General features: G+C 41.8%; 1 long non-coding RNA gene across 3 annotated transcripts; it reads left to right on the top strand.

The window, feature by feature from the left end:
* Positions 1-8,378: 8,378 nt before the first annotated feature.
* Positions 8,379-117,692, top strand: LOC112544556 (uncharacterized). 3 transcript variants are annotated; one of them, XR_003087892.2, is made up of 4 exons: positions 8,379-8,624; positions 17,316-17,409; positions 116,111-116,211; positions 117,621-117,692. It is a non-coding gene; the product is annotated as an uncharacterized LOC112544556 (long non-coding RNA). The 3 variants fall into 3 exon arrangements; XR_012901442.1 differs by lacking the exons at positions 116,111-116,211; positions 117,621-117,692 and adding an exon at positions 25,527-25,672; XR_012901441.1 differs by lacking the exons at positions 116,111-116,211; positions 117,621-117,692 and adding an exon at positions 24,534-24,928.
* The last annotated feature ends 26,487 nt before the right edge of the window (positions 117,693-144,179 follow it).

The raw sequence follows: 144,179 nt of genomic DNA on the forward strand, positions 1-144,179 counted from the left end.
CAAACCACAGGAAGTCAATATTATTTAGCAACATTATCAACCCTGTCACCACTTACTGGGCTCTTAGAAGACAAGGGTAAATTGGAGCTAAATAACAGCACAGAACACTGAGAGCCAAGATTAGTTGCTGTAAACAAATTTTACAGGATTGCAGGAAATTTGGCCACACCCACAATAAGTGGACATCTGGCTAACTAAAAGCATGCCAGACCATGGCTTTTGCCAGATCAGAGAATGACAGACTAGAAAGGCTGTACAGGGTGTCATTGCTAAAGTCAACACCCATTTCTGTTGCAGGGCTTAAAAGAAGTAATGAAGATTGTTAAAAATAAAAATAAATGGATTAACAACATTGAATATTTTATTCATACCTTTTTCTTATATAAATATTGATACATTTTATAACCATTCAAATCACTAATTTAAAAAGTAGTAAAGAAAAAAAAAGACCGGAGGTTCACAATTGAGGAAGTTGCTAAGAGATGAAATCCAAAACTACAGGCCATTCTTCATCTGGAATAGGACATTAAATAGCATGGAAGGTTTGTTATGGACCAGATTCTCAATTAATAACTTTAAGTTTTCCCAGCAGAGAACTTGGCTCATAATGTCAGCAAAACTCTTCGGATCAGGTGTCATGAAATGTATGATTATTTGAACTCTAGTTATTATAAAAATGACAAGTCAAATCCTTCACAATAGGGATATGCAATGCAAACCATGTGTGGGCCTGTGATCCAAAGAACAAGTATGTCTGTTCTTAAGTCTGATATGCATGAAGTATTTCTAAGGCTGTGCAAACTACTTAGTTAGTCAATCCAAAGCTGAAATTCAAGTTTCAAAAATATTGTTAATTCAAAATAATTCAATCCTGAAAAATTGTACAGGATTCCTTTTCTCAATTAAAATAGATTCATTTTTGGTAAAAAAAAGGACCAGTTTCTGAGCTAAAGTGGGGACTTTTGAAAAACAAAAACACCTTTGTGTCAGAACATGAACATTCATATTATTGCAAGTTTTTTACATAATCATCATAACCCTGTCTCACAATTATGAATAAAACAAATTCTAAAGACTAACAATGCAATAGCAAATGGTAAACATTTTTGTATGCCATTAAATGCAAATAAAATCGTGAATTTCATATGGCTCCAGTGGGAATGGTCACAGAAATCTATCTTGGTCATCTTAAATCAAAAGATCTGTGCTTGGACCTCCTCAGGCCATTTATTTATATACTGTCTTGTAATGGGTATTTTCGACCTTTAAGAACAAATGGAAACTGACAGATGGCAGTAGAACTTGTGTGGGCATAAAGGTCTCCAGGTTAGCTAAAGAAGTTATGGAATCGCTATTCTGAGAGGTTTTTAGTCACAAATTAGACAAACACCATCAGGGATAGTCTAGGCACATTTAATTCCGTCTCATCATGAAGAGATGGAAAGGGTGGAGACAGGGGTATAATCTACTACATCAGTGAGTACTGTTGTTATTCAGGTGTTGATCCACGGACAGGCTAATGGTAGTTACTGCTACAAACAACGGTTGGCACATTTTAGTTCAAGTGGGGTAGGTCTGTTTTTTGACTCTGAAAGATGAGAGTTCTAGACTGTATAAATGTATAGATTGTAACATTTTTTTGCTGCATGTGGGGCCTAATACAACCCCCCTTGAAGCCAGTGGAAAAACTCTCAAATACGTATTTGTTTTTGTACCACATCCTAGATTTTTGCCTTACAACTCTTTCAGTAAACCCCCACCTGAAGTAAAAGAACTTTTTGGTTTCACTGATTTTTAGCTGACAAATTACAATAATCGTTGACCTTTCCCCCCAACTCAGACACACTCTTGCTGCTTGAAATGGAAAGGCAGGAGAAATCAAGCTTGTACATTGGACACAAGAATGAGCTATCTATATCATATCTGAATACATTATATACCACAGCTGTATAAACAGAAAATGTAATCAAGATTGGAATTCTATCTATGTGTACATTTAGTCTGCTGCTTATTTATATATCACACAAACTTAGGTTCATAAATCCCATTGATTTTCACTTTCGATGAGAGTTAGGCACCTAAGTATGCACTCTGAAAATCAATCCCACTGTAAATACTCAGGAGTTTCACCTTGCTGAGTCTGTTAATTGCTATGAAATAGTAACAAACATTCAGAAAGATGCCTATCCTTGTTTCTAGGAATGTTCTTCCCTCTCTGCAGCTTCTAGGTGCAGTACTGTTGAATAGACTTGATCCCCTCTGTAGCTTCAAGTACCAGGAGAAGATACAAGAAACGAAATCTTTGATGGTCTGCTCCTTAAGTAGAGGTTGCTCTAGTTCTTACACAGTTGGATGTTTTAAAAGAGAAGTGTCAGAAGTGTTTTATTTAAAGAAAATCAAATAAATTATAGCTGGGAAAATTATACCACTCCTGAACGGGAAAGATAATACTGCTCCTGAAGCTGTGGAAATGCTTTCAGTGTATCAGGAGTGCATAATTCAGGGAGGCAGCTGATACTTAATTCCTTCCTCACTGACTTAAAGGTATCTCTGCTTTTCTAGCTCAAATGTCTAAGTACCCAAATGGACCCTTATAAATAAAAGATGTAAAGACCTGTTTTTTTCCCTTCTTCTTCACAAAACTCTTTTCTAAATGTCTTTATTTGGACAGGCTGCAAACCAAACAAAAATTTTGTGATTCACAAGTATTAAAAGTATCTTTTGTGTTGTCAGACTGATCTACCTATTGGCCGTATTTCTCACTGGGAAAACTGTTTATTATGTGCAACTCTTATGGGTACAGGTTTCTTCAGCAAAATTCCTAGCTGGCGAGAAGTGATTAGCAAGTGGAGCTATAAGTACTCCCAGTACCTACAGTTTTCAGACACACATTTATTTTTTTACCATTGCAACACATTTGTTTAAACAACTTAATTGTAGCCAGACAGGCGATGAAATTTTTGGGTGTAAAAAGTACAAAAATAATAAAGCACTGTAAAACGTAAAACAAAAATTCAGTTTTCTCCAAATTTCAGTTGTGTTGACATACCCCCAAGAGTTCTCTCAAGTTCCCCAAGAGTACTTGAACCACTGGTTGAGAAACACTGGTTTAGACTTCTGTTGTAAATGAAATTAAGTTCTGTAACTTCCCTGTCCATGCCAACTCTGTCCACACATCTATACAGGCAATATTATCACAGGATCTAACCACATAAATCACCACATCAGAGGTTCATATAACTGCACATCCACTAATGCGATCTATGCCATCAAATTCCAGCAATGCCCCTCTGCCATGTATATTGGGCAAACTGTCTCTATGAGAAAGAATTAATGGACACAAATCAGATATCTGAAAAGGTAACACACAGAAACCTGTTGGGGAACATTTTAACTTGCCTGGATACTTATTAATGGATCTCCCCGTATTATTTCAAACCAATTTCAAAAGCCACCTCGACAGGGAAGCTACAGAATTTAATTTCATTTACAAATTTGATACCTACAACAGAAATGGGTTGTGCCCACGAAAACTCAAGATACCATCTACTTTTTTTTTAGTGTCTTAAAGTGCTGCAAGATTATTCATTGTTTTTTAAGTTTTCCTATAGACATTCGCAGGCAGGGACATCCAGCTGAGTTACATGAGCACTTAAGGGATTATAAACGGTAGGCATAATGGATAGAAATGTAAGAAAATAAGCACATAATCTATGTTCTATAAAGGAAACAGAGTTTGAATCAAGCAGTGTCCGAGCCTGAAAAATAGTATAAACAGATCACAGATCTTCCATACTGGACTGCTCATCCAGCCCACCTCTCTCATTCAATATCTTTGTCCTCCAGATGTGTTTCCAGGTGTTCAGTGGTGGGGGGGAATGAGTCCAACGATTATGTTACTTCTCCTCTTTTATAACTTCTTCCAACTTGCTGGAAAAAACCCCCATGTGTTTTGACATGTGCAAAGTGGTCACCATTATCTGTGTGCTATTTGTGAGAAGTCTCCATTGCACACAGTTACTAGGATAGTTATTGTAACCGTAGACTCCCCTTAATAGGTCATCAGTTGCATCTGGGTTCTCCATTGTTGTGCTTGAAAAGCTGGTTTTGGGTATTCCCAATTTCACAACATATTTTAGTAACACACACATAGCAAACTTCATAACTTCCCATACAACGATAGTATGTACAATCCAATAGTATAATAATACTCAGTAAATCAAGATCCTTTATCTTACAGGACATACTTTATACAAAACATAATCATAATTATATGACAGTGGTGAATGTGACACAGTGTGCTACAGAATTATAACTTCAGCTAATGTTTCCATTATTCTGGAACATTCATTTAACAGTCTCAGCTATTCATTTTCAACTTACTCTTTGTTCACCAAAAGATCGCTTTGAATATTGATTATTCACTTACTGTGACAGGGAATCTAAATAAGATGACTTTGATCTCTTCCCTTGGATTGGATAATTGCATGATTAAAAATTGAGAGTATTGGATGCATCATGACATTTTTAAATGCATGTTTGTGCAAATGATTTGTCATGTTGAAATTTATGAGAATTCTGAGTTTCATGAATTTTTTCTTCAGAGTATCTCATTTGTCCAAATACTATTAATGAATAATAAGAGAAAATGAAAAAAAAGGAAGTAAACTTAGAGCTATTTTTTAAAATTATTCAATTGGCTGTGGTCTGATGGCTGAAATACAGTTGGAAGGTTGAATATAACATTTCTTGCAGAAAAGCTCAATTAACATATAAATATTTCCTGTCACGTGACTGGCCCCTACTTACTGTTAAGTGTTCCTGTTCATGGTCCATATATTAATGCTCACATTACAAATATTGTGTACATTCCAATAAATAAACATTGGAAATGGTAGCTGACAGAGGCTGGTGACCAGGATGTAGTGATTTTCTGGACCACACTCCTTTGGCTTGTTTTCTCTCTCTCTTTTAAAATTCTCATCTTCATCATGTTCTTCAAAAATTCATTAACTATACTTCCAACATCTCTACATTGTTTGACATTGCTTTATTATTTAGTAATATTAACACATCCAAAACTGTGATAGATTATTCCAACTACAAAGAAGGAGGTGTGGTTGCTGCTCCAAAGACCTTCTAATCTAATTATAGATGTGATTCAGTGAGTGGAATTAAGAAAAAGTGAGGAGGAAAGAGCATGAAGAAAGACAGGGGTTACAAGACTAAGGTCGTGTATATACTCATTTATGGTATATGCAACTTCTTGATGATTCAATTAATTATTTTTAAAACATATTATAAACTGTTATACATGGCAATTTGCATGGCAATATGGAAGAAATTAGTTATTAGGACATCAGCCCCTTAGCTTACAGTCAAACAAAAATCTCTCTGATAAACACACTGAATTGTGGACTAATCAATCTGCACAGAATTCATTTATTTAGACATCTATCCTGAATGGCTCTATACATTCATATAAGATCCCACACAGAATTCAGTAGAACTTCCTGCAAGTGCACGAGTCACACCAGTGCACCGTTTAGCAGAGCCAGAAGGGGCCACCAAATTATCTAGTCTGACCTCCTGTCTATCACAGGCCAACAGCATTCACACATTAAACCCAAGAATCAAAACAGACCAATGTATTATAACCGACAGGAGACTAGACTATTATATGCCACAGGCAGAGAATAGGAAGGAGTGAGGTATACCAGTGCTTGAGCCCCCCTAAAATGGCAGGAAAATGACTAAGTGCCATATATTCAGATAATCCTAGAAAGTGATCTGTGCACATACTCTTCAGAGAAGAAAAAACAAACAAACCAACTACAGGTCACCTTCAGTCAGACTAGGGGAAAATTCCTTCCCAGTACCATAGATGTTGATCAGTTATATCCTGAGTTACGTGAGCAAGAATGAGCTAGGCAGTCCCCGAGGTTATGTCTACACTATGGAGTTTTGTTGGAGCAGCAACAGGGCACAAATCCTGTCCTTCCTCGAGCAAGGAGGAGATATTGCAGGATCTCTGCTCCAGCCAGCGCAATGCTGATATTTTTGAGCATATGGCAGAGTCCCTGGCAGAGCACAGATGCCCAGCCTGGAGCTTGGAACAGGTCTGAAGTAAGGTTAAGGAGCTCTGCCAGGAATATATCCGGACCAGAGAGCGCAGGACATCTGCCCGGAGGGCTGTTGGTCGCTGCTCACAGAAGAAGGCACGGCCTCAGGGACAGTGTGTGCATGGATGACTGACTGCCTCTCCCTCTTTATGTTCTCCACAGCTGAGCCAGTCAGGACTGAGGAGTGAGCCACATCACCAGAGCCAGCTGCTAGAGCCCGGGGGACCCAGAAGTGTGCTAGGGCCCAGGAAGACCTCATACGCCAGCATGTCAGCGTCCTGCACAACATGCTGCAGACTCTGGTGCAGAAGGTACACGAGGACTCAGAGTGGCAGTACCGCACATGGGACCAGCTCATGTAGCAGTGTGATACCATGTGTGCCATCATCTTGCACATGATGGCACACCCGCCTGCCGTCGCTGCTTCTGGCTCCCATCCTTCTGCCCACCCCCACGCTATGCCCATTACCCCTCCACCTGCCCCCCATGCAATGCCTCTGCTCCCTCCCCAAGTGATGCCCATGCTCTTCCCGTTATCTCCCTGCCATCCCTGAGCTTGCTCCAGCCCCCCATCCTGTCCATGCCCAGGGGCAGCTCTGGCTCCATGGCACAAAGAACAAAGCTGTGGCATCCAAAGAACAGGGCAACCACAGCAGGTACTGTGAGAGCTTTACTGTCCCTCGAACAGATAGGCAAGCAAGCATCAGAAACACAGAAACAGCTGTCCAAGTTGGTTTGGGGACCCCAGGGCTGTGGGTTTCAGCCCTGCCCTACCTGGGAGCATCACCACCAGTTGCCCCTTTAGGAAGGTCAGATAAGGGGTGCTCTGAAGATGGGGTGGATTCTCAAGCAGCCTGGGGTGAGGCCACCCAATGTCCTATCTTCAGCTATGGATAAGGCCCTTAGAAAACAAAAATAATTTCTTGCAGATGGATACCTTACTTTTCTTTGTAAAACTTCAATAATTAAATATTAAAATGTATAACTGAAGACATTCCATTTTAATCCTGTTAAATTTAATCCTGCAATCAGAGGGAAACAAATAAAAAGAAAACTGAAGAATCAGGAAATATTAACATACTGCTAATATCCTACTTTCCATTAGTGAATATTCTAAAAATAACTAAGTTTCATGTCTCAACTTGACATACAGTATATTGTCTTTTACTTAATTAGCAACACTTTCTGTATCCTTTCTTTTCCTGCAGCACAAATTCATTTTTAAATTTTATGAGATGCCAAACTTCCTCAAGTAGTGTGAAAAAACAGCTTGAAGGCGCTGAGTAAAAGGTTTCAGGCCATGATTGACACAGCATGGTAGGACTTGTGCTTCCCTGACAAGCGGTAAATTCTGAATTACATTACAATATACAGGTGTTTCTAAGGAAGATTCTGACTAGATAATTTGTGAATATTAGCCTATATATCAAGTGTGGCTGAATGTAAATGGCTTTGGCACTGGATGCAGGACTATCTTTTCTTGTGAGAAGTGTTTCTTCCTTGTCAGCACAGGAAAGAGAAGTCTGTGTGTCTGTGACAATGAATTATATCTAACCAGCGAAAATGAGGATTACAGATTACATTGATGAAAAGTGCAACCATCACTCAGACAGACTTTGACAGGACTTTCCAATCAAAATTCCACTTTCTGGCCCTGGCAGATTAACTTTCTTGCTCTCTTTCACACACACACACACACACAATTGAAGTTCTGTTCTGTCACATCTTCATAAATAAACCCTACAACAAAACATCTTGAAAATGATTGCTCTGTGAGTTTAACAAATATGTATCATGAAGGATATATGTCTGTGCAGTGCACTTTGCCACACAGTGACAGCATGTTTTCATGGGCAATTAATTAGTTAGGAATAATTTCACTTCATTTTAAAAGAGAAGCTGATTTTGCAAAAATAAAAATGTGGAGAACTATGCTTACTATGCTGTGACTGAAGAGTTTTGCAAACTTCAGATGATGAATCCACCACTGACACTGCATAGAAAACTTTGTCCTTAAGAGAATGCCTGTGAGTCCTGAATTTTCTATTTTATCTTTCTCATTTGTGTTACTAGGGATATTTGCATGAAAAGAGAAGGCTTTCTTTATTTAACAATTCATCTGCTCCTGCTGCTTGCTTCTCAAATAAAGTCATAATCCCCGATGACATCATAAGCATTAGTGCAACAGCTAATTGCAGTGTCACAAAAAGGGAATTATGTTTTAAAGTGTATGAGCACCACATGTTTTCTGTCAAATTCAATAGGACTTGATGGTGTCCAGCATTTTTTCAGGATCAAGCCCTCAGGACTGCTTCTGCCCCCATTGATCTCAACATTAAAATTCCCCTTGACTTCAGCGGGAAGAGGATGATACTACAAATGGGTCAGAGCAGATGAATACCTAAAGAAACAAAGATGCTGTTTTCATGCAAATGTCCCTTGTAATAAATAAGAGAGGGAGGAATTAAAAACAGGAAATAGAGGACATATAGACAAAATTGTGTAAGTGAACACTTTTCAATATTTCTGATGAGGTGTTAGGTAGCCTTTAATAGGGTTGGCCATGATACTTTGATAATTGTTTAAAACTTCCTCCATGAGAATGGATTAAAAGCTTGTAGCAGTAGTACTTAGAGGCTCCTTTGACACCATCATGTTAAAGGCTCTTTATAAAAAGGAATACAGAGGGGATATTTATGGGGGGAGGGAGGGAGGAAGGAGGAGGAGGTGAAGCTTAGGAGGAGAGGAAATCTGAAATAAAGAATATAGTAGCACAGTTAGCTTTTATGCCAATGGGAGTGAAGTCAGAAAAATGAGTAAATGACAATAGCATCACATAAACTAGTCACACAAGGCTCTCTCTTGAAAAATCCATTATAAAAGAAAAGAAAAAAAGAGCACAATAATTTTTATATGTCCTATGGCTGCTGTTAAGAAATCATCATTTGCCAACAGTTAGCACACAGTCAAAATGGAGGTGACCAAAATGGAGGTGGCTAAAAACTTGCCAATTGCTTTAGATAACCAAGGCCCCAATTCTCGAAGTAATGCCATGATGGCAGACCCTAGTGCCCAAAACTTCAATGGTCCTGTGGGGACATACGGGGCTTAGCCTACCACTAAGCATAGTGTTGAACTGGTGCCTAATTTAGGTTTGCATGTAGTTAATATTTATGTTAGCAGCGTTCCAGACACATCCTGTATTAAATGAGGGAATACTGTACATGTTGAGGTTACATATTTATTTGGCTTAGTTAAAACTGTCAGTCGGTGCCAAGCCTGCAGTTGCCCTGGGGGCCAGTGATTCAAAGGAGCCCAGGGCTCCCAGCTGCCACTGCTGCTACTGTGGCAACATCTGTGGCTGGGGCTCTGAGCCCTTTAAATCTCCACCGGCTGCTATGCCTCACACTCGGGGCAGCACTAAGGACTGGGGGTGTGTAAGGCTGGTCAGCACTCTGGGCTGGCTGCCTCAGGTTCCACCCATTCTAACTAAGGCCCTGCCATTCCAAAAGTTTGGCATTTCCCTCCCCACCCCCCCATACCTTGCCCAGGGGCCTGTGGAGGCTGTCAGCATCCCTGGTCAGTGCCAAACCCTGAATTTCCTATTCCAAACATAGAGAAAAATGTAGCATGTCTGTTACCGCTGTATAGTAATTACTGACAAATAATGATTCAGGGTAAGTCCTCACTACGCCATGGTGTTGCAAATGTTCTGTTATAGCACCAGGGTGTTAATACACTTGAAACTCTATTTAATCTGGCAATTTTAGGCAACAGACTGCTGGATTGTGGAATTTTCCAGACCATGAGTGTTCATGCCTATTTTTTGTTTTGAAGGTGAAAATACAAACATTTTGCAAAGTACTGCGATTTTATTTCACATGTAACATAGACAGGAACACATGGGAGGGAAGTGCAGGAGTGTACTGGGGTGAGGGGTGCAGGGCCTGGGAGGGACAGAAGGAAGGTGAAGGGGATGGTGATGGGGTGTTTACTTGCCACCCTGTTCCCAGTGGCATATGTGGCTTTGTTCCTCCGCCCCCCCCCCCCCAGGCACTGCCCCCTACCATTAGAGAGGCAGATGGGGAAAAGCCTCCAGAGAAATGCTCTGCACTGCCGTTCCCCCGGCTGCAGGGAGGGAGAGCAGCAACATACAGAGCCACTTCCTCCTCCCCCTGCCAGGGTTTGAACCACGGGGGTTCCAGGATTAGGGACGCTCATATAACAGGGATACAAGTGCACTTCCTATATCAATAGAAGGGGTTTTTCTGTCAATGTAGGTGGTCCATCTCTCTGATAGGTGGTAGTTAAGTAAATGGAAGGAGTCTTCTGTTGACCTGGCTGCATTTACAGTAGGGATTATAGTGAAGTATGTTGCACTGGACACACTTTTTTTTATAGACCTGAGTGATGTAGCTAGGTCTTAAGTGTAGACTAGGTCAAAGTTCATTCTCTCTCTCCCTCTCTCTCTCTCTCTCTCTCTCTCACACACACACACACACACACGGGCCACTTTAACAGGGTTCAAAAAAAGAGCTAGATAAATTCATGGAGGTTAAGTCCATCAATGGCTATTAGCCAGGATGGGTAGGAATGGTGTCTCTAGCCTCTGTTTGTCAGAGGCTGGAAATGGATTACAGGAGAGGGATCACTTGATGATTATCTGTTCTTTTCACTCCCTCTGGGGCACCTGACATTGGCCTCTGTTGGAAAACAGGATACCAGGCTAGGTGGACCTTTGGTCTGAACCAGTATGGCTGTTCTTATGTTTTCACACAAACACACATCACAAACACACACACACACAATTTATTTTATATTTTAGTAAGTGAGGCTTGGTGTAAAGGAATAAGTTCCAGGAAGAATTATTAGAGTAATATTCTCTTAAAAATCCATAAATATGCAAAGAAATATATTATTCCCATTAGTGTTTTTCTGCCATTAATTTGTTCAGAGCACTTATTAGAGTGTACCTTTTTGTTTCAACTTGACCCAGTCAAAGCAGTTTGAAGACATTTACAATGATGAAGAGGGAGCTTCAATTAACCTTCTTGGCTGTGATATTTGATATGCATGAGTTACTATATAACAGCCTAATTATCTAATACTCTTTGTGAAAAATTTCTAATAAAGAATGGAATTGATTTATATATTATGAGATCATAATCATTTATTTAATTCTCCATCAGATTACTGCAGCTGAAATACATGTAAATTAACTGACAATCCATGAAACCAAAGCCAGGAATTGGACCAGTTTCTAGCTTTATATGGAATTTTGAGAACTTCGTTTAAAAAAAGATGCCTTAGCTTTTGGTAAACTAATTATCAAGTATTAAATAATTGCCCTAGATATTCAAAACCCATACTCATACAAAAGCTAATCTAGTGGCATGATAGAAAGGCAACTGTTTGTACCACAGTAGTTAAAATATCTACTAATTATTTATCACTTTTATTTGTTTCCATTTTGATTATTTGTAATGTAAACTTGGGATCTTGACAATTTATTTAATCTTTCTCCACTTCTAATTTTTATTTCTCTCCTTGCTTCCTTTAGTTTCAGTTGCATTCAAATAATGTATTTATTTTGTTTAATAATAACAGCACATCTTTAATTCTTCTAATTATTTTTTTCTGAAGTATATGCTGCATTCATAAGATGGGGCAAACAGATAGAAAAAGGGCCTCTCTCTATGGGGGGAACAATAGCATGGGTACTGATGGGGAAAGCTTCCATATTACCCTAATGTACCTCCCTGCTGAGTAGTGTGGACCCACAATTTCTTATGACCCATGATAATTTTTATGAATCAGACTGTTGATGTGACAACAACTCCATAGAACCCTTTACAAATATTAACGACACAAACCTTGCAATATTTGAGGCAGGCAATAATAATTGTGCTGAGGGGTATTCATAAGCACCAAAGAGTTAAATGGCTTACTCACTCTTACAAATCAAGTCAGTGGCAGAACCAGGATGACAGCCTGTTTTAATTCCCTAGTTCTAAGCTTTATCTAACTAGATCAATTAGATCAAGCTTCTTTTGTTCAAAGGATGCTGCTATGTGTTTTAGGTGAAGCAGGAATCAGACGCATTCATTGCACAAAAAATTCATGCCTAAGAATTGTTTTCTGAGATGGGATTTGAAAGAAAGCTAGGTATCACCTGAGAGATGAAAAGGGAGGGTGAAGAGAGAGTAGACAGAGGTGAAAGCCTGACCCTGTTGAAATCAATGGGAGTTTGCTGTTGCCTTCACAGGGCCAAGGAATTTCTCTGTAGAATTTAGTGACAAGAGAGAAGAGAGCATACAGATTAGAGTGTAGCGGTTAGGAAGGCAGTTTGTACTAGAGAAGGGAACAAAGAGGAAGTAGAAAATAATGAGATCTGGGATGTAAGGAGTGTACTTGTATAGTAGTAGTGAGGAGAAATGAGACAGAACTACTTTAAGACAAGGTAATTCTCAATATACCTGTGGCTCTCAAAGGCATCCCTATATTTCACAGTGAGCAAGGCAGAAGCAGAAACCCACACTTTTCTAAGATTGGCCACAGGTGAATCCTCTTCTTGCAGAAAATTAGAGTTATTTTCTTTCCATTATTTGGACTGTACCCTTCATTATTGGATAAGAAATCTGATTCACTCTGCCTCAATCCTGTTGTGTGTACACATCCCCATCCAGTTTATGTGCTTTAAGCAAAGGGGTATTTGCCCCCTGCTACTTCTGTTTCTCAATATGTTCACTTGCTCTCTGATAACATACAAATTAGTACTAGGTGGAGTTACTCATTGAACTATTGATAACAGCAAGCTCTTATATAATGATTTCCATCCATAAGACTCAAAGTGCATTACTGAGTCTGTCACTATCATTGTACACGTATTACATATGTCACAGAGAGAGGTGAAGTGACTTATCCAATGAAACTCAGCAGACCTGTGGTTGAACCAGGAATAGACAGATGAGTTCTATTTTGTGCTCCATCCACTGGGTAACACTGCCTCATGAAAGTTAGAGCTTTGTTGTCTGCTCTTGGAATCAGCCAAGGAATAAGCCCAGACAAAGGGTGAACTTGAGTAGCACTCAAGTTTGTTTATTAGTAAAGATTCTTAATAGTATGGCAATATTCACACACATACAGATCACATTCATGCTGACAGTTTGGAGGCAGGCTGCCAGCAGCAAGAGTTAGTTTCGATTTTAGAGGTGGATGAGACTGGCTGGGTCACAGCTTCCCTGGAGATTTGGCAGTGAGGCAGTGAGAGTTCCCTTGGGTCCCTTTGATTCCATAGGAGGGCTCTACTGCTTCCAGTCCAATCCCAAGTTTTGGTGTGCTGTTTCATCTTTCTGAGGGAAGACCCCCTCCCCCCGACTACCGGTCACATCAATTTATGCCCTTTACAGGAGGTCTCCTTAGCCATAAAAGGTAATGCATACTAATCTACTTTATGATTGGCGGTTTCTCACTCATACTTCTTCATGCATACACTGACAGGTTACATATTCATAAGTATGAATACAATTAATCCCATTAAGACAATGTGATTTTAACAAGCATCTAACATTAGTGGGGACTTTCCAACAGGAACTGTCTAGACCACAGCTACTCAACATGATAGCTACAGTTTGAGCAAATTTCCTAAGAGGGAAAATGAGGGAGAGGGAAGTCGTGTTGAGCCAGCTATGTTCCAAGTGGGGGGAAAGGTTGTGACTGGCTGGCTACAAGCTTCATAGCACTGGCAATTGTTTATGAACATCAGGGAAGTAATTTACATGCCAGAAGGAATGTTGGGGCTTGGAATAGAAGTTCCCAGTGCAGCATAGGAATGTTAAGCATGAATTGGGATTTCTATGTTTAAAATGATTCATATTTGTTAATAATTGGAGTTAATATAATTTTCTTCTCTTCTTAGAAGTTGTTTCCTATTAATTGTAGTTACCGACTGCTCCAAAAAGTAGACATAAACTAATAGTGAGTGTAGGGTTACCAAATCTCCTGGATTGTTCTGGAATCTTCAGGAATTAAAGATTATAACGTGATGAAACCTCTGGGAAAGCATCCAACCAAAATTAGCAATGGTAGTGAGTTCCTGAATGGTAGTACTGGGGGTAGGATTGTTTAATTTTTTTGAATTTGTTAATTATTTAGACAGAGTGTTGATAAAAATAGCTAATGGTGTAACTTAGCAAGTGAGAAGAACAGTGTACTTACTGAAATTGGGAATTGAACTGAACAAATTTATTTAAATTGGAGCAAAGTAAAGATATTGGTAAAAAATTTCTAAACGCATATAGTGAGAGATTGGAATGTAAGAGTATGGCGGGGGGGGGGGGGTGGAGAGATGACTTGGGAGTCTTTGTGTATCACTTAGTAAAGATAGCTCTCTTCTATAGCAGCATTTTAAAAAAGTGTTAGAAAGCATTCAATGATAAATATGTCATTGAAGCAAACCTTGAATGTTGTGCCCAATTTTACACATCTCAGATAAGAGAGATATGAATTTAGAAGGTTCAAAGAAGATGGAGGGTTAATGAGTTTAACTAAAAATGTTAAAATGGATTTTCTTCAGTCTTTAAAAAACCATCACTTTTGGTTTTACACCAAATATGCAAAGTTATGATTTGAAGGAGTAAGGAATGAATGAGAGAGAGAGAGAGAGAGAGAGAGAGAGAGAGAGAGAGAGACCTGATCATGATATCCTTAGTCACTACTATAAATTAATCATACTGTAATATTAATTATATGAATTAATGATATAAATGATATAAATTAATGATAACTTTCTAAAATGAAGGGAGGATTTGTTTAATAAAATTAAAAGACAAATTTAAAAAATGTTTAAAGAGGCTATGTCAACTAGGGCTGGTTGGAAATTTTCTGTCTTGACTCAACGGAAAATGGGTTTTACTAATAAATTTATGTATGTATGTATTTATTTATTTTTGCAGAATGTGTTCCTTTTCCTCAAAATTTTTGCACTTTTTGTTGGAAATATTTTGGACTTTCGATTTCTCAGTGGAAAAGTTCAATGAAAACAAGAAAAAACAAGTTTTCTTGGCAAAATTTTCTGCAAGATCACTTCTCTCCCTTGCAAGCTTCGCTGGCAATTAGGATTGAGTTTTACCTTGTCTATTTTAAAATATTTGTCAGTTGAAATAGGATTTCCTTTGGGTTTTAAATATATATTTAACATCATATTGAAAACATCAGATATGTGAATTTTCTAAAAAAAAGTTTGGCATTATTTTTGTAAGACCTTTAAAACAATATTATGTCATGCTCTTATGTACCCTCTGATGGCTCTGCATTCAGGAAGCAACAAACAATTCTTTTAAGGCACCTAGAGAATCAAGCTTAAAAGATCCATTTCAACCATGATTTATTATTATATCTTTGAGAAAGTTTGTGTCTGTCTGTGTCTCCATCCATCTGTGAGTCCATTTGTTCAAGAACTCCCCCTAAGCAGTGAAAACTAGGACCACCAAATTTGGTATGCGGCTTTTTCTTATCATAACTTAAAGCAAGGTCAGGCTTTGGTTGTGCCAGGAAAATACTATGTGCCTGGAATGGGATTGTTTTTCATAACACAGAAAGAGAGGGGGCTGCTAGAAGGGATAGTTATACTGTGTAATGACCATGGAGGGGAGGGGGACAAGGAGGGGAGCAAGGAGCCAGAGATGGGCACTGAGAGAGCTATAACTCCATTGGGCTACCACAGGGAAGGAGTGAAGGTTAAGTGGGGGAGGGATAGCTCAGTGGTTTGAGCATTGGCCTGCTAAACCCAGGGTTCTAAGCTCAATATTTGAGAGGGCCATTTAGGAATCTGGGGCAAAAATCTGTCAGAGATGGTACTTAGTCCTGCTGTGAGGGTAGGGCACTGGACTTGATGACCTCTCAAGATCTCTTCCAGCTCTATAAGATAGGTATATCTCTATATATTATTAAGTTTCCCAACCTGCCCCCCAGCCAGTGTGACTAACACTGTGGCCAGCCCTGGGGAGACACCTCCTGGCCATCACAGCCCTGCCAGTTCCCTGCTCCCTCACATTCCCAGCCCCTGAGCCCCTCCTCACTCTGAACCCTGACTTCAGCAGCCTCCTGTCCTGAGCCTTCTCTTGCTCCCCAACCCTGACTACAACACCCCTCACAGCAACCCCGTGCCCTGAGCACCTCCTCATCCCCCAAACCCTGACAAACCAAGGTAAAGGCTTGGTTGTGCCGGAAAATTGGGGATGCACCTAGAATGGGATTTCTCATAAAACATTCAGAATTGAGATAGAGTCATCAGGCATGTGAAAGATGCACCCTCCTGTCTGAACTACCCCAGCCCTGAGCCTCCCACACCCAGGTGCTCTTCAGAAAGGGCAGTGGGAGGAGGAGCTGATGCTCTCCCCCATCTATGATTCATACAGGGACATTTCTGGAAAATGCAGTTTGCTGCATTCCTCACTCTGGCTGGGGATTCCAGGGGGCAGACAAACCTGGACCTGCCCCTGCCCCAGCGGGGGCATGCACCCCTTCCCTGGCTGTGTGCACTGGAGCTGCAGCAGCGATGGAAAGATGCTTCTCACCTGGCCGCAAGCTCCTGCTGTGGTAAGACAGAGCTGGACAGAGCTGGGGTAGTCCTCTCTCTCTGGGGCAGCCTGCATACTGATCCCCTCATCCTCCAGCCCCACCTCCCAGAGCAATGATATAAAAAAACAAAGTATGTACATTTTAATTTAAATTTATATTCCAAAAAACACAAATCAATTGAATTAAGGACCCGAGCAACGCTGGGTGCATCTTTTAGTAGGTACATATATCTTGAGGGAAAGCACAAAATCGGTAGACCTGAACTAATTTCTAAACTGCTAGGAGGCTTATATGAAAAAAATAAAAGAGTAAAAATTATAATATAAATGGGAGCTGGCAGTATCCTTTTAGCTAAAGGATAAAGATTTGTAGTTAAGGAGATCAGGAACATGATTCAATACCTACATTGTAACAGTCAACATTAAAAAAATGACAGCCAATAGGGAAAAAACCCTCCTCAGTTGTCTTTTTGCTGACAATGGTTTTTTGGTCACCCATCATGACACTTATACAATGGTGATGCAGTTCTTGTAATTTTATTAAATGTTAAATATGCATGGATCACTCAGCAAAAGCTTAGGAAAATATCAAAAAGTCTTTGTTTATTGACAGAGTTAACTTTCTCGTCTGACAACTTCAAGCAACAGGAATGTGCCAATGGAACATTTGCAGTCGAAACATGAAAGGAAAGTTAAGGCATATCCAGGTATGAGCAAGATCTAGACTGCAGTTAGTGAGCTAAATGGTAACATTATAGCAATTACACAAGCAACCTGAGTTAATGACATCTTGGAGGTTAGAAACATTTTGCTGTCAGTACTATAATTCTTTACATTTGTTGTTTATTATTGGGAGCAAAAATTTCAGATTCAGTTCAGGCTTCTGTCCCTCACATAAGCAAGCAGTCCTTGAGGTTAGCAACTGACTTGTCAGGGTGTCTTTAAGAATTTTGTACATGGCTGTAAATCACATTTTCCTGACTAAAATGCTTACATGGTACTAATGTTAAATTGTGAGTGAAAAAGCAAACCACACAGGGAACTTCTTTTTCCAAGAAAATGTCAAAAGATAATTAATTCAATTAAAAGCCTAAATTACAGCAGCCATATTTTTTAAACAGGTGGATAAATTATTAGAAAGGCAAACATTTTAAAGATAAGCAATATCTCTTCAAACAATTTAAAATGAACATGAATAAAAGCACCCATGCAAATGATGTTGGTCTTTAAATTATAGCTTCTCAAAATGTCCCTTTTACATCAATCTGCTACATGCACACACATTTACTATATGTCCTTTGGTGAACTATTAAGGTACAGTTAACCTTTGTAATTCTGCAGTACTTGAGTCCTAAATTTTGCAAAAAGGATAAGAGAATCTGATGACAGCTGTTTGTGTCTGTGTGTTCTTTTGCCTTCCTCATTCTTGTTCACCCTTCATAGTGAAGAGTTACATTTATACCACTGCCTTTGCAACAAAAGGGTGTGGGGTTTTAAACCTTGATGCTGGATTATTATTTCCATCTCTGTTTAGATCATCACATGATGCACTCAGTGATGAGTTAGGCCAATCACACACAGCCACCCTCTTCTCTTTCAGGATAGAGATGTAAAGTGAAGGTTTCAAACCAGGAGTACAAAAAAAGGAGTGGGGATAGTCGTGGTGGGAAAGCTAGTTTTTTCAACCATTATTTTTTTTAGGTAATCATGTTATGAAACATAGTGACATTATTTAAATATCTTTTAAACAACAGTACCTACCACTTAGTAAAACCAAGTCTAGTAATCTTGTTTTTGTTTTATTTTACACTGCTATTCTGAATGAAGATAGTGCTAGCATGCTTCTGCTGCTGCAGCCCTAAAGGTTTTCAGATGCCAATTTAGATGGATGTTGCATAGAAAACCCTGTTGTTAAAATGCCAGCTCTATTTTACAAAGAACTAGCAGATAAGTTTTGTTGTTCTTTCTTTCTTTTCTCATAAATCATGGCATACTCTTCAGTGGCATGACTCTTGCCAGACTCTTAAATTCACAGAAAAAAGCCTGGGGCGCTTATGTAAAAACAAATATTAATATTGGAAAGTAGTAGAAAAATCTTTTATTCTAATTATATGTAGCCTTAGGTGATGTTATCATAGCATGATATCATACTATATCATGATACCACAGCAGCTAGAAGGGCTAAACTGGTTAAGGGCTCCATTTTTTTGTTGTGTTCTATAGACACATAGTAAAATACAGTTGATCCTCTGAAGGACAGATAACCTAAAACAATAAACTAGGCAAGGAATGGGAAAAAGGAAGTAATATTATTCCCATTTATAGATAGGGAACAGAGAAAATTACTTACTGCAGGTATAACATCTGTAGCAGAGCTATGAACATTGTATTATTGCTTCCCAGCCCAGTGATTTAACCATAAAATGAACTTATTTTCTGACTAGTGATATATCTATGAATTATAATGACTGGTGTGATAAGGGATATTCTCAAAGACCTGCTAAATACACTAAACTGTGTTTTCCCTCCAAGTTCTAATTTAGTACCTTGTCTCCATTATGCGTGCAAACACATATATTTGTATGATAATTGAGAATAATCATTTCATTTTAGTTAAGATGGGGGACTTGGAGACAGGGATTTACTAGCTGACATGATTCAGAAAGGTTTTGGCTTATAGTGCCTTCTTTCTTAAGTAGCTAGTTAGCTGAAAAACCTAAAATTTATTCATCATCTCTTCTAAGCAGCCACAAGTCACAAACACTCTGACCATATCAGGCATTTCCATTTTGTTGGAATGCGAAATGTGTGTGTGTGGGGAGGGGGTAATGTGGATTGCAGTCAGTCATGCTAACTTTTCTCCTTTTAAGCTTTTTTAAATTAAATAAATCAAACATTCATAAAATTGTTTCTGGAGGGTTCTGTTTCAGAAAGGTCCATAGAGAATGCCTATAACATGACTGCACTTGGAGTTATTTTCTTGAAGTTTCAGTAAACTAAATTTTTTTGGATGGGAATTAGGTAGCACTTTTTTTTTGAAAATGTTATATATTTATGGAAATATATAGGTCCCCAACTATATTTTTTTGTAATTCAGCATATACTCATAAGTTGTACATTGAGTATATTTTGGAAAACTCTTTAAAATGATTAATAGTCAATAGTAATTTCTCTTAACTATCATGGTCTTCAGGGATTCAAATTATAATCCAACATAAACTAACCTTAGAGGTCATGTATACTGTGGGATTTATGATTGCACATGAAATGGATACTGAACTGATTAAGACTTCATTGTGGCGATAGTCCATTATTAAATAACTGCTCCCCAATGGCAATTTCATATTCCAGTTCCAAACATTTAGGTCATTCTCAGCAGATTTAGAATAAACAGTTTAGAATTGTTCTTTTCTCTATTGTGTGACAGCAGTCAAAGATACAGGGCTTGGCAAATGTAAACTGGTCAACTGAAAATATACATATATTTGTGGCAAGGCCCCTCTTTCCCTGGGCCAGCAACATTTGCAGCTGGTTTTTTGGGGTAGGGAACTCAACCACTCCTCCTGGGAATTCCTCCCCTGCTGTCTCTATATCTATAACTGTTGTTACTTTGTCTCTCACTCTTGTTCTCTGTTCCTCCTCTCCTCTCTCTCTCTCTCTAACTGGGGAGGCTTTTAAAAGACTCCGGCAAGCCTGAAGTGGAGTCAGCTGGCCCAATCCACCTGGGCCAGCTCCCTGCCAGCTGCTCCTAATTGTCCTGTAGCCATCCACCTCTAATTAGCAGGCCTTTTACCCTTTTGGGGCTGTCTTTTCCCCACTCTGCAGCAGCCCTCTGGCCTGACCTTGTCACAATATATATAAATATATATCCTCCACTTGCTTAACTTTACCCACTATAAATTGATTTCAAGTGAAACACGTGTAAGTCTTTGCAGGATCAGGGCCATAGATAAAAAGCACAAATGGTGTCTTTGTTATGTGTGTACAGTGACTGAAATAACTGATATCTCGTCCCTAGCTGGGGGTCTCGAGGTGGCACTGTAATGCAAACAAGTAATTATATTTTATATATTGTAGAATATGTGACCCATCCCCCTCTGAGTACAACATAACTGACTTTCAGAGCCGACAGCAAAAGTCATACCCAAGTTGAAAGGGAAAGGGGCGTTCCACTACTTTGATTTATTGGCTAATAAACTAATTTCCTTTTTGGTGTTATGCTATTCCTATATGGGCTAACAGTTTAATTAGTTGTCAGACTGCCTAGAGCTTGTATATGGGAACCTTTTTGCATATGAAATCTAAATAAACATTACATACAGTACACATTTGCCACCGAGTAATTTGTTTTAAAATTTTTATTTTTCACTCCCATGGAAAAAGAAAGTTTTACCTTTTTGGTATGCTGTTGAATATTTACATCAGTCCATTAATAGACAATTACTTACGCAAAATAGAACTTTATAATGAGAAGTGTTGAGGCTACTCCTCGGGGGCTGGAACAATGTGGATAGTGGGGGTGCTGGGAGTCAATGAAGCAACTGGAAAACGCTCTGTTGGATGGAAACAATTTCTGGTTAGGAATGTTGCCGCATCCACAGCCCCCCCTAGTTTCAGCACCCCAACTTAATCTTAGTAACCTTTTTAGCTCACTGACGCCCTGATTTAATAATCCATCCCTATTCACAAAGCAGTTGAGCACATGATTAATGCTGTGCTGAAATGGGACCGTAATGAATCTCACAGATTCTTTTTTCCAGAAAGTTCTGTGCTTGCTGTGGAGCCATAGTAGTGCTGACTGAAACATCAAATCTTTTTTACTTGCCAATATTTTGATCATGCTGAAGAAAAGAACATGAGATAGCAGATGAATGTAGCAAATGTGGACTGTATTTACTTGTACAATATTAATCTGTTCTTGAAATCATAATGTGTGATTTTCTGAGGAAGTTGTGGGCAAGTGGGTGGGATAATTATATCCACCCTCTTTGCTTTCCACCCTGGCTTAGCTTGCATGTTAGTGAAAGCATGTGTTGCAAACTGGTCTGATTGTGAGCAGTACCAGCTGCTACTGTGGTAAACATTAAAATATAGCAGGCCTGATTCTGATTTCTTTCAGACTGACTTTGAAGTGGCACAAATTCCAGTGGAGTTATTTTGGTGTAAATGAAAGCATAGTCAAAGCCACTATGTCAGTCATGGTTCTGTGCATTTGAAAGACCATGGCAGTTAACAGCAGCTGAAACTTCAGTTTTGTGTACTAAATTTTCATGAAATCAAAAAATGTACTCTAAATAGATTTGGCTATAACATATCAGCTGGGATGCAATCTGGCTATATTTGCTCAAATAATATTCATCAAATAATTTATTTGCCAAATATCACATTTTTTCACATTTTTTGCATTATTTGTTCAATTTATTGATCAGACTGAAAATATATGTACACGTTCAGTCAAATCAATATGATAAATGTCTTGAATTTTTTAAAAATTAAAACCTGCTTTTGGCACGTCTCTAGGTCTCTATAGTGAATAGGGGCAGGATCCGCACTGACCCCAGTGGCAGCTGGGGCTACCATGCTAGGACCATAGGTCAGGACACTGTGGGAAAGGGAGGGTTTCTGTCCCTCCTGTTCCCCCACATACTGGGTGGCAATCTTCCCCTCTACTGCAAGTGATCTTTGTGTGTTTGCCTGCCCCACCCTGCACCAGGGCTTGAGCTCACTTAAACTGTGGAGTGTGGTTTGTTTACCTTCCCTGCTGTGCACCAGGGCCTGGGCTTACTAACTGCTGAACTGTGTTTGCTTGTCTGTCCTGACCTGAACCAGGGCCTGGATTTACTTTAACTGTGAACTGTGTTTATTTGGCTGCCCCACCCTGCCCTAATGTCTGGGATCACCTAAAGATTGGAACTGTGTTTATTTGCTTGCCCAGCCCTGTACTTAGGGCCTGGGCTTAAAGAGGACTGCTGAGTGTTAGATTATGGGCTGAGCACAGAACTGGGCCCAGGACTGAGCCATGTGGCATACAGTCTGGCACATAAGAAGCCAATCTAGTTTTTGTAGCCTAGCTTGATCCTGAGAAACTCAGAATAAATAAATTTTGATTTGTCAGCCTTAATGTCACTATAGAAGGAGATGGAATGTTAAAGTCAACTGATAAAACACCATGCTTCAAAATGTGTTAACTAAAATTTTCAAAAATGGGTGCTTAAAATTAGTCCCCAGAATCCTGGTTAACCTCCCCTTTTCTACATGGAAGTCAATGGGAATACTCACATGTATAATGACAAACACGCAATCGTTGAAAGATTTCTAGCTTAGTGAGGGTTGCTGAATGATCAGCAGTTTTGAAAACCATCTTAGTTATTTTTAATTTTTAATAAGGGCATAGAAACATACCTTTAAGCTCTAATATTTTAAATCTTAGAATTTACCCCTAAAAATCGTTCTGATCATTTTAAATTGAAAAAAAAAAAACCCCAGGAAAGTTTATTATAGGTTCTTTGGCAACATTAAAGTCACAGGTTTAAGTGACCATAGTACAATTTGAAATATATGTGCTACAATTGTTGTTATAAGACTGGGGAAGCGAGACAAAAAAATACAGTAGATTTAATTTAATAACAAAATGTCCTATTACCAGGATTCACAGCAAGGATATTTGACTTACTGCAGACTATATACTACAATATACTCCTAAATATAATAAGATTGACAGGATGCATGCCGAAATGAAACATCGCCTATCTAGAATCCTTTAATGAGGCCTTTAATGTGTCTCTCTAGCATGTTGTTGTTAGTTCTCCTTAATTAACAGTTATTTTAGCTACAGAATACTCATAGAAGACTTGAATGATTAAAAGAAACAACCCCCACATCCACACACATACATCAAATTACATTCTTCTTGAGTAGTGATTTCTAGTCTTCTTAGCCCTTGTGCAGGTTGGATTCATGTAGACTGAGTGGATTCTAATAAATAAGGCAGGCCATACTTCTTGTATAGTAGCTGAGAAAAAAAACACAGGTAAATCTCCATGCACCTTTTCAAAAATGTAATCCATGTTGATAAGCTTTCAAGGTTTGTCTTCCATGGAATGCAATCCTCATTCAGGAACCAAATTTATCAATTTTTCTTACATAGTTAGCTTGAACAGCTCAGGGAAATAAACAGACTTTCATTCCATTGCTTAATGTTGTTTCTTAAAGCATGTCCTCCTATGGATAGTGCCTTGCAACAAAAAATGCACTGCAATGTGGCAATGGCCAATGTAGCCATTATGCTGTCCCTGAAATATTTGGGTATCCCTTTAATGCTCTCTAAACTTGTTGAAATAGGGTTAAACCCTGAAAATTAGGAATCTTTCATCTTTTCTGACTTAACAGCACTAAGGCAGCAAATATGAATGACGTCAGGGACTCTCAGCTGAGCTTCTTAAGATGTCCATGGGAAGACTTGTAGAATGCCTTCAAATGATTGGCTTTTAATGGGAAATACGTAGATTGTTTCAACCTTTTTTCAAAGAATTTTCAGGCTCTGAGCCATGATGGTTACACATTGTTTTTTTACCCATTGCCCAAGTGTGGTTAAAAGCAAAGTGATCTATCTTCTGTACTTAAACACTTCTGTCCCTTAGGTCATGCACAATCATGCAGAATTAATTAGTATAAATTGTCTTCTTGCCCTTTACCATCATCAAGAGGCACTGAACAAGCAGAAGTACCAGCTGGTTTTGTGCACCTTCTTTGTTGGTTTTCCTTTCGTACTCGAGAACATGTATGATTGTTTCTGTCATCTTGATTTCAGAGAGATTTATTTTATCCTCAGGTGTCATTATCTATCAGTATGGGTCCATGTTCTCAGGGGAGCTGACAACCTCTGCAGGATCCTGAGCAAGATGGAGAATGGAAAGCCCTGTGCTCCCAGAAGGGGTGGGGCCTCAGGTGAAAAGGAGGGGCTGAGGGCAGCCCATCCTCCACGTCATCCAGAGCATGGTGACTCCCCCTCCCTCAATGCTCAGAACCACATGGAGTGCACGGCATGGCATTCTAGCAGCAATTTAAAGGGTCCGGGGCTCTGGCCACCTCTGCTGCCATGGTAGCAGTGGTGGTGGCTGGGAATTCCAAGCCCCTTTGAATAGCTGAGCCATAGGGATAGTGATCTCTTTTCCCACCCTGTTGGTGGGCCTGCATATTGTAATATTGTGGCAATGTCAAATAAATTGTGTCATCCTAGATGTTCTTAAATGTTTTTCTTACAAAATTCCTGATGCAAATATTGATTTGAACACTAATACTAATAATGATTCTTTGATCATCATCTTCTTCATTATTTAGAAATTCTAGGAGATACTTTACCCTTTCAATGTTCCATAGAAACACATCCCATAGAAGAAAAGACATAGCTGGATCAGAAAGTGAAATTTTGAGTAAGTTGGAAAAGATGAATGATCCTGCTTCACGGCTTTCTTTTAGGTAAAGGAAAACCTGTGCATAGAGAACATTTGTTGTGATTTAGTGTCACAATTAGTTTGGATAAAATATTTAATCTCACACTCTATGTCTTAATATTTTTTCAGGATTATCCCAATTTTATGAGAGCAGTCATGATCCTACAAATTTAGGCCTATATCTGCAAAGACTTGTATGTAACTGAAGACCTTCACGATGGGAGAGAGATAAAGTAAATAGCTAGAAAAAATGAATAGGGATAGAGACTGATTTACCACTACACTTTTAGAAGTGGGGCATGATTTTAACAACTTTGGCATGGTAATGTGGGGAGTCTGGAAGTGCTTTTTGTGCTCTACTTATTTTACAGATGAACTGATATATTTAGTCTCTCTTCAAGGCTGTCTGTCTGGCACCTCTAACAAGAACTACGCTCCACCTCCCCCAGCACATTCAGGTATATTATATTCTAGGAAAACTGCAAAAATTGCAGATATTCTGTACTTTTTCCTTTCAGTGGCACACTTCCTAAGCATCTCGTTTCTGCTTAAGAAAGTGTGAATGCAAATATCTATTTAGGATCGACTGTGGTTTAATGCTATGTAAAATGCTGTTTAATTTACAGACGCTAATAAAATGCCTAACTGAATACTAAAAAGTTCAGGTTTTCATAATACAATACAGTAAAACTTTTAAATTTATGATTAATTTATAGATGACAAGAGTATTATCCAAGGATTGGGGTATGATTTAATTATTTTATTTATTGCTTTAATATTTTTATTTAGGATTAACAGAGTTTATGATTAAACATTATTGAAAATTCTGCTGTAATGTGTTCATCCTGGCAAATCCATATCAGTGGATGTGCACAAAGAATGAAAAGTAGGTGATATTTGATAAATATAAGAAGGCTTTAGGGCATATTTATGAAGGAATATGTACACTCTTTACTAAAGAAATAATCTATTTAACAGAATACAGTTCACTGATAAAATAACACTGTACTTAATAGACTAAGTACACTGCAGTATAAGAGGGATAGATCCTGCAAAGTGATGAATGTATCCTGTAATGGGCTCAATATTATTAACTCCCATTAAAACTGATAAATGCTTAGCATATCTCAGGAACTGCTTGTTGCTCTGAACACTGCCTCTGTCCCTAAGTGGACATGTGCATCAAATTACTGTATATCTAGTACATTATAGCTCAGAAAGTTTAATAAAAAAATTCCAGCCAAGCTTCATATTTTCTGAATTTTAGATTGAGCTGTTGGTGTAAATCTTACTTTTATTATAATTGTTCTTTACTTCTATTAAAGTATTCGGGAGCCCAGGATGAATGGCTTTTTAAAAAAAGTTGGTTATAAATTGAAATAAAGACATTACATAATGCTTAGTTACAATGAAGTGATGCTATTCTTGACTGAGGAGTCATGCTATTTAGAACTATTACAGTCACTCACATAGGGCACGTCTAGACACAGCAGGGCGTAACTTGAAATAAGCTATACAAATTGAGCTACGTCAATTGTGTAGCTTATTTTGAAATAGCTTATTTTTTAGTTTTGGTGCTGTCTACACAGCGCTTATTTCGAAATAGAGAACTCTTCCTTGAATTCCCTTAGTCCTCATAAAATGAGGGTTACAGGAGTCAGAGTAAGAGGTCCTCCAGCTTAATGGTATTTTGACATTATGTTGAAATAACTGCTGGCTGTGTAGATGTGGACTAAGTTATTTCGGAATAACGCTAGTTATTTTGAAATAATGTTGCTGTCTAGATATAGACATAATGACATGTTACTTGCACAACACTTTACAATCAATGGCCTTGATTCTAGAGTTGGGTGACATTTTCCAAATTCTTACATTGCAACAAAATTTTCCATAGTCATTTTAAATTTCAACCCAGGAAATCAATTCAATTTTCAGCCAGCTCTAGAGCTGGGAGATTTTTTTCAACAGTTAGAGGTTCCTCTCCAAAACAAAACAAACAACCAAAAAAATACCTTGAAAAATATTCCTTGTTTTTGACCAGCTACAATGGATTAATTCTATGTTATAGAAAATTTCTGTACGGCCTCTCCTGGAAAGCCTTGAACAAGCAAATGCTGCTACCAAAATGCAACTGTTGCTCAAATACTGTGGCCAGTTCTAGCTCCCACAATTCAAGGAGTTCAATAAATTGGAGAGGCTTCAGCCCCTTAGAATGATTAAATAATTTGAAACTTACCTTATAACAATAGATTCAAAGAGCTCTATCTATTTAGCTTAACAAAGAGCATGTATACACTACGCGGTAGATCAATGCTACAGTGGTCAATCCACTGGCAGTTGATTTCTCAATCCTCCTCTGACTGCTGTCCCATCGACTCCAGTATACCACCAGAGTTGACGGAAGTGCAGCCCCCACAAACCTTATTGTGTGGAAAATACCACGGAAAGTACCTCAACTTCAGTTGTGCTATTTGCATAGATGAAGTTACATAGGTTAGATCGATGGGGATGTAGTGAGTGTAGTGTAGACTAGGCCATAGAAAAGGTTGAAGGAAATCTGTAAGTAGCTACATGGAGAGCAATTGGACTTTTCAGACTAGCAGTGAAAGATTTAACATGATCCAATGGTAGGAAGTTGAAGCTAGACCTATTTAGAATGGTAATAAAGCATACATTTTTTAACAGTGAGAATCATTAACCATTGGAACAATTTACCAGGAACTCTACTGATGGAGAATCCACCAGTGATTTTTAACTCAAGATTAGATGTTTGTCTAAAAGATATGCCCTAGAGTTTATTTTGGGAAAGTTGTATGGCCTGTGCTATTTAGGAGCTTAGACTCACTATATGGTCACAATGGCCCCTTCCGGCCTGGAAATCTATGGATTTGCAATAGCATACTTGGCAGCAAGAATAACTGGGGAGGGGTGGAGAACTGATTCAGAGTGTTCTCTGGAGTCCTGACTGCAAGTTACAGATGCACACATAGGACTTCCTGAATATTATCTGCTCTTTTTTCACTATTTTTGGGAGCCCAGAGGTGTGCTCAGTAATGTTTACTCACCAAGAACATACCAGCCACGTTGCACATTATCATACAAATGAGAAGCATATGCAGATACGAAAGATGGAGTGGAGAGGAAATATAATGGTGACAATAATAAGATCAGATGATTTTTTCCTTACGTCACCACACATTCCTCTTTCTATTTGTATACCTTTTAATTATTTTGATCCTTCCTCCATCCGTGTGTCTCTTAAGTTTCATGGAAGAAGTGTGTCTCTTAAGTTTCATGGAAGAAGTGAGTCTGGAGATAGATTTAAGTGGAGTGAGAGAGGTGTCTTGATTCAAGGGAAGAGATCGAAGCTTTGCTGAAGGCATGGGAGAAAGCATGGAGTTATTCATGAAGGAAGAAGGTGAACAGGGGGACATGACTAATGGAGTCAGGCAATTGAAATTGAGACCATATCTGAGCATGAATAAATAATGCAAGGCCTGGAAAGAAAGGACAAGAAGTTAAAACACAACATTCAGTCCAAGCCAACAAATATATTTTCACAACTGCAGCAATTGAAATCACTAAAAGTTTGGGTACATCTGAATATGGACTTAAAGATCATTTCTTGTAGATGGTTAGTGTGGTGTTTCATGGTTTAATGACAAAGTATAACAGGAGAGTGTTGCACCATTAAAAGAAGAGAGAAGATATCATAGGCAGATCTGTAGTTCTTTTTGAAGCATGTTATTCTAGTCACTAGTCCCATAATCTCAGTTTATTAGGGGGAAATGGTAAAAGATGTGAAGATGTTACTGGACCCCCATGAGAACAGCATTAAAAAATCCATCATTTGCTAATATTATCTACCACACATATCAGTTTCCTTTGCACGTATTATTTGAAATAATTGTAAAATATGCAGGGCCATGCAACTGATGACTTTTTAATGGCAGCTTCTGCAATGTAAATGGAAGATTTTGGACAGAAAAAAAGGTTTTAATATGTGCACTTCTCATTGACTTTTGTTATTTTCCTGCAGTGGTGACAACACATGCTAACATGGTTGTATGGCATATGAGCAAATGGCTTTCCCAGCCTGCTCCAAAACAGCCCACATTTGTCCATGATCAAGCCTTACTTGCTTCCCGCAACTTGTTTCATTTATAAAGTTTACAATCAACATAATAAATTCCAGGTCAAGTTTTCTCCCTAGGCCTACCTGGGCCTAATGTTCCTCCCTGAAAACTGTTCAGCCCAGACCTTCTCTCCCAAGGAGCTGCTCCCACCTCCCTTATATCCAGGGTAGAAGTAATGAATGCCATCTGCTTCAGTGAGTCATCACTTAGCATCTCCCAGCAGGATCAACACCTGCTAACAGGGTGGGATCACAGGAGAACACTGGCAGCTTGTTACATGCAATAATAACATTGTGCATTGTATGGCTAGGTCATAAAAATAATATTGCAATAAAATGCAATATCTGCATAAATCTGTCAACTCAAGGATACAGCTGGAAATGTCTGTGCCTCACCCCCTCCGTGCAAAATTACTTATTCCATATTATTGGTGGATTTGGAGCCAACACTTACAAAACCAAGTATCCGCAGAGTCAGCAAGTGACATTGAACATGGGTGGGATTTTTTAATGGGATTTCTCTTTAGATATCACACCCTTTTTCCTATCAAATGTTGGCCACTTCTTGCATTTTCTATTAGTCTTTAGGCCACTTGTTTTGTTTGACTTTACTCCTCTTAAGTTTAATGTATTGCAGAGAAGTACAGCACTGAGACTTTAATTAAGCCATAATAAATGAGGTGCAGGGTATTTCCTGAAGACTAAATGATCGGCGGGAAGGAGTAGTTGGTTTTTTGTTGCACTCCAGGTGCTAGGCCCAGGCTGTTTTTAATTCCCAGGAAATGTTGTGTGCTAAAGTTATTACTCTTATACAAAGAATATATAAAAAGCAATGTTAAAGTAGGGTGCTCAATTTCTGAATTTAGAATAAGGTCTTTAGTGGTTTTCTTTTTAATTCTGAAATGCCTCATGATCTGGTATCCATAGGCTCTTTCTTCTTCATCCATGTCCACTTCATGGAATTGGAGTAAGACAGGGTATGTCTACACTACCACCCTAGTTCGAACTAGGGTGGTTAATGTAGTCAATCGAAGTTGCAAATGAAGCCCGGGATTTAAATATCCTAGGCTTCATTTGCATCTTGCCGTGCGCCGCCATTTTTAAATCCCTGGTAGTTCGTACTCCGTGCCCGCGGCTACACGCAGCACGGAGTAGGTAGTTCGAATTAGGCTTTCTAATTCGAACTACCGTTACACCTCATAACGGTGTAACGGTATAACGGTAGTTCGAATTAGAAAGCCTAATTCGAACTACCTACTCCGTGCCTACTCGTAGCCGCGGGCACGGAGTCCGAACTACAGGGATTTAAAAATGGTGGCGCCTGGCAAGATGCAAATGAAGCCCGGGATATTTAAATCCCGGGCTTCATTTGCAACTTCGATTGACTACATTAAACACCCTAGTTCGAACTAGGGTGGTAATGTAGACATTCCCACAGAGATCTGATGGAAAAGGAGAGAAAAGTTAGCAAAAGAACTTCTGGGTTTGTGGACCAACAACAGCCTATTGTGCTGCTGCAAGCTGAATGGTTTTCTGGGAACATAAAAGACTGGAGTGGAATCATGTGACTAAATTTGCTCTTGTGTTTAATGCTGTGGTTTGTTAATGTATACAGAGAATTTTTAGAGAATCCAGGGCCCTATTAAATACCTTAAATAGCTTCAATTTCAAAGAAGTTTGAAACTCAACTTGAAGTTGCACCACTTAGAACAAAGTTGAATTTAGTCCACAACACTCCAGGGACTGGAGACACAAGATGGGTGATGTAACATCTTTTGTTGGACCAACTTCTGTCTATGAGAGAGACAAGCTTTGCAGTCACACAAAGCTCTTTCTGGGGTTTGAGAAAGATACTCAAGGTCACAACTAAATATATGATCCAACAGATAGTTTAGCATAAGTAGATAGCACATTTTCCAAATGACCATTCAAAGTGAAGTGGTTCCTTAACATTATGGCAGTCATAGGATTAAAAGGAAGGTTATTGGGTTACAGATAGCTGTAATAAGCCACAAAACCAGTGTATCCATTCATACCATGATTTTTACTGTTTAGCAAAGTTATGAATTTAAGCTCCCAAGCTCCTATTTTGAAAGTGTACAGATTTTCTTTGAGGATGAGGGCTGATAGCTCAGAGTGATCACATTATGGGTATGTCTACACTACAATGTTAATTCGAACTAACAGCCGTTAGTTCAAATTAACTTTAATAGAAGCTATACAAACAAACTACTAGTTTGAATTTAAATTGAACTAGCGGAGCCCTTAATTCGAACTAGGTAAACCTCATTCTACGAGGAGTAACACCTAGTTCGAATTAAGTAGTTCAAATTAAGGGCTGTGTAGCCACTTAATTCGAACTAGTTAGAGGTTAGCCCTTCCCGGGTTGCCCTGATGGCCACTCTGGGCCAAACCAGGGAAACTCTTCTGCCCCCCTTCCAGTCCCAGAGCCCTTAAAGGGCCACGGTCTGGCTACAGTGCTTGTGCCAGTTGCAAGCCTGCCAGCATGTAGCCAGCAGACCCTGCACCTGGCACAAGATGAACCAGCCACCCACTGCCATCCAGCCCTCCGCCTCTTCCCAGGACCAAGCTGGCGACTCCCAGGAGCCTGCCCGGGGCCACAAGAGGCGGGCACCCACCTGGTCTAGTGCGGAGATCGTGGAACTCATCGAGGTTTGGGAGGAGGCCTCCAACGTCCATGATCTCTGCACTAGGCACAGGAATGCAGCCATCTACAGCTGCATGGCTGACAGCCTGGCCACCAAAGGCCACATGCGGACCCAGGAGCAGGTCCACTGCAAGATCAAGGACCTGCGGCAGGCCTACTCCAGGGCCTCCCAGCCAGGGGCCGACCCGAAGGCATGCCCTCATTACAAGGCCCTGGACTGCATCCTGGGGGCTCAAGCAGTCCATGCCCCCTGGGTGGTGATCGACCCCGGGGCAGAGGGCCCCGTCCCTGACATGGAGGAGGAGGAGGAGGATGCTGAGAGCCAGGAACCTGCAGGGAGCCTGCCCAGGACCTAGGAGCCCCGAGGCATCCCACAGAACACATCGGCTGTGTTGTCCGAGGCCGGGGAGAGTTCCACATGTGCGTGTCATCATGCTCCCCTTATGTATATGGGGGACGTGAGGGGAGAGGGAGCCCAAGGACTGTGCGCCTGGGCCTTGCCCACCATGGAGCAGCAGCTGGGTCCTGGCCCGTTCCTCACATGCCGATCTTGCCTTGCAGAAGGGGGCTGGGTTTCACCCACTGTGTCCCCAAGGAGAACAGACCACTGCTCTTGTTTCACCACAGCCGCAGCACCTGGGATTGCAGGGCAAACCACCCTGACTGCAACAGCCACTCACACTCAGGCCAGCAAGCTCACCTGCAACCTGGAGGACTACCACCAGTGGCATCTGTGGCTACTGGAGCACCAGCTCCGCACTAAGGATCACTGGGTCCGGGAGGACCTGCGGCTGTGGCAGCGGATCTTGGAGGTGCTGGAGGAGCAGAGCTGTGCCCTCAGAGGTCACCTCCAGACCTTGGTGGACAGGTTCCTGCCTCCTCCTGCTCCAGCCCCTGCGGCCACCCCAGCTCTTGTTCCTCCTCCCACCACTGCTCCCCCTCCCGCTTTCTCCGCACCCCCCGTCCCTCCTGCCCCACCCTTCATACCCACTCCCAAACCTGAACTTTCCCTTCCTTTCCTCCCCTTTCTCCCCCTTCCATCTCCCTCCTCCCAGGTTTCCTCCTCCCCTCTCCCACTCTCACTCCTCCCTCCCCCCACCCCGGTTATGTAAAATAAAAAGAGATTTTTGTTGGCAAAACAGGTGTCTTTATTTGACATTAGGAAGGGGGGTTAGGGAGGGGAAAGCGGAAGGAGGGGCGGGTGGAAGAAAGCCCCAGTGGGGCATGCAGGGAAGGTTCAGTCCTCCTCCACATGGAAGTCTCCCGCAGGGCTTCCTGGATCCGGACGGCCTCCCGCACAGTGGTGGTGTGGGGCTGCACGTACTGGCCAGCCATGTGGTCAGCCTCAGCCATCCAGGCTAGCAGGAAAGCCTCCCCCTTCCATTCACATAAATTGTGCAGCACACAACATGCTGCCACCATGGGAGGGGTATCGTGCTCGGCGAGGTCGAGGCGGGTGAGGAGGCACCTAAAGCATACTTTCAGTTGGCCGAATGCTCCTGCTGGGAGGGGTTGACGGCCTGCTGGGAGGGGTTGACGTGCCCTGTGTACAGCTTCAGGACTGTAGGGGGTAGGCCGCATCCCCCACCAGGCAGATGGGCATGTCCATGTCCCCGACCCTGATGTGGCAGTCGGGGAAGAAGGTCCCGGCCTGCAGCCTCTGGCACACGGAGGAGTTCTGGTACACCCTGGTGTCATGTGCCTTGCTGGACCAACCCACATTAATGTCCGTGAACTGGCCCCAGTGGTCAGACACAGCCTGCAGGAGGACGGAGAAGTACCCTTTGCGGTTGATGTACTAGGAGGCCTGGTGTTCCGGGGCACGGATGGGGATGTGTGCCCTGTCGATGGCCCCCCTGCAATTGGGGAAGCTGAGGGCGCCGAACCCCTAGATGACCGCATCCAGGTTGGTGAGGCGGACCACCCTGCAGAACAGTACCCGGTTGATGGTCTTGACCACCTGCAGAGAGACACAGAAAACTGCGAATCACTGGGGCACCCAGGTGGCTGGGAGTGTTCATTCCCTGGCACTGCCCTGAGCTCTACTCCCAGAAGCAACCCCCATGGGGGGCGTGTAGTATGGCCGGGACAGACCAAACCCTCCTGTACGAGGCACTTTCGCCTCCTCCCCCCCTGTTTTCCCTGGGGCGGCCCATCCCCTCCTTGCAGCTCTCCTCCCCCCCCAGACCAGTGGCCAGTGGGTGCCATACCTGCATGAGCACTGCTCTGACAGTGGATTTCCGCACACCGAACTGGTTCCCGACGGATCGGTAGCTGTTAGGCGTGGAGAGCTTCCATAGGGCGATGGCCACATGCTTCTGGAGGGGGATGGCAGGCCTCATGCGAGTGTCCTGTTGCCGCAGAGCAGGAGCGAGCTACTCGCAGAGCTCCAGGAAGGTGTCCTTCTTCATCCTGAAGTTCTGGGTCCACTGTTGGTCTCCCCAGTGCTCCAGGACAATGCGGTCCCACCAGTCTCTGCTGGTGTCCAGACACCAGATGTGGCAGGGCACTCTGGCGTACGGGCACTGCTGCTGCTCCTCCATGACCCCCAGGGAGGCCAGGGGGAGAGGCAGGGGGCTGACGTGCACCAGATGGTGACAGGCAGCCTCCAGCCATTGCTGGTAGGCTTGCAGCAGCAAGTCCAAAAACTGGAGCAGCATGCCCAGGGCGAGCTCTGGCTCCATGGTGCCAACTGCAGTGGCGTCCCCAATGGGAACCACCGACACAGACAGGCGGAGAGGAAAACGCTTTGCTGTCCCTCAGTGAGGTTGGCAAGCAAGCGGAAAAGCTGAGAACCGGCTGTCCAGGGGGAGTCCCTTTAAGTACAAGCCTCAGATAGCCTCAGACAGCAGCCACACAAAGCAACTACTGACCTGATGCCCTGCCGGAACCGGTTTCAGTTGATCTTAAATGTGACTCAGCGTCCAATCGGTGTGAACGCACTATTTTGAATTAGCAAAGTGCTAATTCAAATTAGTTTTTGGGTCTAGATGCACTAATTCGAATTAGCTTATTTCAAATTAACTAATTCCAATTAAGTTAGTTCGAATTAGTGCTATAGTGTAGACATACTCTATGAAACATATTCATTCACAGGTGATAGGATATTTTTGCTTTTTATTGTTTTTCCATATGAGTTCATTTGAGAGCATAGTACTTCTCTGGTTTCACCCACATGCAGTTGTAATTAGGGCACGTTCGCTACAAGCTGTGATAGAATGAGCCCATCATCTGGTCTTCTAACAATCCCTCAACCTCTCAAAACCCTTCAACACCAAAAGCAAGCTCCACCTAGACCAGGACACACCAACCCAAAGCAGCACCAGATCCTGCCAGAACAGTAGATGCCAAACCTCCAGACATTCCACTGTACATGATCAACCCTCCCTCCCCACCCATAACACACCTTTCAAGATTCAGGGGTCCTACCTGGATACCCATACTTATCACAACAAGTGGCATACCTCACCCAATGCTCTAAATGTCCTAGTTACAACTATCTAACCCCTCATTACAGAATTTCACATGAGGCCATGTCTTCTCTCATACATCCATTCTCCAGTGCACCTTTGCACCTTTTTTAAAAAAAATCATGCATTATGGTAAATGAGAAGGAGCACAGTGGGACTGGCGATTTACTGCTCCACATCCTGTGCTTAACTTCACTTGTGCTCGTGTGAATTCCTATTTACACTTGTCTTGGAGTGCAACATACCTGCTTTGCCTGATGTGCAATGCACAGGGACTTGCACTATAGGATCCTTTCTGCAATAGCTTCAACTCTCACTAAAATAATAATTTCAAAGCTTTAGGAAAGCTAAACACAAAAATGGAATGGTGTGAACCCTTGAGGGTTTTTGGGACCACTAGCATATGCTGGAGAAAAGGCCCATGGATGTCTGTCGAGCATGTACTGTTTATCACAAAGATCAACGGTATCAAATGGGAATACTTTTACAAACACCAGCAGCTGTCTAGCAAGAATGGAATGTGATGGTTTAAACTTGCCTGAACAAACTTCAGGGCTGGCTGGAGCCTGAAACACCTATCATGCTATCAATTGGTTTTTTTTTTTTTTTTGTTAACCTCTTTGATGCCACTGGCAGTTTTAAAACATATAGCCTGATTTTATCTCCCTGACAATGACTTGTTTATTTTCAAGCTTCCATAGCTTCAGTCTGACACTTACACAAGCTTTAATACAATTTATCATTGATGGGCCTGCACTCTAAGATTTCTTTTAATGATATAATTCAATTCCAAAAAAGAAAAAAAAATCTGGGTTCACAAGCAGGTGTTATGGAAAGCGAAACCTTTTTAAAGCGAGTTAAAATCTCAGAGTCCCATTCTACCTGCAATGACACACAAAGTCTTGAATTGTATAGGACTGCACACACTGAAGTGATAGCAGAATTTGCTTAAGTTTATACTATGCTTTTTAAATAAATCATTTGAAATGAGTCCTATTTAATGTGAGCATCTACATCTCAGAAATCTTTCTGGGAGTTGCACGATCACTTTGAACAGTGAACACATCCCCCATCAAATTAAAAAATGTTTGGTGGAAAGACTAAGGAGAAGGAAGAAAAGACCACTTTATTTCATAGGCAGCACAATATCAGCAAAACTTTTAAAAGAAACAGTGTGAAAGGGAAAATGTTTTCCAGTGAAGCTCCATTGTCTACAATCGATTCCCGTAAGTTCACAGACTGATTATTAAGGGCATGATCTTCCTGTTTTCTTTTCTGAACACAACCTCTTTTTGCACTTACAATTTTGCAGACACATTTATTTGCTACCAGCATTATAGGTATGTAATTTGCAGAACATGGCGAGATACTTAGACTAGTTTATAACAACCTTTCTTCCATGATTGTCAGTGGGAATAGAATTGGAGACCGCTTCACTGAAAGCCCAGATCTCTGTCACCTTAAAGAAAGAAGTAATTGTCCCATGTACAGTTTACCTTAGACATTTGGAATGAATGTCTCCTGATGCAGTGTCAATGTGTTTAACATGCTGGTGCAGGTGTAAGATCACACCTTCTGATAAAGCGACAAGGAGTCCTGTGGCACCTTATAGATTAACAGATTTATTGGAGCATAAGCTTTCGTGGGCAAAGACCCACTTCGTCAGATGCATGTAGTCGAAATTCCAGAGGCAGGTATAAATATACAGGCAAAAGAAAAGAGTACCAATCAAGAGTAAGGCTAGAGATAATGAGGTCAATTCAGTCAGGGTATGTCTACACTACAAAGTTAGTTCGAACTAACTTTCATAGGCGCTACACTAGCGCTCCGTTAGTTCGAATTTAATTCGAACTAACGGAGCGCTTAGTTCGAACTAGGTAATCCTCATTCCACGAGGATTAAGCCTGGTTCGAACTAGCTAGTTCGAATTAAGGGGTGTGTAGCCCCTTAATTCGAACTAGTGGGAGGCTAGCCCTCCCCAGGTTTCCCTGGTGGCCACTCTGGCCAACACCAGGGAAACTCTACTGCCCCCGTCCCGGCCCCCTTAAAGGGGCACGGGCTGGCTACGGTGCCCATGCCAGGTGCAAGCCTGCCAGCACCCAGCCAGCAAACCCTGCACCTGGCACGGATCGAGCCACCCACCCGATGCCCCCCAGCCCTCCCCCTCTTCCCGGGACCAGGCTGGCGGCTCCCGGGAGCTTGCCCGGGACCGCAAGAGGTGGGCACCCGCCTGGGCTAGTGCGGACATCGTGGACCTCGTCCATGATCTCCACACTAGGCACAGGAAAGTGGCCGGCTTGGGCAGGATAGCTGCCAGCCTGGCCACCCAGGAGCAGGCCACTGAGACCCCCGACCCTGAGCCCTGAGCTTACAATGGCTGTCGTGGGTCAGACCAAAGGTCCATCTAGCCCAATAGCCTGTATGCTGACAGCGGCCAACCCTAGGGACCCTGGAAGGGATGGACCAAAGACAATGACCAAGCAATTTGTCTCGTGCCATCCCTCTCCAGCCTTCCACAAACTTTGGGCAGGGACACCACTCCTACCCCCTGGCTAATTCCACTCCATGGACCCAACCTCCATGACTTGATCTCACTTCCCTTTAAACTCTGTTCCAGTTCTAGCCTTCACAGCCTCCTGCAGCAAGGAGTTCCACAGGTTGACTCTTTGCTTTGTGAAGAAGAACTTTCTGTTACTAGTTTGAAGCCTGCTACCCATTCCTTTCCTTTGGTGTCCTCTAGTCCTTCTTTATGGGGACTAATGAAGAACTTTTCTGTGTGCACCGTCTCCACCCAACTCCTGCTTTTAGAGACCTCTATCCTGTCCCCCCTCCATCTCCTCTTTTCTAAGCTGAAAAGTCCCAGTCTCTTTAGCCTCTCTTCATTTGGGACCTGTTCCCAACCCCTGATCATTTTAGTTGCCCTCCCCTCTCCCAGCCTCTCTCTTTCCCTCTCCCACCTCCTTTTCCCAGTCTCCCCCAGTATTGTTCAATAAAGACAGATTCCATTTTGGAAGACACGTTATCTTTATTTTGTACATCAAGAAGAGGGGCTAGGGAAGGGTAAGTGGAAGGAGGTGAGGAAGGAATGGGGCACGAGCCCCTGATGGGGAGGACTGGGCTAGCTCTGTGGGCTTCTGGGGGTGGAAGCTCTCCTGCAGCCCCCCAATTCCCTCCTCTCCCCAGATGGCAGCCTGCGGCAAGTGCAGCCAGGCTGATGGCCGAGTGCTGTGATGTGCCCAGTGTGGGCACTCAGGGCAATCCAAGCCAGGACTTCTTTTCAAGCGGGGCACCCCTGAGAACTGTCTGTCCGGGGTGGGAGTCGGGACCCTTTAAGCACAGCCCTCGGCTAGCCTGTGACAGCATCTCCACGCTCTAAGTCCTCCTCTGATGCCCTGCCGGCAATGCTTCCGGCCATCCTTAAGCCCTGTTCAGGGTCCACTTAATGTGGACGCGCTAGTTCGAATTAGCAAAACGCTAATTTGAACTAGTTTTTAGTTCTAGACGCATTAGTTCGAATTAGCGCTGTAGTGTAGAAGTGTAGACATACCCTCAGGGAGGATGAGGCCCACTTCTAGCAGCTGATGTGGAGGTGTGAACACCAAGAGAAGAGAAACTGCTTTTGTAATTGGCTAGCCATTCACAGTCTTTGTTTAATCCTAAACTGATGGTGCCAAATCTGCAGATGAACTGTAGCTCAGCAGTTTCTTTTGAAGTCTGTTCTTGATGTCTTTTTGTTGCAGGATGGTTACCTTTACATCTGCTACTGTGTGTCCAGGGAGAATGAAGAGGTCTCCTACAGGTTTCTGTATATTACCATTCCTGATATCTGATTTGCATCCATTTATTGTTTTATGTAGAGACTGTCCAGTTTGGCCGATGTATATAGCAGAGGGGCATTGCTGTCACATGATGGCATATATTACATTGTTAGATGTGCAGGTGAATGAACCGATGATGGTGTGGCTGATCTGATTAGGTCCTGTGATGGTGTCGCTGGTGTAGATATGTCGAAAGAGTTGGCACCAACATTTGTTGCAGGGATTGGTTCCTGAGTTAGAGTTACTGTTGTGTGGTGTATAGTTTCTGGTAAGAATTTGCTTTAGGTTGGTGGGCTGTCTGTGGGCGAGGTCTGGCCTGCCTCCCAAGGCCTGTGAAAGTGAGGGATCATTGTCCAGGATGGGTTATAGGTTACTGATGATGTATTGGAGAGGTTTTAGCTGAGGAGTGTATGTGGTGGCCAGTGGTGTTCTGTTGGTTTCTTTGTTGGGCTTGTCTTGTAGTAGGTGGCTTCTGGGTACACATCTGGCTCTGTTAATCTGTTTCCTCACTTCCTCAGGTGAGTATTGTAGTTTCAAGAATGCTTGGTGAAGATCTTGTCTCTATCTGAGGGGTTGGAGCAGATGCACTTGTATCTTAGTGCTTGGCTGTAGACAATGGATTGTGTGGTGTGTCCAGGATGGAAAGCCCTTTGTCGACCACCCCGGTAAACCTCATCCCACAAGGAATAAGGGGGCAGTCGACAAAGGGCTTTGATTTCAGTTGCGGAGTGTCCAGACTAGCGCGCTGAGCCGACAAACAGCTGATCAGCTGTTTGCCGGCTCAGCGCGGCAGTCATTTAAATTTAAATGAAGCGGCAATTATTTAAATCGCCACTTCATTTCCTTTTGCCTACAACCCTAATCTACATGGCTCCGTTAATTGAGAGATGCAGCCTTTGCCGTCTCTGGTAGCTAGGAGAGGGGGGCAGAGACAGGGCTGGTGTTGCCCTGGAGTGGCGGCCGGGGGGAGGGGAGAGGCCAGGGCTGCCACGCTTCAGTTTGGCCCTCCCTGGTATCCAGAGGGCAGAGCTAGGGCTGCCTACCCCCAGAGAGAGGGAGGTTGGTGAGCATAGCAAACAGGAGGTGCAACTCCTTACTAGTTTTTTTAAAATTATGTTTTCAGCCTTTTAATGAGACAAACACAGGTATGAAATGATACTCTTTAGCTTTCTGTTTTTTATCATCTTTGTATATTAGGCATGTTCTTGTACTTTCCATTCATAATTTACTTCATGACTATTTATATACACTGCTCAGAGCACTCACAGCCTATTCATTCTGTATCACTATTTTTATGCAAACGATTACCAAATAATAACTTTCTTCTTGAGAAATAATTTCCATTGTTGCATGATCTGCCATACGATAATTGACTCTGACTGGAGCTGTGCATCCAGAACAGAGAGCACAGATGTATAAGAGGGATCAAAGTCAATTACTGAGCTGAGGAGCCCACAACAAAAGGAAACTATTGCTATTAGCATATTTTTAAAAAAATGAAGATAATTTAAAATTAAAACAAGAAAAATTCTACTCAGCTTTCATTTTACCCACTGACTTATAATTAGAGCAAAAGTCAACCATGGCTACTATGTTAAATAATCAGCTTGACTCAATTGCAACTTCCCCATATGTCCCTACCTACTTACTACTTTCTGAATGCAGATGGCAACAATGAGATGCAGGGGGAGGAGATGAGATAAAAATGTTTAGTGCTGCAGTAAATGATGTAAAAGCAATTGTGAATTATGAAAACAACTTCTACTGCCTTCTTAGAACACTATTATTCAGAGGGTGAATGGCTCCATATGCTTCATCCATGCTGGTAATTGATTTGTTTGGCTCCATGATTGTTAGATTATTTTATCTCTGTGGCTCTTCTCCTCCAACCACTATGCCCTCATAGAGCAATCAACACCCAGGTTTAATTCATATTAGTCCAACTGATAACTATTTTTATACTGATTTTCAGGTTGGGGGCTGGTATCACTTTCTGATACGAGGCACACACTCAGTCAACTCCTCTGTAATTACACTGCAAATACTATGTAAATACCTAATTATTTTCATGCAGATTACTTAATAGTGACACTTCCAGTTACCAAGTAATTCAAAGAATAATTATCATGTAACTTACACTTTTTAGATATTGGGATAAGGCTTTGTTTTAAAAGATATAGAGAAGCAGATAATTACTTTGGGATTATATAGTACTTACATTGTAAGCTGTCATGTATTTAGAGCATTATTACATGGTTATTTGTGTTTGGTAAAGGACAGTGGTACCATAATTCTCAAAACACTTTGCTCTTTGAAATAGGCATTAAATATTATTGATATAAGGGCATACACACAAACTTTTAAATTTGGGATTCAAGACAATTTATTCCTTTATTAACAAGGATGCCAGGAGCATTTCAGAAGTCAGGGAAACAAATGGTTCCTAGAAAAGTTTTAAAATTTCAGACTGTTTGATGCCAGTTTTGTTAACAATTTGGATTTGGACAAAAGAAGTGGGATGACATTTTCATAAACATTTGGATCCATATCCCCCCCCTTCTAATGGTTCCTGTTGCAAACAGCCTAAAATGCATGATCCTGTTTCTGAAATCAGATAGAATCTCTCAAATGTTGCATCCCCCGAGGAAGTCATTGAGACTACTGGCTGGTGCAGAATACCAAACTAATATTTCTGATGCTGATGTAACACCAACAGGCCGAACCAAATATGGGACCACTGGAGCTTTGTGAATTAATCTCTACCACTTGAATTAAAAGCCAACTGGCTCTGAGCTAAGGCCATAGTTGAGGTTTATAAATGCTTGGTAGAGATCCTGAAGCTTCTGGTCTCTGCCACCGACTCATACAGTTACCTACATGCTTCCAGCTCCCATCCAGAACACACCACACGATCCATCGTCTATAGCCAAGCCCTTCGATACAACCGCATCTGCTCTAATCCCACTGACAGAGACCAGAAGCTTCAGGATCTCTACCAAGCATTTATAAACCTCAACTACCCACCCGGAGAAATAAAAAAGCAAATTGAAAGAGCCAGACGAATACCTAGAAACCATCTACTTCAAGACAGACCCAAGAAAACCAACAATAGAACACCACTTGTCGTCACCTACAACCCCCAACTTAAACCTGTCCAACACATTATCAATAAACTACAGCCTATACTGGAACAGGATACCATACTCCAAGAGGCTCTGGGAGACAGACCCATAGTCTCCTATAGACAACCACCTAATCTCAAGATGATTCTTACCAACAACCACAGGACACACCACACTAATACCAACCCTGGTACATTCCCTTGCAACAAACCCCGTTGCCAGCTTTGTCCACATATTCATTCTGCCGATACCATTATTGGACCTAACCAAGTGAGTTATAAGATCAAGAACACATATTCCTGCGCATCCAGAAATATAATCTATGCTATCATGTGCCGAAAGTGTCCGTCTGCTATGTACATTGGACAAACATCTCAGACACTTCGCCAAAGGATTAATGCCCACAAAACAGATATCAGACAAGATCACAAAGAAAAAACAGTTTCTTGCCATTTTAACCAGAAAGGACACTCTCTCAATGACTTAACCACCTGCATTCTGCTACAAAGACCTTTTACATCTGCACTTGAAAGGGAATCCTCTGAACTGTCATTCATGTTAAAATTCGACACTCTCCAAAAAGGAATGAACAAACACTCAGGCTATCTTACCCATTACCAAGATAGCTTCCCCAATTATCACCTGTAATACCATTAACTCACAAACATCCCACTCTCCCCACCTCTAATATCATCAATTCACAGACACTTACCTTCCTTCCTTCCCCCCACCCCCTGCATCGCCCTCCTGTTCCGAAATGTGATTTGTCCTTTTCATATGTGTTCATTTTTTTAAATTGTATCCTTTGGTATATATGGTTGTGACTATTTTCTTCCACTATTTGATCTGAGGAAGTGGGTCTGGCCCACAAAAGCTCATCATCTAATAAACCATCTTGTTAGTCTTTAAAGTGCTACATAGTCCTGCATTTTATCTCACTCTATGTAATACAGCTGAAGGATTGAAGGAGTTCATGGATTCGACTGAGGATTTCCAAATGATGACATACAAGTAGCTGGGTAGGCAATGAAATTTTTGGATGTAAAAAGTACAAAAATAATAAAGCGCTGTAAAACTTAAAACAAAAATTCAGTTTTCTCCAAATTTCAGTTGTGTTGATGTACCCCTCAGACTTCTCTCGAAGGGTATTCCTATCACTGGTTGAGAAACACTGGGATACAGATGAAGTGCAGGATCTGGGAGGGAGGTGGGGTGCAGAAGGGAGAGAGGTTGCGAGGTCTGGGTGGGAGGTAGGGTGCAGAAGCAGGCTGGGAGTAGGGTGTCTGGCCAGGTGGAGGGAACAGGAACAAGGGAGAGTGCAGTGTGTGGCCAGGAGGGAGGGTGCAGGAGCAACGGTGGATGCAGGATTAGGATGGGGGTAGGTGTCTGGCTGGGGGGAGGGTGCAGTAGCAGGATGGGAGTAGGGTGTCTGTCCAAGAGGGAGAATGTCTGGCTAGGAGGGAGGGTGCAAGATCAAGGGAGGGTGTCAGATCAAGCTGTGGTGAGGGGGTCTTAGAATCATAGAATCATGGTATCATAGGACTGGAAGAGACCTCGAGAGGTCATCGAGTCCAGACCCCCACCCTCAAGGCAGGACCAAGCTCCGTCTACACCATCCTTGACAGATGTCTATCTAACCTGTTCTTAAATATCTCCAGAGAGGGAGATTCCACCACCTCCCTTGGCAATTTATTCCATTATTTGACCACCCTGACAGTTAGGAATTTTTTCCTAATGTCCAATCTAAACCTCCCCTGCTGCACTTTAAGCCTATTACTCCTTGTCCTGTCCTCAGAAACCAAGAGGAACAAATTTTCTCCTTCCTCCTTGTGACACCCTTTAAGATATTTGAAAACCACTATCATGTCCCCCCTTAATCTTCTTTTTCCAAACTAAACAAGCCCAGTTCATGAAGCCTGGCTTCATAGGTCATGTTCTCTAGACCTTTAATCATTCTTGTAGCTCTTCTCTGTACCCTTTCCAATTTCTCCACATCTTTCTTGAAATGTGGCGCCCAGAACTGGACACAGTACTCCAGCTGAGGCCTAACTAGTGCAGAGTAGAGCGGCAGAATGACTTCACGAGTTTTGCTTACAACATACCTGTTGATACAACCTAGAATCATATTTGCTTTTTTTGCAACAGCATCACACTGTTGACTCATATTCAACTTGTGGTCCACTATGACCCCTAGATCCCTTTCCGCCATGCTCCTTCCTAGACAGTCGCTTCCCATCTTGTATGTATGGAACTGATTGTTCCTTCCTAAGTGGAGCACTTTGCATTTCTCTTTATTAAACTTCATCCTGTTTACCTCTGACCATTTCTCTAACTTGCTAAGGTCATTTTGAATTATGTCCCTATCCTCCAAAGAAGTTGCAACCCCACCCAGTTTGGTATCATCTGCAAACTTAATAAGCGTACTCTTTATCCCAATATCTACATCATTGATGAAGATATTGAACAGTACGGGTCCCAAAACAGACCCTTGCGGAACTCCACTTGTTATCCCTTTCCAGCAGGATTTAGAACCGTTAACAACCACTCTCTGACTACGGTTATCCAGCCAATTATGCACCCACCTTATAGTGGCCCTATCTAAGTTATATTTGCCTAGTTTATCAATAAGAATATTATGCGAGACCGTATCAAATGCCTTACTAAAGTCTAGGTATATGACATCCACCGCTTCTCCCTTATCCACAAGGCTCGTTATCCTATCAAAGAAAGCTATCAGATTAGTTTGGCATGACTTGTTCTTCACAAACCCATGCTGGCTATTCCCTATCACTTTATTACCTTCCAAGTGTTTGCATATGATTTCCTTAATTACCTGCTCCATTATCTTCCCTGGGACAGATGTCTTCCCTGGGTCTTGGTGGGGGGATTGGAATAAGTGAGGGAAATTGAAGTGTGGAGGTTTGGGCATGAGGGGGGAAGTTTACCTGGTTTAGTGCCCCCTTGCAGCAGAGAAAGCTGCTAGACAGTGCACGGCCATTCCCCCAGCAGGGTGGGGAGGGGAGGTAACTTAGCCCCTCACCCGCCCACACACAGTGGGGAACCTGCACATCCATGAGGCTGCAGCACCAGCTTTGGCTTCCTGCTCAGAGGGGGGGGGGGAGGGAGGGAGGGTGAAGAAAGCCCTGGCTTTACCCACCAGGTCCAGCTTGTGGCAGAGAGTGGCAAAGCAAGTGGCCCCAGCAAGGAGGAAGTAATGCAGCTGGACAAGGCCCCCATGTGGCAGAGGCAGTCCCACGAGGGGAGGGACAGGGCCCCATGGCCTGTGGTGGTGGAGCAGCCGCAATGGGTGGTGGAAGCTCCCTGTGACTTAAAGAATGCTCCGGACATCACCAGAAGCCTCCTTGGCTGCCTGCCGGCAAAGTTCCTAGGTAGCCGCCTACATTCTCTGTAAGGGGAGGAGGGTTGGGAGGCTGCTGCTGCTGCCCCACGTTAGTGTGAGTGTCCCAGCCGGGGGAAGGAAAATGGCAATGTGCAGAGCCGGGGGGGACTAGAGTTCCCAACACGCTGGATCCAGAAGAAGGCTCGGGGCTTTCTTTCCCTCTGCTTTCATTGCACATGCCACCAAAAATCATCTTGTGTGCCACTTATGGCTTGTACGCCATAGGTTGCCGACCCCTGGTATATATCTTTCATGGCACTCAAATGTCTAACCCACATGGCCTAAGGGCATGTGGGTAAGTTTCACTGATAGTTTACAAATGCATACTGCCTGTTGGCACCCTGGACCTGTAGAGATGCTGTATCAGCTATAACAAGGGCCAAGGCACACTTGGGCTGCCAGCAAGCCTCCTGGCTAGTCTAGGGGAATGGATTGCCAACTGTTTTATTACATCAAACTGGATCCAAGATGAACTTCAGCATGCTGTAGATGCTTTGGATCGGCACCTTCTTGCCATGGAAATTGTCCAATCCTTCCTACCAAGGCTGAATGTACAATATTAGTGTCTGAGACTCGTGGTTATTTGGCAATAAATAAATTTAGCTTTTTACATTGACATTTTTTCAATAAGAAATTAAATCGTCAAAATTTCCCAAAAAACCCTGAAAATGTTCTAGTTTGAGTTCCATTTATCATAAAAAATGGAAACATTTCAAATAAGACAAGTATTTTCTGAGAAGAGAGGAATGATATAATTATTTCAATAAATTTGAAACAAAATTTTGGTTTTTCAACTAAAATACAGATAGGGTACGTCTAGACTACAGGCTTTTTTTGACAGAGGCTTTGTTGACAGATAGTCGACAAAGCCTCTGTCAAAAAAGAGTATCTAGACTGCATTACATGCATCCGACGAAGTGGGTCTTTGATCACTAAAGCTTATGCTCCAACACTTCTGTTAGTCTATAAGGTGCCACAGGACTCCTCACCGCTTTTTTAGACTGCATTATGCGGATCGAAAAATCGATCCGCATTGTCAATAAAGAGCATCCAGACTGCCAGTCTGTCGACAAAATAAGTTATTCAGAAGTGCTTCTGGCAGGTCACAGGGGCAGCCTTAAATTCCAGGCGCTGCTGCATGCTCTTTGCAGAGACGCATACTTAAAAGGATCTTCCTGGACAGCCGTTGCTCTGCTCCTGCTTCTGGCTTGCCTACCTCCAAGAGGGAAAGCAAAGCTGTTGCAGTTCTTGCTTTGGTTGCCCTACTTCCTCGGACACCACAGCAGTTTATTTTCATGTTTGTTTTGTGCTTCACACTGTGTTTTTGGCCATGGAGCCTGAGCTGCCCCTGGGCAGGCGATGGCCCCACACTGTGATGCTGGAAGTTCTGCTGCATCTTCATGAGAGCATCATGACGTTTGTGGCAGAACTGGATTCAGAGCCCAGCCTTGAGCCCCTCACTCAGGCTGCAGCCCTACTACTGCCCTTGCCCCGAACTTATTCCTGGAGAGGCGAGTTTGGAGGCTGGACACCAATTCTGACTGATGGGACCGGCTTGTTATGTAGCAGTAGAACGACGACCAGTGGCTCTGAAACTTCCATATGCAGGAGTCCACCTTCTAGGAGCTCTGTTCCTGGCTTGCCCCTGCCCTGCAACACGAGGACACCCACTTGCGACCTGCCATCCCCCGGAGAAGCGCGTCGCTATTGCTCTGTGGAAGCTGGCCACTCCCAACAGCTACCGCTCTGTGGGACATCAGTTTGGTGTGGGGAGGTCTACTGTCGGGGCCGTCTTAATGGAGGTAAGTCACTCTTGGGGGATAGTCCATGGGGGTGGGGGCGGGCAGATAAGGGTGACGGTCAGGACCAGGCACAGGGAATGGAGGATGGGGTGGGAGTGGTAGAAGCCTGCCTGGCCTAACCCTGTGGTGATGTGGAGGGCACAAGGGCGGTTGTCGGGGGGGGGGGGTCTTGGGGTCTGGGAGAGGAGGGGAGTGGTGGGGGAGCACCTCTCATCAGCTAATGCAACTCCTCTAAAGTCCTGTTATGTGCGTTTGTATTTGTCCCTTTCTGCAGGTGAATCGGGCGCCTGCCCTGCCCTGTGTGTGTTGGACCCTCACAGCACTCACCTGATATTCCCTCCCTGGTGTCTGAAGTTGTCTGGGAGGCCTCCTGAGTCTGGGCGTCTGGCTCCTGGGTCAAGGTCGCTGTGCTCCTGGTGGTGTCTTCCTCCTCCTCCTCCTCTTGAGCTGCTGATCCTCTGCTGGGGTCTCACCCTGGAGTTGCTGCCGCTGCTGCACAGGGGTCTACAACCCAGACTCCACAACCCTCTCAGGAGGTAGGGGTTCCTCTGCCCCCAGGATCCGGTCCAGGTCCTCGTAATAGGCACAATAGTGTGCTGTTTCCCCAGAGCGGGAGCTGCACTCACGGGCCCTAACATACCCCTGCTGCAGCTCCTTGACCTTGGCTCTGACATGGTCTAGTGTGTGGGGGTGGTGGCCTTTCCCTGCCAGGCTATCAGCCATTCTGCCATAAATGTCAGAGTTCCTCCGCCTGGACTGTGGGGCCTGAAGAGCCTCCTCCTTGGACCAGTGCTCCAAGAGGGCTTTGATCTCGGGCCCAGACCAGGAGGGTGCCCGGCGTTTGGTGCTCATGGCTTCCTGTGGGAATGTGTCCCTGGAAGGGCCATGGGGGTTCTTGGGGGGGCTTGTCCCTGGGACATGGCTCCGAGTGGCCCTACCAGGAAGAGCTGCGCAGTCAGGGTCCTGGCTGGATCTGGCTTGCTGCCAGAATGCTACTCCTGGGTGCCTGTGCCCTTTAAAGATGGCTTCAGGCAGGAACAATAAAGTTGAAAGCTCTGGCAGGAGTGTCCACCAGGGCTTCTTCCTGGAGGCCTTTATTTCTGACATAAATTCTTCCCTGCATCCACACTTACCTTTTGTTGACAGAACTTTGTCAACAAAGGCATTATTCCTCGTAAAATGAGGTTTACCTCTGTTGACAAAACTGCCGCATTCTGTCGACTTACTATCAATAGAACACGGTGGTAGTGTAGACATAGGTATAGTTTTGTCGACAAAACCCTGTAGTTTAGACACGTCCATAGTGTGCTTGACCTGTTTGACAACTCAATAACATGTTTATTTAAAATTAGTCTATCAAATGTGGTTTAACACATTCCTTAATAGTCATGGGAAAGTATGTTGCTGAGAAAAATCAGGTTTAAACCACCTTTTCTCTAATACAAATTGAAAATAAATGTAGGGTAGACCGGGTCAGATTTATATAATAGAAAATTTTCAACAATATTACATATAATGGATTTTATCAGTTATATTCAGACCCTTGCATTATTTTAACATAGCAGTGAATTTCTTTGCGTGTGTTCATATATTCTAAAAAGAGAACAGCTTTTATCAGCAATATCACATATTTTAGAAAAGACTAGCTTAATAGGTTTTTCACTTGAATCATTCTGGAATCCTAATCCATTTAGAAAATGCCATCTACAGCTTTGTTGGATGTGTAAAGGAACACAGACTAATTCTAACACTACATGAATTTTCATACAATATGTGAAGGTGCAAGTTAATACAAAAATGTTGTAAATTACTTCAGTGATTCTCACAGGGTAGGTCCTTTGAGGAAATGCTGAGATGAAATAGTTGTTGTAAGAGGGATGGGGAAAATCCAGTAAATATTCTTTATTAAAGCCTTAATGTTCATGTTGATTCAAAATAGCTGTAGTTAGGGATATGTTTCCTAATACCTACCAAAACACACCTGTTACAAAAGAAAAAAGAAAAAAAGGATATATATTTCAAAAGCTTGAATTCACACAATTACTGATGTATTTTCGATTGCAAATAAGAGAAAAACATAAATAGTCTTAAGAAGGTTGCTGGTCATGCAAAAGTAGATGGGGTTTTTGGGTACAGGCACAGATGCTTAGACCATTTATCAGAATTGTTAGCTTAGTCTGTTGCAGACATTTCCCATGAGTCAGAAATATTAGGAAGGGAATAACTTTTCAATTACTTACAAGTGCTGCTGTGGTATCCACTAAGGTACAAAAGAGGTAGAAGATAAATACTCCCCAGATACATAAGTGCTTGTTTATTTACATTACGGGATGGCTCATCAACATGTCAATGGAGTTGCAATTTCTTTAGAAAATACTCCTATGTTGGCCTGTCAGACCAACAGCTGCACCATTCTGGTGTAAGACTGTCAAATAAAACAACAACAACAACAAAAACCCTATTAATTGTTTGCTTCAGCTACCCCAGACTAACACGGCTACATTTCTATCACTATCCTATTAATAGTGTGATTAAAAAATTAATTGTGATGAATTCCATGATTAGTACCACTATTAAACAGTAATAGAATACCATTTATATACATATTTTGAATGTTTTTCACATTTTCATATATATGGATTTCACTTACCACACAGAATACAAAGTTGTATAGTGATCACTTTATGCTTATTTTTATTATAAATAGTTGGACTCTAAAAATAAAAAAATGGTATTTTTTAATTCACCCAATACAAGTATTGTAGTGCAATCTCTATGTCATGAAAGTTAAACATACAAATATTGAATTATATATGAAAATGCTTACTGAAGGAATTGATGCAAGCTGTAAGGCCCAGAAGGTCTCTCCCACACTTACTAGCAGCAGGAAGTGGAGTGACCAAACCCAGGATGCTCTGCTCCCCCATTTCCAACCATGTTGCTCAGGGTAGAGAGTTTTGGAGAAGAAGTAGAACCAGCCCCCACATTCATCAGTGATGGGAAGCAGAGCAACAAGACTGGGGGTGACACCTCCTGCCACCACCAGGTTCCCTGCTAGGGACTTGGAGGTGGAGTGGGGGCAAGGTGTGGACAGATCATAGGCAGGAAGAGGCAGGGAAGAGCAGGGCTTGAAGGAAGGGATGGAGTGGGGGTTCGAAGAGGCAGAGCACTTGTGTCCCTCCCAAGCATTTGCTACTGGATAAAATAATGAGTTGGTGACACTGTGAATGTATAGAACACAGTACAGGAACATCTATGCAAGCTGGGAATTCCAGTCCCCAGCTCAAATATAGACATAATCTTGTGTCATCACACAAAGTAGAATTTTCAGTCATTTTCTAGAGACCTGCTCCTGTTCTCTCTGAAGTTACCAGAAATTTTGCCATTGGCTATATAAGAAGCAGGATTTGGCTTCACAATTTTTCCTATTCAGCTGCCACAATATATTGAGCCAAATTGTGCCAGACACGCAGTTGCCTTATTAGGAAGTAGTGCAGAAGTGAACAGCCCTGGGAGACATCAGCTCTACCCCAAGATTCTATGCGCTCCTTGAGCATGTGCTGTTTCAGGTTCCTCACCCTCTGGTGCATCTGATATACACAGCAGGTCATTTTAGAGGAAATTGGGATTACGTCATTAATCATTCTGGAATCCTAATCCATTTAGAAAATGCCATCTACTTTACTCCAGGAAGCATGTGGAGGGAGTTGAATCCAAACTCAAAGCCAAAGGCTGTGATTGCCCATACAGAGGCTTGGCAGAGAGGTGCCTGGAATTTGCCAAGAGGAGACTCAAGAACAATTCTGTGCACCTGAGTCAAAGCCAGTGACAATGTGACAGTAATCAGTGAAGTTAACCATGTCATTCTAGTGGCTGGTCCATGTACCAACATTCTTTCTGAAATGTTTGCTGAAGTTAAGTGACTGAAAATATATAGACCTAAAATGCCATCACTTTAAAATTCTTATTACCCGCCTCACTGACCTATCTAAAGGAACTAAACAGCATCGCATAGAGTCTAAAAGAGTGTGAAATTTGTCTTGGAAAAATAAAGTCATCTTCATGTCATTTGGGAAATGAAATAATACAAAAGTATAGTGTGTAGTTTTTATAGTGGTAACATAACTTAAAAGCAAAGTTTTTTAGAAGCTTTCTTCTTAAACTGAAACAGTGAATATATAGTTTTGTCCAAGAATGTCTTGTTGTGATAGATTTACCCTCCGACTTCTTCATACCCATGAAAACAGGGATTATGCAGAAAGTTACTACTAGCTAATGCTGTTTTTTGTTCTTAAAAAAATCTGCTGTTTTAAGAACAGATCAAAGGGAGTTTTACAATAATTAATTCTGTAATATACTAATGTTCATGTTATCCTTGGCCCTGCGTGGGTACACTAGAGGTGAAGAGAGGGCAGAGGCCTTTCACTTTTAGTGAAGCCTTGAGGAGGCAGCTATGATTTGGCTGAAGAAGCTGGAGAGAACAAGAGGTGATAGCTAGCACAGAATGCATTAGTTCTGATCTGTGGAGGCAGTAAATTCCTTGCTCTTTGTGTCCCATTATTTATTGAGAAGAGGCTGATACGTGGGCAATGTATCTTAAGAATAAAAATAAAAATGATTTAACACCATCTAATTGCGACAAAAGTAGTCTGCATAACTACATGGATCCTATCACACCTTCATCCTCCTTCCCCCATTCCTTCCCATTGTTTGTTACACCCACCTGTTCCATATTAGACTTCAGTTACTTTATTAACTCTTCAGAGACAGGCTTACTTTGCCTACCACAATGGGAACCCTGATCATGATTACTGTGGTAATGAGATACAAATAAAGGTATCCAAAGCACATCATAGAAGAGAAACACATTAAATGTACCAGAGGCAGTTAATGGCGTTTGTCTTTTACTTTGATTTGCAACCGGTATCTTGCTGCTACTGTAATCTGACATTTCCAGTGCATCACAGTTTCTCTGGAAAATCTTGATATTCAACACTTGTCACTTTGCAGTGGGTCATGTGATTGAGAACCTCATACTACCCTGCCAGATAGATCCTGATGCATTTTACATTATAACAGATAGTCTCCATCAAAAATGATATACAAAGGGCAGCATTTCTCATTCAGGATAAATACATTACCTCTTCAAAATACTGCACTGAAAGTTTGGTTAATATATGTAACATAAACACCTGAGTATAGTATTCTTGAAAACTAATTTCCAAATGCATATCCAAGATAATGGTCAAAAGTGTGACAGGCTGACTTATTTTATAGCCATTCATGTAGGACTATATGAATATAAATCAATATTCAATAAATGCTTCTAAGACAGTTGGATTTCACACTAATTGTTTCAGTTTGCTTACAAGTGGATTGTTGATTGGAAATAATCAGGTCATAAGGTTTGCAAAGAGATGACCTCAACAAAATATTCAGCGGTAAATCAAAGCACAGATTGTATCCAAGATGTGCTAGAATAAGCAGCACTGAAAAAGTTATGGAATTCCTTGTAGCTGGAAAAAAAAAGATTGAATTGTTTATCCTTCCAGGGTCTGATCCAAAAGTATTGAATTCAGTGGGAGGAATCTCATTACCTTCAATGGATTTTGGATCAGGCACTTACTCACCATGGACTGTGTTGTAGGCTACATTAATCTTGTGGAGTTAACCACCTCCTTTCATTGGCAATGGATGCAAAAAAGGGACTTAAAAATAGCATCCTCCAAACCCAGAACACAGGCATTTATCTCCACCCAAAACAAACGGCAAATGACAGGCTGCCCAGAAGTTTGAATGACTTGGGCATTTGCTGTATATGGGCTAACCAGAGTGTGTACACATATAAATATAGCAGAATCAGCAGATGACACAAAAAGAGGACCCAGCCTGGACCAGCACATTATGTGAGCTTGAGAATAGCCCAGAGGAAAGACTTGAGTCTGAAGCTGACTAAAGAAGATTGGGGCTGGGAGCAAAGAAAATACTTGCTTCTGTTTGGTTTCTCCTGTTTTAAAATTAAGTTTATCAATTAAATGTTTTACAGTTGGGTGAAGTTATGAGTTTTAAACATTTTTTATTTGTGTCTACTTAAATTTTCACAGTTATGGGAAATTATCGAGGGGTCAAACAAAAATTATTTAATGACAACAGACCTGAGATTCAAGAAGTTAAAGCTATATAACTATTAACATAAATTGTCAACATCTCATGTCTAATTATGCAAAGCCAATAGCTTTACATCAAATTCTAGTCAGTTTCCAACAAGCATCCTTTACTTTGTCTATCTATGCATTTTGATCATTATCAGCAGAGATATTTTTGCTGGTTTATTCTCACAGTGAAATCCAGTTACTGCCAAAAATCAAATCCTGTCAAGTCTATTTGTGAACCTTCCAGAAATATTTGCTTTTATGGATATTACTGCAGATCTTCCACAGTTCTTGTAGGGGAACTTACTGCTTGGTGGTGCTCCTGTCCATGGCCCCATCTGCTTTTCCCTTATGCTGGTTTTGTTTGAAGGGGAAAGGTAGGTAACCTACTACCAGATTTGCCCATTACTCTGAGGTATGCTCATTTATTCAGGTTATTCTTACAAGAGAGGGGAGGTTATTAATTTTATAAGTGTGATGCTTGTGCTACTTGTGCTCTCATATGGAGCCATGCTTCTCCTTGCTGTCAATTCCCTCTCAATGGAGCTCTTGTACAGGAACTATGTTCATCAGGACTGTGTTCTTCCCACACTAGATTCAGACGAACACACAGACTCTCACGTCCACTAACAGAGCATGTCTAAGAGGACTGGTTAATCAGCACACACGAGGCATACCAGAGCGGTCGACAAAAGCTTCCCTTGTCAACCGTGCCACGTCTAGACTGCCACGCTGTGCCGGATCAGCTGATCGTCGGCACAGAGTGGTGTCCATTTTTATTTGAATGAAGTGAGAATTATTTAGATGGGGGTCGAGAGCATTGGAAACAGGCAGAGCAGAGCCCCCAGCCTCATGAGGAGAAGATGAAGGAACTGATGCAGACTTTAGATCCAGGAATCCGAACACTTTTCTTAAGCAAGGGTAGGTGGTTTTACAGGGATATAACAATAGTTCAAGGGGAACACTGGATAATAGAAGCTGATCATTCCTGGTGGTGTTCATTGAGGACATGTCTACACTAGGGAATTATTTTAAAATAATAACTCCCAAAATAACTGTTTCAAAATAGCATGTTCACACTATGGAGAAGCCTTGAAATTAGTCTGAGGCAGGCTCTCTAAGGGCACATCTACACAACAGGGCTAAAGCTGAAATAAACTATACAACTTGAGCTACGTCAACTGCTTAGCTTAAGTCAAAATATCTTAATTCAGCTTTTGGCTCTGTCTGCAGAGCAGGAAGTCCTAGTTATAGTGCTCTTCCTCAGACTTCCTTTAACACCTTGTTAAATGAGGGTTACAAGAGTCGGCGTAAGAAGTCCTTCATCTTGCCATTATTTTGACATTATGTCAAAATAGCTGCTCATTGTGTAGACACGGATTATGTTATTTCAGAATAACGTCAGTCAGATATAGCCTAGAGGTAGACCTGCTCCATTGACTTAGAGCCCCAGGAAGCACTAGGGAGTAATTTTGAATCACTCACCGGAGCATCTACATTTCTGCTATCCCAAAATAACTATTTCAAAATAAGCATTATTCCTCGTGGAAGGCAGGAGTTATTTCAAAATAACCAGCCCCTTATTTTGAAATAACTGGCTTGGTAGTGTGGATGCACTACTTATTATTTTGAAATAAGGGGAATTATTTTGAAATAACTCCCTAATGCAGACCAGGGCTGAGTAAGCTCATAATGCAATTAGGCAGCTTCGATATTTTGGATATCAGTAGAGGATCTCTTGCTAAAATTGGTCTGATAATTACTGATTTGGGTGTGAGCAGGCATGGGTTCATTAACATCTGGATCAGAGATTTACCACCAGGCAGTGCTTTCAGTATCCCTAGTTTAGTGCGATTCTTGCTTTGGAAGTACTGTTCTCCATTGTGCATTGTAATGTAGACATCTGTCTGTTCTATCTTTGATGCAGATGAGCCTGAGGTAGTTCCTCAATTCTATCACCCTTATCTGGAGGGGTTTTGGTGTTTTTTCCTCTATCTTTTCATTGCTTTGTCTTTGGTTCAAGCAGAGGCCTGGTGTGTGTGTGTGTTTTCTCCATGAGTATCATGCCTTGGTTCCCCAAGAACATGGGGCTGGTAGGCAACAAACCATAGTTAAAATTTCTCTTTTCCATGTTCCACCAAGGCTTTCTCTGTAATTTTGCTCCAACACTGTATCAGAGGATGTGAATTTAGAAAGATGGGGAGAGGAGGCATGCAGAAATTTGAGTAGAGATATACCAAGATGAGTTTATCATGAGCACTTTGTGATACATGATTCAGTAAAACTTTAGATTACAAGTAGAATGGGATTGCTTCTTGCACATGTGTGGTTCCACATACGCTTCCAGTCATGCCATAGACCTAAGCCCAGAGCAGAATGCACTCTGATTGCTTATATATTGAAAGTGATTTTCAAATAGGGTATGTCTACACTACCCCGCTAGTTCGAACTAGCGGGGTAATGTATGCATACCGAAAGTGCAAATGAAGCCTGGGATTTGAATTTCCCGGGCTTTATTTGCATAAGCTGGCCGGCTCCATTTTTAAATGCCGGCTTGTTCGAACCCCGTGCTGCGCGGCTATACGCGGCACGGGCTAGATAGTTCGAACTAGCTAGCCATTCCGAACTATCTGTACGCCTCGTGGAACTAGCGGGGTAGTGTAGACATACCCATACAGGGCAAAATACTTTTGTTAAGTTCTACACAATGAAAATGCATGTGTTTCCACTTATGCAAGTGAAAGCCAGTTTTAACCAACTCCCCCCAAACTTATATAGGTGTCATAAATCTGAGATGGTATTAATTTTTATATCAATCTTCAGATCATTAAGTTTACTATACATTTCTATGGACCTTTCTTATGTATTATGCAGTTACAGTGACCAAGATTCCTAAGAAACCTTTATGCTATTGCATGTGAAAGTCTCACTTTCAAAAAAAGTATAACATCCATCTGAGACTTTTTAAAATCCTTTCTACATTTTCACTCATTCCCAACCCCAGACTTGCCTTCCCTTTGCCTACTGTAATGTCTGAATTAGGTATAGGGGAGGCAGGACTGTTTTTTCTGCTGTCAGTGAGAGGAGAGCAGTAAAATGAAGTTATATTATAATATTTTTCTTTCTTTTTCCTGCTAGTGGATTTAAGGCATTAGCCCCATTTGCCATTTCCCTCCCCTAACATATATTAACACCATTTAGGGCAGGAGTGGGGAACCTATGGCCCAGGGTCTGGCTCCAGCCTCCAGCTTACCTAGATTCATCCCCTCACGTTCTGGATCCAAACCCTAAGCATTGGGAAGTGGCTGCTGGCGGAGGAGCTGTAGGGCTGGATGTGGAGGAGCTGTAGGGCTGGAGTGTCAGCACCAGTTCCCCATTGTAGGGAAAGGGAGCCCCAATTCTTATGGGCTGGAGTAGGAAAGCTGGGGCTGGATCTGACCCATGGGCTCTGCCTGGCAGGGAGTAGGAAATGGCTCTGCACACTGCCACTCCCTCTCATCCCTGCCACTCCCTCTCATCTCATGCTGCCTGGCGGTTTTTCCCCAGCCACTCTGATTAGCTGAAACAAAATACAGGACTGTGTAGCACTTTAAAGACTAACAAGATGGTTTATTAGATGATGAGCTTTCGTGGGCCAGACCCACTTCCTCAGATCAAATAGTGGAAGAAAATAGTCACAACCATATATACCAAAGGATACAATTTAACAAATTTTTGGTATATATGGTTGTGACTATTTTCTTCCACTATTTGATCTGAGGAAGTGGGTCTGGCCCACGAAAGCTCATCATCTTATAAACCATCTTGTTAGTCTTTAAAGTGCTACATAGTCCTGTATTTTGTTTCAGCTACACCAGACTAACACGGCTACATTTCTATCACTCTGATTAGCTGTAATTGTGGCCAATAGGAGCTGCAGTGGGTGGTGCCTGGGAGCAGTGGGGGACATGAAATCATGTCCATCCCCTGGGAGCTGCTCCAGTTAAGTGCTCTCCCTCAACCCAGACCCTACACTCCTTCTCTGCTTCTGTTCCCTCCTATCCAGACCTCTCCCCAGCCCACTTCTGCGCCCTACCATCTGCCCAGATCCTACACCCCAAGCCCACTTCCCAGAAGCTCCCTTTTTCTCACTGAACCCCTCATTTTTGGCCCCCTCATTTTTGGTCCCACCCCAAACTTGGGGGTAGCCCACAAACTCAGGTCCTCCTAGACTCTAGTGTGTGAGAGGAATGTGGGGAATTTATTTCTGATTCTCAGGGGACATGTTGTGACGGCGCGTTGGGGGTCCCCCGTCTCCTGCACCCCGAAATGGCACAAACAGACCGCACCAGCCGGTGGAATAGAGGAAGTTTATTGCCTCTCCAGGATACAGCACAGCACAGATGTAGTCTGGTCACAGAGCTGGGTTAGGATGCCTCAGGCCCCCTTGAGTTGGGGGGAGACTGGGCCCCTAAACTCCAGCTCCTCTCCCTAGGCTGTCTCATCCATCCTCACAGACAGCCAGCAACCAACCCACCAACTTCCAGCCCTGCCCCCCAGCCAGGGCAGCATTCCACCTTCCTTTGTTCCTCTCCATGGGGGGTGTCTGGCCACTGGTTCAACAAGTTTGGCATTACCTCTGCCTAGCGAGGTTTTCCCTGCTGGGTCTTGCTCCAGACAGCAGGGGTCACAACAGCCCAGCAAGTACCCCCACTACGTCACAGTTCTCCCCCCTCCGAGAGCGAACTGAGCAGGGTCACTCCGCTCGTGACCTAGGGAAGTTCGGGTCCTCTGCGTGGGAACCTGCCCTGGGGCCATGGGTGCTCCCCTTGACTCGGGCCGACCGTGGCGAGGCCCCACATGAGCTGGCTTCCCTCTGTCCACTCGCCACCCCGCTCCAGGGCGACTGGCACAGGCCTGTCCTCGGGGGTCACACCCACCCTTCCGCTGGCCTTGATCTCTGGCCAGGGTCTCTCGGGCCGGGGCCATGAGCCCAGTGAGCCTTCTCTGGACAGCCAGGGCGGCTTCCATCCCCGATGCTCCATCCAGGGAGGTCTTCCCCTCCCATAACTCTCTCAGCAAGCCCAGAGGGTCTATCTGGGGTAGAGACCCCCAAGCCGCTTTCCTCCTGTCTTGGGCCTTCCCGCCCCTCTGGCAGGAGTCGCAGGACCGGCAGTACCGCTGCACGGCTGTAAAGATTCCCGGCCAATAGAAGTGCTGGAGCAGCCTCAGCCGGGTGCTCCGGATCCCCTGGTGGCCCCCAACGGGGACGTTGTGGGCCAAATACAGCAGCTTGAGGCGATACTTTCGGGGGACGACCAGCTGCCGCTGGACCCCCCATGCTCTCGCCTTCGTGGGGGGAAGCCATTCATGGAACAGGAGTCCCCGCCCCCGCAGGAATCTCTCCTGGCCACCTCTCCCCCGGGGCCGAGCTGCACGGAGGCCAGCCTGGTCCCTCAGCCTCTGCAAGGAGGGGTCTGCCTGCACCTCAGCCTGGAATTCAGCTGCTGAGGCAGGGATCGGGACCTGTTCCCCACCTTTGCCTAGGTCCGGAGTCCCAGCCTGGCTGGACCCCGTGTCCACTGGGATGGGACCCTGAGGACGCTGCCCGGAGTCCTTCCCTGGACCCAGGTTGTCAGCCCCCCGCTGGCTCTGGCTCCGGGTAGTGACTAGAGCCCGCTGGGATTCATGGGGCCACTCCTCTAGGTCATTCCCCATCAGCACCTCGGTGGGCAAGTGCGGGTGCACCCCCACTTCCTTGAGGCCCTCCTTGGCCCCCCATTTCAGATGCACCCTGGCTACAGGCACCTTAAACGGGGACCCATCTATGCCCTTCAGGGTCAGCTGCGCGTGGGGTAGTACCCGCTCCGGGGCCACTATGTCGGATCGGGCCAGAGTCACCTCCGCCCCCGTGTCCCAGAAGCCCGTCATCTTCCTACCATCCACCTCCAGGGGTATGAGGCACTCGCTCCGCAGGGGCCGTCCTGCCCCCACCCGGTACACGGAGAAATCCGCCTCCTGAGAATCAGATCTCCCAGGGGAGGTGCACTGAGCATCCTTCCCCTCTCTCTGAGCTGAGGTTTGCCTGCCCTTCCTCCCGCCCCAGCCAGTTAACCCTGGAAAGTCCCCGGTCCTGGGACCTGGTGCACTGAGCCCTCTTGTGGCCTTTTTGCCCACAGCGCTGGCAAGTTAGGCTTTGGGCTGTCTCTGTCCAGGCCCTGGCTGGTTCTCTGGGGCGCAGACGACCTGTTCCTTGGTCTCGCTCCGTAGTTGACTCCCTCCGTCGCTCAGCCGAGATCCGGTCTCTGCGCGATTCCCTTTCTCTCCGGGACTCCGGTTCACACCCGGACCGGCTCTCCGTGAACTCATCCGCCAGTCTCCCGGCCTCCTGGGGGTTCTCTGGTCTCCGGTCCTTGAGCCACAGCCTCAGTTTGGGTGGGCACACTTCATAGAACTGCTCCATCATGAACAGCCTGAGCAGCTCCTCTGCGGTCTGGGCTCCGACTCCAGACACCCACTTGCGGCAGTATTGTGCCAGGCGGGAGACCAGATCCACATAGGTCTCCCGTGGCCCTTTCTGTACCCCCCGGAACTTCTTCCTGTACATCTCGGGGGTCAGCCCGAACTTGTGCAGCAGGGCCTCCTTGACTCGGTTGTAATCCCCTGGCTGTAGGTCCTCCAGCTGACTGAGCACTCCGGCCGCCTCCTGGCTCAGTGCGGGGACGAGCTCCTGCAGCCAGTCAGCTGGGGGAACCCGTTGCAGTCCACAGGCCCTCTCAAAGGAGCTGAGGAACCCGTCTATGTCACCCATGTCCTTCAATTGGGCCACCATGAGCCTCTCCAAGCGTCTGGCAGTCCTGGGACCTTGGGGCTCATCTGCACTTGGCGCAGCCGGTGCCCCGCCGGTTCTCCGCTCTGCCATGGCCAGCTCATGCTATCGCTGCCTCTCTCGATCTTGGCGCTCCTTCTCTCGGTCTTGGCGCTCCCTCTCTCGGTCCTGGCGGTCCTTCTCTCGGTCCTCTACTTCCAATTCCCTGATCCGCAGCTGGATCTCCAGCCGCCGCAGCTCCGCTGGGCTGGCCCCTGCCCTAGATGGGCTACGGCTTACAGGCCTCCCGGGAGACGCTGTCTCATCTCTCCGTTGGGTTCCAGCGCTCCTCCCCCTCTCTGAGCCTGACACACTCTCAGGGGGGGTCTGGCTGCTTCCCCTGGGGACAAGATCCTGGCCCCGTGGCTGGTCATTCTCTTCCAGCTGGGTAATCAGCTGGGCCTTGGTTGCTTTCCGCACAGGCAAGCCCCTCTCTCTGCACAGCCCCACCAGCTCTGCCTTCAAGAGTCGGGCATAGGCCATCTGCCCGCTGGTCCCCTCGGTGCAGACTCACCAGTCTAGTGCTGCAGCGCCCCACGATTCCCAGGAATCGCTTCGCTCTGTCTCCAGCACGCCTGGCTCCAGGGCTCTTGCTTCTACTGCGCCTTGTCGCTTGCCGCTGGGAGCTTCATCCACGGGGTGCAGTGCATCCCACTTCTGACACCAGTGTGACGGCGCGTTGGGGGTCCCCCGTCTCCTGCACCCCGAAATGGCACAAACAGACCGCACCAGCCGGTGGAATAGAGGAAGCTTATTGCCTCTCCAGGATACAGCACAGCACAGATGTAGTCTGGTCACAGAGCTGGGTTAGGATGCCTCAGGCCCCCTTGAGTTGGGGGGAGACTGGGCCCCTAAACTCCAGCTCCTCTCCCTAGGCTGTCTCATCCATCCTCACAGACAGCCAGCAACCAACCCACCAACTTCCAGCCCTGCCCCCCAGCCAGGGCAGCATTCCACCTTCCTTTGTTCCTCTCCATGGGGGGTGTCTGGCCACTGGTTCAACAAGTTTGGCATTACCTCTGCCTAGCGAGGTTTTCCCTGCTGGGTCTTGCTCCAGACAGCAGGGGTCACAACAGCCCAGCAAGTACCCCCACTACGTCACACATGTCTGTGAGGTGGGTTTTTTTTTTTTATTCTCATTTTTGTGTGGCCTCCAACTGATTTTTCTGTGGGTCAATGGCCTCCAACCCAAAATAAGTCCCCACCCCTGAAATGAGTGAAAAAGCTTCAAAGTGGCCTTGGATCTGATCTGAGGTGTGCTTTCTTATTTAAGAGCTGAAAACTCTGCTACCTACCATCCTGCTTTACTGGGGAGTGGTACAACCAAACATACTTTCCACGGTGTTTCACTCAGTGTGTGCATTTGTGCGTGTGTGCATGTGTGTGTATGTGTGTGGGTCAGTTGGAATAGCTATATTTGATTTGTGGGTGGATTGGTTTTGAATTGTGTGTCTTATTTGTAATAATATAAAATGCTCCAAATTTAGCTCTTTTTGGAGAATATTTGTCTCTAAAATCTTGCTAGCTGGTGGAGATGGAACATTCTAGGCTTGCTGACAAAGCAAAGGAGAGACAGTATGAACTGGACCTTTCACAGCTGAGGAGCAGGAGATCCCATGATCCAGTAAAAGGGGAGAGATATGGAATACCAATTTTGCAGGATCCTAGATGCTAAATGATTGCCCCAGTTTAAGGGGGAAGAAAGATTCGGATAGATATCTAATTGCCTTTGAGAATGCTTGCCATTTGAACCAAGTACCCTCTCCAAAATGGGTCTAGGATCTGACCAACTTGTTAGGGCTATAGAAGCCTATAGCCAATGGATGGGGCTGACTGTAGGGATTCTGAACAGTTTAAAAAATTCTTGCTCCCTACACTTGAACCAGCACAAAAAGATATGTTGGGGAGTGAGAAAGTATAAGGGGTTGACACAAAGGAGAAAAAAAAAACAAAACAACTTCACTATATTATAATGTTAAATAATTAAACAAAGTACTATTCCCAAAATATTGGAAAGGCTAGTCATTTGAATCAAAAGTCAAAAACTGGCAACTAATCTTTGTCTAAGTTTTCAAATACAATAGACTATACATTACAGTACAAAGAATAATCCAATTTAAACTTCACTAACAATTTTATTGAACACTGCAGCATAGTGTTTGCTATATCACTTATGCAAAGACATCCTACTGCAGTACACACATTTGTGCCTTAGACAGCATAATGGCTATATACATTAGACAGTGTTTTGCTCTTACATTGCCCCACAAATAAGCCACAGAAAGATGTTTTATCTCCCTTCCTCTGAAGATTTTTTGTGCTGTCTATATTAATTGACTGTTCAGATCTCTCACTGTCAATGTTTTTATTTTGCTTAAGAAAAAGAAAGGAAAAAGATGTATTACCACTATTGTTATTATTAATATGAAGTATAAATTTGCTTACGGAGATTAATTTGAAATGACACTGTGGAGCTTGACAGTTCTTGCTGGTTATTTTCATTTACTTGACAATTTTGCATGCTATTTGCATGAAGAGATAGTCTTAGGCAATAGCTTTATTCTATTGATTGTTATTCCAAATGCAATAAATATTGAAGTAAATGGACAGTGGACCCTAACTAAACAGTAAATTACTATGCTAGATAAATCTCAGTAAACAATTACTGAAGTGGAATCAAGCATGCATGAAAATAAACGATGCAATATTCAACTGATAAACACTTTTCCTTGCCTGCTAACTGAAGGCCTGAAGTTTACACAAACCACACATTTGACTTGGAAGTTTGAGGTATTCAAAGAATTCAAGGACCAAGCTTTAATGGTTTCTTGTCAATTAAATATTCCTCAGATATGTCAGGGAGCATGGCCAGGAATGGAGGCTGTCTGAAGATGGTTTTTCTACCTCTGAAGGAATTGGTATTAAAAGCTTTAATATGGGGTATTAAATCTCGTATGTGTTTCCCGAGTCTTATGGAACAGGGAATTTATAAAATCAGTAACAAACATTCACTATTTTATTTGACTTATATTCTAAACCAAGTAGGACTTAGAGCATTACTAAAAAGCTGTCAACCCAGCCATATTTAGCAGGCTACAGTTGGTTGAAACAAACCTGAATGCTCAGTTTACTATCCAAGTTCAGACACTCAGAAGCTGGTGCAATGCAGTAGCAGCTGCTATGCATTGCTACTAGTTGCTAAATGTTTAGGCTGTGATGTGGTATTCAAAATGACTGCTCTTTCCTCACAATAGAAGTTAAAATTAAAATATAACTGTCTAACGATTCTCTGCAAACAGCTATGTGATGATTGTGTGTCTGGTGTTTGTGACAGGGCTACATGTTCATACTGGGAAACCTCTATCAACAAACAAAATGGCATCTATGTAAACTTTCCCGCACTGCCTGACTTGTGTCCCTTTTAAGTCTATGGTAAAATGATCATTATGACACGTTTTATTGGCTGGCAGGTAGTGAAAGCTATTCTTTCCTCCTATTCAGATCCCAAATCTTTATTCCAGGAAGTGGTCTCTTGAAGGCACATGGAAAGGAGGAACCTCAGTACACGATGTGTCCTTGGCTGTTAAAATGTATTCGGTTTCATGCTTTAATAAATTGATATCCAGGTTTTCTTTTAAAATAATATGAAATCAGCTCCTCCTAAGAATGCATCACTTAGGTGCAAAAGTGCTCTCTTGTGCATACAGTCACTCAGTTCCTGTCACTTATAATTGAACCTCATGTAATCCAAGCCCATGAAATTGCATATCTTTCACATTTACAATTTGAGTAAGCCCGGACTTAATAGTGGCCCACGGTAAACGTACACACAAGTCGGAGAATGTGAGTGGAATGTTGAGTGGCGTGGCCATAATAAAAAGTATCAGATATGAACTGAAAAACAGTTTAGTGGGGAGAACTGAAGTGTTAAAGAAAACTCATAACAATGAAACTCAACTGGGAATTTTCTGGGGTTATAGGCATAAGCAAAGTTTTATTTTTATTAGCATAACTCCTCTTAAGAGTACACTGCCAGGAAGGTGTAAGGCTTTGGGGATAAGCAGAGTGAACTGTGACAAAATTTCATTCTGATTTCAAGCTATAGAGGTATACATTCAATCCCTGTGTAGCACTCTGACATGCAGCATAAGTAAGACTTCACTAGTGCACAGGCATCGTGTTGGCCCTTCACACAGAGATGAATATCCCCTTGTAATTTGAAACCATTTAATGTAATAATCTTGAATTAAGCATTTCTCCCTTATTCTATCCCTTTCATTCAGATCCCTTTCACAAACCTCTTTGCATTTGTAGTTGTTCAGTACCAGAAGCATATTCATTTCTTAAAGAGGGGATTTCTTTCTGTATTAAATGAAAGGAAAACAAACTTTCTAACAACAAATCCATCACAGTGTGATGGCAGTAAGTAAACATGTTGCCCACAAGTAAATTTTATTTCATTCCATAAAGTGATAGTCCCAAGGGTCATAAATATTTTATTGCAGTACAACGAAATGCCATTTTCCTCTTTTTTATTTGCTTTTCTATAAATTCTTAATTGCTCTACTAACAAACATTGTTGTGAGTATTATATGAAGCCTCTTTCTTGAGGCTCATTAGAACAATTCATTGAATATTAATGATATTAGATAGTTCAGTGGATTGGCATTTATTTTATTTTACAATTGGCTGAGACCCAAACAACACAGAGACCTACCATTGCAGGTCTCAGTTTATAACTAATTGTTCTTAATGAAAGCTCACAAGCACCTGGTTTGTACTTCATATGAAATGACTTTTCTCTGGGGTACAATTACAACAAGCCTCTTTTTCAACCAGTAAGAAGAAAGGACATAGGCAAAACTCAAGTTACACCAAATATTTGGACTAGAGTTTGCTTTTGCGATCTACTGGATAGTAGGCATAAGAATTTGAAATCCCTTGAGAACAATAGGTTACTATTAAATTTTGTGGCTACTTTAAAAGGATTTAATTCAGACTAAACTTCCCTTCATTTTTCAGTTCCTATTAGCGTCTTAATCAAGGAAAGTTAACTCCGTTCTGAGAATTTTGTTACTCAATCAAACAAAAAAAGTATTTTCTTTTGAAAAGTTTAATAATCCTAATGGTTCCTATTCTATAGGAGGGATTTAAAATGGTAATGTGGGTTTATTGGAGAGTACTATTATTCTTTCATTTTGATTAAAAACTGCTCCTGTTCACAACCTATACAGTGGCTCCAATTGATGAAATAGAAAAGTGAAGGTACAGTTCAGCACAAAATGTTGTTGCAGAAATACAATAAGATACAATAAGTTAATTGCCAGTTATCTTATACCATTTTAACGTATTAAAATTAACATATTTGTATATGTCTGTCCCTAGTGAAAAAACAAAACACTTTCACCACCACAACATAATTTAGTAAACCTGATATTAGGAATAAAGGAGTTTCTTATGACAGTAAATAGGTTTTGAGAACTTTTTCCAAAAACTCAAGCATATGTCTGGGATGTGCAGGAAATGATACTTGGTCTTGTAAGCCTCATTCAGAGGTGCATTGAGGTTTGTCTCTACAAAAGACTTCCTCAACGTTCAGGATTTCGAATACATAGTAAAAGTCTCTGAAATGATCTTGACTCAGCCCTCATAGATACAAAACAGCTTGAAACTCTGACATAACTTTCTAGACTTTAGAATATTTCCATGTTTTTATTTTCATGAAAACAGCAACGAGTAGCCTCATAATTTCTAATTGTTAAAATTGTTTTAGATGGTCAAACATTGTATGTAGTTGTGATTTTTAATGCTTTAATAATATTTGACTTACTGTTGTTTGTATTTGGATACTGGGAACAAACTGAAAAACTTGATTGCAGGGTTCATTGGAGAATCAGAGTAATGTGAGATATTCTTGTCAGAGATTTGCCTCTAAAGGTCAGAATTCAGTTTTATAAATTAATCTTTTAAGAAAGAAAGTCTAATTCTCCCACACCTTCTCCAAACATATGAAATACATTGCTGCACATTAGAGGCTTTTGGAGAAGGGAAGCTTGATGTTTTCACTTATATCTATTCTAGCGATACGAAAAACGTGGGTGAAGCAAGATAATTTTTTAAATGTGAATGACAGGACATTTAAAAAAACCTACATTCTTTTGTAATTTTCCGTAAGCTGTGTACAAAATGCTTTGCACAGTTCCTAACAATACTGCCCTGTGATGAGATGTGGTATGAGAGATTTTCTATAGAGTGGTTATGTTGAAGTTTGGGAAACTGGAAGAGTTTTAAACTAGGTTTCCGATGGTAAAATAGCTTAATTTTAAACTACCCATTGTTATTCAAGTACAGGTTGAATCTCTCTAGTTCGGCACCTTCAGGACCTGACTGGTGCCAAACCAGAGAATTTGCTGACCCACAGGAGATCAATATTGTCTAGCAGCATTACCAGCACTTCCACTGCTTATTGGGCTCTTAGAAGACAGTTAGAGCTAAATTAGAGCTAAATATCAGCACAGAACACTGAGAGCCAGAATTGGTCTCTGTAAATACATTTTATGGAACCATGGGAAACTCGACCACACTAATGCTAAGTGAACATCAGGTTAATTAAAATCATGCTGAACCACACATGTTGCAAGACCAGAGAGTGCTACATGATAGAGGTTCAACCTGTAACATCAAATACCAGAGATGGCTGATTCTTGGATTTTTTCAAACAGGAAATTCAACCACAAAAACCTCCTGCTTACATAATGTTTGTGTTGTAAATCCATAAAACATCAATAACGAGGGGCCAAATCTTGAAGTCTTTACTCAGATTTTACTCAGTTTTATTCAACCTTTGCTGAGGCAAACAACCACTAGCTTCACATCTGATTCAATATGTTCATTTCTCTTTGCTAGGATACCCACAGAGGGAAGGAAATGCCACACAGGGAATACTATCCTATGTCCATCATGAAATGGGGCTAGGCTATGCCTCTCCCCATTCTATTGAAAAAAGCAAAGATCTGTTTACAAACCCTGCTGCTCCTCATGATCCATGATGTTTGTCCATCGTGTTCGAAGAGGACCTTGACATCTAATGAGTCGTGGGCTGTCCACGGTGTGTCCGCAGATGGCTGATAAGGCCAAAGCGGGCACGAAATGTTCTGCCACATGTCGGGCAGACATGTGTAGGCACCACTGTTGCAGCGTTTGCAACTCTGGCTTTACGGAGTGCTCGCTTCTCTTGTGCTATGGTTGTCCTTCTGGCTTCAGATGTTTGACAGCCTTGGTGGATCAGCATGCGCCAGCCATGTCAATCGATCTTGTGCCAGGGTCTCCCAGGAGGTGGTGTCGATATCCAGGGACTTGAGAGAGGCTTTAAGCGTGTCTTTGTATTGCTTCTTTTGTCCCCCGGGCGATCGCTTTCCTTGAGACAGCTCACCATAGAAGAGCTGTTTAGGGATGCGCTGGTCTGGCATCCTTGCAACATGGCCAGCCTAGCATGTCTGGGATTTCATCAGCAGGGTGTGAACTGACAGCAGTCCTGCTCTAAAAAGGACTTCTGTGTCTGGCACCTTGACCTGCCACCGGATACTCAGAAGTCTGCAGAGGCAAATTGTGTGGAAGTGGTTCAGTTGCCTAGCGTGCTTCCTGTATCCAGTCCAAGTCTCACTGGCATACATCAGGGTAGTTAACACTACTGCTCGATAGACTTTAAGCTTTGTAGCAAGGCTTATTCCACGGCGGTCCCACACTTTGGTCAGCAGTCTGCCGAATGTAGAGCTTGCCTTGGCGATTCTGCAGTTGACCTCGATGTCAATTGTCACAGCGCGGGAGAGGGTGCTGCCAAGGTATGTAAATTGGTCCACTGCTTGCAGCTTTTGTCCCTTCACTGTGATGGTGGGCTCTTGATGTTGGGCTTTCGGAGCTGGCTGGTGCATCACTTCGGTTTTCTTTGTGTTGATGAGAAGGCCGAAGTTGTCGCATGCTGCTGCGAATTTGTCCATGCTGGCTTGCATTTTCTGCTCTGATCCAGCATTCAGGGCGCAGTCGTCAGCAAAAAGGAGGTCTCGTAGCACAGTCTCCTTTATCTTGGTGACAGCCTGGAGTCTTCGCAGATTGAACAGTTTCCCATTGGTCCTGTATCTCAGGCTGACTCCCAAGGAACTGTTCTGAAAGGCGTCTGACAGCATGGCTGAAAACATTATGCTGAACAGGGTCAGTGCCAGCACGCACCCTTGCTTGACGCCGTTTGTGACGGGAAAGGCCTCTGAAGCTTCTCCGTCATCCAGAACACGAGCCGTCATGCTGTCGTGGAACTGACGTACCATCAGGATGAATCTGTCAGGGCACCCAAACTTTGACATGATATGCCACAGACCTTCACGACTGACAGTATCATGATCCATAGGGAACAAACCATCTGCATACCTGCTCCTTGGTACATCCCTGCCAGTAGCTGCCCCAAAACACTCCTAAGGGGAGTTCCCTGCTGTGGAGGTGGGCTCATTGGCCAATTTAATACAGCCCCACACTATATTCACTTTCTTTTAGCTCTTCTGCGGGACACTGGGAAAGGCAAAGCATATTTCTTCCTTCGCCTCATCATCTAGGACACTACTTCTCAACCTCTTGCCCTTTCCTCAGCCTACTGATGTCCCATCCCTTCTTTGTGTGTCACACTTCAATCACAGAGCAGCTGGGGTGCTGCTGGGTTGGTGCGGTAGCGCCGACCCTTGGCGTGGCAAGACTAACCTGGCAGCACCCCAACTGCTCTTGGGGATGCCTGGGGCAGAGCAGCTGGGGTGCTGCCGGGTTGGTAAGGCCTCTGCAGATGCCTGGAGAAGGGCATGGGAGACATTGTCTTAAAGAAGTATTGCAGTCTGCATGGATGGTGGTCTGACCCAGGCAATCACCTCAGAATGCTGGTAAGAGAATGGGGAATATAACCCAGGTGTGCTGTTTCCTACCCCTGTACTTTAACCACAGGAACCTATGAGGTGACTAGAAATTGTGTTTGCAGATCAAGTGCACAATATGTCTCATAAGATATATAATTTCACATACTGATCTCATTTTCTGGCAACAGCTGTGTGCAACAAACTGAATTATGAGTTGAATGTTTAAATCTGTTTTATTTATTGATTTTATCTTCATAGAACATAAACATTGGAAAGTGCAAACAAGTGTTTTTTTAACTCTGGATTTCCTTATTCTTGTATGTTTAAAGTAGATCATTGACAGTACCAAACTATATCTTTGTTTTTGGTGATTGAAATCCTTAAAAACTAGGAATCTGATTTTAGTTTGATACATCACTAAAGCATGGCCTTTTAAAAACATAGTTCCCCATAGATGAGTAGTATTCTAACTCCCATTCAGCAACAGTACCTGGACTATATAAAATATAGTGAGGTTGAAAAGTGAGGTTATAATGCTATATTTGAGAATTTGTCAAATGTAAAGCCATAAGGGATTTTTAGAAGATGAAAAGACTAGACTGTGATGTGACCTGATGCAGCTGAGTAACTCCCAAAGTCACAAGTCAGTTTCTGACTATAAAAGAGACATCTGATCAGATTGTCATGCTTTATGTTTAATGGAGTGTTACAAGGACTTTGACACAAACCATTACCCACTATTTACTTATTCAAGGCAGAAACCTACTGGAAAATTGAGTGAAATTATCCATACTTTAACAGCTTTGAACAGATTGCAGGATGATCAAAATTTCTAAAACATGCCCTTTTGAGCACACTAGTATTAAATGCTGCTGTGTTCTGGTATTGTACTTTAATCATTATGTTTTACTAGATCATTTTTAACTTCAGGATGCTAAATGGAAATTTTGCCAATACTGCATTTTACAGTTATTGTTATATGAACACGGAAAAAAAAGAACGATTCCTACTGAAAGGATTCAGGGGATAATCAGTGGAGACTCCAAAATGAAGCAGGTTAGCTTTCAAGCACTATTCTTTGCAGAAAACCAGATTGTCCCAATTCTCAGTATTTATGGTTAATATTGGAATTAAAGTCATAGTCAGTATCACTAACAATATGGCTCTCTTGATGCTTTCTAGGAATTGCTAATTTTGTGGGGAAGGAAAAACACTTGGGGGGAGTCTTGATCTTATAAAACTATTCAGGCTATCAGATCTTAGCTGAGAATATGTTCTAGCTTGGCTGCTGATTGATAATAGATGCTGGCAGCCACAGAGCTATGTTAGTACCAGATGTGGTTACTGGGGTGACCCATATAGATCAGTTAATCGAGAAAGTTGATTAGGATAAACAGTATCAGGAGGATAAATTAATGAAATACTTTTCTGATGGGAGCTTCCATTCCAAGGGGTTCTGAGTGAGATTTTAGAAACAAAGTACTTTCCAAAGCCCTGACTTTGTAATTCTTTAGGGCTTATAAATAATGTAGTGGCCCTGGATCCTCCTCTAACTCACACCTGTTACCCAGTGCTAAAACTCCATCGACTGTCACCAAGTTACTCATTTATACCAGTGTAAGAGGAAAAGGAATTGGGACTTATAAACTGCAGAACACAGATCTGACTAAGTGCCTCATAACGTTCTTCAAAGGCAATTACAGTAAAGTTTTAAGTATTGTCTATCTTAGGAATAAAGGTTTTTTGAACAAAGAGGTTTGCAAATGACTAATGTAGTGCTGCAGAAAGTATAAAATTAAATTCTCATTCCCGAAAAATTGTCTGAACTTTATTCATGACTAGGCCTGTAATTGTAGAATTCCTTATCAGATTAAACTTCAGCACAAAGTCAAAGATCAAACTTATTTTTCATTGTACAATCTAGTTGCATCAAGACAAGACCTTCGGGTTAATCATATCAGCAAAATATCCTATCAGAGAGGGAAAAAAAGTCAACTGAAAAGCTCTTCAAACATCCACAGTGACATTTGAAGTAATTGTCAAGCTCAAATACCATTTTAAGTGGAAACATGCACTTATCTCTCTCTATATTGAAATACTTATGTGGTCCTCATTGCTCTAATATCCAAGTGACTTGCAAAGCATTAATAAGTTTATCCCAGTGACATCTTTTGAAGTAGGGCAACATAATTATTGTTATCCCCATTTTACAGTTGAGGAACTGAGTTGCTAAGAGACAGAAGGCCATATTTTCAAGATAGCTCAGCCCTGAAAACTGGGGGCACATTTTAAAAAAGAACTCAGCTCCCACTCAGGGAAATTTCTTGCTGTAGGCTTCTGAAAAATCAGCCACTTATTCAGGGACACAGGAGAAGAAGAGAACATTGACTCAACAATGCAGGAAATCTGTGGCAGAGCTGGGCACAGGTCTCTTGTCTCCTAAACCAATGTCTTATCTATCCAGTGTCATCCATTCTCCCCATCAGTATCATCAAACAAACAAACAAACAAACAAACAAACAAACAAACAAACAATGAAACCATTAGGTGTTTTCAAAGCATCACTGTAATGTTCAGATTGGTTTACAATGTGCTGTTATAATGTTTGACAAGTAGTTTGCAGAGAACCATTCCATTTTACCACCCACATAAGATTATAAATGCCATTTTAAAACAACATCTTAGACAGCAATAAGTCCTGCAGATCCATTAGCACAGGCTACAGCAGTATATCTTAGTTTGAAAATTATACACATAACACAGTCCTTTGTAAGAACTCCCCCTAATGAATCTTTTAACAATCATTATACCTGTCCTCTAATCCAGGGCACTACATTCAATTTATAAATTCAGTATTTTTTTTAAAAAAAATATTTTACTTTTTTTTTGTATAGTCCTTTCAGAATGATCTTGAAATAATAAAGATAAGCAGGAACCAAATGTACTGTGAGCTAGGACAGCAATATGACTAGATGACTCTGACCAGTTATGTCGCTATAAGGTACTTGGAGTTAGGCAGATTTAGGTTCAATTTACGGGAAAACATTTTTTTTTCAATATAAAGTGAACTGGCTTATGAAGCAATAAAGGGCACGGAATTACTATCCTTATGCAGCTGGAGAGTTTGTACAGTTAGGTGTTTAATAAAAAAAACATGATGCATGCTCACAGGAAATTTCCTTACTGTTTCTGCATCAAGTTTTAAATTATTTTCTCAAGATGTCTTGCTAACAATAGCAAGAAATCATTTCCTAATAAGACTGAAACATATGAGTAACTCTAGATTTGATAAGAATAAACAGATATAAAAATAGCATAAAATGGGAATAGTGCTAATATGAGTGCATAGTTTATGGTTTCAGAAAATGGTATAGCAGGTTATAGCACACCAATGTTTGTTAAATGTATAAAATTAATAGAGTCCAAGATCAGAAAGGACTGTTGTGATCATCTTATCTGGCCTCCTGTATAGTATAGGCCATAAAACACCCTGAATATAGTTCCTAGAGTAGATCTTTTAGAAAAGAAAAAAACCTCCAATTCTGATTTAAAAGCTGTCAGGGATGGGAAATCTATTCTGATCCTGGATAAATTGTTCCTTTGGTTAAATATTCTCCTTGTTAAACATTTATGCAGATTTCCCATCTGAATTTGCCTTGCTTCAACGTCCAGCCATTGGAACATATTACACCTTTCTATGCTAGATTGAAGAGCCCATTAGAAAGTATTTGTTCCCTATATAGGCACTTTTAGACTGCAATCAAGTCACTCCTTAATCTTCTTTGTATTAAGCTAAATAGACTGAGCTCATTAAGGCACTTTTTCTAATTCGTTAATTGTTCTTGTGGCTTCTCTCTGAACCTTCTCCAATTTATCAACATCCTTCTTGAATTGTGGGCCACAGACCTGGTCACAGTATTCCAGCACCAGTCACACCAAATCTTGAGGAAAAAATTACTTCTCTACTGCTTGAGTTTCTTCTCTTTATGCATCCTAGGGTCACATTAACTTTTACTGTGGCCGCAGTTGTACTGGAAGCTCATGTTCTGCTGTTTATCAACCTTCATTCCAAATCTTTTTGAGAGTCACTGCTTCTCAGAATAGAACCTCCCAGCTCACCAAGCAATCCATATAATTCTGGGTCATCTTTCCCATCTCCCTATTTTTGTGGCAGCTGAAAATTATTTAATGATGATTTCGTATTTTCTTCCAGGTCAGTAATAAAAATGTTAAATAGCACAGTGACAAGAGCAAGGTCCTGTCTGACCCTACTAGAAACAGACCAATAGTGATTCCCTATTAACAGTTACATTTTGAGATGTATCAACCATCTTTTAATCCACTTAATGTGTGCCATGCTAATTTTACATCTTTCTAGCTTTTTAATCAAAGAATTCTTACTAACCAGAAATAAAATTCATAAACCAGAAAGTTGAAAGCATAGACAAGAACTGGCTGCATTGCTCTCAGCAAATGGCTTGAAACGTGTTGAGTAAACGTAAAGCTGTCACCAGGAATATATCTTGGATTCCTATCATAACCTAAGGCACGGAAAACTCCCTCTCAAATTAAGTCTTATTGGCATACCCCATCCTTTTCAGTGCTTAACTCTGAAATTACTGTCCTAAGAGAAAGCACTGAAAAGATAATTGTTCACTAAGCCAGTCAACTTGTAATATGTGAGGAATGTACTTTTAAAATTAATTTTTCCTTTTCTTATTAAGTAGTCATCCTTTTATGACAAAGCTCTTTGAGTCTCACTTGATTTACTCCTCACTTATGTGATAAAAATAGGAGAACATCGGAATTGGTAAATCTATTGAAGGGACAACTTCCAGAAAATTGATTTTGTAACTGTAGTTACAATAAACTTGCTAGAAAAATAGAGTGATACACCATGTGCCAGCATTCTTCATACACAATCTTCAGGGCAAAGTTGCTCCAAAAAATGGGAATTTCTAGGAACTCCATACATAGCACTGGCAAGACTGATAATAGAATACTGCATCTAGTTCTGATGTCCATATATTTAAAGAGATGAGCCACTAAAATGATTTGAGGGCTGGGAAAAGTGCCTCACAGAAGGAGCTCAATCTATTTAGTTTATTAAAAAGATGATCAAGATATGACTTGATTATAGTATATAAATACCTTCACAGAGAGAAAATACCGGCTACTAGGGGCTCTTCAATGCAGCAGAGAAAGAAAGAACAGGAACCAAAGCCTGAATGTTGAAGCCAAATAAACAAATTAGAAATTAAAGCTTTTATAAACAATGAAGGCAATTAGCTATCGGAAGAAAGGGATTCCCCATTTTTTAAATTTTACATTAATGTAGGTTGGACCTCGCTGGTCTGGCAACCTTCTGCTCCTGAACGAGGGGATTTACTGGACCAGGGAAGGTCCCTCTCCTCATGGTCATGCTGCCATTGGGCTAGAGCCATAGCCTGCCCCCATTGCTGCCTCAGCTTCCCGGTGCTCTCCCCAGCCCTGCTACTGCTGGGGCTGGAGTTCCACAGCCAGAGCTGTGCAGACATCTGGGCAGAGCTCTGCAGCCACCTGGCTGTGTGGCTGCGGCCGGAGCTCTGCGACCATGGTGGAGGGATGGGGCCAGAGCTCTGTGGCCTGGGCCAGAGTTTCCTGGCTGCCACTGTGGCTTGGACTAGACCTCCCCAACTAGTGGAGCCAGACCATGGCCAGAGCTCCCTGGCAGGGCTGGAGGTCCATGGCCGTGGCCAGATTAGAGCTCCCCAGATGCTGGGGCCAGGGAGCTCTGCTGGGACCAGAACTCCCTGCCTTGCCATCTGTCCTCCCCCCCCCCCCCAACACACACACAGACACATACTCACACACACTCTGGCCTCCTGGCTGAGGTGCTGGTGCCCTTTACCGTGTTTCTGTCCCATCACCAGACCTCCCTCTTCCTGGGCTCTGTGGTCCAGGAACATCTGTAGTTAATTTAAAAGATAGTGGATTCTGGAAGGCATAGTGTAGTTAAATACAAGTTACTGGGGTCAATACATGAGTAAATTGGTGAAATTTAAGGACCTGTGACTAAACTGAAGTTCAGACTAGATAATACCATAAGACAAAAGTGAGCTGTGGATATCAATTTTCAAAATACTTCGGGGAAAATTTGCACAAAAATCCTCTATTTATTAACCATCAATTAATTTATTACAGGCAGTCCCCGAGTTACGTGGATCCGACTTATGTCGGATCCGCAGTTACGAACGGGGCCCTCCCTCTCCCTGGTCTCCAGCAGACCAGGGAGAGGAAGCAAAGCGGCGGAACACGCAGGCAGCGGACAGCCCAGACGCGTCTGGGCTGTCCGCTGCCCGCGTGTTCCGCCGCTTTTCTCCCCGTCCCCCTGGTCTGGAGACCAGGGGGACGGGGAGCAAAGCAGAGCAAAGCCACGGAGCACGCGGGCAGCTGACAGCCCAGACAGGGGGACGGGGAGCAAAGCAGAGCAAAGCCGCGGAGCCTGGGGTTCTTAAGTTGAATCTGTATGTAAGTCAGAACTGGCGTCCAGATTCAGCCGCTGTTGAAACTGATCAGTTTCAGCAGCGGCTGAATCTGGACGCCAGTTCCGACTTACATACAGATTCAACTTAAGAACAAACCTACAGTCCCTATCTTGTACGTAACCTGGGGACTGCCTGTAATCAAAATAGATAAGTATGGGATAAAAAGGGATGATAGTGTGACATGGATTAAAAACTGGTTAAGATTCACAGTCAACAGCTACTCCATAGCTAAAGTCACTGGACTGGATTCTTTGTGAACTTGAATTTGCTTTTTTGCTACTTTGGGAATATGTAGCCACTAAACCAGAATAACTGGCCAGTGCAGGATTTCCTCTAGCAACTCACTTTTTCCCAATGCCACTTTTTTCCAATATCCACCTGTGACAGACCGGGCCGTGTCTGGGCACAGCTGAGGGCATCCGCTCAGGGCGAATTGCTCAAATCCGGGGCTCCTTACAGCCCCCAGACTGGTGACCTCTCCAAACAGGCCACAAACCAGTTCCACAGAGCGCTTCAGCTGCCTGCCTGAAGCCTCACAAGCAAAACCCCTCCGACATCCCAGCAATATCAGTGCCCCAGATGGCCCTGGGCCTCATACACAGGTGGGGGGTCCTAGCACCCAATCCCACCTACCCCGAACAAGTTCTGTCTGGTTTCAAGAAACCAGCCACAGATCTCTGGCCAATTTATCCTCTGGATCTTACCCGCAAATCACGCTGGGCCAATCCTTTAGAATCTAAAACTAAAGGTTTATTATCACAAGAAAGAAAAACATGAGAGTCAGGTTGTTAAAGAATAGTACATTACATGCACCGAATCTCCCAGTCTTCGATGCAGGCTCTAGCAGAGATGTTGCAGCTGCTGGTTTAAAAGTTCTTATTGCGCATCTTAAGATCAGGATGGGTCCACAGGTCTTTCAGGCCCTTCAATTCCTGCAATGCTGCCTCTGGGATGAAGTGCTGAGCTGAAGACAAAACGGCATCCACCGCATGGCCTCTTTATACCTCCTTCCTGGCCTCTTCTAGTATGTAGCAGGTCACCTGGACAGAGGCCAATCTCTGTGTTTCCTGCTGGCTGCTCTCAGGTGACAGCCCCCATTCTTTAGGTGTGTCCATAGCCCATTGAGAGCCATTGTTTCACAGGGCCTCGGTAATTAGCATGTCCACAGGCTCGGCCCTGCCCAATGCTTAACCACATGCAGGGAAATCTTCAGTGTCCATACAAGTACATGCTAATAATTGCACACACAGACATTATACAAACACAAGAACAGCATACATAGGATTATCAGATAATAAGCTTCTATTCAATACATCACATGGCCCTCTCCTATACCATTTTTGGGGCCAACACCCCCACCTATGGGTGCATCAGTGATCTGGCTGCTCCCCTCAAGATCCAGCAACGTGACACCACCATAGGTGACATGTCAGGAGAAAAGAGGTTTTTGGGGGAAATCTCCATTTTCCAAACATTTTTGATGGTCAGAATAGCATCTTTATACCATAAGCAGCAGGGCATATAAAATAAACCAACTCCCAATGCTGCTTTACGTTAGTCTGAGGATTAGCCTAGTGACTAGATGGCCTTTGGACAAGGAGGAAAAAAAGTCTGTTCAAAATCACTTTTCAACAGGTAACACCCTCTAGTCCTGCATTCATCACAGTTTAGGCAGACCAAAGAATCTGGCCTAAAATCTTCAATGCTTGCTGAATGGTGAGCCAGACAGAAGAATGCTACACCACTCCCACTAGTATTCTGGGTTTGGCCTGGAATGCTTTCAGATAGGTGCTGCCTAATTCTGAGCCTGTTTGGCATGTGTGATCTAAACAGATCAGAGCCTGAGGTGATATGACTAAATGTAGGGAACAGTAGAAAGGTATCTTCTTAGAGCAAGAGTCTTCCTGGTATAGAAGAAAGCTTTTTGGCAAACATACCTGACACATAGTTTGTATCTGAAATTGCAGCACCTTTTCTGATGAAAAGAGAAGGCAGAAAAACACAAGGGACCTCTCCCCGCCTCCCACCCCAAAGCCCAATCTCCTAAAATTCTCAGATTTTCTAGTAAAGCAGAAAACCTGCTAAATGGGAACATAATTTCATTACCACATAATACAATGCAGTGATAATCAGAAATAAACCAGTATATGACTTTTCCACCATACAGTATGTAATGTGAAACCTCGTGTAGGAACAGCTGGTTACAGAATAAGCCTATTACAAGAAAAAATTACTACACTGCCAGGTGATAAAGTAATTGGTCACCCACTGAATTTAATTACCTTTATTAATTAACTCTTTTGTTTGTGCATGGAAATATATAGAATGGTGAAACCCATGAAAATTATTGCCACTTTGAAAGCTACTCTTAGAAATAAACTATTTGCTAAAGACACACTCTTCTGATGCAGTATTAAGTCAAAACTCAAAACTCTTTAATGAACAAAAGTGATAAACTATCCTCTAGAGCTGGTGGGAAATTTTCTGACAGAACCTTTTTTGTTGAAAAAGGCTGACTCATTGAAATCTAGTTGTAACATTGCACTCCCTATCCTTTATGAAAATATGCTTATGATAGGGTTATGACATAACTGAGATAGACTTTATGCAAAATGCCTCATATAAGATATCACTGGAAAGATTATGATTTACTGAATGTGATTATCCAATTTGTACACCCGCATCATTTTTGTATCTGAAGTTAGAAATATTGACTGTCTGGTTTTTCGAATGTGCTGCTTTGAGTGTCACCTACAACTAGCACTTCAGGTACAACAATGAAAAGGCCAAATGGGACTGATGATCCATTAGTCCAGTCAATGGTCTGTGAAAGAGCCTCGTCTTCCTGTGGATGCTCCAGTGCAGCTGCCGTTCAAGACTTTCTGTAATCCACCTGTAATAATATCTAGGGTGAGGAATTACTGCTTATAACCTATTTCTTTAGTGGAACAAGTTTAGGTTTGTGTACTTTCTTTTATTTGCTTAGTAATTTGCTGTTTTTCAGTTTGCTACCTTTTTAATCACTTAAAACCCACCTTATTAATACACTTAGGGTATGTCTACACTACCCCCCTAGTTCGAACTAGGGGGGGTAATGTAGTCATACAGAGTTGCAAATGAAGCCCGGGATTTGAATTTCCTGGGCTTCATTTGCATAAAGCCGGCTGGCGCCATTTTTAAATGCACCTCGTTCCATGAGGCGTACAGCTAGTTCGGATTAGGAAACCTAATCCGAACTAGCAGTCCATGCTGCGTGTAGCTGCGCGGCACGGGGTCCGAACTAGCCGGCATTTAAAAATGGCTCCGGCCGGCTTTATGCAAATGAAGCCCGGAAAATTCAAATCCTGGGCTTCATTTTCAACTCCGTATGACTACATTAGTTCGAACTAGGGGAGTAGTGTAGACATACCCTTATTTCTTGTTTATAATATAAGCCTGTTTGTACAATTCACAATGGGAAAGGGATGGAGAGTAAAAGGCTCTTCATACCTTGAGGGAGGAGGTGAATTTTGTATACTTTGGGTCTACACTCTAAGGCTGTCTCTAGACTATCAAGTTTTTCCGCAAAAGCAGCTGCAAAGCTTTTGCACAAAAGGGCCAGTGTAGACAGCTCAGATTTGTTTTACACAAAAAAGCCCCGATTGCAAAAATGGCGATCAGGGCTTTTTTGCGCAAAAGCGCATCTAGATTGGCACGGACGCTTTTCCGCAAAAAGTGCTTTTGCGGAAAAGCGTCCGTGCCAATCTAGATGCTCTTTTCCGTTAAAAGCATTTGCAGAAAATCATGCCAGTCTAGACATAGCCCACGGAAGGTAGGCACCTGAGTGCTGAGACAAGTCCCTTAAACTGAGCCTTCTCAGAGCTGATCTCAGCGTTTGTATTGTTCTGCAGTTGGATGTGGCACCACTTGTGTGTGCTGGTGGAGGCTTAAGAACCTGGCTCAGCAAAACAAGGTTAAAGAGTGCCCAGCATAGAAGAACAGGTGGGCTTAGTGGTATCTCAGCACATCAGATAGCGTTCCAAGGGGGGCAGCTTGTAACACTAGTCATGCTATGGGAATGTGTCATATTTAATAAAATGGTAGATGAGACCAGGCTAATTCCCATAAAAAACCTGCCTAATTTTCTGCCAGCTTGCCCACCTACTTTCCTTACGGTATCATTAGCAGGCCTTCTGGCAAGCTATGAGGGACCCATTGTCACTGGACAGGATGTGGGCATCAATGCCCAGCTTTGGACCGGGAGTCAGTATCCAGGACTCAGAGCCAAGGATCAGAGCCAGTGTTAGAAGCCAGGTAACAGATCTGAGCAAAGTCAAAAGTCAGGAATATGAGCCAAGGGTCAGGAATGGGTTACCTCGATTGAGACAATGTAGGAGTAGGAGCTATCATTGGTGTGTATGAATTCATTGAGCAACTACAGAACTGCTGCTGCTATCACTTTAATTTATTCAATGGCATTATAATATTCTCTGTATTGTTATTCTTCATCATATTCCTTATGTACCCTATCATCATCTTTGCTTTTTTGATTACAACTACACATGGAGCAGAGGGCTATCTTGAGCTGTCCACAGGGATATCCAGCTTCTTTCCTGGGTTGATCCAGTTAATAGTATCCAGCCTTATTAGATTTATGAGCAATTCAGATTTTTCCTCCAGTGGTCATTACTTTGCATTACTGTAACTAATATTGGTTTTCATCTGCCATTGTGTCGCTCATTCACCTCGCTTGGTTAAGTCCTTCGGAAGTCCCTCTGTTTTCTCTGGGTTTGACTATCCTTAAATGACTTTGTATCATCTGCAAATTTTGCTACATCACTGCTCCTTATCCTCCTTCTAGCTCATTAACAAATATATTATATGACAACAGAACCTTCAGGCACCTTTCTGTTAACCTTTTGCTCTTGTGAAAGTTGGTTGTTTAAGCTCTTTTGTTATTTCTATTTTTTAGCCAGTTTTATCCGTGACAACATTTTGACTTTCACCTCATGACTACTTAGTTTCCTTAGTAGTTTCTTATGACAGACCCTCTCAATGAGCTTTTGAAAATGTAAATAACGTCAGGTCTGAGAAATGAAGAAGAGCTCTGTTTACACTTAAAATCTTGTCTTTCTCACAAGCAGAAGTTGCTCCAATAAAAATATTACCTCACCCAATTTGTCTTTCTAATAGCTCATGCCCAGCACAGCTACACCAACACTGCGTACATAAGTAAATTATATCAGCCAGTTATACCTGCTAATATGTGTTATGATAGTTTGCCTTGTCTGCCCTTGAAGTTTTAAATGCTGTTAGTTAAAACATTTTAGCTAACACATTTTTTTAAATATATCTTTTAATTTACTTAAAACAAGCCTACTGGGTCTTGGATACAAGTTCAAGGATTCAAAGCTGGTGGACTGCAGTGAAAAATTAAGTAGTGCAGGATTAGCCATAGGGAAGATTTAAACTCGTGTAGATCTTTCAAAAATGATGGCAAAGAATGTGGATAGGAACTGTGTGCTAGAATGCCTTTTCCTGGTGTCATGTATTTTTTCCATTTTATATAATATCATAACATTTCTGCATGGCAAGCATTTATTTCAGAAGCAGATATTTTTCATGCAAACATACAAAGAACCTACCAGAACCAAAAAGCGTCTGAGCATGTTAACTAAGAAAGATTAATTTGAACTTGTTTATAATAAAAATAGATATAGCTCTCCTATCACACTGCAAATACTGACTGTGCAATGATTGGAAACAAGTGCAGCTAGTAATGAAATTAAATTGGGAAACCCAACGAACTACTTACGTCTACCAAGCCTCTGCTATCCAGACTATTTGCTAGATGTCTTTTTTCCCTAAATATTTCTGCTGTGAAACACAAGTAGTCACAAGTACAACATGTGATATGTCACACTGAATAGGAACTGAATTGGCACTCTTGAGCTCCCAGTACAGCTCCAAACAAGAAGTTGTGGATTTAAGCCACACAAGCATATATGGACTTGTGGCCCTTCCTGACACCATCATACAGCACAAGATAACAGATTTACAACCATTTCCCTGACGTATTAAACTGAGATGCTTTTAGGTTGCTCAAGAGAAATTAATAATTCTAGGACTCTTAGGACTGATCTATACTAGATCAAGAAGGTTGGCTTAAGGTACACAACTCCAGCTACAAAATGCATACTTGGAGTCAACTTACCTTAAGCTGAGACTTGACAGCATTTGCACAGCAGAAGAGTGATGGGAACAAATGCTTGCATCAGATTCTCTTGCTCCCCACAAAAGGAGGAGTATCAAATGTTGTCAGGGGCTGCCCTCGGTGTTTGATTTACAGGTCTATACTAGACCTGCTAAATAGAATGACAGAAAAGTGACCTCCAGAGCATTGATTCATGGGTAAGTATAGATGTGCCTTTAGGGATACATTTTCAAGCACTCAGCACTCAGGAAGTCCCATTCTGTACTTCTATGGCTAGATTTTCAGAAAAGTGCATCATCCAGTTTGCTGAAAATCTGATCTTTTATGAATAGGATAGAGTATAACTCTTATAACCTAGACTACTGGCAACCAGTCTCTCTCTCTCTCTCTAAATAGATTCTGGACGGATATATAGATATACTGTTTTTTAAAATATGTAACAGAATGCCAGCCTGAAGGAGTCTGGTGAAAGTTTGCGGTAAAATTTTCAAAAGCACTCAAGTTGATTTAGGAACCTTAATGTCATTGAAAACCCCATTAAAAAGCCAAGGAAATTTACGCTCATGAAGATGCTTTTGAAATATTACTCTTCATGCAGAAGGTCCACATAGAAGCAGATAGACACACAATAGCTTTGTGAATAATATTCCTCCCTTAGGCTGGTGAAATTGTTTGTGCAGTGCTTAAAGAAATTATAGAATTGTAGAACTGGAAGGGACTTTGAGAGTCCTGAAATCAAGTCAGGACTAAGTATTATCTACACTTTATAAGTTACCTCCTACTATACACCTTTACCATTGCCACATGGGCTATATCTAGACTGCAGGCTTCTTTTGGAAGAAGCTTTTCTGGAAGAGATCTTATAAAAAAACTTCTTCTGAAAGAGAGCGCCCACACTGCCAAAGCCCATCGAAAAAGCGATCTGCTTTTCCGAAAGATAGCATCCACACTGAATGGACACTATCTCATATTAAAACTGTGATTACTATGGATGGAGTGACCACCAGGGCACCTGTGCTTTTTCCACTTTCCTCTTTTTTCAAAATAATTCCCTCTTCCCTATTTACACACACCTTTTTCCAAAAGAGCTCTTTTGGGAAAAGGTTTCTTCCTCATAGAAAGAGGTTTACCAATGTTAAAAAACCCCCTCTGTTCTTTCAATTTTTTTTGAAAGAACACAATTGTAGTGTGAACATAAGTGAAGGTGGTTTTTTTTTTTGGAAAAAAGGACCTTTTTCTGAAAAAAAAAAAAACCCCTCTGTAGTGTAGACATAGCCATGGTTGTTCACAGCTTTGAGATAGCAATGAATTTCACAGCATATTTGCTTACTGACCAGAATTTAGTTCATGGTCCTAGTGAACATGCTTTGCTATTCTTTGAGCATGAAAAACATTGTAAATTGGATTGTACTCTGTGCTCTTCTCTGTAGACTGCACATTGCTAATCCAGAGTGTACAGAAGAAAACATCAGCAAGACTTGTCTAATTTAATTTTAACTTTGATATTTTATCATGAACATCAACCAAGTTGTAGATGTTGCAGTACCCAGTGGAAGAACTGAGTGACTGACCATCACCAGGAACTCTGTCTCCTCCAAGATTTTCCTTGGGTAATAGGTGATTTCTCAAGTGAAAATTTAGCTTACAGAATTTATGATTTAAAATTGTACTCACAAAAGCAGTTCTTCATAGTTGTTTGTATAGCATCTCATTATTTCACACAAATTAGAACACAGGAGCACATTTATTAACAGCTTTTTAAAAACAGTAGTTTCTCCCTGAAATGTCATTCAATCAAAAAATCTCAATTCTGGAATGCTCTCTTGTCCTGACACATTCTGGTGTTTTTCCACAGCTGAAAGGAAGGTAAATCTTGTAGCAAATTCATAATATTCAGTCATCTCATTATCCATTGCTAACATTCAAGATGTTGCGTAGAAGTGAACTGTAGTTTGTATCCAAGAATTGTATAATCTTTTATGCTAGCAACTGACTTGCTGAATTTCCAAAACCTGTCTGACTCACAGATGTCTAGTTTCTATATCTCCTTTTCGTTTGCTTAGTTTTCAGTTTAAAAAAAACGCACCTTAGGTAATTCCATGTAAGGAGTTATTTGTAAATCATGCTTCCCTTCCTTCTTTCACTATGCAATAAAACATTTTACTATGAGAAATACCTATCCTGAAGAAATCAAGCATGAGATGGTGAGAGTTACTATCTACTTTTACTGCTCGATATATCAATGTAACAGGCGACTAGACAAACAGTAACAGAAAATGAAAGAATTAGGACGTGTCTAAGTGTATGATTTGTCAGGAAAGCTATTAAAATTCTCTGGAAAACACCTAGGTTTCATGTCTTTTGGTTGAGCAATGGAATTGTTTCCTTAGTCAGAATAGCTAATGATAAAACCCTCCAACTTTAAGATTTGTTCAGGAAAGAATTATGCACCAATTAGTAATCTATTACATAGATGTTTGTACAGAGATTTAATGAAAAGTTTTTGTAGCCATATCATCTCCTGATCATAAAGGTAGGATTGGGCTTGTTCAGGGTTTATATGAGAGCTATTAGAGGAAGACAGGTGCTGTAGAAACTTGAGTTGGAGATTTAGCAGAAGTCATCCTTTCAGTATTAAGCCAATACCTCCGTTTCATATTAGGAGATGGGATTAAAACTTATATATTCATAGGTTCCTAGCTCCATGTCCTATTCCTGTAATTTATGTTTCCTATAAACATAAAAAGGTGTCATTTTTTTCGAAGCCATATATAAAATAGTCATGTTTGGCTGGCAATTTGACTAGTAACTGTGAGGACACTATCAAGTCCAATTTGCCATCTCTTAGCATTTAAAATTCCTAACAAATTGGTCCTTATTATGTCTTGGCTTTGAAGCATTGCTGTGTTTCTTGATTAGTAACAGGACAGCTAGTTCAAGAAAAATAAGAACTAGTGGTGTATGGAAATGAATGCATGGAGCAATGAAATTGCCAGTAATATATTCATTCTCAAATTCTAGGCTAATTTACTGCTTAGAAATTTTGTTTATTACTAAAATTTCTGCAAAATGCATAGTTTACATCAAATCATGGGGACTCCATGGTACAAAAATGGATCTTTAAATGAAATTTTGAAATTAGGTTTTATTAAAAAAGATCAAGTTTTCACTCAAAAATAGGTTCAATTCTTAAGCAATGATCTCACAATTTTGGGTCCCACCCACCCATAAATGATGTCATTTATGCATTCCGACAAAAGGCATGCTTCTCTAATAATGTCCTCTGGGAAGGAATGAACAAACACTCAAACTATCTTACCCATTACCAGGATAGCTTTCCCAATTATCACCTCTAATACCATTAGCTCACAGACATCCCACTCTCCCCACCTCTAATATCATCAATTCACAGACAGTTACCTTCCTTCCTCCCCCCCCCCCCCCGCATCCCCCTCCTGTTCTGAAATGTGATTTGTCCTTTTCATATGTGTTCATTTTTTTAAATTGTATCCTTTGGTATATATGGTTGTGACTATTTTCTTCCACTATTTGATCTGAGGAAGTGGGTCTGGCCCACCAAAGCTCATCATCTAATAAACCATCTTGTTAATCTTTAAAGTGCTACATTGTTCTGCATTTTGCTTCAGCTACCCCAGACTAACACGGCTACATTTCTATCACTTCTCTTTTACACCACTCAAGTAGCACAACAGTCTGGATTCTGGCTATAAATGACTAGTGGAGGATTCTCCCTGAACTGAGAACTCTCTGCTGGTGTAAACCCAGATCAGGTCTGCTATACCAATCCTTTACTGGAGTAAATAAAGCAGCACTTAGGCTGATCTAGTTGACATCAGAATCACATTGCCTTGGGGAGCTATAAATGATGCTCCTCAAGTCTCCATGCTACAGAGGTTGGATGCAGGGGAGAAATGAGTCTGAAATATGAAAACCTCTTTAAAAATTACACAAATATCACACATTCCTAATAAGAACCCGCCCAAACTTCAGCCCAATTCTAGAACTAAATTTTTATAAAGATCTTTATTTTTTAGATAAATCTGTCTACATTTCGTCACTGACTGTTGGTTAAGTTGCATATCCCAGAAGTTGTGACAAATTTTCTGCTGAGCGTCACAATCTATGTATGTTGTATGCTCTGCCCATGGGTATTTAGTAGTAATGTACTATTTCCCAGACTACTGACTGAGTTGTAAATCTAGGATGTCTCAAGATTAAGTTTTTTTTTTAAATTTCCTCTACTACAGAATTGGTCTAAATAAGGATAAACTCTGACATCTAGGCTGTGTCTAGACTGGCAAGTTTTTCTGGAAAATCAGCTGCTTTTCCAGAAAAACTTGCCAGCTGTCTACACTGTCCGCTTGAATTTCTGGAAAAGCACTGACGATCTCATGTAAGATTGTCAGTGCTTTTCCGGAAATACTATGCTGCTCCCGTTCGGGCAAAAGTATTTTTCCGAAAGACTTTTGCGCAAAAGGGCCAGTGTAGACAGCAGAGATTTGTTTTCCACAAAAAAGCCCCGATCGCGAAAATGGCGACCGGGGCTTTTTTGCGGAAAAGCATGTCTAGATTGGCCACAGACGCTTTTCCGCAAAAAGTGCGTTTGCGGAAATGCGTCCTCCCAATCTAGACATGCTTTTTCGAAAATGCTTTTAACGGAAAAGTTTTCCGTTAAAAGCATTTTCGGAAAATCATGCCAGTCTAGACATAGCTCTGGAGAGTTGAAGGAGGATCTGGGGTAATACTGTAAATTTGTAGATATGGCCAGTGTTCCAAAGGAACAATATCTCTTTTAAACAATGACATTTAGGTTTTGTTCTGTGTCTCAGGCTCAGACACCTGGGCAGACAGAGGGAGATTGAAACCCACCACCACCTTTAATTTTCATTGAGACTGAAGATTCTCAATCCATTTCTGAGAGAGGGGCCTCTGACTTAAATATGCAAGCCTTCTGTATGTGTGCTCAATTCAGTGCTACTGAAGTCAATCAAGAGACTCATATTCAAGCTCTAAAACCAAATAAACCCACCAACAAACCAAGCCAATACATTTTTCACCGATCTGTATGTTCACATCTTTGCTGTTTTAATGTTAAAAGGACTCCTCTGAAACAATACATATTAGTTCAGAATACTGTGTACTGTTTTAATGTCACAGAATGGATGTACAAAATATGATGTATTATTTTCCTTCCAAAACTATCCTTGGTCTTTACCAATTACTGTTTTCTAGGTTAAGCTGATATTCAGGAAAGGGGGAAGGTCTCAAAGTATAACAATAAGGATCTCTTTCCATTGAGGCCAATGGGAATTTTGACAGGCCAAATATCTAAAAGCATCTAAAAGCAATGCAAATGCAAATCAGTAATAATGCAGAAACATAATTATCACGATAAGGCATGCACAAGGAGTTAAACACAAAGCTTTTCTTTCTTTTTTTAAGGAAAACAACTAGTGTTTTCCATCTGTTGATAACAAGACTTGGAAGGCCTTAGACTGCTGACAGAGAAGTTAATGGCTAGTCATTTGATTATTATTTCAGGTCCTTTATCTTTTCCTCTTCTGTAGGACGACATCATACAAAAGTCTCCTATTTTTTAAAAAAATGCTATTGCTGCCATTAGGATAACCTTTTGTTATCCCAAATTTCTGGTTGCTGACATCAGTGAATAGTTTATTTTAATGGAAATAAGCCCTCACCCTAAAATACAAAAACAAGAAGACAGCATGGGGTGGGGTACAAGAATTAGGTTAGATAATGTGCCAACAGAATCAAATGCTAAGAAATTTATTGGCAAGAGTACTTCAACTACCTGTGATTTGTAAAATATTGGTTTCAAATAATTTGATTAAACCAAATAGTAACATAATACTTCACTACTTTGCTATATAAAGATAATGAAGCTATTATTATTATTTTGTTTCTAGGTATATTGTGGTATATGCAAAATGCACTAGGTATTTTCCAAATATTTAGACAGATGCCTTCTCTGTCTAGACGAGCTTACATCTGAATAGTAGACATGACACAAGTGAAAATCACAATAATTGGTAGAAGAAGTTGGGAAGACCATGAGTACATACGTAATGTCATATGGCTCTTTAGTTCTTACACACGTATCTTATTACAAAGCATGTTCTTCAATATGTACAAAGTTGCCATCCAACCTAGCCTTAGAGCTGACTAGGAATTTGACGATGAAACATTTTTAATTGGAAGATACTGATTAGCCTGAACTGACATTTTTCACGGAAGTGCATTTGATGTAATTGCCACTGAGACGATTTCTTAGGTCCAGGATAGACTTCTAGAAAAGTAGAGCACACGGGAGATCCCAGAACAGCTTGGTGGTCAGGGCTATAAAGTGAGGTGTGGGAGCAGTAGATTGAAATCAGACACAGTAGCAACCTGAATGTGAGTTTCCCAAATCTTAGCTGAGTGTCCTCACCGCTGGGTATTGTAATCCCCTTTTCCTGGTTTTTCTCCATAACCTTTGATTCCCTTCCTCTCCAGATATAAATTAATCGTCTCTTAGCTTTATGTATCCTTTTTGCTTCAGTTGCCATGACCAATAGCTTATTCCATATACTTCTTGTCTTTAGTATGAAATAGTTCTTAATGAGGTTCCTCTTTATTTGTAAAAGATTATCCCCCTGGTTTTGGAGCTGCCTTACAATTGTAAGAAAGCACTACTACTGAGTACCAACACCAATCATGATAGAAATGTAGCCGTGTTAGTCTGGTGTAGCTGAAACAAAAAACAGGACTATGTAGCACTTAAAGACTAACAAGATGGTTTAATAGGTGATGACCCACTTCCTCAGATCAAGTAGTGGAAGAAAATTGTCACAACCATATATACCAAAGGATACAATTAAAAAAATGAACACATATGAAAAGGACAAATTAAATTTCAGAACAGAAGGTGGAAGTCACCAATCATGACTTTCAGAAACACCTACTTATCTTATTACCTCAGTTGCTTCTTTATTCCCTTTATTCCTTCTTCCTAATTTATATTCTTCAGTCCTTATTTTTTGCTAGACCGGGTTGAGTAGCCTTCAAGGCTTTCTGTAGTACACCCTGGAATTTAAAAAAAATTGCTTCCAACTCATGAACTCAAAACAGGCACATTTTGATAAATTGTATGTTTTGATAACAAATATTTCATCCAACTCCAATAATATTTAACACTTACATAGCACGTAATGTCTCCATATCACTTTGCAAACCCTAATTAGTACTTGCCATATCTATGTGATATGGTGTGATTTCCTTCTACCATGGGAAACCTGAAGTAGAAGTTCACTTACTTTCTTAAGTGACACAGAATGTCAGTGGCAGAATCAGGCATCGAGCTCAGGAGTTTCTTGCTTCTAATTCTCAAATAAAACAAATTGTAACTGTCTGGAGGGTTTACAACTATGAGTGCCCATCTCAGGGCAGACTATCAAGAAGCAGAGCAGAGGCCCCCAGAGGCATAGCGAGGGGGGGCAGGGAGGGGCAGTTGCCCTCAGGTGCCATGTTAGGGGGGCACCAGGCCAGGTTGGGAGTGGAGTGCACACTGCTCAGGCCCACCTGACACTTAGATCAGTGAGCCGGCAGCTGGGCCATATACTGCTGCCCGGAATACACTGCGAGCAGAGCAGAGGCAGCAGACAGGAGCAGCCTCTTTTAAAAGTAAGATGAACTTACCCAACCGGTTCCTCTAGTCCCTGGCTCTGCTGGAGGGAGATTTGGTTGGGGGAAGGAGGGGGGGAGGAGGAAACCTGCTGGCTGGGGTTGCGTGCCTGGCTCTGGCATCAGTGGTAGATAACCTGCCAGTCTCCAGTGGCAGCCCCTTGTTGGGCAAGCCAGGGCCAGGGGGCAGGAGCGGGGGAGGGAGGGTCAGAAGTGTGTAAGGGCAAGCAATGGCAAGGGGAGAGTGCAAGTGGGGGATGGGTCTTGGGAGGAAGGGGAAGCTCAGGAGCATTTTGAGGGGGAGGGACAGTGTGTGGATGGAGGCTTTGGGGCAAGAAGAGCAGGGTGGGATATCACAGGTCTGGGTGCTTGTATCCCCCAACCCCACTTTTTGGGCACTTCTGTGATTCTGGGCTAGGAAAGCCAGGCCCACTCTGGAGCAGTGCCCAGCCAAGGCAAGGGACAGCATATGTTGAGGATCCACAGTAAAGTGATGGCTTGGCTGGCGGGGAAGTGAGAAGAGCTTTGTAATTTGTGAACTCTGCCCACAAGTCCTAGGAGCTGAGGCGTGGGGAGCCCCCTTCCTTGTATGCTGAATTTACCAGTGACCTGCCATCTGGCACCAGGTTCCCTGCCCAATGACTTTCAGCCACTCACCCGCCTGTCACTGGACCACCTCACTTGATTTCATATGGACACAAAGCGCTGTTAAGCAACTGACGGTGCCATCCACCCGCTGGAATGGTACCAAGACCACATGATGAAGGCAAGGCTAATCCTCGCCAGCACTCGCTCCCCTCATTGGTAGCACTCAGAGGACTTTCCCAAGGAGGCCAGCATTGTTCCCATTTTACAGTTGGAGAAACTGAGGCACAGTGGGGGCTGTGACATGCCTGAGGTCACCCACCAGGCTGAACTAGAAGCTCAGTTTCCAGTGCTTCAGGGACTGTCTACATGGGTAGTGAAGACGTGACCGCAGCACAGGTCGGCATAACGCAGCTCGCTGTAAACTGGCTAACATGAGTAACAACCGTGGGGTGGGAGGGCTTCAGCAATCATGCCCTGGCTAGCTCTTGCTGTGATCAAGCTGCCCCTGCTCAAAGGAGACATTCCTGGGAGCAGCCCGCCAGCTCACTGTACAGCCCAACTAGTGGCAGCGAGGGGCAGAGACTGATACCTGGCAGCCACCCTCTGCCCCCACTTCTCCCATCCGCTCAGCCCTGCCCCCAGGCTTGCAGAGCCCTGTGGGGGGAACGCTTCAGACCTAGGCAATTCATTCCCCTTGCGCTGCGACACCTGTGTAGAGGCACCATAGGGACCAGCCCCTGGAATGCCATAGTGTGGGAGAGAACAGGGCTTGACGACCTCCAGTTCAAGGGATCTACTTGAGGGAGGGGCCTGGCACCAAAATCTCACTGGTGCTCAGGAGACTACAAGATTCTTCTATGGGGTGCTGTCTCCAGCTCAGTCCGAGAGCAGGGGGCACAGGCTGCCTCACAGAGGTATGGATGGGCTCTGTGGACCCGTCCCTTCTAGGGGGCACCAGCCCCTATCTAACCCCATGCAGGCAGTATCGAATCACAGAACACTAGAGCTGGAAGGGGCCTTAAGAGGTTATAGAGTCCAGTCCCCTGCCCTCACAGCAGGACCAAGCACCCAGGGCTACTCAACACATGGCCCGTTGGCCGCATGCTGCTGGTTTGTTTGTAGCCCACAGTGCAGTTTGGGTTTATGTGGGGATCAACACGTGGCTGGCAGGTGGGAGCCAAACGAAAAAAAGTAGTCAATGTAATGGTCTTCTATTGAGATGCGCAGACCTTGGACTGTCATTGCTCATGAAAAGTTCTGGCATATGGGTGGAATGTTGCATTTTATTAATATCAGCAGAACTGACTTAAATGGGGCCTGTGTATTGTGTAGGCTTGCCTTAATCTTTGTATTCATGCCTGTCAGTGTGAAATAAGGTATTTGCATATATTTGCACATATATTTGCGTGTATATGTAACCACCCTTAAGTTGAGGCCCTCAGCATGTTCTGAGAGTATCAGTGAGGCCCCAGGGCTTGCAAAGTTGTAGTGCCCTAGCTCAGTGGTCACCAACCAGTAGATCTGGATCTACTGGTAGATCTTAAAGCCTCTGACAGGTGATCCTGACTGGTTTGGCCAAGATGCTATCAAGTGCCAGCACTTCAGCTGCTGCTCCCCACATTGCTGCACAGCTCCTGACCTTTGCCTTAGAGCTGTCCCCTCAGGAGCTCTCCGCTTGCTGGGTAGGGGAGGAAGAGGAGGGTAACAATGTCAGGGTGCCCCCCTCTTCCCCACTCTTCATACCATCTCCACAGAGCAGAGAGGGGACACAACAGGACATGGGATGGAGTTTGCGGGCTGCTTTTGGGAGTGATGCAGGGCCAGAGCCGGGGTGAGCCTGCCTTAGCCCCACTGCACCACCACCCAGGAGCCACCGAGTGATACAGGGCCCAGTCGGAGCCCGCATCCTGAAACCCTATCCCAGGCATGAACCCCCTCCTGACCCAGCCCCGAGCACCCCTGCATCCAAACACCCTCCCAGAGCCTTCTCCTAGAACCCCCTCCAACATCCCAACTGCCTGTCCCAAGCTCAGCTCAGAGCCTCTCTCATACTCCAGATCTCTTAATCCAAGACCAGAGTCTGCACCCCAACCCTCAGCCCTAGCCTGGTGAAAGTGAGGGAGGATGGGGGAGACCTCAGAGAAGGGGAACAAATAGGGCAGGGCAAGGATATTTGGGTGTGAGATAGATCTTCAATTGCACTTAAATTCAAAAAGTTATCTTGTACTTAAAAAGGTTGGAGATCATTGCCCTAGCTCATTCCTGATAGGTGTCTGTCTAACCTTCTCTTAAATATATCCAGTGACGGAGATTCCGCAACCTCCCTAGGCAATTTATTCCAGTGTTTAACCTCCCTCACAGGTAGGAAGTTTTTCCTAATATCCAACCTAAACCTCCCTTGCTTCTCGTCCTAGCCTCAGAGGCCAAGGAGAACAATTTAAGCCCATTTATTCTCGTCCTATCCTCAGAGGCCAAGGAGAACAATTTTTCTTCCTCCTCCTTATGACACTCTTTTAGATACTTGAAAGCTACTCTCATGTCCCTTTTCAGTCTTCTCTTTTCCAAGCTAAACAAAGCCAGTTCCTTCAGCCTTCACTCATAGCTTATGTTCGCTAGATCTTTCATCATTTGTGTTGTTCTTCTAAGGACTTGCTCCAGTTTCTTCACATCTTTCCTGAAATGTGGTGCCTAGAAATGGACACGATACTCCATTTGGGGCCTAATGTGGATGGCTCATTCCCTATCTAATTTCCAACTATCACAGTTACACCGCAGGGTCCCAGACAGTCCCCTTCACTATTTCAGTCTATCTTGCTGCTCAACGAAATGTGATTTAGTGATAGTGGGTTATATACATAAAAAAATCACAAAATGTTCAGGTTGCTTTCAATCCCCACTCACTTGCCACAAGTCATCTTGTACCTTAGATCTCTCACCAAAGAAAATGCTTAAGCTAATCTTGTAATACAGTAATTAAAAATGTATTAATTAGGAAACAGAAGTGAGAGAATTACAAGGTTAAAGCAGGCAAACATATATATGGAAATGAGTTGAAGTTAATGTTTTTAAAAGGTGACAGAGTTGTGGTAATCTGTTAGCTCTGGATGTCTTTTAGAGCTAACCCAGGTTGACCCTGGAAATCTCTGCTTCTTTTTCATAGTGCTGGCTCTGTGACAGTCCAAACAGCAAAACAGATGAACATTTTCTCGTCAGTTCTTTTTATTTCTTTCTGCCAGAGTTTAAGCTGATGGGATGAGCCTTTTTGCATGTAACTTCTTCACAGTGTGAGGGGAAAATTAACAAAGACTTTCTGTTGTGATGCTTCATGGTAGTCCATTTACTTTTGATAGTCCTTCTTGATGAGTAGGAGGCTATCCCTCCTGACTGGGTTCACAGTTTCAGAGCAAATATTTTTCTAAGTGAGCTTAATGCATGCAGCAACTTGCAAGCATATTATAAAGTCTAAACACTGTAGTGTGGACACACTATTTCAAAATAGTTATTTCAGGAGTTATTGTTTTGAAATAAATTATTTTGAAATAATGTCCTACTATAGACATGCCAATTGAGATTAATGACTGGTTTGTAGTGCTGTGGCTAGTCATTATTTTTCACCAGTTTTTGGCACTCCATAAAAGCTCTAGAATTTTTTTTATCTTGAAATTTTAGATTTAACAAAACGTTTTTCCAAGCTTACCAGAAAAATATGTTCTCTTAATTGAAATATCCCCCTTTCTTTCAATGAAATATTTTAATTAAATGTATGAGCAAATGAAAGTCTGTGGCGTTAAAAAAAAATAAATCCTTATAGTTTGATAGGAATTCTTTAACTGATTTTAAGAAAGCTGAACAAAGTCCCATATTCCTGTTTTGCCAAAAAGAAATTCAACTATCAGCTCAAAGGTTTTGAATTAGGTTGTAAATCTGGAATCCATGATTTTCTTAAAGGAATTTTGTATTTGTAAAAAGGAGTTCCCCCATCCCTCGCACTTTGTCCAAGTTTCAAAACAATGGTAGAGCCATCTGAGGATCTTAAAAATCTTATCTGAAAGCATAGCACCCAGTTGCAGTATCAGCAACATGCTTTGTATCATCAATTGCTTATAAGGTATCCTTTCTTGTTGGCATTGAAATGATGTAGAATATAGGAATTACACCTTTTCTGATTATTATCTATACCCCTTCACCAGAGGATAAGTGTTTTTCAGAACTGTCAATATGATAGTATACTGCTGCAAAATCCATTTATTATATTATTATATAATATATATGCACACTATATTATTCTGATTATAGTCTATAAATGTTGTGCAAATTCTGTTTCAATCAAAAGTTTATATTAAAAAAACCCTTTCCAGATACCTTGTATTTGTATATTATGCAAGATGACTTTAAAGGATTTTTATTGCATGGAAACTTTGCATTTCAAAGTGCAAAAGGCTTACAAACAGGATGTGTACTTTACATTTTTGTGTTGGGTCAAAATCGCTAATGTAACAGCCAGTTTCACTGGTAAAATATTTTCTATTATGTATATGCCAAGCTACAGAAATACAAAGGCAAAGCCTGTATACATTTCTTAAACACATTTTCAATACTGACTACAAATCATGGCATTCTTTTATGTGGGCTTATTCTTAATTTTTAGTAAAAATAACACGTTTTATGTGTCTATTTTTTTTAAGTGGATATATTCTGAAATACATCATTTTAAACTGAGGCTCACAATTTTTAAGGAAAACTCTCCTGCAATGTTGGCAGAACTTCCAAATAAATATAAAGAATTATTAGAGTTTACAATGGGAAATTCAGTAGTAAAGGTAAAGCAGACTACTCCAGGTACATGATTTTGAGACACTGCTGTGCCACTTTTCCTAAGATTGTTTAAATGATATTAAGCCTGATTGGCTTTCCTCTGAGAGAACCTGAAGGAGTTGGCTAAAGAAGAGAAAGCAGACACAAATTTGCTTCCCCATGCAGAGTTTTCTTCAAAATTTGGATCATCTACAGAGAAGCCCTGTGTCTCCACACCTGCTCCAAGTCTCTCTAGCACCCCATCCCCTCTCATTAACACCTCATGCTACCTGGCACTATGACAATCCTGAGAACCTTCCTTAAAATTGGCCTCTAGCTAGCTATATTACATATCCAAGGGAATCTATTTGGAAATGATTTAAATGTTGGAGTTGGGGGAGGGTATGGATGATGTTCATCATCTCCAATTCTTCTGTAACCTATCCATTCTTCTTCTGCCTTCCCAGTGACTGTTCTTTTCCCTGGCCTCATGGGGAACCTTCTGTGGGAAGGACAGGAAAGAGGAACAATGTTGGGTGATAGATGTTCTTTCCCACCTCTTTCCATAAAGGAGCAGGAGATCTGCATGAGTTAGACACTCTGATCAGGTCCATTGTTAGTTAAATAGAATTTAAATTGCATTCTTGTAACCATCAAGAGAGTTCATTGCATCAAGTTATTATTTTAATCAGACTGCTAGTTCCTGTAGTTTCTTGGCAACAGCACAAAAATAGCTTTCCCTTGTGAATAAAGACCAATCGGCACTAACAAATTAGAAATATGCTAAAGACAAAATAATCAGATTTGGGGGTGAGAGGGAAGGCAGAACTTCAGCCTTTCTATTTTGGCATAGGCAGCTGTTTTATCAGCCTGAGCAGCTGGTGAAGGATTCTAAGAGTATTGGGGGAAATCAGAAGAGAAAGAGTTGTCAAGGCATAGTCTACCCTAACTTTCCCATCAGCCCCACATCCCCTCAGTACTGGTGGTATGTCTGAGGGAAAGAGGATGTATCAAGAATGCTTCTGTGCTGCGGTGATATGCCCAAATGGTCAAGTAAGGCTGAAGGCATCAAACTGTGAGAACACCTCTGAGGCATAGCCATGCCCCAGACACACACACATGCATAGAGGAAATATGAAGGCTCCACTGTCCATTAGAATGTTGCTGTTTGCTCCCCCAACATAACTACAGTAGTGTACTCCATGGGCTAATGTAGAGGGCTTGAGAGGGTTATGGTTCAGCATACTCTGTGTATATCATTACTAGGAAAAAAGATATGCTCTTACATCAGGTTAGCTAACATGGGGTAAATAACATGAGGTAAAAACCTAGTGAAGAAATGGTAGTTTGTAGCTTTGCCATGTGGTAGCAGGTCAAAACAAAGACCCAGGTGGATTTTAGGGTTTATCTTGACCTGTTAATTCATGTTAAAGCTACAATTACATTGATTTTATTAGGCTATTATTTCATGTAACTTACTCTATATTAGCCAACATAAGGTAAAGATATAGACCAGTGGTTCCCAACCTTTTTGAGCATATGGACCTATTTCAATCTACTAAAATTTCACTGACCTCTCAAATGATCCATTTTTACTAGCCTAACTAAACCCTTCTCACCATTCTAATAGCTTTTGAATGGTTAGAGCAGGGTGACATATTCAAAAAAAGGGAACAAAGTGATCAAAAGTGACTGACGCATTTATGACTCCAGAGTAGTCATAGCTTGTCAGCTTCAGCATGGGCTGAGGGACATGCAGACCGTAGGGAACGTACCTTCTTAGGTCCTATTAGCTGCTGTTCACCCACACTGATCCCTCAGTTCTTGTCTCCTCCATCCCCTGCCCATCCACAGAGCGACGGGGCTCTCGTGGCCAAAGGGAACTCTGGAACTGCCAGCTTCTCAAGGTTGGAATTTTGCAAGGGTAGGGGGTCGGCGGTTATGCACTCCAGGTTGTGGCTTCCTTTTGATCCCATTTTGTGCATGCCTCTCACACACCAGCCACGTGCGAGAGGCATGCGCAGCATGCACACGCTTTCCCCACGCTCCTTTAGCTTCCAGAGAATGGGATCAAAAGCAAGCCTCATCCTGGCATGCACAGCTGCTGACCCCCCCATCCCTTCCCGCACTCCAGGAAATGGGGGGGGGGGGGAAAGGGGGGAAAAGAAAAAGGAAAGAAAAGTAAGGATCGGGCCTACCATGGTGGGCCCGATCCTTACTTTTAAAAACTTTCAGTGGACCTCCTACAGTGCCCGCACAGACCCCCAGGGGTTCATGGACCACATGTTGGGAACCACTGATATAACCTATGTTGTCCAGTGTGTAGGAGGTGGTCCATAACCCTATCATCTTTCATCATCATTTGGGATAAGATTTAGTCCCCACTATGAACACTTTTAAGAATTCTTGTTTTCAAGGAAAAATACTCCTTACTGAACCACCATTGCTTCAGGTGACTGAAGGAATTGTGGCATTTATGAAAAATCAGTGACAGGCATTCAACCATAGTGATTGGTTTTCCTTGGCTATATTTTCAAGGCTACTTTGACAGTGATAAGGGCCTTAGTGTTACCTCTTAAAAATAAAGTTGATATTCTACTTAAATGTTGCATAAGCCCTAGTAGAGCCTGCAGAATTAGATGGCAGACAAAGAGCATAAATACATTTTATTTGGTTTATTCACTTTTTGGTTCTAATTTTAACTCTGCTTTCTAAAGAATTTGCATGTCTGAGACTGGCAATCACATCATTTTGAGTATGGAAAAGTCTTTCTTGAGAGGTTAGAGAAGCTCCACAAACTTGAGTCATTAAAAGTCAGCATGGATATACTGTAGAGAACTATCCTGCATTTGGGATGTACAAAAATTATCCAACAGATCTGTTCCATTTCCAATTTCCATAATTCCATGATTTCCCTTTCTCATTTTCCCGAGAGCTGTGTCTACACTGGCCCTTTTGCGCAAAAGTTTTGCACAAAAGGACTTTTGCCTGAACGGGAGCAGCATAATATTTCCGCAAGAACACTGACAATCTTACATGAGATCGTCAGTGCTTTTGCGGAAATTCAAGTAGCCAGTGTAGACAGCTGGCAAGTTTTTCCAGAAAAGCGGCTGATTTTCCAGAAAAACTGGCCGGTCTAGACACAGCCAAGTTGTAGACTAACCACAAAGACTTCTCTTAATTCGAACTAGGTAAACCTCATTCTACGAGGTTCAGATATCCCAGGAACTTTAGCAATGGGAACCAATATATAAGAACGTGGATAGACAACATGAACAAATAAATATAAAATATAAAATAGTTTAACATGCATATTTTTTTGTTTATTTGTTTGTTTATGAGGAAATCTGGTTGAGGTAATTAATGAAATGAAGGTGCTCACTTATGACAAATTTCATTATATATGTATTTAAAAGTACTTTTCTTGATTGTCTAAATGTAATTCCATAACCTGCTGACTTTACTTTTTTCTCTCTGTTTGAAACTCAGAGACTTAAATATCATATTGCTCATAAGTATCATTATCATACAATTTCTTTTTATCTTCATTCTCTCTTTTTTTCTATTGAAAATACTGCTAAGGGGATCTGTGTCCTAAAATGGGTGTAAAAACATTTGTTTCTTAACTGAAATTGTTCATGAATAATTTATATACATTAAATCATTCTCCAGGAAAAAAATGTTTCTATATGGTTTTTGAGAGTTTTAGGCTTTTCTTTCATATAAATGACCATTCTGAAAGCAAACACCACCAACATTTCACATACACTGTTACTCCTTGCAGGAAACATGCAGCTCACAATTGAGTGACATCTAAAAAGTGGTCAAGTTGTAATTTATGTGCATTCCTGTATAAACTGTCATAAAATTCCCTAAGCTTATCAGTTCTGACTTCAGTTTTAAAAAATTAAGAAAAAGGCATCAATGAGCTTTGAGAGAAATCATGACCATGGGTCCATTCCTACACCTATTGAAGTCAACAGTAAAATTCCCAATTACTCCAGTGGGATAGGATTGGGCCTGTTGTCTCCAAAAAAGTTACCACACCACATTTTAATATGCTATTACTCTAGTACATACACATATGCATTTTTCTTTCTCTTCCTTTTTTCCTAGTTCTAGTGTTTGATAATGCAACCAGAAGTTAATGATTCCCCACATACAGTGTAATGGATCATTATTTAACATTTTGATAGCATGTGTTATAACTGGGCACAACATGGCATGCTAAACTAGGAGTCACAACATTTGTTTCAATCCTGAGATGATTTATCCAAGTGCTTACATTTATGGACAAGTCTCATTGATGTCACAGCGTGTTCAGTTAAGCACTGATATGTCTTTGCAGGATTTTGGCTTAAGCTGTAAGTTTTCTTGCTTCTGGAGGCTTAAATAGACTCAGTGATAAATGCAGTGTACAAGGATTTGGTCAAACATCACTTAGCTTTAATATTAATCATAGGGCTATATATATATATTTATGGCTAGGGATTATTCTGGGGAAGTTCTATGACCTATATTATATAGGAAGTCAGATCAGATTACCAAAATGGCCCTTCTGGCCTTGGAATCTATGAATCCTTGTGTATTACCCAGAATATGCAACTCCCTGTTATTTGAACAATATTTGATGATTAAAGAGCTCTCTGGGGTACACATATCTTTTATATCTTTCAGTATTTTAAAAACACGTCATCCTGTGGCACCTTATGTCTACACTACAGAGTTTTGTTGGAAAAACAGACGTTTTTCCGACTAAACTTGAGGAATGTCCACATTGCAAAAAAATTGAAAGAACAGAGCGATTTTTCCAGCTTTGGCAATCCTCATTCTGTAAGGAAGAAGCCTTTTTGTGAAAGAGCTCTTTCACAAAAAGGCATGTGTGGATGGAGAAGAGAGAGTTTTTTTGGAAGAAGAGGAAAGAGGAAAAAGCACAGATGCCCTGGTGGCCATTCCGTCCATAGCAATCACAGCTTACATGCGAGAGAGAGTCTATTCAGTCTGGATGCTCTCTTGTGAAAAAGCAAATTGGTTTTTTTGATGCACTTTTGCAGTGTGGACGCTCTCTTTCGGAAGACGTTTTTTCAGAAGATCTCTTCCAAAAAAAGTTTCTTCCAAAAGAAGCCTGTAGATGTAAGTTGGGCTGTGTCTACACTACAATTCTCTGTCGTCAGAGAGATGTAGATTAGGCACGTCGAAATTGCTAATGAAGCAGGGATTTAAATATCCTGTGCTTCATTAGCATAAACATGGCCACTGCTTTTTTTCGAAACTGAGCTTTTTCAACCCCCGCCCTGCCCTGGCAGTCCAGACATGGATCTGTCAAAAATAAACCCTTTTTCGACCAATCCTGTATTCCTCAAAAACTGAGGTTTACAGGATCTGTCGAAAAAGGGTTTATTTTCGACAGATCCGCATCTAGACTGCTGGGTTTTTTTCCGAAAAAGCTCTGTTTTGGAAAAAAGCGGTGACCATATTTATGCTAATGAAGCACAGGACATTTAAATCCCTGCTTCATTAGCAATTTCGATGTGCCTAATCTACATCTCTCTGTTGACAGAGAGGTGTAGTCTAGACACAGCCTTAGAGACTAACAAAAATGGAACCAGGGGATTTTGTGGGTAAAACACACTGCATCCGTTTTACCTGTGATTATATATATTTTTATTAGTCTCTAAGGTGCCCCAGAACCACTCATTATCTTTAAAGTTACAGACTAAGACGGCTACCCCTCTGAGTTTTTTGAAATATTTTTTATTGTTTTCTCTATTTCATTCCTCAATTTATTCCAGGGCTCATCTTAGGTCATATTAGGTCATCCCAAATATGAATATTACAAAGAGCATACAAGCTCTGCTTCTATTAATGATCCCTGAGAACTGGGACCACTGTGATAACAAGTCTCAGAGGGGTAGCTGTGTTAGTCCGTTACTGAAAAAAACTTAAAAACAACAAATAGTTCTGCAGCAGTTTTTTATTAGAGACTAATAAAAAATGTAGATGGTATCATGAACATTAGTGGGCACAACCCACTTCTTCAGGAGAGGTGGGTTGTGCCCACAAAAGCTTGTGATAATAAGGGTTGTGTACCTTCAGGGTAGCATTCTCCCATTATGAAAATGTAATGGGAGGGTATGTCTACACTACAGAGTTAGTTCGAACTAACGGACGTTAGTTGGAACTAACTTTCATAGGCGCTACACTAGCGCTCCGCTAGTTCGAACTTAATTCGAACTAGCGGAGCGCTTAGTTCGAACTAGGTAATCCTCATTCTATGAGGACTAAGCCTAGTTTGAACTAGCTAGTTCGAATTAAGGGGTGTGTAGCCCCTTAATTCGAACTAGTGGGAGGCTAGCCCTCCCCGGGTTTCCCTGGTGGCCACTCTGGACAACACCAGGGAAACTCTATTGCTCCCCTCACAGCCCCGGACCCCTTAAAGGGGCACGGGCTGGCTACGGTGCCCGTGCCAGGTGCAATCCTGCCAGCACCCAGCCAGCAGACCCTGCACCTGGCACGGCTCGAGCCAGCCACCCGATGCCCCCCAGCCCTCCCCCTCTTCCCAGGACCAGGCTGGCGGCTCCTGGGAGCTTGCCCGGGACCGCAAGAGGAGGGCACCCACCTGGGCTAGTGCAGACATCGTGGACCTTGTCCACGATCTCCGCACTAGGCACAGGAAAGTGGCCGGCTAGGGCAGGAGAGCTGCCAGCCTAGCCACCCAGGAGCAGGTGTGCAAGAGAATCAAGGGGGTCCACTGAGACCCCCGACCCTGAGCCCTGAGATTACAATGGCCGTCCTGGGTCAGACCAAAGGTCCATCTAGCCCAGTAGCCTGTCTGCCGACAGCGGCCAACCCTAGAGACCCTGGAGGGGATGGACTGAAGACAATGACCAAGCCATTTGTCTCGTGCCATACCTCTCCAGCCTTCCACAAACCTTGGGCAGGGACACCACTCCTACCCCCTGGCTAATACCACTCCATGGACCCAACCGCCATGACTTGATCTCACTTCCCTTTAAACTCTGTTCCAGTTTTAGCCTTCACAGCCTCCTGCAGCAAGGAGTTCCACAGGTTGACTCTTTGCTTTGTGAAGAACAACTTTCTGTTACTAGTTTGAAGCCTGCTACCCATTCCTTTCCTTTGGTGTCCTCTAGTCCTTCTTTATGGGAGCTAATGAAGAACTTTTCTGTATGAACCCTCTCTACCCCACTCTATCCTGTCCCCCCTCCGTCTCCTCTTTTCTAAGCTGAAAAGTCCCAGTCTCTTTAGCCTCTCTTCATATGGGACCTGTTCCCAACCCCTGATCATTGTAGTTGCCCTCCCCTCTCCCAGACTCTCTCTTCCCCTCTCCCACCTCTTTTTCCCAGTCTCCCCCAGTTTTGTTCAATAAAGACAGATTCCATTTTTGAATACAATTGTCCTTTATTTTGTACATCAAGAAAAGGCTAGGGAAGGGTAAGTGGAAGGAGGTGAGGGAGGAATGGGGTACGAGCCCCCGATGGGGAGGACTGGGCTGGCTTTGTGGGCTTCTGGGGGTGGAAGCTCTCCTGCAGCCCCCCAATTGCCCCGTCTCCCCAGATGGCAGCCTGCGGCAAGTGTAGCCGGTCTGATGGCCGAGTGCTGTGCTGTGCCCAGTGTGGGTACTCCAGTCACTCCAAGCCAGGACTGGTTTGCAAGCGGGGCACCCCTGAGAACTGTCTGTCTGGGGTGGGGGTCGGGTCCCTTTAAGCACAGCCCTCAGCTAGCCTGACACAGCATCTCCACGCTCTAAGTCCTCCTCTGATGCCCTGCCGGCACTGCTTCCGGCCATCCTTAAGCCCGGTTCAGGGTCTACTTAATGTGGACTTGCAAAATGCTAATTCGAACTAGTTTTTAGTTCTAGACGCATTAGTTCGAATTAGCTTAGTTCGAATTAACTAATTCGAACTAAGTTAGTTCGAATTAGCGCTGTAGTGTAGACATACCCATATATACCTATGTGCGCACACAGATAGTGAGGCTTATTTTCTTACACATTTAATTTGCAAAAATACCTTGTCTAAAGCATGGGCTGAGTGACTGGTGGCTTAAGGAAATGACATCCTTAAATTTAAACCACTCTTTCATCGGGAACAGGTAACGTATCCTTACAGTTATTCAGAGGTAGAGTTGTTCAGAATATTTTTGTCAAAATAGTTTCCTGTTAGAATTCACAGATTCATCAAAATGCAAACATTCAGTGAAGATGGTTTGATTTCAACAGAATTCTTTCAGAACCAGGCAGGTTTCCAACATAAGTTGTGTGGTCATTTTTGTTATCAGAAGGGGTCACCTTGCAAATAAGCTGATCTAAGTTATCAAATCTGGCAGGCTGCCATGTTCCTGATAGAGAGCAGAGATCTAGTGCCTCAGGGGCTCCATACAGGGAACAGGGAGCAACAGCAGCAGTCCAAGTCAGGAGCCTGAGTGGCAGCCCAGCTTGGAGTGGAGAATGCACATCTGGGGAGGCGGGAGACAGCTTTCTTGTGAATTTTATTACTCCAGCAAGTGTGAAATTGACAGAATTATTGCCAACAGCCTATGTAAAGAATGCAGTGGCTATCTAAACCCTGTATCACCCTAACTCTACATTAATATAAGCCCTAAGTCTTTTGTGGAGGTGAAGTTATGATGAAGTTGTACTAGGATACTTACATTGTTGGAAGCAAGGCTGCAGTGTAGAAGCTGACATAGTTAGGTCAACCTAAACTGTCTTATATTGACCTAACTCTGGGTGTGTCTAGACTACAAGGTTTTTTCGAAAAAAACCTCATCTGCGTCTAGACTGTTGCCACATTCTTTCAAAATAAAATTAACAGAATGTGGCAGTTTTGTTGACCTCAGAAAACCTCATTTTACGAGGAATAACGCCTTTTTTTGAAAGTGCTCTTTTGAAAAAAGGTGTTCTTGAATGCAAACAATGCTTTTTTTTTTAAAGGGAGCATCCTGACTGCCTGGGTGCTCTCTTTTGAAAAAGCGGCTCTTTTTTTGAAAATATTGGTTGCTATCTAGACAATCTCTTTTGAAAGAAGCTTTTTCTAAAGATTCTTTCAAAAAAGCCTCTTTCGAAAGAGGCTTGTAGCATAGATGTAGCCTGAGACATAGAAACATGCCTTAGTGAAAGGGATAGTGTTTCTTAGACAGGCGCAGGCAGTGACTTATGGAAGTATCCTGATCTTTGAGTCTATAAGATGTGCAAGAGTGGGAAGGTGGCATGTACTCACCTGTGCTGTAGTTACATGAGCTCTTGGTCAAAGGTTTAGGCATTGATCTTCAAGTGTTTATTCATCTTCAGGTTTTCACAGAGCTGGACGTTTAATCTGAATGTATAAGTAAAATTTGTTGCTATTTCTGCTATGGTTTTTCTTGTGTAAATACTTTTGCTCAGACTTTCCCTCCTGCTTTCTTGTTTATGAAATATTCTTTTGTTGACCCAGAGTAAAATAAACAGCTCCTTTTCCTCACCCCATTTTAGACATATATTAGTACATGCTTAAACTCAAAGAAATAATGGATTTATAAATTTGTGTTCTAATGGTGCTCTAAAACCATTATTTGTCCCTTGTATATCTTGCATATTAACACTCATAGTGCTATTCAGCTATGTAAGTAACATACCAGAGCAAAGTTTGAGATTTGAGGCCTGTTCTCAGGCTCTATCAGAGAGGAGCCACAAGGGCCATTTGGCCCAGGCTTCAGGAGACCAAGGAGGCCTCACATTTTGATGTTTTTCTAAGTTATTTCCATTTATTATACACCTTGCTGTTAGAGACAACAAAAGAAGCTATATATTGCAAAAATTGATTTGAATCATTGTGGTAGCTCGGGCTTTTGCCAATTTTTCAGTCACATCCGAGTTCTCATCTGCATGACTGGAGACTGGAGTAGCTTCTGTGATTAGTGATTCTATGTTATCAAATGCTGTTGATGGTCTTTGCATTGTTTAGAGGTTTTGAAAGTCATAATTAATTCTGTTACTGTAAAGTGATTTGCTTCGCCTGAGGGTGAGTTTAACCTTTACATTAGATTTCATATTCTTGGGTTTTTTTTGTGTGTCTTCATATACAATAACCATATCAGGCTCAGCTGTAAGCTACCTCTTCATCTTTTAAAAACCTTTAAAGGCTTTTATCTGATAATAAACGTTTAATTCTAGTTATCTAATAAACTTTATATCTAAACTGGCAATTGCCCCGTCTTCATATTCATAATAATGCACCAGTTATTAGAGGAATTTAGTAACTGGAACATGTTAGCAGATGAAATGTAAAGACTTTGAAATAAGGCAAATAAGGGCCACAGTAAATAACACACCCAAACCATTATTATGTAATTTATTGTGTGTTACAGTGTTTTAAAAGAATGCATTTATAAAAATGAAGCAATGATTTAAAAGTGGTGCAAATAAAAGAATGCAAAAGCAACAGAGTGAAGCAGCAGTTAAGTATTTAAAGCCAATAACATCATTTCTCATGGAAAAGACTCCTCAGCCATTAGATTGTGACCATACTGACAGCGAAACTTCAGGTTCTGATAATGAAAACTTTGTCCCCACAAATGACATGTCAGTGTCACTGCCTCAAAATGAGGAGGTCATTAATCAAGACATGGAAATTACAACAGTAGAGATAGATGCAGGATCTACATTCAAATTAGAGACAGTGCAGGCAGAAAATGAGGACCTTGGAGATGTTGCACAGAAAGACCAAGAACTTACGACTAGCACAGGACACAGTGTAATAACAGTGGCATCAGAACCTGATATTGGACTTCTTGATAAGAACAATTTTGCTTAAATGCAGTCATTTCTCAAAGTCAGTTGTTTTCATATTCCAAGTAATATACCGAAAGATGCTGAAAATCATGCTTTTCCCACTCGTCTGCTGACAAAAACTCTTCCAAATGGAAAGCTCTGTACAAGAGACTGGCTCTGCTGGAGCATGGAAAAACAGGCTTTGTACTGTGTACCCTGTTTCATTTTTAATAATAAATGAATAATAATAATAATACTTCAAATGCATCAGTACTGTCTGATCCATTTGGTTGGAGCATCAGTAAAGACTGGAGGAAAGACTGAATACCTGCACATGAAAATTCAGTGTGGCATAAAGATAACTATGTTACATGGAAATCAGCTAGTAGAGCAGCACTAGCTGAGAGTTCAACTGAAAATTTACTCCTGAGTGAAAGAAACACAGAAATTAATAACTGGAAAAAATTCCTTTAGCATATATTGAATGCTATTCTTTTTATTTCTGAATGGGAATTGGCTTTGATAGTTTCAGTCAACATATTGGTAACCCTACATAAGAAAACTTTCCTAGTATACTTGATCTTCTTAGCAAGTATGAGCCACTTTTATCAAGCCATGTTAAGCATGTTTGTGAATCACAAGAGTCTACCAGAATACAAAACGAGTTTATTGAGCTTCGTGGGACATTTGTGCAAATAACAATTCTTATAAAGATATGACACGTAAAGTACTTTTCAAATATTATTAATGCAACTCCAGTCTGTTCTCATAAAGAACAGACAACATGGTTATTCAATATGTTAAAATTGCAGGAAGTTCAAAGGTTTCAATTGAAGAACGATGAATTTTGTTCGATAATTTCATGAAAAAAATGGAAAAGAAATCACTGCTCATGTATTAGAATTTCCAGAAGGCTTAAAATTAAATGTTCAAGTCTGCATTGGACAAACCTATAAGTATGTATCCAATGTGGCTGGGAAGTATAACAGAGTACAAGCAGTTCTTCTTTAGCAAATGCAAACTGCATTTTCTCTAGTTACGGCAACCACGCACTAAATCTTGTCAGCGTTGATTGCGGTGAATCATGCAAGGAAGCAATCACACACTTTGGAACAATCCAGCAATTGTATAACCTCTTCAGCAGCAGTCCTCCAAAGTGGGAAATTCTGAAGAAGCATCTGCCTGTTTTTCTTCCCAGCATGTCAACAGTGAGATGGTAAGCAGAAATTGATGGTGTTAAACCAATTGCACAGCATTTGGACTCTGTGAGAAAGGCATTAAGTGAGCTTGAATCTCTTACATCCAAATTTGAATGCATACATCCAAATTTGAATGCATTTTAATGTCATCCATGTGGATGAAGCTGCTAAAAATGATCCACAAAACTAATCTTGTAATTGAAGCACGCAATGCTTCCTTAGATGTTAAGAGGGATAACATTGGCTGACTTCTTAAAGATATTCAAAAGATTTGCAATCAATCAGAAAGGGATACAATCCTTTTTAAGTTCAAATCAGTAGCACAGGTTATTGACATGTCATCTGAGTTTTCCACTAATCACAGTCAAACATCTCTATCAGATGCAGAAAGGCACTATCGAGTCAATTTTTTTTGTTATTCCATCAAATCTGGTCTTACATGTTGATTTGAGTCACGGTGACAAATTTGTACCCTTTTTGGATTCCTTGGGAGTTCAGATAACTAAGGGTATGTCTACACTACAAAGTTAATTTGAACTAACAGATGTTAGTTCGAATTAAATTTGATAGGCGCTACACATGCAAACCGCTAGTTCAAACTTAATTCGAACTAGCGGAGCTCTTAGTTCGAACTAGGTAAACCTCATTCTACAAGGACTAAGCCTAGTTCGAACTTACTAGTTCGAATTAAGGGGTGTGTAGCCCCTTAATTCGAACTAGTGGGAGGCTAGCCCTCCCCAGCTTTCCCTGGTGGCCACTCTGGCCAACACCAGGGAAACTCTATTGCCCCCCTCCCGGCCCTGGCCCCTTTAAAGGGGCACGGGCTGGCTACGATGCCCGTGCCAGGTGAAAGCCTGCCAGAACCCAGCTAGCAGACCCTGCACCTGGCACGGCTCGAACCAGCCACCCGATGCCCCCCAGCCCTCCCCCTCTTCCCAGGACCAGGCTGGCGGCTCCCGGGAGCTTGCCCGAGACCACAAGAGGTGGGCACCCACCTGGTCTAGTGCGGACATCGTGGACCTCGTCCCCGACCTCCGCACTAGGCACAGGAAAGTGGCCGTCTAGGCAGGAGAGCTGCCAGCCTGGCCACCCAGGAGCAGGTGTGCATGAAAATCAAGGGGGTCCACTGAGACCCCCGACCCTGAGCCCTGAGCTTACAATGGCCGTACTGGGTCAGACCAAAGGTCCATCTAGCCCAGTAGCCGGTCTGCCGACAGTGGCCAACCCTAGGGACCCTGGAGGGGATGGACCGAAGACAGTGACCAAGCCATTTGTCTCGTGCCATCCCTCTCCAGGCTTCCACAAACTTTGGGCAGGGACACCACTCCTACCCCCTGGCTAATAGCACTCTATGGACCCAACCTCCATGACTTGATCTCACTTCTCTTTAAACTCTGTTCTAGTTCTAGCCTTCACAGCCTCCTGCAGCAAGAAGTTCCACAGGTTGACTCTTTGCTTTGTGAGGAACAACTTTATGTTACTAGTTTGAAGCCTGCTACCCATTCCTTTCCTTTGGTGTCCTCTAGTCTTTCTATTATGGGAACTAATGAAGAACTTTTCTTGATGCACCCTCTCCACCCCACTTATGCTTTTATAGACCTCTATCATATCCCCCCTCAGTGTCCTCTTTTCTAAACTGAAAAGTCCCAGTCTCTTTAGCCTTTCTTCATATTGGACCTCTTCCAAACCTCTGATCATTTTAGTTGCCCTCCCCTCTCCCACCCTCTCTCTTCCACTCTCCCACCTCCTTTTTCCAGTCTCCCCGAGTTTTGTTCAATAAAGAGAGATTCTGTTTTTGAACACGTGTCCTTTATTTTGTACATCAGGAAGGGGGGCTAGGGAGGAGTAAGTGGAAGGAGGTGAGGGAGGAATGGGGTACGAGCCCCCGATGGGGAGGACTGGGCTGGCTCTGTGGGCTTCTGGGGGTGGAATCTCTTCTGCAGCCTCCCAATTGCCCCCTCTCCCCAGATGGCAGCCTGCGGCAAGTGCAGCCGGTCTGATGGCCGAGTGGTGTGATGTGCCCAGTGTGGGCACTCAGGGCACTCCAAGACAGGACTGCTTTGCAAGTGGAGCACCCCTGAGAACTGTCTGTCCGGGGTGGGGGTCGGGTTCCTTTAAGCACAGCTCTCGGCTAGCCTGAGGCAGCAGCTCCACGCTCATCCTCATCTGATGCCCTGCCGGCACTGCTTCCGGCCATGCTTAACCCCGGTTCAGGGTCCACTGAATGTGGACATGCTAGTTCGAATTAGCAAAATGCTAATTCAAACTAGTTTTTTAGTCTGGATGCGTTAGTTCAAATTAGCTTCGTTCGAATTAACTAATTCGAACTAAGTTAGTTCGAATTAGCGCTGTAGTGTAGACATACCCTAAGTGATGAAGACCTATATTCAGTGGCTGAACAGTTTCAACAAAGACAACTAAATTTCAAGAGATCTCTGAGTCAAGATCGTCTTCCTGAAAAGTATACATTCCACCAACTTTAAATTGGACTGCTAGCGAAAAGAACTGCTTCAAGAAATATTCTATCTTGGTTTGTTGATTGTATCTACTAATATCACAATTGCATTACATATTTTTGTCAGTCTCCCTGTGTCAGTGGCTTTAGGTGAATGCACATTCAACATGTTAAAACAAGCAGAGAAATATCGTTCTACAACGGGACAAGAGCATTTGTATGGGCTCGCAATGCTTAACACTAACAGAGATGTTGCACATAAATTAGATTTTTCTTCAATTATAAACATGTTTGCACATAACAAAGCCAGAAAAGCATTCCTAATATGAAGAGTTTTGCTTGCAGTAATAACTCACAATTAAAGTTATGTTTTTAATATATATGCTATTGGTATAATGACTTATTTGTTAATAAATAAATGTCACAAGTGTTGATTTTCATATATTCTTTTGGTTTTAGCATGTCCCTGTGGTTGAGAAGTAGGATACGTTGGGGGCCTGGAGCCAGGGCTGGGCTGGGGCCTCTAAACTCAAAGAGTGTGTCTGCGTCTGTCAGAATAAGCTATGCAATTTATGCTAAGCAAATTATTCCCACTCTAGGTCAAAAGAGCTTATTTTGAAATTTGGAACTGTGTATACAAATTTCAAAATAAGGCACTATTCCAACAAATCCCTTAACCTTTGTGGAGCAACGTTTACAGGGATTCTGGAATAGTGCTCCTGCTATTTCGGGAAATAGCGGGAACATTTAAAGACGTGGCATTGCTATTTCAGGATATTTCCTGTATCCCAAAATAGCGCCACAGTCTAGATCTACCCAAAGTGGCCTGGGACTTTGTCATTCTCTGAGAAGGCCTGACTATTCCAGCTGGTGGTACATACCAGCAAACCCACAGCCAGCAATGTGATCAAAAGCAGAAGTTGGCCACAGATGCTGTCTCTTTTGAAATGTCATAGAAATACCATTTCATGGGCTTTTCGTGACAGGAATTACAAAGGAGTGGCACAGAGTATGGTCTAGGAGCCAGAACACATGATCTGTATGACCATGTATGCATGTCCCCAGATCTGTCCATACTCTCTACACTCTGCCCCCTATACATATTATTTCTACTTTTAACTAAGTATATTTTTTTAAATAGAATAATTATATCCTTATAAGACAAGGCTCAGAATATAGGTGTGTTAACTCTGCTTTTGTAATGGATTCTGGCCACCTATCACCAGCAGAGAATTCTCTAGCATAGATGAACTCCCTGATGTTTCATCTGAGCTGGATCCATGCCTTATACCTCTGCCTTCTTAGGGTATTACAAAGCAATCTGCCACTGGGACAGGTTTGCTGAGGTAAAGATTAAAGGATCCTATCATAGTGATGGATTTAAGAACTGCTCTGAAGTAATTATGAACATCATTGGAACCTGAATATCCCTCTTCTCTCCTGTGCCAAGTGGATCTTTGTGCTGTTCTGATGCTGACCTCATCACTGTGGTCTGGAAAAGAAGAGCACCTGCTGGTATGTGTGCCTTGTTGCGGGGTACTGAAAAATCTGCGAGAGATCATTATGATTTGATACATCTTTTGTATCAGGGGAATATAAATAATGTACACAGATTTAACTACTGTACTTTTTGAAAAGAAAAGAAAAGAAAAGAAAAGAAAAGAAAAGAAAAGAAAAGACCCCAATGAAAAAACAGACATAAAATAACAGGCAGTGCATTTTTTTCTGACAATTTTATAAATTAGAATTTGTTCTATGTATAGTGTGCAGCCTAATTACTTAATTGCCCAAGAGATGTTCTAGCCTCTTGGGTAAATTATGTAGGTTTTTTTCTCCTATTATTATTTACCAGAGAGACCATAGAGGCTCTGAACCTTGCAGTCTCTTAGGTAATTTTTTACATAATTATGTACTTAGTCATGAAGCCAGGCTATTACATAAATAGTACTGTTCTTATAGTCTTCCTGTAATAATATATTTACCTAAGAGATCAGAAGCACTCCAAAAGCATGCGAGGAAAGGAACTCTTCTGATCTCTGTATGCGCAAGTGTTTTTATCTCTATATATTTATATAATTTAGGGCCCAATCTTGCAAATCTATTTTTTTAAATCATGAGAACTGTCAGATAAAGGTATATCGTTATGTGCCTCAGATATGATCATTATAACACTGTATCTGTAAGCCATGTTGTAGGTTCCCCTCTATACTCATATATAGTATTACTTGGTAAATTAAAATAAGCTTTCTACTTGCTTATGAAAGAGTAGGTGGTAATTCTCTGGAGGAGTGAGGAGGAAGAACACCCCTATGGTATATCAGGACAGATAAACAATGGTTGGGTAATGGCAGAGATAATCCATACAAGCCAATAGTGATGCAAGGGATCAGAGTTAGTGTGTGCCTGGAATGTCCTGCTTTGATGCTGTGCATGTAGTTTATCCAATTTTCAAACACACTTATTTTTGCAAATGAAATCCTTTTAAAAATGTCAATTATCTGTTCTGATCCTGTATGCCCCTTTTTATGTATGTTTCTTTATGGGGCTTATCAAGTCAACATTTTTTCACATGAGTAAACCCAGCAGAATCAGATTCTAAGTACAGAACAAGTTTGATATTTTTAAGTTAAACTCTTCAGATGGAGTTTTCTTAATTTTTTTGAAAGAGTCATCTCGGGGCTGAGAAATTTCAGACCAAATCCTATTTTTCCACCTAAAAAACTGCATAAATTAGAAGTTTATGTGGAACGAATTAGTCTCCTCAATCTTAATTATCGTGCCAATAGATCAATGTCGTAACAGCGAGTTATAAGATAACTGACTCCCAGAGAAGGACAGTAAAGTAACCTTCTAGGGATAGAGCTGCATTATGAAAAGAGGATATTAAATGTCCAAACAAACAAAACAGATTGTTGAGTATCCTAACATGACAGAAACTAATAATAAGGAAAATCACAGTTCAGACTGTCCTCTAACACAGACACAATAGGGCACAATGAGGAAATGATTAAGGAAACACCCTGTTGTGTCCAGATATTGGAAGTCTTCCTAACTAAAAATTTCTTTGTTTTTACTAGCTTAGGTTACAATTGGAACATTCTTTGAATCCCGCTTTTTGGCTAGTGGATTTCTCTTGTTTTGTTACACATTTCCAAACAAGCTAAAAAGAAAGGAAAGGCAAGGAGATTATATAAGCAGTACAATGGTCTAACACTATATAAGCAATATAAATTCTATGTTTATTTTATATCTATAGTAACTGGAATAAAAGCATAAGTATATTTAACAAGAATTATAATAACTTACAATGACATAGCACTTTCCATCCTAGAGTCACTTCAGATGTCCATTAATTTATTTAGTTTCACAACCTCCTTGGGAGGTAGACAAATATTGCTAGTCTCATTTTAGAGCTGGGAGGGATTAGGGCATAGATAGGTTAATTAGCATCCCTAAAGCTATTCAGGAAGTTTGTGGCAAAGTAAGGAATACAATATGGATTTTTAGTTTCCTGTCATTAATCTCAAAAACATTCTTCCCTATTATGGAAAGGAAAACTGATCTGGAGAAAAAAAGTTATTAAAATTTTTGTCCTAAATTGCAGCATTCCTACCATTAAAATCTTGAGGTATTAAAAAGTTAAATTAGCTTGATCAAAGTTCTGCAGATTTCTAATATCCTTTGTGTTGTATAACACGAGAAACAAAAAGAGCAATGTGTAAAGCTAGTGACACTGCATTTGCATCTTGGACAAAACAAGATTGTTAGAGTTGTGTCTAAACTGTAAAATTCAAACTATGGATCCTATTCCAAATTTCAGGGGTTTAATTCTTGTATTTAGGCCTCTATTTAGTGTAAATATTGGAAATCATGCAACTTTCACTCAATTTCTGTATTATTTCCAAAGGAAGAGGTTTGTATATGTTCAGATAAACAAGAAGGCATTTAGAATCATAAAGGAATACAACTGACAAACATTTGTATCTATATACATTTCTAATTATGTTTTGGGAATTGGGATGATATTCCATCTGGTGGAGAGAGATTAAAGGGTGGGGAAGGGCTAAAGGCTGGGGAGAAAAAAGGGGCTAGTGGGAGGCATGGGGCACAGGAATTCCCAAATGTAATTAAATCTTGGAAATATAGATGCTGCAAAGGGAGACTCCACATCCCACCTCTCCCCTCTCCCCTACCGATCAGGGTGGAACTTAACTCAGTGCCACCATTTCCTTGTGATTGTGAAGAGAAAGTAATTGCACTGGCAATCATGAGTTTTAATTTGCAGTTATCTAAGGCCTTCACTGGTCCCTTGGGGTGCGTTATTTCAAAATAACAATGCGAGCGTTTACACAGCCATTCCGTTATTTTGAAATAATGGACGACTTATTCTGAAATCTGTAAACCTCATTCTATGAGGAATAATGCCTATTCTGAAATAGCTATTTCAAAATAAAGCCTGTATAGGTGCTCCACTGCTGCTATTTCGAAATAGCCCCTCACCAGGACCATTCTAAGTTATTCCTCTCCAGTGCCTACTAGGGCTCTAAATCAAGATACCATGTCTACATTAGGAAAGCCTGCCTCAGACTCATTTTGAGGCTTTCCTGCAGTGCAGATATGCTATTTAGAAATAAGCTATTTCAGAGTAACTATTTTGGACTAGCTTATTTCGAAATAAGCATGCAGTGTAAACGTATCCTAAAAGTTTTCACTTTGGGAAGTTTGCCCTTTATATTTGGGAGATGAAGGCAGATGCACGTGATCATTTTGTATCTGACTACTTCAATCTATATCATTCTCCTTTCCAGCTAATAAGTATTTTTAATTTCTGTGATATTCTTATAATCTTGTTTTCTGATTCCTAGAGGGGTAGCACAAGAATGCAACTTGTAATATGTCATTGGAATTCCCAAGGTTTCCACCTGCTAGTAGACAATGCAGAAGATATAAATTGAATCAACACATCCCCCAACAGCTTTTGCTAGCCAGCACTACCTAGTCTGTAGTCAGTCCTAACCCAGAATAGTTGTCCCCAGTACAGCCCATATCTGATATTAGAGTCTTCAAATTTAAATTATTTATTTCTTGTGATGAGGTGGCAAGATGCACATTATTGCTTAACCTGTGCTTATACTATTTTTTAGAATGCACTGTATATGTATAGTTGTAGAAAAAGTTGGTGCCTTGCTTTAGCCTAGTTCTGGGAAAGTAACATTCTTCTGCTGCTAAACAACAAAGGGGAGAAAATGTGTTCATTTACTGTAAGACATAAGTGCTGTTATTCACTAGAAAGACTGCAGTAAGACTTAACAAAACAGCAATTCAGCAAAGGATATAGAGACTTATTAGAAGATACAGTGAGAGCAGACAGCCACTCTTACTGCATTTACTAAAGTGCTTGCATTTCCTATTTTGAGGCTGGTGAAATAACAATAAATATCATGAAAAGAAAATGGCTATCCACAGCTATTTCATAAAGTATTTATTTTAAATCAGTGAGGATATTGCTGAGAACATAAAAAGCATACTCATTTTCTTTTAAGACTGCAGTTATCTATTCGTGTCCTTTTAAAGTGATTAGTTAAAAGTTAGAACTAAGTCATGGGCTTAGTTCATGTAACTTAAAAGGTTTTGTTTTTATTTGTCTTATAAGTTATCAGATGCAAGAAAACAAAAGTAGATTGTCATTATATTTTTAGAAGTTATTACCACTGAGGGTATGTCTAGACTTCAGGAAACTCATCCGCTTTTTTGGAACAGTTTCCAAAAAAGTGGGGGCATTCTTTTGGAAGCCGTCTATTCCTCATTTTATGAGGAATAAAGACTCTTTCGAAAGAGAAGGCTTTTCCTACATATGTCTACACTGCGATCTTTTTCCAGAAAAGATATGCAAATCAAGTGAATCGTAATTTGCATACCTTTTTCCAGGTTTTTTTTCGGAAGACACTTTTTCGACATTTGTCCAGTCTACACTGTATTCCGGAAAAACTCTGCAGTCTAGACATACCGTGAGATAGATTTCATCACAATGTTTTGATTAGCCAATAAATCAGACTAAGACGCATAAAAGAACTGCACTTAGTAACAAAGGCAAGGGAGTAAATTACAATAAATAGACATCACTTTTAATTTTTAATTTAATTTTGAGCTTTGCTTGAAACAGTAGATAAAGGCTCTGATGAAGCAAACAGCTTTACACATATTTAATTTTACACACATGACTAGTTCCACTGAAGTCAGGTTTATAAAGTTAATCATAGTCATAACTATTTGCAGGGTTGGACCGTGGTAAGCAAATGTATGTTACACAGAGAAATTCTTTGGATCATTTTTATAGTCTTTAACTCTGGCAGAATTCTAGCCGATATAAATGGGATTCCTGCCTATGTAAGAACAATGTAATATGGTGTTTACTTTCTTGGTAGGTCTCTCCAAGAAAAGAAACCAACTACAGCCTTTGGTCATTTATCAGTCTCTTAATGGTTGGTTGGAGGTTTGGATAAACAGAAAAGGGCTGTAAAAGTAGGTAAGTTGCAATTATAATGTTTGTTACAGAGCAGAATGCAATTATAATTATAAATGTAGCTTAATAGAATAGGAACATTTGGAAGGTTCACTGCAAATATTCTGTATCTTTGAAATTTATTGCCCTTTTACTGAAATTGTGGCTGTTGAACAATTATTTTGGGGCTTTAAATTGATATTATGACTTTTCTGCCTTGCAATTTACTTGATGATGAAAGGGAAAAGAAATCAGTTTGATTATTCCTGACACATGAAAATGTATTTCAGCTGTCTCTAGCACTTCTACAGTCCTACAGTACTCTAATTTGTTAAAAAAAATTAGCTGTATGTTTATAAATTGAATTTTTGCTGGCTACTTAGTAAATTGGGCTATGGTCATGATACATTTTTTAAAAAGAAAAATCAGTCATCACTTGAAAATCATCTGCTGATAAGATTTGTTTTATAAGAGCTGAATGTGTGTACAAATGTCAACAAGAACTCTGCAGCTAGACTGATAAAATGGAGCCATTAGAAACCATTGTGGTAAAGATCCATTTTAATACCACAAATCTTTTGACACAGCTCCATTTTAAAACTAAGGTGACATTTACCACTTTAATGTCTGCATGACATCTGCATCTGGCTTGACATTACTCATGCCATCGGAAAATTCACTTTTCAGTGTAAGATTTTTTCATCAAAATCTATTAACTCATTTTTAAAGTATTACCAATGGGGAATTATCCTTACCAGTGGCAAAGGTCACGCAATGCAGCTGGTCCTCACTGAGATGGACACAGCTTGGAGGAACATGAGTGCAGCTTGTTCCACATATTTGGGTGACACTGAGATATGTACTGAGAACCCTGCAGGTGGCATGAGATGTTAAAATGCTTTGCTTTAAAGCAGAAGATGAATTAGAAGCAGCTCAGAGAGTAACTTCCTACATTGGAAAACTGGACATTTTTAATCCCATATGTTTTATTATGGAAACAAATTCAGAAAGGAAACTTCAAGCCTATGAATCTATAACTAAAATGGAGAGAAAAACTATGCTCAAAGACAGATATTAGGCACTGAATAAGAGATAATGGGTTTGACTTGGGCCTTCTTTGAATGTTCACTTGGAAAAGTGTGCCAGTGTAACTCATGTTTTCACACATATTTGAATTAAAATGTGTCTTTTTATGGCTCTTTCAATCAGTTGACCTGAAGTAAGCATTTCTCTCCTAACATATGGGGTGTTTCTCTAGACCTGATCAGGTGTGCATACACACCAAAAGCAGGTGAGAGTGCAACAAAACAATGTATTATCCGGGAATCCTATAGCAACCATGGTTAGTGTTATTTAGGTGCTGACAGCACGCTGTAGTTAAGACTGAAATGAGATATGGACAAATAATCTACTACAAACATTATATTCAACAGCTATCACCATTGTTTCTCTTCGTGAATTATTGAGGAAATGGCTGAAAAATTGGAGAACCTGCAAACACATGTGAGTAATTTTACTGTTCTAAGTAACCCCACTGAAGTAAGTAGCAGCACGGCTTGCCAATGTAGTATGAGTTGCAAATTTTGCAATTAACTACACAGTTTGAAATTAATGTCCAAAATATAAAGTCTCCCTAAGCTTCTCAAACAAGGACTCTGCTATTATCTAATTCAATATTAATCCCATTTCCAAGAAAAACAGCCTAAGAGCATGTCTATAAGAGCGTTATTTCGAAATAACTCACGTTATTTCAAAATAACAACGTGAGTGTCTACACAGCAAGCCCATTATTCTGAAATAATTTCAAAATAACAGGCTTCTTATTCCAGAATAATAAACCCTCATTTGACAAGGAATAATGCCTGTTTCAAAATAGTTATTTTGAAATAGGGTATGTGTATATGTGGTTATTTCAAAATATTTTGAAATAGTGTGGAGTACGCAGACGCCGCCACTACTTGAGGGACGTTCCATTCGCTGAGGTCCAGGTGTGTAAGGAGGGAGCGGAACCTCCCTTTGAGATGCCCGAAGGCACTCTCCACCACAATGCGGGCCCTACTGAGCATGGCATTAAATTGTTCCTTGGTGGGGTCCAGGTGTCCAGTGTAGGGCTTCATAAGCCAGGGGAGCAGAGGGTGGCAAAGCCAGTGAAGATGGGGTCCATGTCGCCTAGGAGGATGAGCCTATGCAGCAGGATGGCGTTGATGGTCCTCCTCATCTGTAGAAGAAGACAGAGAATCACAGGGTTGCCAGGAGATGTGTGAATCCAGCCCTCCGTCCCCCACACACCAGACCCAACCCCTGGGAATCCAGGACTGGAAAACCTCCCAAGGAGGAAGATTCTACTGCCACCACTCCCGTCCCTAGGAAACCCCATTCCAGCAGTTTACCACCCTCTCAATAACATAGTAAGGGTATGTCTACACTACAAAGTTAATTTGAACTAATGGACGTTAGTTCGAATTAACTTTGATAGGCACTACACTAGCGCTCCGCTAGTTCGAACTTAATTCGAACTAGCGGAACGCTTACTTCGAACTAGGTAAACCTCATTCTACGAGGACTAAGCCTAGTTCAAACTTACTAGTTCGAATTAAGGGGTGTGTAGCCCCTTAATTCGAACTAGTGGGAGGCTAGCCCTCCCCAGCTTTCCCTGGTGGCCACTCTGGCAAACACCAGGGAAACTCTATTGCCCCCCTCCCGGCCCCGGACCCTTAAAGGGGCACGGGCTGGCTACGATGCCCGTGCCAGGTGCAAGCCTGCAGCACCCAGCTAGCAGACCCTGCACCTGGCACGGCTCGAGCCAGCCACCCGATGCCCCCCAGCCCTCCCCCTCTTCCCAGGACCAGGCTGGCGGCTCCCGGGAGCTTGCCCGGGACCGCAAGAGGCGGGCACCCGCCAGGTCTAGTGCGGACATCGTGGACCTCGTCCCCGACCTCTGCACTAGGCACAGGAAAGTGGCCGTCTAGGGCAGGAGAGCTGCCAGCTTGGCCACCCAGAAGCAGGTGTGCATGAAAATCAAGGTGGTCCACTGAGACCCCCGACCCTGAGCCCTGAGCTTACAATGGTCGTACTGAGTCAGTCCATCTAGCCCAGTAGCCTGTCTGCCGACAGTGGCCAACCCTAGGGACCCTGAAGGGGATGGACTGAAGACAGTGACCAAGCCATTTGTCTCATGCCATCCCTCTCCAGCCTTCCACAAACTTTGGGCAGGGACACCACTCCTACTCCCTGGCTAATAGCACTCCATGGACCCAACCTCCATGACTTGATCTCACTTCTCTTTAAACTCTGTTCTAGTTCTAGCCTTCACAGCCTCCTGCAGCAAGGAGTTCCACAGGTTGACTCTTTGCTTTGGGAAGAACAACTTTCTGTTACTAGTTTGAAGCCTGCTACCCATTCCTTTCCTTTGGTGTCCTCTAGTCCTTCTATTATGGGAACTAATGAAGAACTTTTCTTGATGCACCCTCTCCACCTCACTCATGCTTTTATAGACCTCTATCATATCCCCGCTCAGTCTCCTCTTTTCTAAACTGAAAAGTCCCAGTCTCTTTAGCCTCTCTTCATATGGGACCTGTTCCAAACCTCTGATCATTTTAGTTGCCCTCCTCTCTCCCACCCTCTCTCTTCCCCTCTCCCACCTCCTTTTCCCAGTCTCCCCGAGTTTTGTTCAATAAAGAAAGATTCTATTTTAGAGCACACGTTTTCTTTATTTTGTACATCAGGAAGGGGGCTAGGGAATGGTAAGTGGAAGGAGGTGAGGGAGGAATGGGGTACGAGCCCCGGATGGGGAGGACTGGGCTGGCTCTGTGGGCTTCTGGGGGTGGAAGCTCTCCTGCAGCCCCCCAATTGGCTCCTCTCCCCAGATGGCAGCCTGCGGCAAGTGCAGCCGGTCTGATGGCCAAGTGCTGTGATGTGCCCAGTGTGGGCACTCAGGACACTCCAAGCCAGGACTGCTTTGAAAGCGGGGCACCCCTGAGAACTATCTGTCCGGGGTGGGGGTCGGGTCTCTTTAAGCACAGCCCTTGGCTAGCCTGAGGCAGCAGCTCCACGCTCTAAGTCCTCATCTGATGCCCTGCCGGCACTGATTCTGGCCATCCTTAACCCCAGTTCAGGGTCCACTTAACGTGGACATGCTAGTTCGAATTAGCAAAGCGCTAATTTGGACTAGTGTTTTAGTCTGGATCCATTAGTTCGAATTAGCTTTGTTCGATTTAACTAATTAGAACTAAGTTAGTTCGAATTAGCGGTGTAGTATAGACATACCCTAAGAGAGTCATACCTGCAGGACCACAGCCCCGATGGACAATCTCCCCACGCAGAACTGGTTCCCCAAGGAGCAGAAGCCGTCCAACGGGGCGAATTTCCAAATAGAGATGGTGACCTGCTTCTGGAGGGGGATGGAGGGTCACATGTGGGTGTCCCGTTGCCTGCGGATAGGGGCAAACCACTCACAGAGCTCCAGGAACTCAAAATAAGCTACAGAAATTGAGCTATGTCATTTCAACAAAGCACTTTGTTCAGTGTCTCTCTGGGTACGTCTAGACTGCATTGGTCTTTCGGGATACTGGAAGTATCCCAAAATAGAATCATAGAATGATAGAATCATAGGACTGGAAGGGACCTCGAGAGGTCATCGAGTCCAGACCCCCACCCTCAAGGCAGGACCAAGCTCCGTCTATACCATCCCTGACAGATGTCTATCTAACCTGTTCTTAAATATCTCCAGAGAGGGAGATTCCACCACCTCCCTTGGCAATTTATTCCAATATTTGACCACCCTGACAGTTAGGAATTTTTTCCTAATGTCCAATCTAAACCTCCCCTGCTGCACTTTAAGCCCATTACTCCTTGTCCTGTCCTCAGAAACCAAGAAGAACAAATTTTCTCCTTCCTCCTTGTGACACCCTTTTAGATATTTGAAAACCACTATCATGTCCCCCCTTAATCTTCTTTTTTCCAAACTAAACAAGCCCAGTTCATGAAGCCTGGCTTCATAGGTCATGTTCTCTAAACCTTTAATCATTCTTGTTGCTCTTCTCTGTACCCTTTCCAATTTCTCCACATCTTTCTTGAAATGTGGCGCCCAGAACTGGACACAGTACTCCAGCTGAGGCCTAACTAGTGCAGAGTAGAGCGGCAGAATGACTTCACGAGTTTTGCTTACAACACACCTGTTGATACAACCTAGAATCATATTTGCTTTTTTTGCAACAGCATCACACTGTTGACTCATATTCAACTTGTGGTCCACTATGACCCCTAGATCCCTTTCCGCCATGCTCCTTCCTAGACAGTCGCTTCCCATCTTGTATGTATGGAACTGATTGTTCCTTCCTAAGTGGAGCACTTTGCATTTCTCTTTATTAAACCTCATCCTGTTTACCTCTGACCATTTCTCTAACTTGCTAAGGTCATTTTGTTTGGCATGACTTGTTCTTCACAAACCCATGCTGGCTATTCCCTATCACTTTATTACCTTCCAAGTGTTTGCATATGATTTCCTTAATTACCTGCTCCATTATCTTCCCTGGGACAGACGTTAAACTGACCGGTCTGTAGTTTCCTGGGTTGTTCTTATTCCCCTTTTTATAGATGGGCACCATATTTGACCTTTTCCATTCTTCTGGAATCTTCCCTGTCTGCCATGATTTTTCAAAGATCATAGCTAAAGGGTCAGATACCTCCTCTATCAGCTCCTTGAGTATCCTGGGATGCATTTCATCAGGACCTGGTGACTTGCTGACATCTAACTTTCCTAAGTGATTTTTAACTTGTTCTTTGTGTATCCTATCTTCTAAACTTACCCTCTCTCTGCTTGTATTCACTACGTTAGGCATACCTCCAGACTTCTCGGTGAAGACCGAAACAAAGAAGTCATTGAGCATCTCCGCCATTTCCAAGTTCCCTGTTACTGCTTCTCCTTCCTCACTAAGCAGTGGGCCTACCCTGTCCTTGGTCTTCCTCTTGCTTTTAATGTATTTATAAAAGGTCTTCTTGTTTCCCTTTATGCCTGTAGCTAGTTTGATCTCATTTTGTGCCTTTGCCTTTCTAATCTTGCCCCTGCATTCCCGTGTTGCTTGCCTATATTCATCCTTTGTTAGTTGTCCTAGTTTCCATTTTTTATATGACTCCTTTTTTATTTTGAGATCGTGCAAGATCTCCTTGTTAAGCCAAGCTGGTCTTTTGCCATATTTTCTATCTTTCCTACACAGCGGAATTGTTTGCTTTTGGGCCCTTAACAACGTCCCTTTGAAATACTTCCAACTCTCCTCAGTTGTTTTTCCCTTCAGTCTTGCTTCCCATGGGACCTTACCTACAAGTTCTCTGAGCTTATCAAAATCTGTCTTCCTGAAATCCATTACCTCAATTGTGCTGGTCTCCCTTCTACCTTTCCTTAAGATCATGAACTCTATTATTTCGTGATCACTGTCCCGTATACGGTCTTCCACTTTCAAGTTCTCAACTAGTTCCTCCCTATTTGTTAAAACCAAATCCAGAACAGCTTCTCCTCTGGCAGCTTTTTCAACCTTCTGAAACAGAAAGTTGTCTCCAGTGCAGTCCAGAAACTTATTGGATAGCCTGTGCCTCGCTGTGTTAGTTTCCCAACATATGTCTGGATAGTTGAAGTCCCCCATCACCACCAAATCTTGGGCTTTGGATAGTTTTGTTAATTGTTTAAAAAAGGCCTCATCCACCTCTTCCACCTGACTAGTTGGCCTGTAGTAGACTCCTAGCATGATATCACCCTCATTTTTTACCCCTTTTAGCTTAACCCAGAGACTCTCTACACAGCTATCTCCTACGTTCATCTCCACTTCAGTCCAAGTGTGTACATTTTTAATATACAAGGCAACCCCTCCTCCCTTTTTTCCCTGTCTGTCCTTCCTGAGCAAGCCGTACCCTTCCATACCAATATTCCAATCATGCGTCCCATCCCACCAGGTTTCTGTAATACCAATGATATCATAGTTGTATTTATTGGTTAGCAATTCCAGTTCTTCCTGCTTATTACCCATACTTCTTGCATTTGTATATAGGCATCTAAGATACTGATTTGATCTTGCCTCCCTGTTGTGCCCTGACCCTCCTTTCTCCTTGCCATTATAGGCCGTAGTCCCCCCCATTTCCAACCCATCTCCCAGTCCTGCACATTCAGCACTTACCTGTGGGCTTTGCTTACCTGCCCCCGTCGAACCTAGTTTAAAGCCCTCCTCACAAGGTTAGCCTCACAAAATAGCAACACCACGTCTTTAAACACGCCTGCTATGTCCTGAAATAGACTGGGAATAAGCTATGCAAATTAGATGTACCCTCTCTCTCTATAAAAAAATGTTTCCCGTGGGGGATAGAGTGACATCATCACATCACTTTGTGTCCCATAGTCCCTCCCTCAGCCCTCAGCTGCCCTACCTCCTCTTGCCTTCCACCAGCACTCAGGTGGGCTGGAGCTATGCAGACTCTCCTCTCCCCTATCCCAGGAGACTGGGAGCCATGCACCCTGTCAGAGGGCAGAGCCACAAGGCCTCCCCCTCGTGGGGGGGCTGGGAGCCACATGTTCTTCCCTCTCACAGCCCAAGGGAAAGAGCCGGGTCTGTTATGGCCTCAGCCTGACCCAATTCCCCAGCAGATGGAAGGAGAGAGCCAGGCCAGCAGCAGCCTTGGCCCGGCCCAACCCCCGCAGCGGCCGGGGTGGGTGAGAGCTGGCCTTGGAGAAGAGAGCCAGGGCAGGAAAAGTTTTCCATTAAAAGCATTTGCGGAAAAAAGCGTCTAGATTGGCACAGACACTTTTCCGCAAAAGCACTTTTTGTGTAAAAGCGTCCATACCAATCTGGATGCTCTTTTTTGCACAAAAAAGCCCCAATCGTCATTTTCGCGATCGGGGCTTTTTTGCGCAAAACAAATCTGAGCTGTCTACACTGGCCCTTTTGCACAAAAGCTTTTGCGCAAAAGGACTTTTGCCCGAACGGGAGCAGCATAGTATTTCCACAAGAAGCACTGATTTCTTACATGAGATCGTCAGTGTTCTTGTGGAAATTCAAGTGGCCAGTGTAGACAGCTGGCAAGTTTTTCCACAAAAGCAGCTGCTTTTGCGGAAAAACTTGCCAGTCTAGACACAGCCATAGTGTCTATGCTGAAGTGCTACAGAAGCATAGCTTTGCCACGATAACCTTTTTAGTGTAGACTAGCCCTTAAAGTTAATTTAAATAACATTAAACTTCCAATTCAGTTAGAATTCTGGTTTGATAAGAGGAAAATGATATGTTGGTACCATCAGGCAACTGTCTGCTTGTTATTTTAATCATTATAAACTAGCATGAGTGGAGATTATATTTCCAAAGAGGAAAGAGTGAATCTTGTTATATGTTTTATTTTCTTGTTAGGAGCGTGTTAGCTTGTTTTCTGACAATAAATGATATATTGTACTCAAAGTTGAAAAAATGGAATGCCTATTCAATGGTTGTCTTGGGAAGCAATTCTACTTTCCTAAGTGAAATTGAGAAGTGTGGGGATAGAGTTTACTGATTTTTCCTAATTACAAAACCTTGCTTTTCCATTATCACTACGGTCATAAGTATTTCATTTATGTGTATTATTCCTGGTTTATATCTTAGTAATAAAAATGTAGTGCAAGCTTAAATGAACATTTTTTTGGTTTTACAGTTGAAAACTAAATGGTCTGGCCAATGTACAGGTTGAACTATACAGGCCAAATATGAACATTAACATATGTTTAGTTTGCACACAGCAATAAATAGACTAAATCCTCCTCCCATTATACCAGTTTTTAATGAGGCAATTTATATACCTTCATTTTTTACATGTGAAATATATGTAGTTGTTCAACATGTGTAAATGAACATTTTTCTAAAGCAATTCACAGACATACTCAAAAAGCAATGCACTTGAACCAACAGAAGTAGGGACATAAGGATGATTATGTATCTTGTACAAACCTTTAACTCTTCCTTATTCCACCTGCTCCTGATTGTAGAGGTGCTAACTGGCCACTTCACCTTGAAGCATCTCTTAGGACATGTGTTAACTACTTATCTGTTCCATCTGATATTTAGCTGTGACATACTAGGTAGCTTTTCCAGACCTGAAGAGGAGCTCTGTGTAAGCTTGAAAGCTTGTCTCAGCAGAAGTTGGTCCAATACATTGAACTGTTTCTATTACCTTTTTCTTCATTACATGTCACAACTAGGGCTGTGTCCAGACTCCATGCCTCCGTCGACGGAGGCATGTAGATTAGCCAGATCGGAAGAGGGAAATGAAGCCGCGATTAAAATAATCGCGGCTTCATTTAAATTTAAATGGCTGCCCCGATCTGCCGATCAGCTGTTTGTCGGCAGATCGGGAGAGTCTGGACGCGATGCCCCGACAAAGAAGCCTTTCTTCATCGACACAGGTAAGCCTCGTGAAACCAGGCTTACCTGTGTCGATGAAGAAAGGCTTCTTTGTCGGGGCATCGCGTCCAGACTCTCCCGATCTGCCGACAAACAGCTGATCGGCAGATCGGGGCAGCCATTTAAATTTAAATGAAGCCGCGATTATTTTAATCGCGGCTTCATTTCCCTCTTCCGATCTGGCTAATCTACATGCCTCCGTCGACGGAGGCATGGAGTCTGGACACAGCCTAAGGGACCAAATGATAGCTTTAATTAGAAGCTTAGGCTTTATCTAGACCTCAGGCTTCTTTCGGAAGAAGCTTTTCTGGAAGAGATCTTACGAAAAAACTTCTTCTGAAATAGAGCGTTTACACAGCAAAAGTGTATCAAAAAAGCGATCTGCTTTTTTGAAAGACAGTGTCCACACTGAATGGACTCTATCTCGCATTTAAGCTGTGATTACTATAGACAGAGTGGCCACCATGGCACTTGCGCTTTTTCTTCTTTCCTTTTCTTTCGAAAGAACTCCCTCTTCCCCATCCACACATACCTTTTTCTGAAAGACCTCTTTTGGAAAAAGGCTTCTTCCTCGTGTGAGAGGCTTACCAATGTCAGAAAACACCTTTGTTCTTTCGATTCCCCCCCCCCCCCCAAAAGAATGCAATTGAAGTGTGGATGTAATTGAAGTTGTTTCAGAAGAATGGCCATTTTTCAAAACAAAACAAAACAAAACAAAAAAAACTCTGCAGTGTAGACATACCCTGACTGTATATAAGTTCAATATAATGTTTTCTTTCCAATATGGATAGTTGCTTCACTACAGTTTTGTTTACAATTTACAGAAAAACAAAAGTAAAAAAGAAAAATTAGCTATTCTATGTTACAGCAGGGAATTAAAGGGAAACATTCATTACATTTAATTAAACTTTAAAGAAAATCTGAACACACACCCAATTTCAGATTTTTGAGAGTTATGTAGAAAAGGATTTTTTTTAAATGAAGGTTAGCAACAGGTCAGGTCAGTAATTTGAGCTCTTTAGTCACCAGCTAGTTTGACCTGACTGGCTAGAATTTTCTTTTACTGTGGGAAAGCTTAATCAGAAATCCAGATGTATCCAAATGGTGTGAATGAAAACCACTTGCACTGTAATGGAAAGCAGGCAATTCACTCTTTCTGACTTGAGCTCAGGATCAGGTGAGACAATTGAGGCTGTTTGCCAGTGCTGGTGTGGAAAAGGGGGTCAGAGTCCTCCCAGATCCTGGGGGATAAATTCTCCATCTTTCTAGGAACAAGGGTGAAATAAATTGTCACTGCTTGATGAACTTGTAAATAGTTGTAGTGCCTTGGAAATTAGGAAAGGAGCTGTTCAACTCTGCCAATGCGACCCAAGGTAGATAGTGAAAGAAAACTCATTGCCATCATCTATTTAGCAGCCCATATGCAATGCAGTCTGTAAATGGGAGTGCCAATTTAGTTCTTAAGTGAGAAGTATTAACATCTAAAGAAAATTACCTCTGTAATTGACAACCTTGAATAATTCCAACAGGACCATGGAGAATTCAATGGGCATCAGGAGATGAATTGTGCTGTCGCTTCTAGAAGTGCCTCCTCTTTGGGATGAAGTTTTCTGGCAAGCACAATGGTGAAACGAGCCTTGTAGTTTCCAATACTCTATCAGTTAGATGCTTACTGTAGGCACATGCCTGGTCAGAGAACTTCAGGAGGCACTGAACCTCAGAGACCTGTCTCCAAATCATTACCTCTGCCCTTCTTGTATCTGACTCCCTGCAGATAGTAATGAATTGATGAACTAGCTCTAGACCAAAAAGCCCTGGTGTAGTTACACTGGCCAGTAGAGCAAGAGAGTAAGTGGGAGCATAGTTCTAGTTACCGTTACTCCTATATGCCTGGACCCAAGCTCCAAGTAGCTCATGCAGAGATTAAAGGTGTGTGTGGGGGGGGGGGGGGGGGGGGAGAAAGGGGAAAGGGGGAAGCAGTACTCAATTCCTCTAACACTCCTGTGCAGGCACACAACCAGAACCTGCACTCCTGTGCAGGCACACAACTCTATTTCATAGAGGGATAAGGGATCTTTCGGAAAAGGCTTTATTTTCCGCAAGATCAGCGTCTAGACTGGCGCTTTTTTCCAGCAAAGCTCCGTGGCAGCCATTTTTATGCTAATGAAGTGGGGGAGATTTAAATCCCCGCTTCATTAGCAATTGCGATACATCTAATTTACATCCCTTTTACGAAAAAGGAATGTAGTCTAGGCGTAGCCTTATTGCTTTTATCTCTATCAGCAGAAAAACAATTAAAACTTTATGTCTGTGTCTAGACTGGCTAGTTTTTCCGCAAAATCATCTGCTTTTGTGGAAAAACTTGCCAGCTGTCTACACTGGCCACTTGAAATTCTGGAAAAGCACTGACGATCTCATGTAAGATCGTCAGTGCTTTTCCGGAAAATACTATGCTGCTCCCATTCGGGCAAAAATCTTTTTCCAAAAAACTTTTGCAGAAAAGGGCCAGTGTAGACAGCACAGTAGTGTTTTGAGCAAAAAAGCCCCGATCACGAAAATGGCGATCGGGCCTTTTTTGCGGAAAACCGCGTCTAGATTGGCCACGGACGCTTTTACCCAAAAAGTGTTTTTGCGGAAAAGCATCCTGCCAATCTAGACATGCTTTTCCGAAAATGCTTTTAACTGAAAAGTTTTCCGTTAAAAGCATTTTCGGAAAATCATGCCAGTGTAGACGTAGCCTACATATATGGCATCTTTACCACAAATGATTATGTATTAAATGTGCACACTCTTCCCTTCCCTTAGCTAACTAAGCTAGTTCTTTCAGAAATGATATCTAGAAATTCTTTCTACATATCTACAGACTTGTTTATCTTGAAGACCGAACACAAGCTTCTCATGTGTGTCAGGCCCGGTCAGTGCAATAATTCATTCTTCAGCTCGAGACAGTGATTTGAAGGATAATGTTTCTGCTATCATTAATCCTATTTTAATTAGAATTGTGTCTAAAGACCAGCCCCCCTTATCTGAATTACCCTGTCTGTCTCTGTGTGTGGGTGCACGTGAGTAGAGGGTGTTAGATCCAAATCCAAAGTTTAGCTTGGGCTCATTTCTAATTTTTTTCATATGAATATGTTATCTGCTAATGCCTTACAATGCTTACCACCTAAGATGCTTAACTCTCCAGTGGGGATCTGATGGTATATCTTCACTGCACAGTTGGACACCTGCGGGTGAACAGAGCTCTTTGCAGAATTGGGACCTATGTGTAAAGAGATGTTTCTTTCTTTTTTTGGTTCAGACTTTGCTTTAAAATTTAAACTTTTTTTCCAGACTTGTGGTCTTCAATGAAAACTAAGATGTGGAACAGAGAATGATGTCCAGGGATAATAAACCTTCAAGAACTCATCAAATAGGAGAATATGATTTTAAAATAGGAGAATATGATACTAAATTTCAGATAACTAATGAAAGCTCAGTATTTTAGCAGAATTACTATATTCAACTTGAACATACAGAATCTTTAATCGCCTTTTCTTTCAAATTTGTTAAAACCTTGAATGCGCAAAGATAGGGTATAAGGCATTTTAAGCAATAGAACTTGGGGTAAATTGTGGCTCCAGTGAAGTCATTATCAAAATGCCTACTGATTTTATAGGGACAATATTTCACAGTATTTTGTTGGTATTTTAGCATGAGAAGGCTGTATTTCTATTTGATGTCTGTGTATTCCATATACTTGATTTCCATTTGGCACAAGCTTATTTATTTTAATCTGAGCAATTCTTTATCCCTCTGATTCAAATGCCAGTTTGAATAGATAATATCTGTGGAAAAATTATTTAAATGGCATCTTGAGAGAAGATGGAATATTGGCGTAATTATTTGTCCTGATAAGGGTTTGACATATCCTTGATTGTCATTCAGACATCACATTCTTTCAAGAAACGCACATGATAGTTACCATCAGACAACATCTTGAAATATTTTTGAACTAAGACTAGTATTACTTCACACTGAAAGACATATATATATATTTATTTTTATTTACCCTAATCAAAACAATCTTTATTTCCAAAGCTCTGCTTTTAAGGCTTCTTTGTGTCCAACTCAACTTTCTCGACATCCCACCGGACTTGGGCAGTTTTCTTTTAAAAATATACCTGGATTGTGTGCCCTAACCTGCTTATAAATGAAATGCAGAAACAGCAGAATCCCTCTGCAGAAAGAATTCATGTACAACATCCACAACTTATTTCTACTGTTTAACCTCACACACATTGTTCTTATTTCCACTCTTCACAAGACATTTGCTCTTTTCACTGTTCCATACTTTAAGTAGATGAGGTTCATCTGTTTTGTTGATATTTTAAAATGTGGAATTCTCATATTAATGGTTATAAGATCATATGGGAATACTTTACACCATGTCTTTGTCACGATGCAGTATTACCTGGTATCATACAGAATGAGTTAACATGATATTAAATTACTCCTTTTTATGTCATTCATGTTTTAACTCTCTATAGGCTTTTGGTATTATACTATATTTATGAAGTGTGTAAATGTGTTACTGAAAAAGGCCTCTTAATGCAGTTTTGACCATTACGTAACAATATTTAAATCAACATATTTACTCTGAGGCACTTTAATTGAATCACACGAATATCTGAATCAGTAATTCAATTCACATTTTTAGAACACAGTTTGAAATAAAGAAAAAATTGGAAATTTAAGCAAGGGTCAACTGTTTTTTCTGTCTCTTTAAGGTAGACATCGGTAGGTTTGGAAATCCAGTTTGATCTATATCTGGAGCCATATCAGAGAGGTCTTGGAAGCCTAATTAAATGTAGAAAAGAAAACTGGTTGCTACCCGAGCGGTGTTAAAAAAATACCAGACTAAGCAGGAATCAGGAAGTTGGATGGAAGGCAGGTGGCTTGTGCCAGGAAGTAACTTCTGTAGAAGCGGGTGAAGGGCTGTTTTGTACAGAGTGCTTAGAAAGGAAGCTACTTGCAACTATCACTGCGCCAGACTTGGCAAAAATTCAGTTTAAACAACATATTTTTCCGGAGCCTAACAGAGTTTACAACACCTGGCTAACTCTTCTCTGACTTATTGTAGTCTCTTTTCTTCCATTTTCAAAAGGGCAAAGTAGCAGTGTGTGTCTGTATGCTAGCATGGCTCTTGATGTAGAGACACTGGAACATAAAAGACACAGCAAGAGAAAAGAGATTGAGCATAGGCAGGCCTAAATTGGCATATAGTTTATTTCATTCCTCACCGTTGTGTATCTGCAGGTGCCAGTATCATTAGTAATGAGCCATTCATTCTGGGTTGACTGGCCACAGTCACCATTCAAAAAGATCACCATTGGTGTTACCACAGCTCCGTCCGCTAAGGTCACTTTCACCTGCCAGCAGCACTAATGCTTCATCTGCCAAGACTGCAGCTACCAGCAGCACTGCCATTGTCATTAATACCACTGTTGATGGTACTCATGATCCTTCTCATATCTGCTGGGTAATTAAGTGGCTTAACATCTACCCAGAGCTCAACCTGGGTGACTGTTGACAGTTCTCTGATCCTGAAAAATACACCAGCAGCTCTTAGTGATAGTGGGCTTGTGCACCGGTGGCACATTTGACCTCAACAGTGTGGCCCTATCAAAGACATGAAGTACTTGTGTAATAGTACAATACAACCATGACTTTTTGTGTATATTACACATCTGGCAGAGCAGATCCTAGCATGCTTGACTATTGGCAGATGTGCGTAACTGTAGTCAGTTGGATTTATTTGTATTTTGTCATTGGAGAATAGAGGTCCGGGTTTTCATTCTTTTTTCTACCACTGACTTGGTAGGTGACATTTGTCTGGTCACTTAGCCAGTCTGTGCCAGAGTTTCTTCATTCAGGGTGTTCAGAAGGTTAATTAAGCATTTCAAAATTCATTGAGATCCTCACATGGAAGTCACTTGGTAAGTCACAGCACTAATTGCTGAATAATGGAAAGATTTATGCATGGATAATTTGATGAACAAAATCCACAACAAATTATTTAATCATCTATAGCTCATTTTTGTTAGTTGTACAGGACCCTAATTACCTTAGTAGTGGCTACTTTGTCTATAAAAGTATTGGGCCCATACTAAGGTCTTTAAACACAGCCAGCTGTCTACACTGGCTGCTTGAATTTCCGCAAGAACACTGACGATCTCATGTGAGAAATCAGTGCTTCTTGAGGAAATACTGTGTTGCTCCCATTCGGGCAAAAGTCCTTTTGTGCAAAAGGGCCAGTGTTGACAGCTCAGATTTGTTTTGCCCAAAAAAGCCCCGATTGCGAAAATGACGATTGGGGCTTTTTTGTGCAAAAGCACGTCTAGATTGGCATGGATGCTTTTCCGCAAAAAGTGCTTTTGCGGAAAAGCGTCCATGCCAATCTAGATGCTCTTTTCCAAATGCTTTTAACGAAAAACTTTTCCGTTAAAAGCATTTGCGGAAAATCATGCCAGTCTAGACATAGCCATTGTGCTTAAAGTTAAGCTGCAGGTGAGAGGTTTGCATGTGGTCAGTGCTGTCAGTGTCCACTTAATCATGAAATGCTTTTGTGTTTTTTATTGTTGAGTATTTCAGGAAAAGCAGTGGAAGCTCCAAGTTCCATTACAAGTGTACGAGCAGAAGATACAGCTTTCTCAAATTCATCTTCTCGATAATTTGATAAGAAGGCTTTCAAGTTGTCAATCAGCAGAACAGCAGTGTCTACCATGATGTCCTCTGACTGCACTGCAATGCTAATTCATTCCAGATCAACAGAGAAGTTAAAAAAAATCCATATGCTGTATTTTGTTTGATGGTGCATTAGCCTCAGAACAAATTTTGCTATCTTTTTTGGTGTGCTCTAACTTTTCCAAAGCCTTAACAATGTCACCAAGCTGATATTGCAGCGTTCTAATGGAATCTAATTTAGCTTCCTACCTTGTCTCACTCAACGGCTTTAACATGATGTTAACAAATTCTTTTAAAATCTTCCAATGTTTGACCAAGGAAGAAAAGATTGTAAACAGCCTTGTACTGTACCAAAGAAATCAATGCACACTCTGTTTGAGGAAGCAGGATCACATAGCAGCAAGTTCAAACTATGGCTGCCACATGGTAAAAATAAGGTTCCGGGATTTTTATTAAGCATTACTGCCTGGATGCCATGATGAACTCCTTTCATGTTTGAGCCATTGTTATAACTTTGACCGCAACAATTTGTCAAATCAATCCCCAGCCCATCTAGAGCTTATTTTATTAGCATTACTGCTATCCTGTTCCACGCTGTATCACTGACATTTGTGAATCCAAGAAATGATTCCTCAATGTTTGTCTCTTTGTTGTCATCAATATTTATGTAACATATTATTACTGATGCTTGCTTCTGCTTTGAAATGTCAGGAGTGTAGTGTAGTTTCACCGCATAGTGTTTAGGTGCTTTGATCTGTTCACAAATGTTGTGAATAACATAATCTGTGATGGACTTCAGAAATTTATTTTGTGTGATTTTTTGAAGATGTTCAACCATCACATTATGGTATCTACTTAAGAGTTCTAATAGCCCTGTAGAATTTCAATTCCTTGAATTCCCCAATTGTGCATTTTTACCTCTTATTGCTGAATTCCTCTCTGCCAGGAACAACATGCAATACAAGAGTCCCGTCAGTACTTCTCTTCACCTCTCCCTCTCTACTTCAATAGCATTTTGCAGTAGACCATTACATACTTTTCCAGTTGTAGATGTGTGTCAGTTTCTTTCCAGGCAATATAGGGCAGTATGTGTTTTGTGTCATTGAATTACAGTTGAAAGAAATTGCCAGTTATTATATCCCTTAACTAAATGGCTTCATGTACATTTGCCACCCCTATACAGCATACGAAAAGCAGAATAGTTTTTTCATTTTTGGCGAATACATGAGCCAGTCACGTTCAACTTGTTTCCATTTCGCTAGCTGTCTAAAACAGTACACTTTGGGAAAATGTCTGTTATCCTTTTCTGTCTTAGGCAATGGGCTATTGGGACATTTTATACCCTCCCACCCCCCCATCAAGATGTGAAAAGTATCACTAATACTACTTGGGAAGGGCCATTCTGACAGATCTGTAACTCATTTTTTAACACTACTCACACTGAGGATATCAGACTCATTACTTAGTGCTCCTCACTTTTCTCACCCCTGCTGCTGATGTTAGCATCCTCGGCTTCGCTCACTTCACTGTCCGCGGTTGAATCCACAACAACTGGGATTCGCTCTCCCTGGGCCTCGATCTCCTCACACGCTGACTCCACCATACCACAAACTAAGATGCTATCTACCTGGGCCTCTCTGAAAACGACTGCAGTGCTACAGGTACTGCCACCACAAGTGATATTTTGGTTTTTAGAGAATGTGTTAACCAATCAGTCATTTTCATTTTCATTTTTCTCCCACCCTCCCTTTTACTTTTGTTAAGTATGCATTTTTGGGCTCCAGGCAAGTTTTTCCTCAGCACATTCATGGTTGAGAGTGCACTAGCAGCGAGCACAAAATCCACTAGGAGACTATGTTCTGATAATGTCCCTGCTCTGCAGTGACATACAGCAAAACAACTGTGATGTGATATGAAAAAAAATGGATCTTGGTAGGTGCAGTGCTACAATACCATCAGGTGTTAAGCCAAAGAAAGCACTGTTTCACATTTCGTACTTTCAAAAACATGATATTTTTCCTTAAATAAATTTCTTTTTATGTTGGGCATGGCTATTTTTAACTACCAGAATAATTTTCACTGAGGGTTTCACTTGTGAATCTGTTGATTTGGGCCTCCCTGTGGCAGTGGGCCAGCATGCATGGCATGTCCTTCTAGTACCCTAGTTGTGCTTTGCCCTCTGCCCACCTCCACAGCTGAGATTCAGTTATATGTTACCAATTAGACTTACTAGCAAGCTGCTCCTTATAGAACCCCTGCAGTTTAATTAGGGTTATTGCTGGACTGCAAGTTCCCTGTCTGTAGCTGTTTCCTTCCACCCCTACAGCTCTGACAGATGCTGCAGGATCATCAGCTGATACAGAGCAATATTTTAACATGCAAAGATTTATATAAGATTCATTCACAATGCCCTGTGCAGCACAATCTGCTACCTGCCCTGCAGGACCAATGAAGGGACACGCCGCTCTTCCCATGGCAGTGGTGCTCTTCCATGTGTACCAAGGCCCGTGCAGGTGGGGTGTGTGAGTTTCCTTTCTTCACCTCCCCACCTGCTGGCTGGAGCTACAAATGCAGCCTCATGGCTGCGCGCCAACCGTGATGCTGCAGTGGCAGCATGGGCTCCCCACTGAGTGGGGGGTGCGGGGTGGGAGGGTGAGCTCCCGCCACAGACCACCTGGGAGTCAGCTGCAGACCACTAGTGGTCCAGGGACCGCACGTTGAGAACCACTTCAATAAAGCAATAGGGGGTGGGGAAGGAGAATATGTCCAGTGTCCCAGAGCAGGTCTGATCACGTTGTGTAGGCATTTCTTCTGGTTCTGACTGAGGTGTATTAATAAGATATGCAGGGAACCTGATCTTCTGCTCTTTCACTTTGACTGTAGCACAAGCTTCTGCCTCTGTGGCAAACACATTCCAAAGGTCTGGTGCTTATAAATATCTGCCTTTACTAACTCTTTCTGGCTCCTGCTGCTCCCAATTTGGAGAGAAGTGGCAGAGAGACCAAGGTACTGGACTGGTCTCTCTGGGTCCAATGTATGGGGGAGGACAAAATGGATCCTTATCCCTACTCTTAGAAGTGGGATTTTCCAAAATTCAGTGCCTCTCAAATAGAATCATAGAATACTAGGACTGGAAGGGACCTCGAGAGGTCATTGAGTCCAGTCCCCTGCCCCCATGGCAGGACCAAATACTGTCTAGAGCATCCCTGATAGACATTTATCTAACCTACTCTTAAATATCTCCAGAGATGGGGATTTCACAACCTCCCTGGGCAATTTATTCCAGTGTTTGACTACCCTGACAGTTAGGAACTTTTTCCTAATGTCCAACCTAAACCTCCCTTGCTGCAGTTTAAGCCCATTGCTTCTTGTTCTATCCTCAGAGGCCAAAATGAACAAGTTTTCTCCCTTCTCCTTATGACACCCTTTTAGATACCTGAAAATGGCTATCATGTCCCGTTCCCCCCCAGTCTTCTCTTTTCTAAACTAAATAAACCCAATTCTTTCAGCCTTCTTTCATAGGTCATGTTCTCTAGACCTTTAATCATTCTTGTTGCTCTTCTCTGAACCTTCTCCAATTTCTCTACATCTTTCTTGAAATGCAGTGCCCAGAACTGTACACAATACTCATATATGGTATGTTCACTGTACCAATTCCCATCCCCCCATATTCTCCCTATATTTGTTTGTCATCCCATGTAGTCTCATCCGTTTCTTTCCATCCTATTTTTCCACTGGATTTCCCCCCTTTCTGTTCCTTTCCCTCTTCCAACAATCTAAAAGAGGAATGCAATCCCAAAAGCATGAAGTTTGAGTCCAGTTATCAAGTTCTTATTGTTTTGGTGGGTTTTGAATCAGGTAGAATGAGTTTGTTCATCCCTAATTTTATATTAGATTTATTTTTATAGAGAGAAGGAATGCTGACCAACATGATGCCATACAATTCTTAATTTCCATTCATACGGTTGCCAGTTACTGAATGTAAGGACCGTAGTTTAAGATCTCATTTGAAGATGTCTGTTTTGCAAGTGGATATTTCCATTTCATTTTTGCACTTTAGTGGAGCAACTAGTATGAACTCAACTCCTTTGCAGTACCAAGGCAGTACATATAAGAATACAATCATAGTTCTCCAGAAAGTAAATTTAGTACCTAAAATTAAAACATCTGGTGAATAATTTATGATTGTGTATATTGAAAGTTTCTAAATGTTGAAGTAATAATCATGTAACTGGATATAGATTGGGCGTTCCCATTAATTACATCTGTTTAAAGTCAAATATTACTTGTACATTTCAAGATTTTTCTTTTAATGAGGCAATAACATTTTAGGCAGAATGGGTCATGAAATTTTAGTAGTGAACTGCCCAGCAGCATCAATGGAAAATTGAAATCACAGTCTGTAATATAGATGAAGCATCACTTGACTTGCTCCACTAGAAAAAATGATTATGATTATTCAGTAATTTGTTAACATTACAGGATGAAGGTGGCATCACAGTCTGTCTGGGGCTCAATTAGATTTTCACTTCTATGGACTCTCAAGGCCTGAAAAAAGCCTGCTAATTTTTAAAGGCGAGTTAATTTTGTACATAAACCCTTTGAAAACTAACTAATTCTCTTCTGATTGACACCTCTGGACTTACCAACATTCAGGATTTGCTGGTGGCTCATTTGGCTATTGGGCTCCAGATGGGAGTTTGGGCTCCAGGTTACTGGAAAGCAGAACAGACTGGGACTCTTGGGACAAGTGAGTCTATGCCTTCTGCATTTTTTCCCAGGCTGACTGCTCAATATGATCATGCTTCTGCGGATTCCTCACCCCTTCCATAAGCTACATCCTGCATTTGCAAAACAAGGGTGGGACATGGGGAAAAACAGTGTAGCTCTTACACTGGGGTGATGATCAGAAGTATAGAACCTGTGCTGTCAGCTAAGAGAAGATAGTAGTTTTTTGCCCCATGGGTATAACCATTGCATAAGTGAGTTGAGGAGTATTTGTTCTCATTTAAACTTTTGTTTTGGCTGTACATGTACCCATGAACTTTGGTGATATGAGAGAGAGGGGGAAAATGAAAGACTCCTTTCCTTTACATGTTGAAGCCTCTGTCAGATACTTTTTTGTCCCACCAGTACCATATATAATACATTTAGTCAGGTCCTCTCAAGCATTGTTGCCTGCAAAGCATCCCATGGGGTGAAGTACCAGCTGCTGTAGTCGCCACTCCTCTCCTGAAGAAGTTGTTAAAGGAAATCTAAGAGATGCCATCTCTTTCCCATCTCTTCCTTTCCTGGACAATGGAGCAAACCCTAGAAGCAGTAGGAAAAGACTCAGAAAGCAGTAACCTGGAGGGAAAAATGGAGATTAGTGTGAGATTGGTGGAATTACCAGGAGAAATAATGGTGAATGAAGAAGTCTGAAATTTGAATGAGTGACAAAATTGAGGGGGAGGGAGGGCTAGATCAGGAGTTTTTTGGGTATGTGACCAAGAATTTGAGGGAACATATATAAGTGTGAGTATGTCTATTTTGAAGGACATCAGAAAGGACATGGAATGGGAAAAAATTAAAAAGGAGAAAGGATGAAGGAATTAACTGTGGAGAAGACAAAGGAAAGAGAGATTTAAAAAATGAATGGAAGGAAATCTTAAAAGGTGACATTGTGAAGACTAGAATGGCTAGCAAAAATAAAAGAGGAATAGTTCTACCATCTGGAAAACATGCTGAAGAGAATTCTATTGGTTGTGAAGGTCAGTCCTATTGTGTAGTATAAAATAAAAGCCTGTATATTGTCAAGTTGATCTTCTTTGTATAACTTCCACCAAACAGCACAACAGTGCTATCAATATCTATATTAAAAACATAAGTTTACCTTAACAGAGAACCCAATTAATGACTACCTGGTTTTAGAAATAACAGCAGAATATCCTTTATTTTGTTTGCACAGATGGAAGACTCATTAGTGCTGAAAATCAAGGGTCCCTTCCTAGTACCAGGAAGACTTAAAGGTGCATGTATATGAGCAGTCAATTACAATGTAGTCAAAGGATACCCTTCTGGAATGTAGAACTGTCTGTAGAAACAGTTTCCAAATCCCTACTGTTTAATAGTTTGGTCACTGTTGAATCAGTGCTAATGATTCTGGTTCAAGGTGCCTCATTTCTGTTGCCATATGGAGAACAGATTCCTTAGAAATACTCTATTCTGAATGTACTTAATAAGTTAACCTAATTGAGAACAGATTAATCACAAGTATTTGTATGCTAATGTTGGGGAACTGGACTCATTTGGGTTAAACCAAGAGACTGTTCCACCAAAGCTTATATCAGACATGGATTTCCAAAATGGATGCTTCATAAAAAAGGCCACAGGTCATGTAACTCTTTTGTTTTTTTCCATCAAACATTCACCAGCTGAGTTCCAGAAGAAGGCTGTTGGGGTCTTAATATTTTGTGACACATGTCATAGAAATGAAAGGCATATTATGCATGAGCTTTCTTCCATTTACTAATACTGAGAGATGCATTTCTTGGTACATTTGTGCTCATGGAAAAATTCTGGATTGACAGCTATAGTGAGAGAAGGCCTATACCTACAGACAAATTCACATGAACAACAGGGAGTCAGCTGTCCCTACCTGGAAGGATTAAATTATTCACCAAATAAGGATAATTGTGCCTTCAAAATAATTGAAGGCCTTTAATAGTATCTTAATGTAAGGATTCAGATACACCGTATATCTCCCAGATTAATAAACAAAGTTCCAACAAAAGATGCATGAGGTTGATTTGAGTTTTTCTATATACTTTAATTAGATGAGGGTTTGTCCCAGGTTATTGTAGCAGTCCTGAGTATGATGATTTCAATGAAGGGGAAATGCATAAAAGCAATGTTTAAACTCATACTTTTCTTTTGACTTCAACCAGTATGCTAACTCCCCCTGCCTCCTCACTTGCTTTTGTTATCTACCAGGAAAATAGTCATCTACTCTGCTTGGATTCCTGCTATTTGCAGAGCAGTAAAGTCTCAGCTTTCAGTGTTGAGTCTTTAGCTGATTGTTGTCCAGAAAGTAGACCTTACATGGCAGCACACACAAATATCTTATGCATATTTTTAGAGAAGATCTGTAGTAATGTAGTGGTAGGTGCTTCTGCTTCCTGTCTCTGTCTTTTTTTCAGAAGCCATTCAGAGAATGAAGAGCTGATGCGCATTAGAGTTTCACTACTTACCACTTGAGTTAGTTAGCAGAATATCTGAGCTGTTATTTTCAACAGAAATGTTCTTCATCTTACCTTTATTTGTCTGTATATCACATTAGCACGTTCCCAAAAGTAAATATATTCTTGCATGATTTTGCAATAATTCACAATCTTAGTCAAAAGTGGTAGTGCTAATTAGAACTTAGTGAAAATGTTGAGCACTTTATGTACGTACAAATAAAATAATGTATACATTATTATTTTAGTACTGAACATAAGTAATGCCCAAGGATTTTCGATCAGTTCCCCTATGAAGAGAGATTAGAAAGATTTGTCAGTTTAGAAAAGAAGAGACTTAGGGGAGATATAACAGAGTTCCATAAAATCATGACTGGTGTGGAAAAAATGAATAAGGAAAAGTTACTTACTTATTCCCACAATATAAGAACTAGGGGTCACCAAATGAAATTAATAGACAGCAGGTTTAAAACAAACAAAAGGAGGTTTTTCTTCACTAAGTGTACAGTCAACCTGTGGAACTCCTTGCCAGAGGATGTGGTGAAGACTAGGACTTTAACAGGTTCAAAAAAGAGCTAGATAGATTCATGCAGGTTAGCTCCATTAATGGCTATTAGCCAGGATGGGAAGGAATGGTGTCCCAGGCCTCTGTCTGAAAATGGTCACAGGAGAGGGATCATATGAGGATTACCTGGAGTCCCTCCCTTTGGGGCATCTGGTATTGGCCACTGTCCGCAGACAGGATACTGGGCTAGATGTACCTTTTGTCTGTCCCAGTGTGGCAGTTCTTATGTTCTTATCCCGTATTCATATTTCGGTACCTTGGAAGCATTGAGTTAGAGGGAGATGCAGGTGCTCAACAACTTGAAATGTCAATCCATATTTACTTTGGTGCCTAAATATGGATTTTGAACCTTTTTTTGCAAATTTTGTGGATGAAATGTCTCATGCTCACTTTTATCCCTGTTCTTCCAAATTCTTGGTCACATACCCTAAAATCTCCTGATCCATCCTCCCACCCCACTTTCTCACTCATTCAAACTTCAGACTTCTTCCCATCACTACTTCTCTTGGTAATTCCACCAGAGTAATCTCCTTTTCATCCCTCCAGAGTACTGCTTTCTGATTCTTCTTCTGATGCTTCCAGTGTTGCTCCATTGCTCAGGAAGGAAAGAGATGGGAAAGAAGAGGCATCACTCAGATTGCCCCCAACAACTCTTTCAGGAGAGTAGTGGAGGCTACAGCATATGGTACTTTTCCCCATGGGATGCTTTGCAGGCAACAATGCTTAAGAGGACCTGACCAGAGCACTTGACATGTTTACCACATCATTATGTATTTTATATACATGATTTCATGTGTGTATATATGTGAAGTTTGTGTCTGTGTAAACATACATATAATAGAGAGAAGATGCAATAGCTCAAATAAAGAAAGAGAATATTGGATATGTATTTCAGTTTTAAAATGTCAGTGTTCCACAGGATTCAGTTTGATAGTTGTTGATCTCAAATTGTGACTCAAATATAAAATTGTAGGCATATGTGAACATGTACTAGTTTTATTTTAAATCTTCTGGGAAGAGCTCTCATTTGGCATCACATTAATACAAGATGCAGATAAAAAATTAGTTTAGGGAAAATTCCATCCAAGGAGAAAGCAAAAGAGAGTGAAGTCGTGTTTCTTAAATTATTTATTGATTCCGTTTTGGACTTATACTTCCTTTTTACTAGTAACACTGTTTCAGTTAGTGATGAGCAAATTTCCAAAGCCTCTGTTAAGCATCCAAAAGTTTAAATGCTTATTCAAAATGTATCTAAACTCATTTGGATTAACTCTTGTACTCAAAATTTCACATGAACAACCTTTTTGATATTCCTTGTGAAATGCAAACACCACTATATATATATCACTATGGATTTTTATAAATGTTTTTGATAGGTAAAGTGCTTCCATAGTGGTCAAAAATAGGAAATAAACAAGAATAATTCAAGGATAAGAGTAAAGCTTTTATTTAAGGAATTGGAGTACAAAAGCTTGAGAGTACATATCCATTGCAAAACTCACATAAAGAGGAACAAAGGGCACAGGATACTCATAGACTTTCCTTTAAATATGCCCTTCAATAGAGCACCTCTTAAGTGAGGCAGGAAGTGTGGCACGTAAATCCCTAGGAAAATCCAGGAAAGGGACCCAAAAATCCAGTGATTCTCAAATTGTGTTCCCTGAAGAATTCCCTGGAACAGTAGCTAGAAGATGTAATGATGGGTGTGGGGTGTATAAAAAATGGCTTAAAGCCACCAAAAACGTCTTAAACACTATGCAGGATGTGGCAAGGCAGCTGGGAGGAAGGAGCAGCAGCTAACCTTATTTCCAACATGCTTCAGATGTTCTTGACCATAGTGCAAACAAAAGTGGTGACTGGAAGATGAAGTGCCAGATGAGGTTTCTAGCATGGCTGAAATGTTATTTGCTGGCCACAGGCACTCATCAAATGTAACCATGTTATGTAGATACAAACCAAGGTTAGAGTCACCCATTCCAGTAACTAGTTGTGATTTTCTATAAAGCTGCAGTGGAACAGTGCCTTAAGCTTTCTCTTTTAGTTGAGAATAAATGTTTGAAAGTCTTTGTGTGGCAGCCACTAAAGAAGAATACACACCATGCCTTATAAGGGGAGGGCTTTCTCTCTACCAGGTCAAGAATGAGGTGCTTAGGATAGGGAGAAAAAGGAGAAAGATGGTGAAATAAGGAAGAAAGATTGGGGGGGGGGGGGTTAGAGTACAGCAAGAGTTGTAGGGTCTGAAGGAAAGATCCCACTTGGAAGCACTTGCAGCCTCATACAAAAATCACAACATGCCTCATTGGGAAGATACCTATAGTATATACTTGAAGAACAATCATGGAATTCATTCAAGGTTGATTTGTGTTGCTTTCCCATGAGATGATAATTCTGGGTATGTCTACACTACCACCCTAGTTTGAACTAGGGTGGTTAATGTAGTCAATTGAAGTTGCAAATGAAGCCCGGGATTTAAATATCCCGGGCTTCATTTGCATCTTGCCGGGCGCTGCCATTTTTAAATCCCCGGTAGTTCGGACTCCGTGCCCACGGCTACACGCGGCACGGAGTAGGTAGTTCGAATTAGGCTTTCCACGAGGAGTAACGGTAGTTCGAATTAGAAAGCCTAATTCAAACTACCTACTCCGTGCCGCGTGTAGCCGCAGGCATGGAGTCCAAACTACCGGGGATTTAAAAATGGCGGCGCCCGGCAAGATGCAAATGAAGCCCAGGATATTTAAATCTCGGGCATCATTTGCAACTTCGATTGACTACATTAACCACCCTAGTTTGAAATAGGGTGGTAGTATAGACATACCCTCTGAGAGACTTCTTGGAATTTTCTCTATAGACTGTCAGAATAACAAGAAGCTACATTTCTGTTTAGTTTACGTTTTTCTTATTGCATGTGATCATCCCTTTCCCTATTTGAATCTCCCTAATTGAATTTAAATCACTCTAAGGGTGGGTCTTCACAGCAAAGTTATTTCGGAATAATAGCCGTTATTCTGAAATAACTATGCGAGCATCTACACAGCAATTCTGTTATTTTGAAATAATTTCAAAATAACGGACGGCTTATTCTGACTTCTGTAAACCTCATTCTATGAAGAATAATGCCTATTCCAAAATAGTTATTTCATAATAAGGCACGTGTAGACGCTCCACTGCTGCTATTTCGAAATAGCTCCTCACCGGAGCCATTGCTCGTGGGGCTCTAAATTGAGATAGCACGTCTACATTAGGGAAGCTTGCTTCGGATTTATTTTGAGGCTTCCCTGCAGTGTAGATGTGCTATTTTGAAATAAGCTATTTCAGAATAACTATTCTGGAATAGCTTATTCCGAAATAACTGTGCAGTGTAGATGTAGCCTAAATGTCCTATCTGTGCTATCTTTACACTTAAATGCTTGCACACATACACATTAGGAACCTATCTAATTCTTGTACTTTGGCTTATCTTTCATTCTCTCCCCCTCTCCCCATTGTTATTTTGGTTCTTCTTGCTGTGTCAGTTTCTTCACTCTGTGTACACCACCCATTCTGTTGTTAAGCTTGATACACCAGTATCTACAGGGTATGTCTACACTATCCTCCTAATTTCGAACTAGGAGGGTAATGTATGCATACCGCACTTGCAAATGAAGCCCGGGATTTGAATTTCCCGGGCTTCATTTGCATGAAGCCGGCCGGTGCCATTTTTAAATGCCGGCAGTTCGAACCCCGTGCCACGCGGCTACACGCGGCACGGAGTAGCTAGTTCGGATTAGGCTTCCTAATCTGAACTAGCTGTACTCCTCGTGGAATGGTATGCCTACATTACCCTCCTAGTTCGAATTAGGAGGGTAGTGTAGACATACCCCCAGTGACAAGTGTGGGATTTAGCGCTTAATTGGCTGATCAGTTGATAGACAGCTCAAGAAATTATTTCAAACAACTTACTTATAGAAAGGGGTAACTCAGCTTTCCACTCCAAGGCCACCAACTATTGCTATTCTCTCTGTGAATGACAACAGTTGGTGCTAATCAAGGTCTTCTGTTCAATGAAACATTTCTGTGTTTAGCAGAGGGATGGAG

This window comes from Pelodiscus sinensis, chromosome 1 (genome assembly GCF_049634645.1).
Source record: "Pelodiscus sinensis isolate JC-2024 chromosome 1, ASM4963464v1, whole genome shotgun sequence".
NCBI lineage: Eukaryota > Metazoa > Chordata > Testudines > Trionychidae > Pelodiscus > Pelodiscus sinensis.